General features: G+C 48.9%; 1 protein-coding gene, 1 long non-coding RNA gene and 1 other non-coding gene across 17 annotated transcripts; 2 read left to right on the forward strand and 1 right to left on the reverse strand.

Moving 5' to 3' along the window:
* Positions 1–13,346: 13,346 nt before the first annotated feature.
* On the forward strand, positions 13,347–109,934 carry Myo18a (myosin XVIIIA). Of its 15 annotated transcripts, none has more exons than XM_047546510.1 (46): positions 13,347–13,463; positions 23,617–24,695; positions 58,169–58,885; positions 60,825–60,902; positions 62,083–62,226; positions 64,239–64,326; positions 64,537–64,643; positions 64,755–64,931; positions 65,285–65,498; positions 65,731–65,873; positions 66,467–66,567; positions 67,369–67,432; positions 67,611–67,755; positions 68,080–68,100; positions 69,289–69,300; positions 69,898–70,074; positions 70,293–70,383; positions 70,657–70,849; positions 71,689–71,775; positions 73,852–73,993; positions 74,145–74,304; positions 75,085–75,271; positions 75,589–75,832; positions 78,078–78,187; positions 81,441–81,506; positions 84,681–84,809; positions 85,460–85,603; positions 85,969–86,058; positions 86,185–86,304; positions 86,498–86,609; positions 86,963–87,090; positions 87,389–87,543; positions 89,251–89,374; positions 89,464–89,664; positions 90,225–90,335; positions 90,803–90,907; positions 91,244–91,390; positions 91,787–91,900; positions 93,244–93,360; positions 93,543–93,626; positions 94,046–94,183; positions 96,149–96,334; positions 96,825–96,964; positions 97,727–97,771; positions 101,192–101,314; positions 108,564–109,934. In XM_047546510.1, exons 2-46 carry the CDS (start codon positions 23,697–23,699, stop codon positions 108,706–108,708), a joined length of 7,125 nt encoding a protein of 2,374 aa, XP_047402466.1. In that variant the 5' UTR covers positions 13,347–13,463; positions 23,617–23,696; the 3' UTR covers positions 108,709–109,934. The 15 variants fall into 15 exon arrangements, with proteins under 15 accessions (XP_047402466.1, XP_047402456.1, XP_047402460.1 ...); XM_047546500.1 differs by lacking the exon at positions 58,169–58,885 and adding an exon at positions 102,654–103,942 and having other exon boundaries at positions 108,564–108,703; XM_047546504.1 differs by lacking the exon at positions 58,169–58,885 and adding an exon at positions 102,654–103,942 and having other exon boundaries at positions 62,083–62,118; positions 108,564–108,703.
* On the forward strand, positions 18,852–18,953 carry LOC124981473 (U6 spliceosomal RNA). The gene has a single exon (XR_007107997.1). It is a non-coding gene; the product is annotated as a U6 spliceosomal RNA (small nuclear RNA).
* Positions 39,166–47,210, reverse strand: LOC124980682 (uncharacterized). Its single transcript, XR_007107849.1, has 3 exons — positions 47,157–47,210; positions 44,784–44,826; positions 39,166–39,689 (listed from the first exon to the last, which is right to left on the reverse strand). It is a non-coding gene; the product is annotated as an uncharacterized LOC124980682 (long non-coding RNA).
* Positions 109,935–122,718: the final 12,784 nt, after the last annotated feature.

Here is a 122,718-nt window from a genome sequence, read left to right on the forward strand (position 1 = left end):
TACAAACCACCATGAATATTGAACCAAATTGAAAGGGAAAAAGTTTTTTTTTTTTTTAAATAAATAACGCTAAACATTATTTATTGACAGATACCAGATTGTATGATAAGAAATTTACTTTTGTTAACTGTCATCTTCAAAATAATCTTTTTTTAAATTTATTTTTATTGTAAACAAATGGGATACATGTTGTTTCTGTTTGTACATGGAGTAACAACATACCATTTGAGTAATCATACATTTACATAGGGTAATGATGTTTGAATCATTCTGTTATTTTTTCCTCCCCCCCACCCCTCCCACCCCTCTTTTCCCACTATACAGTCCCTCCTTCCTCCATTCTTGCACCCCTCCCACCTCCCATTATGTGTCATCATCTGCTTATCAGTGAGATCATTTGTTCTTTGGATTTTTGAGATTGGCTTATCTCACTTAGCATGATGTTCTCCAATTTCATCCATTTACCTGCAAATACCATAATTTTATTATTCTTTATAGCTGAGTATATTCCATTGTATATATATACCACAGTTTATTTATCCATTCATCAATTGAAGGACATCTAGGTTGGTTCCACAGTCTGGCTATTGTGAATTGAGCAGCTATGAACATTGATGTGGCTGTATCTCTGAAGTATGCTGATTTTAAGTCCTTTGGGTATAGGCTGAGGAGTGGGATAGCTGGGTCAAATGGTGGGTCCATTCCAAGTTTTCTAAGGAATCTCCACGATGCTTTCCAGAGTGGCTGCACTAATTTGCAGCCCCACCAGCAATGTATGAGTGTACCTTTTTCCCCACATCCTCACCAACACCTATTGTTGCTTGTATTCTTGATAATCACCATTCTTATTGGGGTGAGATGGAATCTTAGTATAGTTTTGATTTGCATTTCTCTTATTACTAAAGATGGTAAACATTTTTTCTTATGTTTGTTGATTGCTTGTAGATCTTCTTCTGTGAAGTGTCTGTTCATATCCTTAGCCCATTTGTTGATGGGGTTATTTGTATTCTTGGTGTAGAGTTTTTTGAGTTCTTTATATATTCTGGAAATTAGTGCTCTATCTGAAGTATGAGTGGCAAAGATATTCTCCCACTCTGTAGACTCTCTCTTTGCATTGCTGATAGTTTCCTTTGCTGAAAGAAAGCTATTTAGTTTGAATCTGTCCCAGTTATTGATTCTTGCTTTTATTTCTTGTGCTATGGGAGTCCTGTTAAGGAAGTCTGATCCTAAGCCAATAAGTTGAAGATTTGGACCTACTTTTTCTTCTATAAGATGCAGGGTCTCTGGTCTGATTTCGAGGTCCTTGATCCATTGTGAGTTGATTTTTGTGCATGGTGAGACATAGGGGTTTAGTTTCATTCTGTTGCATATGGATTTCCAGTTTTCCCAGCACCATTTGTTGAAGAGGCTATCTTTTCTCCATTGCATATTTTTGGACCCTTTGTCTAGTATGAGAAAATTGTATTTATTTGGGTTTGTGTCTGTGTCCTCTATTCTCTACCATTGATCTACCTGTCTATTTTGGTGCCAGTACCATGCTATTTTTGTTACTATTGCTTTGTAGTATAGTTGAAGTTCTGGTATTGCGATACCCCCTGTTTCATTCTTCCTGCTAAGGATTGCTTTAGCTATTCTGGGTTTCTTATTCTTCCAGATGAATTTCATGATTGCTTGCTCTATTTCTGTAAGATACATCATTGAGATTTTAATTGGAATTGCATTGAATCTGTATAGTACTTTTGGTAGTATGGCCATTTTGACAATATTAATTCTTCCTATCCAAGAACATGGGAGATCTTTCCATCTTCTAAGGTCTTCCTCAATTTCTTTCTTCAATGTTTTGAAGTTTTCATTGTAGAGATCTTTTACCTCTTTGGTTAGATTGATTCCCAAGTATTTTATTTTTTTTGAGGCTATTGCAAATGGAGTTGTTTTCCTCATTTCCCTTTCAACTGTTTCGTCGCTTGCATATAAAAATGTTTTAGATTTATGCGTGTTGATTTTATAGCCTGCTATTTTGCTGAATTCATTGATGAGGTCTAGAAGTTTTCTGGAGGAGCTTTTTGGATCCTCTAAATATAGAATCATGTCATCAGCAAATAGTGACAGCTTAATTCCTCTTTTCCTATTCGTATCCCTTTAATTTCTTTAGTCTGCTTAATTGCTCTGACTAGTTTCGAGGACAATGTTGAATAGAAGTGGTGAAAGAGGACATCCCTGTCTTGTTCCCATTTTTAAAGGGAATGGTTTCAGTTTTTCTCCATTAAGAATGCTGTTGGCCATAGGCTTAGCATAAATAGCCTTTACAATGTTCAGGTATGTTCCTACTATCCCTATTTTTTCTAGTGTTTTGAGCATGAAGGGGTGTTGTATTTTGTCGAACGCTTTTTCTGCGTCAATTGAAATAACCATATGATTCTTATCCTTAAGTCTATTAACATGATGGATTACGTTTATTGATTTACGGATGTTAAACCATCCTTGCATTCCAGGGATGAACCCCACTTGCTCGCGGTGCACAATTTTCTTAATATGTTTTTGGATACGGTTTGCCAATATTTTGTTAAGGATCTTTTCATCTATATTCATCAAGGATATTGGTCTAAAATTTTCTTTCCTTGATGTGTCTTTGCCTAGTTTGGGTATGAGGGTGATATTAGCTTCACAGAATGAGTTTGGTAGGGTACCCTCCTTTTCTATTTCCTGGAATACTTTGAGAAGTATTGGAATGAGTTCTTCTTTGAAGGTCTTGTAGAACTCAGCTGAGAATCCGTCTGGTCCTGGGCTTTTCTTGGATGGTAGATTTTTAATGGCTTCCTCTATTTCATTGCTTGATATTGATCTGTTTAAATTGTGTATGTCCTCCTGGTTCAGTTTGGGAAGAGCATATGTCTCTAGAAATTTGTCAATGTCTTCGGTAGTTTCTATTTTGTTGGAATATAGATTTTCAAAGTAGCTTCTCATTATGTTCTGTATCTCAGTGGTGTCTGTCATGATATTTCCTTTTTCATCACGAATTTTAGTAATTTGAGTTTTCTCTCTCCTCTTTGTTAGTGTGTCTAAGGGTTTGTCTATTTTGTTTACTTTCTCAAAGAACCAACTTTTTGTTTTGTCAACTTTTTGAATTGTTTCTTTTGTTTCAATTTCATTGATTTCAGCTCTGATTTTAATTATTTCCTGTCTTCTACTACTTTTGCTGTTATTCTGTTCTTCTTTTTCTAGGGCTTTGAGTTGTAATGTTAGATCATTTAGTTGTTGATTTTTCATTCTTTTCTGGAACGCGCTCCATGCAATGAATTTTCCTCTTAGTACCGCTTTCATAGTGTCCCAGAGATTTTGATATGTTGTATCATCGTTCTCATTGACCTCTAAGAATTTTTTTTATCTCCTCCCTGATGTTTTCTGTTATCCATATTTCATTCAATAGCATATTATTTAGACTCCATGTGTTGGAGTAATTTCTGTTTTTTATTTTGTCATTGATTTCTATTTTCAGTCCATTATGATCTGATAGAACACACGGCAGTATCTCTATTTTTTTGCATTTCCTAAGGGCTGCTTTGTGGCATAACATATGGTCTATTTTGGAGAAGGTTCCATGTGCTGCTGAGAAGAAAGTGAATCTGCTTGTTGATGGATGGAATTTTCTATATATGCCTATTAAATCTAGGTTATTGATTGTGTTATTGAGTTCTATGGTTTCTTTGGTTGGTTTTTGTTTGGAAGATCTATGTAGTGGTGACAGTGGTGCATTAAAGTCACCCAGAATTATTGTGTTGTGGTCTATGTGATTCCTGAAATTGAGAAGGATTTGTTTGATGTGCAGGGATGCACATTGTTTGGGGCATAAATATTTACTATCGGTATGTCTTCCTGATTTATGTTTCCCTTAAGCAGTATGAAATGTCCTTCTTTATCCCTTCTGACTAACTTTGGCTTGAAATCCACTTTATCTGATATAAGGATGGAAACCCCTGCTTTTTTACTGAGTCCATGTGTGTGGTAGGTTTTTTCCCATCCTTTCACCTTTATTCTGTGGATGTCTTTTTCTATGAGATGAGTCTCTTGCAGGCAGCATATTGTTTTTAATCCATTTTTTTTAATCCATTCTGCCAGTCTATGTCTTTTGATTGATGAGTTTAGTTGTTTCCATGGCACCAAGATGTCAAAATCATATGAAAAGTAGCTGTCCTTTCAGAAGAGATCCCCATTTCCAGTTTGGGAGAAGCAATTGGTTAAGGTCCCTAAAAACAAGGAGAACCCAGGAGAAGAAGTTTCATTGATAGCCAACAATGAGATAAGGAAAAGGGGACTTGTGCTACATTACTACCAACACAGAGCAGAACACAGATGAATGTTCAGGGTTATTATTGAGATATGATTTGTATTCCCAGTCATTTGGCTTATTTTTGGTTTTTAAGTTGGCTTGGTTCCTCCTTTGAGTGGTTTTTCTCTAAGGTAGTTCCTCCGTTTGCTGACCTCCATTGTTGTTTTTCATTTCCTCCTCATGGAATATTTTGTTGAGAACATTCTGTAGTGCAGGCTTTCTATTTGTAAATTCTTTTAACTTTTGTTTATCATGGAAGGATTTTATTTCATCTTCAAATCTGAAGGTAAGTTTTGCTGGGTATAGGATTCTTGGTTGGCAACCATCTTCTTTCAGAGCTTGAAATACGTTGTTCCAGGCCCTTCTAGCTTTTAGAGTCTGGGTTGAGAAGTTGGCTGCTATCCATATTGGTCTCCCCCTATATGTAATCTGATGCTTTTCTCTCGCGGCCTTCAAAATCCTATCTTTATTTTGAATGTTGGGCATTTTCATTATAATATGCCTTGGTGTGGACCTGTTGTGATTTTGTGCATTTGGTGTTCTGTAACCCTCTTGTATTTGATTTTCCATTTCATTCTTCAGGCTTGGGAAATTTTCTGGTATTATTTCATTGAATAGGTTGTTCATTCCTTTGGTTTGTATCTCTGTGCCTTCCTCAATCCCAATAATTCTTAAATTTGTTCTTTTCATGATGTCCCATAGTTCTTGGCAATTCTGTTCATGATTTCTTACAATATTCTCTGTTTGGGCAACTTTATTTTCAAGATTAAATATTTTGTCTTCATTGTCTGAGGTTCTGTCTTCCAAGTGGTCTCTAGTCTTTTGGTGATGCTTTCCCTTGAGTTTTTTATTTGGTTTATTGTTTCCTTCATTTCAAGGATTTCCGTTTGTTTTTTTTTTTTTTTGAGAATCTCTATCTCTTTGTTGAAATGATCTTTTGCTTCCTGCACTTGCTCTTTCAGCTTATTGGTATTATCATTCATTGCCTGCATTTGCTCTCTTATCTCATCCTTGGCTTCATGAATCATCTTAATCATGTATAATATGAAGTCCTTTTCTGACATTTCTTCTAACATATTGTCATTGGATTCTATTAATATAGAATCTAGATTTGTTTGGATCATTTTCTTTCCTTGTTTTTTCATGTTGTTCATATATCTTCCCCTCTAGCAGTGCAGATCTGGAGTATTGCAGATTTCCCCCTATAGGCTTATAGTGGCCCTATAGGTTTCTTTAAGGGGAGATAAATATTAGCAATAAACCCTTTCTTTAAGGGGAGATCAATATTAGCAGTGCCCATTTCAGACACTATGCAATCCTAGACCAAATAGCCCCTATGAGGACAATAACAAAATTGTCATAATAAACAGAATGAGTTCAAATATTATCTTCAGTAAAACAAACAGATTTGCAATAAGGTCTGCAGTTTCAAATGGAGGACAAAGAGGATGCAGAGGGATGCAGAATGTGGTTGTTAATGGGATAAGAAAAGAATATACAGAAGTTCTAGATAATAGAAAGGGTGAGAGTGTAATCAAAAGATATTGGATGTTAGCATGCAAAAAAGGGAGAAAGAGACTCTGAGGGAACAGGTAAACAAAAGGAAAAGAGAGCAAGAAAAGTAAAGAAATAAAAACTTAAACTTTTTCAATAAGGAGAAAAAAGAAAATCTACAGTATAACAGTCATATACTAATGAAACCTCCCAGAGTTCAGTAGCCTGATGCATGAGAGGTACCTGACAATGATCTTCAAGCCTCTAGCAGGCATCTCAGGATGGGTGTTGCCCCACCTAAAGATAGGAGCTCTGGCTTCCAGGATTATCCAAGATGGCTGCTCTGGCTTCAAAATGTATTGGCAAATGGGGAGCTGCAGCTCAGGGTGTGGCCGTGGTCAGCAGGAGGTCCTAGAGGTCGGGTGTGTTTGGTGTGGTTGTGGGATCCTGGAAGCCAGTTGCAATCAGTCGATCTGGGGTCCCGGTGTTAGGGCACAGTCAGTTGGTCTGGGGGTCCTGGCAGCAGGGAGCAATCAGTCAATGTGAGGGCCTCAGAGGCAGGGAGTGATTGGTTGGGCTGAGGGATCCTGGAGATGGGGCTCAGTCAGTCCAGCCAGGGGTCCTACGGGGCCTGGCTGTTGTCTCAAAATGGCGGCAGCCACGTGTAATAAAACCTGCAGGTACTGTAACAGTGAACTTCCAGGCAACAGCAGGCAGCTGGTACTCCACTGGCGGTCGGTGATCAGTTTGCTGACTGTTGTCGGACAATCGGGAGGTGAACCTCGTGCGTTGGGTGATGGATAGGTATAAGGCAGGTGATGGACAGGCGAGAGGCAGGCAAATGGTGGATGTTACGTGCCAAGAAACAGATATCCTCTGCTTGAAACCAGAGTTACGGAGCGACAAGGAACGCAGCCTCCCTCTAATCTGCCATCTTGGATCTCCCCCACTTGTGGTTTTAGAACTGATAAGACATGAGATCATTTCTTTTCTTTCTGTCTTTTCTTTTTCCTTTTGGTGTTGGGGATTGAACCCAGGGCCTTATGCATTTCCGCTGAGCTGCCCTCCTAACCCCTAGACCTGAGTTTTAGTCCTGCCTCTGACACTATCTAGCTATGTGGTCTTGGCCAATCTCTTTAATGGGTGATTGTGACTGCTGCAGTTATTTAGACAAGAACTAATGAGGCCTGTAAAGAGGCAATGACGGTGGGGATGAACAGACCATACAGATTGGAGTGATGTTTATGGAGTATAATCAATAGGACTTGGTGCCTGAGTGCATGAGGGCTGAAGGAGATGGAGGTGGTAGGGAGGTTGAACTTGTGCATGACTGACTGAGTGTTAGGGTTATTATTAAAGGAAGAATTTGGAAAGAGGCTACCCATTTGGCTTTGGGCACAATAGATTTGGGGATTCACAAATGATGCTGGATATTTGACCTGCTACAAAGTGATGTCTGCTAATAGAGATTTGGGAATTATCCATTGTGTGGGAAGTAGTTGGGAGGCCTGGGAATGAATAAGATCTCCCAAGAAGGTATAAGAGCAAAAGACAAAGAAAGAAATTCTGAGAAGTGCCAGCATTGAAGTTTGAACAGGAGTATATCCAGCAAAGAAATCCAGAAGGGAGTCTGGAGGCCAGTGTTTGATGGGAGGCAGATCAAATACGCAAAGGTCAGTGACCCTGAGTGGTCATCCCTAGAACTGGCAATTGAGATGTCACTGATTTTGTTGTTGTTGTTGTTTTGATACTGAACTCGGGAATGCTTTACAACTGAGCTATATCCCCAACCGTTTTTTTTTTTGTTGTTGTTGTTTGTTTTTTTGTTTTTGTTTTTTTTTTTGGTACCAAGGATTGAACCCAAGGGTACTTAACCACTGAGCAACATCCCCAGCCCTTTTTATATTTTATTGAGAGACAGGGTCTGACTGAGTTGCTTAGGGCCTCGCTAAGTTGCTGAGCCTGATTTTGAACTTGTGATCCTCCTACCTCAGTCTCCCTAGCCACTGGAATTATAGGCATGTGCCACTGCACCTGGTTTCCCTAACCATTTTTATCTTTTATTTTGAGACAGGATCTCACTAAGTTGCTTAGGGCTTCACTAAGTTGCTGAGGCTGGCCTCCAACTTGTGATCATCCTGCCTAAGCCTCCCAAGTCACTGGGATTATAGGCCTGCTACCATACCCAGCAGGTGTTTTCACTGTTTGAAGTACTAACTCACACCTGGGACTTTCCCAGTTTTAGCACTGAAAATCCCATGTCCTTGGATTGTCCTCAGTCTCAGGCAAACCAAAACCATTGGTCACTGAACTACTAACCTTACTAAGAAGTGATATCACAGGAAAATATAGTTTACAAAGTAGACAATTTTCCAATGAGTTTATAACCTAAATCCTAGGTTGATCCTCTTGGAAGCACTCCAAGCATAATAATGAAACGCTCTGTCTTGTCCAGTACTTGACCATTATATGACATAATTCAGTCCTTACAAAAACTCTGAGGTAAGAGTTTGTAGTTCAATTTCACAGGAGCGGCAACTGAGTCATTTGATGAAGCTCTCATGGAAAGCAAGTGACAAAGTTAGGGCCCAGCTCCATCCTTTGGGTTCCAGAAACACTTGCCCTGATGACCTCCACAGCCCACCTTGTAGATGGAATGGGATACGGGGCTCATGGCTAGTGGGGCTATGGATTGCTGTAGAGTCAGGCAGATGTGAGGAAATTCTTGGAAGATAGAAGGGTCCTACAGTAATGTGTAGATAAGTGCAGGAGTAAGGCTGCAGATTCACAAAAAGGCCAACACATAAACCGAGGCCTTCAAAGGGTTGAAAGAGGGGCCATATTTTATGCAATGACTGGGCTCCTAAAAATGTGTGTGTGTTAAAATATTAATGACATAAATCTTACTGTTTTAACCTTTTTCTTTTCATTTTTCAGTGCTGGGGATTGAACCCAAGGTCTCACACATGCTAGTCAAGTGCTTTCATCCCAAGTTCCATTTTAACCATTTTTAAATGTACAAGTCAGTAGAATTCACACTGACTTATGTGAAGTACATTCACAATGTCATTCAACCATCATTGCTGTTTCCAGAACTTTTTGATCATCCCCAACAGAAACTCTGTACCCATTAAATAATGACTCCCCATTTCTCCCTCCCACCAGCTGCCAGTGAGCTCTATTATATTTTTCTCTGTATGAATTTGCATATTCTAGGTACCTCAGATAAGAAGAATCACACAATATTTGTCCCTCTGTGTCTGGCACCCTTCACTTAGCGTGATGTTTGCAAGTTTCACTGTGTTGTAGCATCTATCAGAATTTCATTCCTTTTTATGGTCAAATCATATCCATCATATTATATGCCACACTTGTTTACCCATTCATCTGTTGGTGAACAGGCTCTTTTAAAATTCTTATATTTCAACTAAAGACAATCATAAATTTCTGATGTCTTAAAATGTAATTTCAGAAACAACCAGATACCACATCTTCCTGATGTAGATGATCTCAATTCTGAAGTGTTCTTGTCCAAAATATCAAACTCAAATCTGATCAGGCCTCTAGATCTATCTACCACTTTATAGTATGTTAAATAACAATGTACATGGATGGGACATTCAGCAATATTCAGACTGTGGAAAAATATATAGCATAAATGGATTATTTTTCCACAAATAAGTAGCAGGAGGAAAAATAAAGACTAGAAAGGAAACCTATAGATAAAATATACTTAAAAGTCATATGAACTAATCGCAATGTGTGGATCTTAATTCAACCAAATTGTTTTAGAAACATGTTTATGTTCAACTTATTAGAATTTGAACATGTATTTTACATAATTAAGGAATTATTGTTAAATTTTTTGAGGTGTGACACTGGTATAGTGACTTTATTTAAAAATAATCTTTAACTTTTAGAGATACAAAGTGAAATATTTTCAGAAGATAGAGCATGATCTGGTGTTGGGAATATACCTCAGTTGGTAGAATGCTTGCCTTGCAAGCACAAGGTCCTGGGTTCAATCCCCAGCTCTGCCAAAAAAAAAAAAAAAAAAAAAAAAAAAAGGGCGTGATCTTTGGGATTTGCTTCACAATTATACCAGGAGAAGTAGAGACTAAGCTGAGAGAAGATTTCATGAGTTGATAATTATTGAAGTTGTGAGATGCAAACTTGGGGGCATATTAAATTGTTTACTTTTGTATGCGTTTTAACTTCCCCGAATAAAAAAAAATTAAATGTCATTTCAGGGACTTGCAACTTACTTTTGGACTAATCTTCATCTAATACTCTAAGAATTTAGCTTTCAGTTTCCTAGAAAGCATTCTTCATCCACACTCCATACTTCTATGAACAGGAGTAAAAGATGGTAAGTTAGTATATGCATTTTGAGGAACAACTTTCAAAGGTATGCTTTTGTCATCTGAAGAACACCAGATATCAGGGAGTTTTGTGATTCTGTAATTCTGTGGACTTTGAAAAAAATCAACCTTACTTTTTTTTTTTGGTGCTGGGGATCAAACCCAGGACCTCGTGCATACTTGTCAAGTTCTCTATCACTGAGTGATAACCCCAGTCAAATCTTATTTATTTATTTATTTATTTATTTTTTCACAATCTTTTGTCATCATTGTTGTTGTTCCCCAGGCTGGCCTGGAACTCCTAGACTCAAGTGGTCCTCCTGCCTCAGTCTCCCAAGTAACTAAGATTACAGGCTTTGCCTCCATTTTTTTTGTTTGTTTTTGAAGGTCATGACACTGTGATTTACCATGAAAGAGATATCATTTTGTGTGCTTTATATTTGCTGTTCCTTCTTAGCCTAATAGTAACTATTTTCCATACATACTATCAGCCCCCATTTCACAGATGAGGAAACGGAAGTTCAGAGAGATTAGTAATAGCTAACATTTATTTGTTAACCACTTATAGTATTTCAAGTTCTGGGATAATTACTTTAAGTGAATTTGCTTATTTAATCCTCTCTCAACCTTCTGAGCTAAGCACTATTATTATTCCCATTTTATAGATGAGGAAATGGAGGTTTAGAGAGGCTAAGGAACTTGCTGGCAACTGCTAGGGCCAAGCATCCTCTCTGTGTGGCCCCAAAGCCCAGGCACTCTCTACTTATCACTTCCAGGATACAGCCTAACAAGTGGTTCTGAGCAAGGATTGGAGCTCTGCTATTTATTAGCCACATGGCCTTGGGCAAATGACTTGGCTTTCCTAAACCTGATTTCTAATCTGTAAAATGGGGATAATAATAGCAGCTCCCTAATAGGGTAATTGCAGAGATTAAATGAGACAATGTGTCAAGAGGTTAGTATAGTGTTTGACCCATATTCAAGGGTCAGTTGATATAATTTTTTTGTGGTATTTGTGAATTGAACCTAAGGCCTAGCCCAGGCCAGACATCACGTTATCACTGCATTGCATCACTGGTCCTTCTCATTCTTAAATTTTGAGACAAAGTCTTCCTAATTGCCCAGGCTGACCTTGAATTTGTGATCCTCTTGCCTCAGCCTCCCACCTAGTTGGGATTAGATACGTACCACCGTGCCCAGTGATGTTTGTGGGGAGGTTTCTCAACATCAGATTGCCTTACACCTTTAGGAATCTTCTAGAAGAATTGACCTTTCCATGACCACCTGGACTATTTTATGTGGACACTACTCTGAAATTTTTCTGTGTAGGAAAGACAGGTGATTTACTTTGACCTTTTTTTTTTTTTTTTTTTGAGATCCTCAGGATTGAACCCAGAACCTTGAGACTGGCAGGCACTGAACCACTGAGTTACATCACAAGCCCTTTCTTCTACTTTAATTTAGAGTCAGGACTGGGATTATTCTGGCCTTCCAGAAATAAAAAACTAAAAGCAAGTGACCAAGAACCAGAATCGCTATGTCAGTATGGGTGTTACCCTGATGTTTCAGTCTTGCCTGGTGTCTGAAATTGGTTCCTGATTCAGGCAATAGAAGCCCTTAGGGACACTGTGTGCTACCCCAAGAGTCCTACGTGTGGACACATATAAATAAAAGAGTTGTTCGCATGCCTGTTCATTTCACTGCCACGGAATAGGGAAAAGTACATGGACTTTGGAAGCTTGGGGATCTAAGTTTGAATTCCAACTCTGCTACTTGCAGGCTGTGTGCAAGCCATAAAGTTCTCTGTGCTTCATTTTTAAGAGCTATGAGTTGGCAAAGATAATAAAGCTAATAGTCATAGGCTGCTATGTGCTGGATAATGTTCTTTTTATATATAAATTCATTTAATTTTTTAACAAATTAATATACTTTATTTTAAAAGCAGTTTTATGCTCATTGCAAAATTGAGTAGCAAGCACAGGGTTTCTCTATACTTCTTGCCCTCCAGCCTCTCCCACTTTAACATCCCACACCAGCACCCCAGGGAACATTTGTTATAATCAACGTAGCCCCTGGCACCACTGATCTTTTTACTATTTCCATAGTAAACTCACCAATTTTGTCTTTTCCAAAATGCCATATAATTGGAATCACACAGTATGTAACCTTTTCAAACTGGTTTCTTTTACCCAGTAATCTTTAAGTTTCTTCTGTGTCTTTTCATAGCTTGGTATCTCATTTCTTTTCAGTGCTGAGTAATATTCTGTTGTCTGGATGTACCATGGCTTACTTATCTATTCACCTAATGAAGGTTAATTTTGTTGTTTCAAGTTTTGGCAATCATGAATAAAGTTGTTATAAACATCATGCTCAGGTTTTGTGTGGACATAAATTTTCAATTCATTTGGGTAAGTACCAAGGAGTGTTATTGCTGGATTGTACAATATGAAGATGTAAGTTTTGTGAGGAACCATATTTCAAAGTAACTGTACTGTTTTGCATGCCCACTAGCAATGAATGGGAGGTCCTGCTGCTCTGCAATCTCACCGGCATTTGGAATAGTAGGTGTTGAGGATTTTGACATTTTTCCCCCCTTTTCTCCTCCGTGCTTAGACGGAACTCAGGACCTTGCGCATGCTAGGCAAGGCTCTTAAAGCCACAGGGGTCTTTCAGACCAAGCCTTTGTGAGCCTGTTCCCACCTTGCCGTGTGAATTTCGGCAGTGCCACCTTGGACATGGCAGGCTCTAGACCAAGTTGGGACCACCCAGCAGGGACCTGTGTGTGGCTCTGCAGAGCCACTCTGGGGACAAGTGGCCAACAAGACTCAGTTACTTCTGGACAGCACTACCCTGAACAGAGTCAGGAAAGTCCAGAGCCTGACTTGGACAGAACTTCGATACATTCTGTAGAGCCCTGATGTCTGCTCTGGGCAGTGCCACTCCATATTTCAGGCGAGTCCAGCAGCTTCCATTGACCAGTGGTGACGGGATCTCCAGGCAGAGCCTCTCGGATACGGCGACAAGGACCTCAGAGCCCACAGTCTCCCAGGACAGCCTCCGGTGCCCGCATGGCCAGCATCTGGCGGCGCGCCCGGGTGCTGTCGGGCAGGCCGGGTGTTTATCCCCCGAGCCGCCAGCAGGGAGCTCCCTTTCGGCTCTGCTCGCGCGGTCGCGGGGGGCGGCGCTGCGCTGCGCCGCGCTGCGCTCCAGCCCGGACCGGGCCGGGGCCGTGGATGCCTGGTCTCCGCTCCTGCTGCCTGCCGGGCGGGTTCCGGCGGCCGGTGAGTGTGGGGCGACGGGGGTGGTCGGTCGGTGGCGGGCTGGGCCCAGTAGGGAGGTGGGGCAGGCTCCGGCCGACCCACTGGCCGTGCGGGCGGCGGGGCCCGCCGGCGCCTCCTCCTCTTCTGTCCCCTGGAAACGGCGGCCCGGACTCCCGGCTCTGGTCCCCTGTCCCTGGCGTCACTGCGGGGCTCGACAGCCGGGGGTGGGGGCCAACTCGGAGGGGCGAGGAGGGAAAGCACCGGTCCCTTTTGGCCAGTCTGGGGGGCGCTGGAGGCAGGACAGGGTGGCCTTAGGTTTGGTGGGATTTGGGGCTTGGAAGAGCCCAGGTGGCCCAAAGCTGCGGGATGGGGTCTGCAGCCTCGGGGCTGGGGGGCTTTCCGGGGCCAGGCCCAGGCCCCCAGATGGAGCAATCCGGGAGTCGCTGAGGAAGACAGCAGGGAAGGCGAGCACCTCCACTGAGCCCTTTATCCCTCCCAGCGGCCTTCACCCTTTCACTGCCAGGCCGACGGCGGGCTCCTCTCAAAGGAGCAGCTGCTAGACAGCTGGCAAAACAATGGAGACCCCGCTTCCCGGCCCCCTCTTCTTGGGACAGAAGACGGTGGGGAGGCGGGGAGCGGATGGCAGGCTTGGGGGATTAGGTGGTGCAGGCGGTTCCCTGCGACTGGCTGCTCACCTCACCTTTCCCTGCAAGGGGTGGGGTGTGTGTGGGAAGGTCAGACAGCCTGCCCCAGGCCTCTGGGAGAGACCGCCCTGACGCCCCGCCCTGCTAACCTGTCATGCCAGTTGTTTCTTGCCAATGGAAGGGGAGGTGGTAAAGTCAGCTTCTCCCCCGAGTCCGCGTTAGGGGGCCACAAGCAACTTGGCAGCAAGCCTGGTGAGGAGTGGGTCATGCTTCTGGCTGAGATAAGGCCTGCAGGGACACACCACACATTGGGGCTTTGTTGTGGGGGTGGAGATGGGGTGTTTCCTGGTTGCAAGGCACATGTGTTATGTTGATTAGTTGGTAAGAGTGCTGCCAGAATGAGCCAGGAGTGGGGAGGAAGATAACCTGTTTTTTAAGTGGTGGACATTTTGCCTGGTCACTTGGCCAACTGGGCATGTACGTGGTGGAGGCCTCAGAGTTTGTGTGTATGTGGAAAAGGATGAAGGCTGCTTCCTGGAGGGACTCTGTTGGTAAGGGCCTTCCAGACCCCAGATAGTCCACCAAAATGAGAATTGAGATTCTTCCCCCTTTACCTTGCCAATGACTTGAGCTCATTTGCTTGTTTTCTCATGGTGTCCCTGGCATGTCTGTGGCAGAGGAGGTCCTGTAAGTGCCCCTATGGGAGAGTGAACTGTGGCAAGCACATATGTTTGTATGCACTGTGGCCATATTGAAAGGTAAGGTAAGGTCATTCCAGTAAATAAGAGCAAGATCACCTTAGCAGGACACTGAATCTAGAGGATATTGAATCAAACTGGCTTTCCTTGTGCTTCCTGGATGTGGAACCCTTTCTTGAGCAGGTTGGTGTCCTGTTGTCATAGCAACAGGCATGGTCCAACATTCTCCACCCTTCTGGTTCAGGGGCTACTTTCTATTTGGGGATACCGAAAGTTGCTCTCCTGAGGTCTCTGGCTTCCTGACAAGCCTTGCTGGCTCTTTGTCAAAGGCCTGCCACCTCCTCAGCTTCCCCTCTGTCCTTTTGTGATGAGGTTTTCCAGGAAACATCCTCCTGGTTGCTGGACATGACTTGGCTGGTTATATATAGCCTTGGGTGGAGGTGTGCTTGTCCATTTGGGATTGAGGATATTTAAGTGGGGCCTCAATTCCTGGAAGACAATGGCTTTGGGGTCAACTATTATGTTGAGGGGATTAGGAAAATGAGAAGGATTGTGACTGGGTGTATATGGTGGGAGTGGTAGGGATCATAGGCTAGAGGTCACTTCCTTTAGGATCTTTGAACTTTGGACAGTTGATGACCAGGTACCTGGCATTTCTGAGTGTCTAGTTTGTTTACTTTCTCCAGGCCTGGCTCAGGTGCCAGCATGTGTGCCTGAGGGCTTCCTCCCCTGCTCCAGACTCCTCAGAAATCATCATGTGTATTGTGACCTTCCTGACTCCTGCCTGCTCTCAGTCCATTCATGGGCAGTGTGGGCAACTAGGTTGTTGCCCAGAACCCCTTTCACTGACCTTGCTTGAGGCTGCTCATTAAGGGGGGCATGTATCTTCAAAAGTTGGGCTTGAAAACTCTGGGGTCCCTTAGAAGCAAATACCTGAAGGTAGACTGGGAGGGGCAGACCTGGGGCTTGTGTGAAAGGGAGAATCCACCCTGCTGGGGTGGAGCAGGGAGTTGCTGGGATTCAGGAAGCTTTGATCCAGACTTGATGTGTCACAGGTCTCCAGTGCAGCTGTGGGGTGTTCTTCCTCCTTCAAACCAGAGAGGTCTGCCTCCAGTCAGTCGCCCTAGCCTGGAGTGAGTGCCACAAACAGGAATAAAAGCATCCATGTAAGCTGGGTCCTGTTGTGGCCCTGGGCTGCAGACCTTGTCTCAGGCCTGCTCAGAGTATGGTGGGTAAAACCAAGGGGCTGGGGCCAGGTTTAAAGATTTGAGGGGACTCAACTCACTGTGTGCTGTGATTGACAGATTCCTATAGGACTCAGGATAGGGCCTTGCTGGTTTTTCAGATCTGCTTTGGGCCAGGCCCTGGGGGCTCTAAGATCTCTGTGTAGTACCCCACTTTGATCAACATTCCCCTCCTCGCAGCTTTACTGAAGTACCATTATCATTTTTTTGAGGTAGCCTGAATTTGAGGATAGGATGGTGACCAAGTAGGAGCTGAGTTGGTGGGGTGAGGCTCAGACCTGGTAAGTCTTCACTTCTCCCACTCCCCCTTCATTTCCCTGCCCTTTGTGGAGGCAGGAATTGTGTGGCTAGTAAATTATTCACATTCCCTTGACATTTCCAAGTTGAGAGTCAGACAGCAGTTTAAGTCGTTGAACTGATGATTTTATAGGGTCAGCTCCCGTTTTCTCTGCCAGATACTTCCTCGTCACTTAGAAGGGATTATTTTTATTTTTCTCTGGTATTCAAAAACGTTGGATGATGGGTTCAAGGTCACACAGCACGTCGAAGGCAGAGCATGATTAGAACCTGCAGTTTGTGGTAGAGTGGAATACCCATGCAGCAAGAGCTTGGGGCCATGCCTGCCCTCGCAGGAATGCCTATCCTTGGAGATTGTATGGTTGGAATAGCGGAGTCTAGAGAGGAGATGCGACTTGCTCAAGGTCACACAGAAGGGGGCGTGTGGCTTGGGGAGCGATAGCAGAACTGGTCTGCTGGCAGGCCCCGTTTGGAACCTGGGTTAGGACCTCTCTCGTCCGGGTTCTGCCCGGGCTGGCAGCTTGCAGCGTTCCCAGGGAGACCCTATTGCGGCGAAAGGCGCCACCGGGCTGCGGCTGTGGCTGCGCCCGCCAGCCTCGGGGAGCGGGGTCGCGGGGTCGCGGGGGGCGGGGGGATGCTGAGGGCTTCCGGGCTCCCGGCACTACGGCGGGAGGGCCGGCTGATGTCATGCGAGAAGCGTGCATTCGGAGCAGGGTGCACACCTGGAGCCAGATAAGCTCCGTGTGACCTGGAGGTGAGTCACGCGGTGCTGCGGAGCTCAGCAGAACCGGCGGGAGCAGGCGCGGCGGCGGCGACCGGCCGCTCCCGCTGGGGCCGCGCAGCGGGCCGGGCCAGGTGTTGCTCGACTCCTCTGGGCAGGGACTGAGATCTCCTATGCAGGCCTGGGGCGAGATAGGGGCCTCAAGCTGTAAGGAACCGCCGCTCTGGGAAGTCAGAGGCCAAGGGAGAGAGGCCGGCTCTCTTGGGAAAGTATTTCCTTAGTATTTATTTATGAGTGTGGTCTGCCGGTGGGAGGTGGGAAACTGACCTAAGTATTCACCCACGGCAGCCAAGTCTAGGTGCCCTTGTTCTGGGAAGCTAATGTTATAGTTTCCATTTCCTGGGGTTTCTGCTTTGCCAGCTGCAGGGTGACCCATTTAAATCTGTCCCTACTTAAAGCCATAAGACACCAGTGAAGTCTCTTAACCAGGTCCCTCAAGTCACTGAATTCAACTTTTAAGACAGGAAGGCGAGCTTTAAACTGATCCTTGCAAACCCCCGTTTACAACTTTAATGCGAATGAATTGCTTGCTACTCTGTCAAAACTACACTTTTTGTTTTGTTTTTTGTAAAATCTTTAAAGTTAGGAAAGTAACATGGGGGGGGGGAGGAGTAGTTAAATCATTAGGAAATGTATTAAGTAGAAAACTGAAGTGTTACTTACCCTCCCTGCACCCTACTCCCCGAGACAATTAGATACATTTTTGCAGAGGGGCCGAGGGGATGAGGGGCTACTGGGGATTGAACCTACGGGTTATTTACCACCGAGATACATCCCCAGTCCTTTTAAATTTTTATTTTAGGACAGGGTCTCATTGCTTAGGACCTTGCTAAGTTGCTGAGGCTGACTGAGGCTGAACTTAAACTTGCAGGCTGGCCTTAAACTTGCCACCTTCCTGCCTTAGGCTCCTGAGCCTCTGAGACTAAAGGTGTGCAACGCACCTGACTCCAGACTAATTGTGCTGGGGATTGAACCCAGGGCCTAGCACTCAACCAACTGAGCTGTATCCCCAGCACCCCCCAGACTAATTTTAAAAGCTTGTTTTATATATGTATATGTATAATTATTTATTTTTAGCTAAATATGTTATTAAAATATTTAATGTAAATATTCAAATTTTTTTCTGTGTGAAATAAAGAGCATACAAATAGGTAGAAGGAAAGTGACACATAAGTCCGCTACTTAGAGCTTCTAGGCTTAGATTTACACACACACACACACACACACACACATCTGCCAACTTATTCTCATTTTTAAAGCTTAAAACCATATAGATGAACACAAATCTGCTTTGACTATTCTAAAATCCCAATCTCCTCCCCAGAGCATACATTTTTCTGTGAATATGTAAGTATTGTATGTAATGTACCTGTTTGTTATTCATACACATATATACAGTTTTAAAAATGTTAGCATACATTCTATCCTGCAACTTGTTTTCCTCACTTAACAAGATATTGTAGAATTTTTCTAGGTCAATATATATAAGCCTGCCTCACTCTTTTTAATAAGTGCCCAGTCATTCTATAATTTAATTATTTCCATAGTGATGTATATTTATATTTATAGATTTGTGATTATAAACAATTCTGCAAAGATTAGCCTAGTTTATTGTGTGACTGTATCTATAGATGACTATAGAATTAGAATATGAACATATCCAAAGAATATGTTCATATTTGTGCTGTTTTCATTTATGTTTATAGACATCACCAATTTGCCCTCCTAAAAATTTATTTAAACGCTTGCTTTAGCAGCATATCTGCTAACTTTGGAAGAATACAGGTAAGATTAGCATGACCCTGTGCAAGGATTACACACAAATTCATGAAGTATTCCATATTTTTGTAGTAAAGATCAACTGGCCTTCCTGCTGCAGTGATGTATATATCACATGAGTTTGTACTCCTACCAACACATATGAGAGTTCCTACTTCCCATCCCATAATTTATCAATGTTATCCATCTTGATAGTTTTTACTGAACTAAGTGAAAAACAGTATATATCTGTGGTTGTTACTGAGACTGAACACCTGTTCATATGTGTTGGCCATGTGTATTTCTGCATCTATGAATTGGCTATCTGTATCTTCGGCAGTAGCAATAGGGGACTGTGAACTCAAACGTGTGATCCAGTTTTGCGCTCATTGGGTTGCTTTTACTTCCTTGGACTATTTTCCACATGAAAGGGTCTGGACTTGTTTTAGTCATATTTGTGCTGATAGTCATTTGTGCACTCTCTTATACTCTCTATCATCCTATTTAGATTGGAAGAATGTACCACTTTTGAAAACTTACCATGGGCTAGGCATTGTACGTGCCATGCTTATATATGCCGTACATTTGTGTGTGTGTATAAAACTTAATTCCTAATCCTTATGTGATAGATGCTGTTATCTCCATTTTATTTTATAGATGGTGAAACCAGGCATACAGTGGTCTTAAGTGACTTGCCCAGGGCTTCATAGGTATTAACTTGGATTTGTTCTCAGTTTTGTAAACTGACATCCAAAGCCTCTGAGCTCTTTCACTAGGCTTATTTACCTCTACATCCCTTGTATTTAGTAGTTGCTTGATAGACACATTTTTTTCAATATTTTTTCACAAAGATCTGCAAACATTCAGAAAAGTTAAAGAATTTACAATCAACACCTACCCACCTCATAAATTCTGTAATTGGCATTTTCACATCCTTGTTTACCATATTTTTATCCCTTGATTGAGCTATCAAGATAGCTTAAATTTTTGACATATCTCAAAGTAAACTGTAGCCATTGGTATACTTTACTCCACATCCTTTAGCCTATGTATCATTAACTGGAGTTCAATATTTGTTTACAATTTTTTTCTTTTGAGTAAATATCTGTGTTCAATGAAACACACAAATCTAATGCACACTACTTGATGACAGTTGACAAATACATATACTTATCATCCCCTACCAACATCTGGGATGTGAACATCACTCCAGGAGTTCCTTCATGCCCTTTCTCATGCATTCTCCCATTCCCCTGATCCCAGGATAACCACTGCTCTGATATTTTTTTTAACTATAGGTTAATTTTGCCTATATTAGAGCTTCATATGAATAGAATCATATCAATATGCTTTGTCAACAGCTTCTTCCCCTCTTGCTTCAGATAATGTTTTTGAGATTCATCCTTCTTGTTGTCTTAGTAGTTGTTTCCTTTTTATTGCTAAGTAGCATTCCATTGCATGAAAATATAAATTGTTTATCCATTTTTGTGGATGGACAGGTAAGTGCATATTTTAATTGAACAGTCCTTACCTTCAAGATGTTCACAGTTTCAAAGTGACAAAGCAATTGAGTTGATAGATTGTATTTTGTTTTGGAAATAGAAAGGTCAAGATAATTTAGACACATACTCAAATTTACTTACATACCTTTCCTACACTTAAAGTTAGGAGAGGCTTCTTGGAGTGGACTGTTAGGTTACATTCACTGGTGTGAAGTGAGAGTAAGAGAAGAAGAGGAGGAGGTGGATAAAAAAATGCAATCTGGAATAGGGATCAGGTAGATGGTGGTTTCAAGCTGCTGAAGGCTTTGGACCCAAGGACAGGTGATATTGGCAAATCCAAGGTCAACAAGAAGGTGCAGGAGCCCAGCTCTCTAATGAAATGAGGGCCGAGGAGCATGGAAACAGCAAATCTAGTCTTGGAAGGGGAGTCTGCATGCAGTTGGGTAGCTCCAGACATGTGGCTCAGGAAAAAACCAGTCCACAGCCAGGCCTGGTGAAATGGGGATGGCAGTGGGGAAGGGGTGCCTTGTGAACTGTGTAGATATCAATGGCAGGACAGAGATGGTGGAGAAGGTCTGACATGTCTCAGTCTCTGAAGACCTGAGGGTTGAGATGAGAGGACTGCCTTTGACAGCAAGTTAATAACTAACCTATGTCCACAAGAGATTTGGATAGTTGTAATTTTAGAGCTGGAAGAGGCCTAGATCATCTAGTTCAACCTTGAGCAAGTGACAGGCCCAAGGTCCCCCCAACTGTGATTTGTTGGCAGATTCAGGCCTAGATATCAGATCTAAAATTTTCATCCAGCACCATTCCCTGTCCTGCTGGTATGACTGACTCAGTTTTTCCTGCCTACTGCAATGACGATGAGGGGCAGGAATTTACATGAACTTACTTCTAAGGGACTTTTCTAGCTCAAAGACTTTAGAATTCTGGGGGCTGTTTTCCGTTGAGATTGCCCAGCTATCTAACCTCCGGCCAAGATCCAGAATTAGGTAAGGTTTGCAGAGTGAGTACTGGGTGGCTTGTTGGTACATACTTTAGGCAGGTAGGTTCTCTGTGATTGGGCTAAGGCTGAGATACTCTTGTTAGTCCACAAGGTTTTTTTGTTTCCACCCCCTCTTCATTTCCCTGACAGGTACCCTTGAAGCCATCTTCTAAACCAGTTAAGAGAGTGTGGGTAGTGACCAGCCAAAGATACCTTGTTTTGGGATATGATAGGACTGTGCTACATTTCTATCAACATTCAGGAGAGAGAGAGAGAGAGAGAGAGCCTCTGAAGAAAGAGGATGCTGGCTGTCAGGCACTATGCTGCTCCCACCAAGTCCAGACCCAGCTGGCTAATACTGTGCCTGGCTATATGCCTTTTGGACTTTAGATTTTTTGTCTTCCAACTCTCAGAGAGTGTTCATAGAGCATTTAGAACTAACAAGTCCAGAGGGAACTTTGTTTTACTAAGTTGAAACTGAGGTCAGAGAGAAAGAGGTTCTTGCTATGCCCACAAGGAGCTAGTGACCTGGTCAGATTTCCTACCTCTTTGGACATGCTCCACAGCTAAATATTTCTCTCGAATTACACTGTCCAATGTAAGAGCTGCTAGCCCACAGAAATTGTTGAATACTTGAAATGTGGTTAGTCTGAATTGAAATATGCTTCAAGTATAAAATACACACTGAATTTCAAAGACTTAATATAGAAAATAGAACATAAAAAAGCTCTCAATATTTTATGTAAGGATACATGTTGAGATGGTATTTTGAATATATTGCATTAAATAGAATATATTATCAAAATTAACAACTTTTTTTTTATATATATATAACTAGCCTTGCTATGTTACCCAGGCAGGCCTTGAACTCACAATCCTCCTGCTTCAGCCTCCCAAGTAGCTAAAATTACAGGCATGTATCACCATGCCTAGTTTTACCTGTTTATTTTTATCTTTTTAATGTGGCTACTAGGAAATTTTTAAATTACATATATTACTTGAATTGTATTTCTTATGGACAGCACTGCTCTAGGGTGAAGATGTGTTGGTCTGCCAGGAACCACACAGGTCAAGGGTATTGTGCAGAGAGGAAACAATTAGCCAGTGCACTGGGGCCTGGGGCCCTTAGGAGTTTCTGGACTTGTTGGGAGGTCCCTATTAGTGGAATGGGTATCCTGGAAGACCCTGCTTGGTTGTGGGGATGGGGTGCACAAACAGAAAATACCTACCCAGGGCCTAGCAAGAGGCCATTGCTGGAAGGGTAAACTTATAGGTTCTCTGTCTAGATCAGAGGGGGAGAGAAAAAATTAGTTAATTTCTAATTAGATGACATGGTCTATTTCTACTTCTTGTTCCTTGCTGGTTAGAACAAGAAAGACTCTCAATTCTACCTCTACCAGCTTTTTCACCCTAAGAGGTACACGTGAGAGTGAGGGTAGGTTGGCACTATAGGTATATACAACCTTAGGGCTTTCTCTTTGGTGGCCACAACTTTCTTCCTGAAGCTATATTTAGGTATTGGTCTAGGAAAAAGGATGTGAGTTTTTCAGGATCCTGTTTATCCAACAGACCCCACACCACCCCCACCCCGCAGCTGTCTTCTGTTTTGTCTGGAACTTCCCCTTCCTTCCCTCCCTGCTTCACTTTGGGCACCCAAGTACTATAAAGGACCTAGTATTGGCCCCTGAAACTCAACACTGCTACTTATTAGCTGGTGACATCCAACATATCCTTAACTTTCTAAGTTCCATTTTTCTCATTTGTAAAATGGAGATAATGGTACATATCTTGCAGAAATGTTATGAAGGTCAAATGGGATAGTGTGTATGAAGTACCTGGCTCCAGTCCTGTCAAGAGAAAGTCATTACATAAAGGCTGGATCCCAAGGTCTACTGGGAGTCAGTGGCTAAGTCTGCTGCTCTAGGGGACATAGGAAGGAGCCTGGTAGCAGGTGATGTCTGTTGCTTTTGCGGAAATGGCTGAAGGAGATGATGGTGCAGAGCCCCTTTCCTTTACCTTTTTTGCCTGAATTTTCAATTGATTTAAAGATAACTTGAGATTTACTCTTGCCAGCAGGTCGGTCTCTCCAGGTGTACCTAAGCCTTGGTCTAAACAACTAAATTAACTGTTAAAATATTGTGTAAAGCAGAGTACCTGATACATAATTAGCACTCAGTGAGGGTCTTGGTCATATCTAGACTTGAGATTCAGGAAGAGATTGCTGGAATAATCTTTTTTCCCTCTCCATGTTTCTGTTTACAGCAGCAAGGTGGGGTCCAAGGGTCCTGTGCTAAGCACTCATAATCCTCTAGGGGTGCCACCCCGAGAAACAAAACCCCACCATGTTTAACTTAATGAAAAAAGATAAGGACAAAGATGGCGGGCGGAAGGAGAAAAAGGAGAAAAAGGAGAAGAAAGAGCGGATGTCAGCAGCAGAACTGCGGAGCCTGGAGGAGATGAGTCTGCGCCGGGGATTCTTCAACCTGAACCGCTCCTCCAAGCGTGAGTCCAAGACACGCCTGGAAATCTCCAACCCTATTCCCATCAAGGTGGCCAGTGGCTCTGACCTGCACCTGACTGACATTGACTCTGACAGCAACCGGGGCAGCATCATCCTAGACTCGGGCCACCTAAGCACAGCCAGCTCCAGTGATGACCTCAAGGGTGAAGAAGGCAGCTTCAGGGGCTCTGTGCTCCAGCGTGCAGCCAAGTTTGGCTCGCTGGCCAAGCAGAACTCACAGATGATTGTTAAGCGCTTCTCTTTCTCTCAGCGAAGCCGGGATGAGAGCGCCTCAGAAACTTCAACCCCCTCAGAGCACTCTGCAGCCCCATCACCACAGGTGGAGGTGAGGACACTAGAGGGACAACTGATGCAGCATTCTGGCCCAGGCATCCCTCGGGCAGGACCCCGTTCTCGAGTCCCTGAACTGGTGACTAAAAAGTTCCCAGCTGACCTGCGCCTTCCCCCGGTGGTGCCTCCACCACCCCCTTCCCCCAGGGAGCTGGAACTGCAGCGAAGGCCCACTGGAGACTTTGGTTTCTCCCTGAGGCGTACAACCATGCTTGATCGGGGACCTGAGGGCCAGGCGTATCGCCGGGTGGTTCACTTTGCTGAACCAGGTGCAGGCACCAAGGACCTGGCTCTTGGGCTGGTGCCAGGAGATCGACTGGTGGAGATTAATGGATACAACGTGGAGAACAAGTCCAGGGATGAGATTGTGGAGATGATCCGACAGTCTGGAGACAGTGTGCGGCTTAAGGTGCAGCCCATTCCAGAGCTCAGCGAGTTGAGCCGGAGCTGGTTGCGGAGTGGTGAGGGACACCGCAGGGAGCCAGCCGATGTGAGTGCTTCCCCGGGTGCCAGGGGTGAGCAGGAATCTGGGATGTGGGCATTTCATGCAGGTGTACTTAGGTGGATGACTGAGAGTACCCAAGAGCTGTGGTCAGAGCTTAGACAGCATAGAAGTTGGGGGGTTGTATCACTCCCTGGGCCCGTGGGGAGGAGTAACCTCAGGAGAGGGTGTCCCATGCCAGATGCTTACTACCTTTGTCTCTGTACCTTGTCAAGCCGCTAAGTGTAACTCCTCAAAGGTTCACAGTGATAGAGTTCTCAATAGTTCAGCCAGGTCTCATGGTTTGATGTTTTCCTCTAATATTCTGTTGGATTGACTTGATTGAATTCAGCATAAAGCCTTTCTCAAGGGTGTCGGGCAAGAACAGGTTCTGCCTAAACTTTAGCTGCATCCCTGGAGCCCTCAGGAGAGATTGATGTTGGTTGATAAAACTACCATGACAGTGTTCAGCTTCATGATATGAAGAGATGGGTTAGGGTACTGGGCATCCTATTTCTTGAGCCCTAAATTGGGCTAACATGTGCTACTTCCAAATATGAGAGATAATATAGACACTAGATAGGAATTCCATGTTTATTTCAATTTCATAGATGAAAAAAAAGGAATGATTTCAAATCAGGACTGAACAACTGCTATAGTTAAGGCTCTGGGGAAGATAATCTTCTCCAGGGCCTCTTCTTGCCTCCGAGTAGGTAAGGTATTAAATACCAGAGAGATCTCAGAGTAGCGGGACTAGGTCATGGAGGCCCTTGTAAATCACGGTTGAAATCATACATATTATCCCAGTGAAGTGGGACCATCAAAGAATTTGAAATAGGGGAGTGATTGGGTGAGATTTATAAAGGCTGCAAGAATTTTTATTACTCTCCGGAAGAAGAAAAATAATGACTCCAGGAAATTAACAGAAATCAAATCTACAGAGATAGTGTATCCTGAGTATCCCTGAGATCCCTAACTGTGATCCTGGCCTCACAAATCTACAGAGGAAAGCATAAGAGCAGAGATTTAGATCAGATAAATGGGTAGGTTTCCATGGGGAACTAAAACCTCTAACCCCAGTGGTCTTTTGATGGGGCTGGGGGAGAGGTGACATAGTTTGGAATATCCTGCCTGGAGATAGCATATCCCTCCCTCCCTGCTGTGGGTTTTAGGACTGTCCAGATCTGGGCCTTGCAGCCTGACCAGCACACAGCTGGCTGGGACTTTTCAGCATTGAGTGGCCAGCCAGATGTGTCAAAGTCAAAAAGAAGAGGAAGTGCTAAGGAAGCAGGCAGAGTCCAGCTCCAAACTTTCTCCCAGGGAGAGGAAATGGATGTTCAGGATGGCTATTCAACCTGACAGTATATTGGACCCAGAGGGAGCTGACAGTGGCAGGGTCAGACTCTGGCAGGATACACTGAACTTGGGTTCCAGGTCTTTCTTTACCCTGGGGCTAGTTGGGTTTGTGGCCAGGGATGAGTGGTGAGTGGGATGGAGCCTGTATGGAATCCAGGGAAAGATCTGGATTCATTCATTCCAGAAGCACACATTGAGCACTTGCTAATGTTAGCTGGCAAGTTAGACTGAACTCAGGGAACCAGGATTTAGAGGAGGAAGACAAGGGAAGGGTCTTTATCTTAAAACCAAAGGTTGTAATTCATTGCTATGTCTGTCTACTTTCTCCCAGGCTAACATTGCTTTTAACAGATGGAATTTTCTTCCTAAAGCATAAACCCCCTGGGTATTGTCACCAGCTCCCTGCTGAACCACAGCAAGGCCTCTGTGGGTCTCCAGACTTGGCATCCTAGATGCCATTTAGTTCTCTCTCTGTAGCCCAGGGATCATCCTGGCATCTCACATTTCCTAGCCACTTTCCTTTTCCGACTAGCTGCTGCTGTCCCATCCCTGGGGAGGTGGATGGTTTAGCTTTGGAGGTGCCAGTGGAATCCATGTTGCCGCTGGTATCCCTGAAACACTGGCTTGCTCTAGCCCCAAGGGGCAAGCCCAGCTGGTACCCAGAGGACTTCTTCCCTAGGCCTCAGCCTGGCAGATCTGGCAGAGGACATAGTAAAAACTCCATCCCCATGTGTCTCCCTGAAGTTATCTGGCAGTACAAGACACAGAGGACCAAGAAAAGCCCTTTCCCCAGCTGGGTGGTGGTGAGGACACATGCCACAAGCAGGGAGGAGCAGAGCCTCAGCATTTCTATCTTTCTGTGACAGACTCCATGAGTTGAAGTGGGATAGGGGCAGGGACTGCAGCTCTCTTGTGGCCCTCAGCCTCTATCTCTTTCTCTTCCTCCCACTCTGATTCCTGATACTTTTCTTGGCATCAATTCTAATCCCAGTTCTGCACCAAGAAAAGAGTCTTCTCAGGGCTGGGGTTATAGCTCAGTGGTAGAGCGCTTGTCTAGCATGTGTGAGGCACTGGGTTTGATCCTCAGCACCACATGAAAATAAATATATAAATAAAATAAAAGTATTGTGTCCATCTACAAATTAAAAAAGAAAGAGAAAGAAAGGAAAAAGAAAAGTCTTCTCACCTCCTGCAGGCTCCTGGTCAGGGTACCCTGCTGATGGTAACCCCACAGGAATAGCTTTTGGTGGCCACCCTGCCCATCAGACCATCCATCAACTGTGTCCACATGCTGTCCATTCCCAGGGAGTTCCGAGGGAGCTGACCAACTATCTGTTCTCTCCTACACACAGACGGGGGCCAGGGCCCCATGGTTGCTTTCAGCAGCCTGTTCCAAAGGCCCAGGGAGAGACAACCCTCAGAGTTTCCCTCTCACCAAGGAGTATAGAGAATGCTTGACTCACACCTTCTTCATGTGTCCCTGTAGATGAGGTTCTATGAGGAAAAGGGGTAAGCCACAGGGGTAGGATAGATTTGAGGCCTGACAAATTACTGAGAGAAGCAGCTCTTTCTTCTGCCATCTCTCCCTCCATCTACCTACTCATTTGTTGAGCACCTCCTGTGTGCTTGCTGCTCCAAGGAATGCATAGCCTAATGGGAGACAATGACAATGCCACTGTAGCAACTCAGTGACAGGGTCCAGGACAGGGTACCAAGGAGCACAGACAACAGGCTTCAACTACGGTGTTGAGAGTGGTCGGCAAAAGCTGACATCTGCATAGGAGTTGGGTGACAGGAGTCAGGAGGAAGTGGAAGACTGTGAGACCCATGCCAAGGCCTCAAGGTTGGAGAAAGAAGGGCCTATTTTGGGAGCAAGCCTGGAGGACAGTGTAAGGGGAGTGATGCTGAGAGAAGCAGCAGGAGAGAGAAGCAGAGGCTACTTAGGTCCCTTCGAGCTCTGCTGGGGAATTTGAACTTTAACCCAAGGGCCTCAAAGCCATTTCAGTAGCGGGTGACAGGAAAAGAGTTTAGAAAATCTCTTTGCCGGCTTCTGGAGAATGCTTGAGGACATAGCAGGAGTCACTTTAGGGAGGACTAATTGGGGAGGCTCTTGAAGTAATCCTAGGAGAATGGATGGCGGCCTCAGTGTGGGAAGAAGTGGAAGGAATGAACAGAAGTATTGGACTCTATCAACCGAGTCAGGCACTTAGTCTCAGTGACTGACTGATGTGGGAGCCGAGGGTGATAAGGGGTCAAGTCAACTGCCAGCTTGGTGCAGAGATGCTCCTTTTTCTTTGACTCCTCAGGGAAAGTTTCTGGGAGCATTTATGTTTGGATGAATTACTCTATGTTTGCTAATTGCCAAGTATTCCTGAGTCTGGTCAGGTCAGGGGAGGTATTGGTAAAGATGAGGATCATAAAACCCAGTCAGATCAAAAGTATATCCTCCAGTTAGTTCCATGAGTATGGGTGGGAAAGTCAAGTTCAATAGTCTTGGACTGGGGATTAGGGACTGGAAGAGAAGGAGGCTGGCCTCTTTTGTTTGTATCCTCAGTGGGCCCATCCTATAGGACAAGCAGATTGTCAAGGAGTGTAGGATGTTTCTTCTGGAAACATCAGAAAAGATCACCCACCTAAACCCTGGTCCATGTGGTTGTCCTCTCCACAAAAGGCCAGAGGAGACAGTCTGCATGGGCACCCTCCCCAGAAAGTACTGTCTCCCTACTTTTGAGAATGGGAGGAGGCAGGGTGTTTTAAAGAAAACCATGATTCCTTCACAGTCAAGCCTTGTTTCTGAAATCTGATGTTATTGCTTCTCCTCATGGACCATGGTGTTTGTAGTCAAGGACTCAGGTTCCTTAAAAGGTTAACTTGTCCACCCAACCCCTCCCCCTGCAACCCTCAGGAGAGTTTAGGAGTGGGTAGATTATAGTGGAAAGAGCCTGGGCTTTGAGTCCAGACCTGGTTTTTACCAAAATTAACTTTTCTGAACCTTCATGTACTCATTCCCTCAATAAACAGTTAACAAAGTCTGCTTAAGGACCAGGCACTGTGCTGGGCACTGGGGGATTAAATATATAAAATGTGATCTTTCCTTGAGAAAGCACAGGACTAAATAAAGACATGCATCTGGGCACATAGATGCTATCAGAGAAGTCGGTGCAGGCACATGGTGGGGCAGGAAGGAGGAAGTAGTTAGTTCTGCCTGGGGGTAGGGGTGGCAATTATGAGAGGCCTCCTAGCGGAGGTAACCTGTGATCCTTATAAAATGTTTTCCCTCCCATAGTTTGAGAAGGTTAAATTGAAGAAGGATGCACACTCAACTAACTCCTGTCAGGTATTTCTGAGGACAGAATTGGAGGCTAACAGGAAAGACTTACTCTGTGTACTATATTTTGTGTGTCTTTACTTAAGATAAGTATGTTTACGTAGTAGGTGAGATGACTTATGTGAGACTTTGGCAGGTGATATCTTAGAAAGAGCAGGACCCTTTCCCCTGCCCAGCCATCCTAGGAAGTTAATTTTGGGCTTCCTGGTGTTCTCCTGTCGTTGTCCGAGGAGGACCTGTTGCTTTTGTCTAAACTTTCTCTTTAGCTTTATCCTTTGAGATAGTCAGCTGAAGGAAGAGAGAGGATGCTGAGTGTGTCCTTTCCTTGTCTAGCTTTCTGGAGCCCAACAGGCTTGGTCATGGGTGGCCCTGCAGAAGATTGGCCAGTCAGGGTTGCCTGAATCTAAGAGAAGGGTAGGAGATCCTCCTTGCTGGCTGTTGTGGAAGCCTGGAGCCCTGGGTAGAAATGGTATGAGCCACATCTGCCTTGTTCCCAGGGTTCCTGGGTGCTGTCAGGAGTAGGCCTACACGATTCCAGGGAGACCCTGGAAAATGTACTGCTTCCAGGTCTGCCAAGCTTTCCTAGAGGCTTCTGATGGTGGCAGAGCTGCAGAGTGCTGCCCAGGCTCAGTGTTCTAGAATGCTTCTGTTCCTAATTTTACTTCAAATGATCCTTGGAGGGCTTTTTTGTTTTGTTTTGCTTTTGTTTTAAACAGGAAATTTTTATTTCATTTTGTGCCAAAGCTTCAGGCACCTCTGCATCAGAGAGTCTTGCAATGTGAGAGTTCTGGCTTGGGGGCTCTGTGTGGAACCCAAACTAAGTCCTTGTGGTAGTGTGGAGCCAGTGGAAAGGTGTCAAGGGTTCAAGAAGTGGTGGGTGAAAGATCTTTGGTCCCATTTTGGGAGTTATCTATCCAGGATTAGTGGAGCACATGGGACCAGCAGGGTAGAGCAGTTGGGCTAGGTCATTTCTGTTCTGCCAGGTCCCCCTTTTCTGACTTTGAAGGCACTATTCTGCCTTTTTCCCATTGAGATGGTAGACAAATAGCAACCCCAGACAGTTCTGGCCACCAGCCTGTGGGTGGTGGGCACAGTGCCCAGGCCACATTGAACTGGGTGTGGGTACATGTCCTGGTCACTGGATGTTTTTGCAGGCTCAGCTAGGAGCCCTGGCAAGGGGTTGGGGTCTTAAAGGTGGCCTTCTCTGGCCCTCTCCTGCCCTGGCCAGAACCCCTCCAGCCTGCCCTGATATCTCCCAGCTACCCTGCCCTCTGCCCTCTGCTTCCTTCTAATCTCTCTTATTTACATTGAAATGGTTCTGGAAAATACCAGATAGGCAAACACCCTGACTGGGGGTGGCTGAGGAGTGGGGTGAAGGGGAGTGTGTGGCGGGTGGGAACACAAGTATTTTAAAAATGCTGCAAATCTCTACAGCGTTTCCCAGAAACCACAAGCACGCGTTCTGCCTGCCAGCAGGGTTCCCGCCACCCTACTACACTGAGATGCTAGGCTGTCCTCACTGTGGCCCTGGTGGAAGGCAGCATCTGGGGTGGCAATGTAGTCCTGTGATCCAGATGGGGTGGCGGCGCCCCTGCTGCCCAGGCAGGCTGCCTGGGGCCTCCATTGTCAGACTGGGCAGCAGTATCTGCCCCAGGCATCCGGCTGCACTGTGGGCGCTGAGTATGCCAGTCAGGCACTGTTTTAACAGCCCCCCACCCCTTGCTGTGCAGTTTTGTGGGGGCAGCCAACTCTAGAGTCCTGCATGCTGTTTGGTAATAGCGTCTGTTCTGTTAAATACAGGGGACAGTGTCAGCAAAGCTTATTTTTTCAGTTGTTGGCTCTGGTTTGGTTGGGAAAGTATTTCCTTAGACCTGGGTCACCACTCTGGCTCCCTTAATCCCCTGCCATATGTCCCTCAGAATCAGGGCATGGTGTTCTGCCCTGGCGTGGCTGAGCTCCTGCTTTCCACAGACTCTGGCCAGGGAAGACTGAGGAGGGTTCTCTGTGTGGTGCCCCACACAGCGCAAAGCACACACATGCACCTGGGTGGCATTTAATGGCCTAGTTAAGATTCTACTGGGAAGTAGAATCTTGAGGAAAGAAGACATGGAAAGTAAAGGAAGATGAGACTCATGGCATGTGTTCATTGTACGTCAGGCACTGTACTAGATGTTTCACATGTTAACTCATTTAATTTTCCCAACAACCCTTTGCATTAGGTATTATAATAATCTCTGTTTCACAGATGAGGAAACTGAATTACCACCAGTCATTGTATTATGGGCTAAGGTTAAGCAATTTGTATAGAGTTGCATAGCTATTAAGTGACTTGTTAGGATTTGAACTCAGGCCATCAACTCTAAACTAGTGTGCTAAAGAGCGTGGAGGAAAGCAGTATGTGGATAGCCATATAAATCCACTGTCCAGCACAGACCTGGGCCCTTCTGATTCTTGCTGCCTGTAGTCACTAGAAGCCTCTTCATCTTGTCTTTCTTCTAGAAGGAAGAGGAAGCCAGGGATGACTGGCCTCACTTGCTCTGTGGACAGTATCCAGCAGAAGATTGTGATTGGTGCTTTTAGTATCTCCGGCGGGTCAGTCAGAGGAAGTGAGCCCAAGTAGCAGCATGCAGAATTCAATCTAGTGGGGGCTGGGAAACCCAGTAAAGGTGGCTAAGGGAAGCTTGAAGAGGGGATGACGCAGCTGCCTCAGCAGGTTTGCTGTGGTCCCCAAGGGGTGGAGAAGGGCACACAGAGTTGCCTCTTATGCAGCTTCCTTGCCAGATACTAGATCTAGCAGGCAGGGACATTGGCTCCCTCACCTTTTTTGCCCATACTGGCATGCTAGTACTGATCTCCATAGCACTTGGGATGGCCGGATCCCCATAGTGTCACTTCTGACCATGAGCAGTCTCCTCTGCATTGCACAAGGCTGTACACTGTTGTTCTTCTGTGTGCATTGTGGGGAAAAGGCAGAGGAGCAAAGTTGGCAGAGGGTTTAACAGGTGTTGGGTGTGCAACACAGAGTTCTTATCAGCTTCCATGGCGGAGCCCTGCCGCTCCTCTTGTCAATAGTGCTTTTCCCTGCCCACGTGCATACACACATGCACATTGGCCCCAGTTTGAATGTCACTTCCTTAGGGAAGCCTTCCCTGATCCTCTTAGTCCATATTATGTCCCCATCCTGGCAGCACCCATCCTTCTCCTTCATAGAAGTTGTGATTAATTACCTAATATTAGAACACTTCATGAGAGCAGTAGATATTTGTTGAAGGAAAGATGATTCTCTGTGAACTTGTTGCACATTCTCTCTCTGTTTAGTCTTCCTTATTCATTTCAGTTTTGGTTATTAGAACCCTCCCCTCTGACAGGCCCTGGTGACTGACTGCAGTATGTTACCATGTCCTGTCTCCACCACTGACTCTGTCTCCTATGTGCTTGGGGACTTGGCACACAGGAGTGCAGGAGAGTGCGTTCTATAAGCATCCAGGAGCAGAGGCCTGGGGAAGGCACCAGCTTGGGTGAGAAGGAGATTCAGGGTTACATGGGGGCCACACAGTGTCCGGTCCAGGGAACCTGAAGGAATGTGCCTGTCTGGCCACAGGTCTCTCAGGGTTGGAATGTGACCCTGCAGGGCTCAAGGCTTCCTCTTCCCTCCTGCTGCTTTCCCTGGACTGCCTTCCTGCTGGAATGTCAGCAGACTGGGAATTTTCATGACAAGAATCTTTCCCAGTCAGAGCAACAGATTCCAGCTGGAGCCTGGGGACAGCTCCCACATGGGTAGGGGCCACCAGAGAGGGCAGGGACTGGTACTAGGGCAGCTAGAACTGCTCTGTTTTGGGGGCCCAGGATAGATTCCATTTTCTACTGGGAGACGCAAATACCTCTCTCCCTCTTGGGACAGGTCAGGGGGAACCTGGGCTTCTGGCACTGAAGGGCTCAAGAGAAACTGTGTGAGGACTTGGAGATGAGAGACTCCACCTCTCTGAACAGAGACTGGCCATTTCCCACAAGGCCTCACTTCCTTCAACCCATTGGTAATCCAGGAAGAGGAGTTGCCTCAGATTCCATCCTCAGGTGGGGCCTGCCTGCCAGACCCAGGTTCTCTGGCCTATGGGGGCCACCAGGCCATGATAGGAGGTAGCACTGCTGAATTTGTCACACATATCTGTCCTCTAATCTGTGGGTCCCACAACATCTGTAGGGCCTGGCGCCTCTCTTAGTGTCCTTTCTGGCCCCTGTGCCTTTGCCCCCTGATCTCATTTTTTGCTGGCTCCTCCCTCTCATTCCCATTTCTTCAAGGAGCTGACTCACTTCCTTCTTCCCTCCCAACCTTCTCTCACTGCCAGGCCCTATGGCAAGCAGGGCAGGGCACTTCTAGTATGACTAGGAGGTCACTTCTAGCATGACTAGGAGGTTACCTCTGGCTTTGGAGCAGGAGAGGGCTGAAGACGAGGTGGGGAGCCATGGCTTTGGGCCATAGGGAGACCAGGTACCAAGATCCTGGAGCCTTTGTGCAGTCAGCGCATGTCAGGAAGCCTTGAGGAACACCTGTTCCATATCTTACTGTGGGCTTGGTCAGTGGAGGAGAAAGGTCTAAGGTGCTGTCCCTGTGATTAGGGAGTCTGTAGTTTCTCCAGAAGTAGACAGCTGTGAAAAGCTAGATCTTGGTGCTGGGTGGCATAGGCGAGAGTCCAAGCAATGACAGCACTGTCAGGCAGCATGAGACCATCATGATTCTCTGTGCCACCCAGTTTCATGCCCAGCCCCCTCACATGGAGGGGAAAGTATCTGGAGACCTCAGTGGAACCTTCCAGGGCACAGTGAAGTAGAAGGAGTAGATGGAGTAGATGCTCTCTCCTTGTATGAGTTCTTCCTGCTGGGGCCCTATCTCCTACTCCTCTTCACACTGCCTCTTCGCTTGTGGACTGGTTTGATTCTGGAGCTGATTATGAAGCCCTGACTTCAGAGTGGTAGAAGGCCTCCTCCATGACTGGGCTGGCATCTTCCACCTCGCCCTCCCCGGAGCTGTCCAAGCTGCAACAGCCTCTGTGCCTGGCACCAGGCCCTAGGGAATCCAGCTATGCTGAGCCTGGCACAGCCTTGCCTCCTTCTCAGTAGGCACCTAGGTTACCTAAAGGACACAGGCACAGGGTAAGGTCCAGTTCCCACTCATTTGGACATGCAAGGAGATTAGTAGAGGCAAGAGGGAAACTGGGCCCATGGCCTGAGAAGCCTTATGGGGGACTGCTGTGGTTTGACTTCCTGGAATCCAGTGACCAGCAAACATCCCTGTTCTCCTTAGAACTTGGCTTTGCCTGGAAGAGCCCTGGTGCACAACAGCCCGAGATTCTGGTCTCAGGATTTCTGAACAGTGACGGGAGTTTCTTGTTTAGGTGGGTGAATGGGGACAGGCAGGAATGGGGCCTAGGTTTGGAGAAGATGAAAGGTGTCAACCTGACCACCTCACCCAAACTGCCCTCGCCCTCCCTTGTGGGAGGTGAACCACACTGTGCAGGCACACAGATGCTGTCTGCATTTCTGCATTCCTCTTTACTTTCTCTATTTTTCCTTGCCTCTACCCATCATTACTTGACTTTGACCTGAGGAAGAAAACCATAGAAATGGGATCTGTGATAGGACATCCAGCTTAGGAATGGCCTGGGTGCCATACACATACCCACTGCAGAATCTAGACTGGTTCTTTTCTCTCAGACCCTCTCCAGAGCACTTCTACCACCAGTCTCCAGTCCTCCTAAGCAACCCTCACCTTCTCTGTCCAGGGGAAGGCTGGCTTCAAACCCAAAGATTTGATCTCTGGAAAGAAGAGGCTGAGTTTTCCTGCTTTAATCATGGCCTTGACTTTCCCACCCAGTCTGTCTTTCAACTAGTTTTCAGGCTTCTTTTCTGTGCCTCTAAAAGAGCGACCCATCCTCTAAAGGACCCCTACCTCATTCCCACCCATTCTCTTCAAAATGCCCAGTCTGTTGCTGTAGGAACAGATGCTTGGTAAACAGGAATTGAATGAAAGAGTTGGTTTTGGCTATAGGAAATGCTTTCTGCTCATTTAGGGAGGAGAAGGAGGTAGAAGGCAGCACAGGAAGAAGGGCCCAGAAGTCAAAAGCTGTGTTTAGTTGTCTGTATTGTCAATATATTGTTATGAGTTGGGTGGCACATAGATTCCAGCTGAACTGCCTGGTCCAAATGCTAACTTGGTTAGTGACCTTGGGCAAGTTATTTAATTTCTTTGGGCCTCATTTTCCTCATCTGTAAAATGAGAACTATAGTAATTCTTTCCTTCTAGGATTGTTCTAAGGATTAAATGAATCAATACATATAAAATCACTTATAACAGTCTCATAATAATGCCTCCTGAGTATGGTAGTACCCCTATCCACAGGGAACACATCCCAAGACCCTCAGTTGCTGCCTGAAACTGTGGATATCATGTTTTTCCTAAACATGCATATATATGATAAAGTTTAATATGTGTGAGGCACAGTAAGAGATTAACAGTAATACTAAGTATACTGTAGTAAAAGTTATTTAAAACTGATAAATTGCTTATTTCTGGAAATTTCTATTAAATATTTTTGGACTGAAATTGTAGCAAGTGGAAACATAAATAAGGGGGGACTACATAGGAGCTCCAAAGTGAGCATGATGGTCATCATTAATCCATCTCTGATACCTTGGGAAGCACTTGGTGCCTGGTAGCATGGACCATCTGCCCACAGGAATGCCGAAGGCCCTGTTACTGTTAATGACTCAGCTATGAGTCCTTTACTCTTGTCCTCAGGCTGGTGCTTTTGCTCAATGTGCCCTTAGGGTGGAGATAGAGAAACAGGCTCAAGCTTAACTCAGGGTGGCAAATCATCCCAGAGTAGCTTTGCCCTGAGTTTCCAATCTGGTCTCTCATTTGATGCCAGTTTTTCAAATTGTGCTGCTTTTTCTGTGACTTCCCTCAGTCAAATTCTTTGCTGATGCCAATACCTTTAGAGTGCCAGCCTTCTTTCTACTTATTTGTTTTCCAGTTGGACAAACTCACTCTGCATTTTTTTTTTTTTTTTTTTTTTTTTTTTTTTTGTGATCATTTCATCGATTCTGTTTCTTCACACTTGTCTTGCTCCTGGAAGCCCACCTAGGGTTAGGGTTAAGCAAGAATTGAGGTATAGAACAGAAAGACAACCCTGACCTGACAGTTCCTGGTTCTGTCCTCTGCTCCTTCCATCACATATATGAGCTCACCTGGACTCTCTTGTTGAATTTTCTAACTCAACAAAATCTCAGACTGAGTCCCTGGGATAGAGTGTGATAGTGGTCAGATCTATTTCTCTTGACTTATTCTCCCATGCATCCAGGCCTGGTGGGGCTTGTCTGAGCCTCTCTAGCTTGTTGCAGGTGCCCAGAGTCAGCGCTTCACTTCTTCCTCATTTGGTTTATCCAGTTGGCCATACAGAGAGGTGTCCAGTTATGGCCCTTATTGTCCCATGGAGGAACTCCTGGCATCTTGCCCTGGACAAGGTTTCAGAAGTCTTATTTACCCTTGAAAGTTCAGGATTCTGTTGGGACTTCTCTCTCTGGAGCGCCAATAGCTGATGAGTCCTACAGTGGATGCCAGGGAAACCCTCAGGCCACTACATTCCAGATGTCTTAGCCAGGCAAGGCCCAGAGACTGTAGAAACAAGGAACGATTGTGCAGCACTGAGGGGCTTTCTCCTGAGCCTGGGATGCCGTGGGGTGGGGGCAGGCTTCCATTTAGCCTTGCCTTTTTAGGCTTTGTGGCATGTGGCTTTCCAGCTGGGTATTAATTGCAACTTCAGTCCCCTCCCCCACTTCTTTTTGAGGCCTAGGAAATAAGACGTGGGACAAGGGTCTATGCAGTCTCTGGGCAGAGATGGTAGAGTATAGCAGGTAGTCAGGGCCACCACCTGAAGGAGACTTTGGCAAGAGTGACCAGGACAAACTAGAAGGGGGAACTTCTAGACCAGACCTATCTTACTGAACATACTGCAAAGATGGTAATGTTCAGAGGTCTGTACTGTCCAACTCAGTAGCCTTGAGTTACAAGTGGCTATTGAGCACTTGCAATATGGCTAATGTGACCAAGGAACAGTTCTGAAAATTTTGTTTTTTATTTACTGAGAAGTACCTCATTGCTTTGATCTAACTTCAATTAAACAGCCACCTCTGGCTACCATATTGAACAGTGTGGCTACATACAGGAAGGTTCAGCTCCTTCAGTGTTCCCCTGGAGATGCTGGGCTGGTGGCATTTCCCCTTCCTCTCAGGAAGGAAGGTTTGTCCTCTCTGGCAATTTCTCCACTTCACCAGCTTTGGAAACCTAATGCCCCAGGGCCAACCCCTGGCAGTGTGCCACCACAACTGGGGCAGTACCTCCCCACCTTGCCAAGCACGTCTTCTGAACACACAGGTGCTCACATGCCCATGGGTTTGGCGGGCTGTTGATGTGGGGGAGGAGGGCTGGTAGGCAAGGCAGGGGCTTTTGCTTCTTCCTGTTTCTATGGGGACTGAGTGGGTACTTTGTTTTTACTTCAAAGGTTTCTAGAAATAGGCCCAAAAAGGGACTCCAGAGGTGAATGCCCAGATCCTCCAATACTTAATGTTTCGGGGAACCTGAGGGGCTTCTAAAAGAGCCTGACTCTGAGAATAAGCAGCACAGGTCACCAGCTCTCACACCAAGTAAGACCTTTGGGTACCTAATTTAAATCAGTGTTGCCGCCCTTTGAACTGGTTTTCCTTTTTCTTCTGTGGAAATTGAGAAGAGTTGTCATTTATACAAAAAAGAGAACAATGCTTCATTATGCTCATACTCAAATGAGCCAGAGGGGTTGGGATGGCAATATAGTGTATGTGGAGCATTTAGTAGCCTAAGAAGTGACCCAAGTCTTGATGAGATTTGGGGCAGAGGTGTGGAGGGTTTTGGGAAACCATCCTCAAGGCTGGCCCTTGGCTTTGGACCTTTAAGGAGTTTGGCAAGAGGAGGCAGTTTGGAAATCCCCACTGGCCAGGAGGAAATTCCTAGCAGTTGAGTCCCCAGAGAGCAGCAGGCCTACTGGAGCTGCCATTCAGGTGGTCCCTACAGAATGTAGAACCTGACTGCCTAGTTTTGGCAGACAGAACAAGCCTAAGGGTCCCTTCATGGGTGCCCAAGTGATGATGTGGTGGCTGCAGGCTCTGAGCAAACCTTGGGTGTGCCAAGGCAACAGCGTGTACCTGGGGCCTAAGTCTATGACCACCTCTGGGGCAGCGATGTGCCTCATGCCTACTGACCCTCCTGATTGCTTTTCCTGGATCCCTACCCACAATAGAGATTCAAGGCGTCCTTGGAGTCTTCTCACCTGGATTCAGTTATTCATTCATTCATTTTATCCCATAAATAAGCACTTATTGAATGCCTACTACATTTAAGGACTGTTTCAAGCACTGCGGATAGGGCGATGATGAAAATGAAGTGGGCGCCGAGCCCATCCCAGCGTTTTCTTGCCACATCCCTCCCGGGTAAGACAAGAGGCCATCTTGTCGCAGCATCCCCCACCCCCACCCCGCCTCCAGCCCCGGGGGACGCCTCTTGGGGGCGGGGCCCGGAGGCCCGCCCGGCGGAGGTGAATTCCCGCGGCTTCAGTGGTGCCAGCAGGAGGATGAGAGGGGAGCTGTCGCCCTCTGCCGGGATCCAGCGGCGCTGCAGGGCGGTGCGGCCTGAGGCTCCGGGCGCATGCGCCGAACTTGGCTCCGCCTGTGCGCCGTAAGGTGGGCGGGGTCTGGAAACGCGAGCGGCTGCGTAGGTCTGGGTATGACTTGCTCTGTACCCACGGACTTGTCCAGCTCGGCAGAAGCTGAGTGGGACATTAGGCACTCCGGGTGTCCTCTCAGCTCCCACCCCCTTTTAGGTCTTCCTTAGTCTTCAAAAGGATTTTCCCTCTTCCACTTCGTGATTAACTGGTCATCGGTGTCCAGTTAATTTTTTTTTTTTATTTCGGTTCCTCAGAGGGGTGCCAATCAATGTCTACATCCTCGCACTCCCCCCACCCCGCCCCGCCACAGAGGAATTAGGATAGTTTCTCCCGAGAAAGGGAAGGCACTTCTGTACTGGCATTTTCTCTGAGGACAGGTGAATATTCTAGTGCTATCCTAAGGAACTGTCCTCTAGTACTGTGCTGAGGAACTTCTGAAGTGGCCATCGGAGGGAGTACACCTGTCACCATGGCAGCTGGTGCCCTCCACCCAGGAAGCATAAGTGCTGCAGGTGGCCCTTCTCAGGCCTGAAGGCTGAGTGCTTGAAACAGGACTGCCTCCAGCTTCTGTAAATAAAGAGTTCCATTAGTGATATTTTATATATTACAGATTAGTAATGAAACTATTATGCAATTGGTATCCATTTATGGAGATAGTGTTGATAGACTTTTTTGTTAAGGAGTTTTGATTTATAGGGGAACTAGAGAACAAATGGGGTCAGGAGAATTTTTGTTGTTGTTGTTAAGATACTAACTAGAACTTTGGTCTCAGTGTTTTCCAAACTTTTTCCTGCAAACCAGCCTCCACCTAACATCCCTATTTCCCATAGTGGTGCCACATTGTCCTTTCAGACTCCCAACCTTGAAATCTTGGCATCTTTTTTTAAAAAAATATTTTTAGTTGTAGATGGACACGATACCTTATATTTTATTTATTTATTTATATGTGGTGCTGAAAATTTAACCCAGTGCCTCACACATGCTAGGCAAGTGCTCTACTACTGAGTTACAATCACAGCCCTCTTTTTCCATCCTCTTGTGCCCATTTCCCTTCCTCCCAAAGTAACTACCACATCTAGAAGATTATTTCTCTTTCATCAACTCCTCTAGGCAGAACCTCTTATCTTTCATCTGGCTATTACCTTGCTTTTCTCATGGTCCTTCAGCTTCTAGCCTCCTTTCATTCCCTGCGCCCTTCTGTTAGATAAGCATTCCTAAAGCACAGGTTCAGTCTCCAGAAACCTACCATGACTCCCATTGTTTGAAGGCAGGGGATAGCATGGAAGGGGCAGGTTTTCAGTGTCTGAATGACCTGAATCCAAATCCTGGCCCTGCCAATCACTATCAGTGTGATCATAAGCAGTTATTCAATCTCTGTAAACCACAATTTCTCTGTCCACAATTTTCCTTTCAGTAATTACCTCTTCAGGTTCTGTCAGGAAAAGTGAGTAGCACTGTGTCTGTCTTCTGGCCAGTGTTCTCAGTGTGTACCTTTTTTATTTTCCCCCTTAGACTGCTTACCTTGCTTTTGTCTCAGCTACACCTATTTCAGTTGTAGGTGACTGCTCAACTCAACTGGCTTAAAAAGAAGGAGTGCACTGGCTCAAATGTCTGAAAAGTCCAGGGGTAAAACTGGCAATAGGCTCAGCCTTATCTGGAAACTTAAACATGATCAGGACCCAGGTCTGTTCTCTCTCTTGGCTTATCTAGGCTGGACTGGTACTCAGACAAGTAATGGCAAGATAACTCAGCCCTAGGTTCAAGTCTTGTAGAAAAAGAAGTGTGACTCAGTTGTCCCAAACTTTTGTTATATGTCCTTAATACTGATCAAGTTACTCATGAATCAACCCTATAGCCTGGGAATATGATTCTCTTACTGGCAAGGCCCAAATCATATGTGGGGCTGGGTTCTCAGAGGAAAATTGGGGTGCTGTTATCAGAGGATGGAGGAATGTGTAGTAGGCTGCAGAAACAACTGCAGGACAACAGCACTTGGCTCCTTGATGGGCCCTGCCTACCTTCCCAGCTTTGTCTCGTGTTTACCTTTACGTGTCCTACACGTTATCCATGCCCCCTTTAGAACACTGAGCACATTCTCTTTTGAATTCTAACTATTGGAGTACATTTGTTATCTCCTTTGGAACCAAGTCTGTTTCATCTTGTTTTACTCACTCACTCACTCTCTCACTCACTTTCGTATTCCATTGTCATCTCTGAGCAGGGCCCAGAGCTAGGTGGATGCAGGGGTTATAATGAACAGCATACAACCTCTATCTCAGGAAGCTCAGAGTATAGTTGTGGGGAGACGGAAAAAGCAAGCATTATGCTTCCCCACAGCGTTCACCTAGAGGTATTACAGCCACTGCTAGTTGAGTCAGTGAATGCTTCCTCTACCCATACAGCCTCCCACCTGGCCTGCCCTAACTCTGCTTAGCCTCTCTGCATGCCAAGGACTTTTTGCTCAACCATATTGCAAATGTGGGAGAGCAGAGTAATTGAAGTTGTCACCCTGTATGGGTATCCCCTTCTCCCCATTCTGTTCCACCTGCCTCATTATGTGTGAACCTTCCAAATCAGCTAGATGAATCCAGAGCATTTTTATTAAATACCTACTGTGTGCTTAGTGCTGGGGAATGGGATAAGATAGAAAGAAAGTAGGAAATGGTCCTTGTAGGGAGGAATTGTTTACCACTCAGAGCATTCATTGTTTGCTTTGTAGTCCTGGCATATGCACGATAAACGTCAATAGATTCAATTATATGGTTATTTAAGAAACTATATTATTGTAGTCAAAAATTATAAAAATAGTATCTTGTGTATTTTCATTATATGTTGTTATGACTATACATTATGCTTTCATGCAGGTATGTATTATATGAAACGTATAGGAGTCCTTCCCACTTATCCACGGGGGATACATTCCCATACCCACAGTAGATGCCTGAAAGAGTGGCTAGTACAAAAGCCTAGTTGTACTGTGTTTTTTCCTTTATACATACCTATCATAAAGTTTAATTTATATATTAGACACAGTGAGAAATTATCAATAACAGATAATAAAACATAACAATTAACAATATATTGTAATAAAAGTTATATGAATGTTTTCTCTGTTAAAATTTCACTCTTTTTCTTAAAGGAAGCACTATGTAGCTTCTCTTTGGCATACCTGAATTGCCAGCATCCCTACGGTTGTTCCTTGGAGCCATTATTGAGTAGAAAAAGGGTTCTTTGAACATAAGCACTCTGATACTGCAACAGTCATCTGATAACCAAGACATCTACAGAGCAACTAATGGGTGCATAGCATACGCAGCGTGGATATGCTGGACAGAGGAAAGGATGATTCACATCCTAGATGGGACAGAGTGGGATGGTGCAAGATTTCACCATGCTGCTTAGAACTGTGTGCAATTTAAAACTTCCGAATTGTTTATTTCTGAAATTTTCTATTGAATATTCCTGGAGTGTGACTGACCTCGGGTAACTGAAACCACAAAAAGTGAAACTGGATAAAGGAGACAAAACCATGTGTACTATACTCTGTGAGCAATTTAGTAGATTTTCAGAAGTTCTTGACTATATTTTTGCCTTACATGCTGATTTAAGACTCTAATCCCATATAGCAGTACTCCAATGTATATAATAGTACCACATTGGATGTAATCAAGAACTACCATGTGTATGATGTTTTTAGGTAAAAACAGTGAGTGTTGTGGTTTTTCATAACAATTTAATGGTATTAATCATTTAGTCACTCCCCTCAATTTTCCAAGCCTAAGCTTACATACTATCTTTTCTTACAAAAAACCCATAAGGCAGCATTATTATTTTATTGTTGTTGTTTTTGTTATGTTTTCTAGTGCTGGGGATTGAACCCAAGGATGTTTTGCCACTGAGCTACACCCCTTGTCCTCTTTACTCTTCATTTTGAGATAAGGTCTCGCCAAACTGCAAGACTGGCCTCGAACTCCTGCCTTAGCCTCCTGAGTTGCTGGGATTACAGGTGCACATCACTGTGCCTGGCTATGGTATCATATTATTTTAAAGTTAAAAAAAAAACTGGAGATGCTAAGAAGTAGAGCAACCTTCCTTTAGGTCAAACAGCAAGAAAGAGGCCAAGCTGAGATTCAGTTCCTGCTGAGTACAACTGCTGGTTCCTTGCTCTTTGTATTACACTTCTTGGTGGGCCTTGAGTTTCAGGAGGGCTTCATGAGGAGATGGGCCTTGAGGAATGGGGAAGGTTGGGCAAAGTGGAAACAACAGTGGAGCCCAGGCCCTGCGAGAGGTGCAGGCAGAGAATGTGTGTGGAGATCTGCCTGAAAGAGGGCAAAAGAGTGAGAGCCAGGAGAGTGAGGAAGGTGAAGTGCAGAGGGGGAGTCAGATTCTAAATGATGTCTGTCCTTGGAGACAGGTGGAGAGTCCTGGGGCTGGCCTGGCTGGCTGTGGAGTGTCCGCAGGTCCCCCAGAACACTTCTTAGGTTTATCGAAGACATGAACCACACTGAGACACCGCCCTCTTTGGGTAGCAGAGGGACTGGTTGTGATTGGGTGGGAAGGAGAGTGGGCTGCCAGCTTACACCCTCTGACAGAAGAACCTGCCTCACTAGGGGAAGTGAAACTGATTTGAGCTGATCCTGTTGGTAACCAAACATCTCAGAGACAGAATTATAGGAGTTAGTCATCCGAACAGAAAAAGAAGCATGATAGTAACTCAGAAGAGACTGCAGATCAAGTGTCGCCTCAGTCATCTTTGAGAGTGCTGCTAAATGGCAGTAGGCCTAGAAGACCCTCAAGCAATCACAATGGAGGACACTAAGTCCTTGTGTGAAAGGCCCTTCACTTGCAGGAGAACCTGCAGTTTCTCTAGCATCCATTTGTTCTGCTTTGGACACTCCTTTATGGGGCTTGGTTATTTGCCTTTCTAGCCTTTGGCAGAAATAGCACATTAGAAGGAAGTGAGACTGCTGGACACAGTCACACTATCAGGTGAGTGACAGATGATGACCTGATGTCATAGACTATAGAGGACAAAATATCTAAAAAGGAAATATACAGCTACAAAACTGCCTGGGTTTCCTCATATAGGCATATCAGAGGCTTCAGGTTGGCCACCAGGGAGGCAGCTGGTGCCCTCTGGGAGAGCCTTGCAGCTTTGGTGGGGCAGAATCCATGGGTTGTAGCCAGGCCAGAAGTTAGGAGTCATCACAGTGAGGACAACATACTCTTTAGTACCAGATGGTATGGAAATGGATTGGATGCATGAAGGAAAGCTCAGAGTTTGAGACCTTTGAGATGAGTTCAGCGTGTTTTACTTAAGAAAGTAAAGAGTACTAAAGAACGTTTCCTAAACTGGGTGTGGTGGTGCACGCCTGTAATCCCAGCTACTCAGAAGTCTGAGGCAAGAGGGTTACAAGTTTGAGTCCAGCCTTGGCAATTTATTGAGATCCTGTCTCAAGATAAAATAAAAAGGACTGGGACTGTAGCTAAGAGGTAGAGTGCTTACATAGCCTGTGAGCACTTGTGAGGCCCTGGATTCAACCCCCCAGTACCACACACAAACACACACCAAAATTTATTATTTTTATGATTTTAAATAGTGATAAATTTAGAAAGATACTTAAAATATTTGATCCCTTAAAGGGGGTAGGCTTCAGTTACCTGGAAATTTTGCTTTGTTGCTTCCTTTACGCCCCCTAATGATCTAGACAGAAAAAAATAATTAAAATTTAATGAAAGCTAATGTGCTGGGCAATGTTTTTAGAGCTTTGTAGGCATTAATTCTTTTACCTCCTAAAATAGCCCTATGTGGTAGGTACTATTATTTCCCCCATTTTACAGACAAAGACATTGATGCACAGAGAGGTTAAGTTATATAGTTTAATACATGGAAGAGTGAAGATTGAACCAGGCAGTCTGGCTCTGAAGGTCTCACCTTCAGAATAACTCCTTTCAATCAGTGATTCTCAGACTTCAGTGTACATTAGAGTGAACTGGGAAGCTTGGTTAAGACAGATGCTGGGTCCCATACTGAGTTCTTGATTCAGTAGGTCTGGGGTGAGGCCCCAGAATTTGCCTACCTGCCTGCCTGCCTCCCTCCGTTCGTTTGTTCCTTTTCTCCTTCCCTCCCTCCCTCCCTCCCTTCTTCCTTCCCTTTCTTTCTAGGTACTGGGGATTGAGCCTGTGGGTACTCTACCACTGAGCTACGACCCAATCATTTTTCATTTTGAGACAAAGTCTCACTTAAGTTGACAAGTGGAGCCCTGAACTTGCATCCTCCTGCCTCATCCTCCCCAGATGCTGAGATTACAGGCATGCATCACCACCACCACCACCACAGGGACAGAGTTTGCATTTCTAACAAATCCCCAGGTAGTGCTCATGTTGCTGGTCTGGGGGCCACACTTTGAGAAGCAAAACTCTTTCACATTCATTCCATACCTGTCTCATATTAATTGGGTAAGAGTCAGCAAAGGCATAATCCTTATTTTACAGATGAGGGAAATTTAAGTCACCTGACATGATCATATGGCTAACTCATTTATTCATTCATTTAACAAAGGGGAACATCTGTGCTAGGCCTTATGCTGGCCTTAGTCAAACAATTCTCAGCCTTGGCTGCGATTAAGAGTCACCTAGGATATTTTTAAAAAATCACAGTGCCTCGGCCTTCCTCCCAGACCAGTTAGATCAGAAACTGAGAGTGTAAGGATGGAATCCAGGCATTAGTATTTCAAGCTCCTCAGGGTCTTTTAGTGAGCATTGTGATTTGCAACATTGTGGTATGGAGGCTATGGAGCTGCAGAAACCTATGACACTGCATATGCCCCCAGAGGACCAGAGAACCTCCCTGGAAAGCAGAGGCACAAACCCATGTGCACGATAGCGTGACTAGGAGACTTGTACAGTGTCCCTTAGGTAGGAGGAGAGCTGAGTTTCCGTCCTCTAGAGTGGTGCTTACCAATGTTTTTCTGAAGAAAATAATACTAGTTACAGGACCCACTCTCTCTTAGGTTTGACCAGGGGTGACCAGTCTGGGTTCCTGCCAGTCTGGTTAGGTGATAGCTCTGCCCCAGTGCTTCCTAGCACCACCTACCCCCCTTTCTCCTCCCCCTCTTTCTCTCTTTCTCTTTCTCCTGGAGAGGAAGAGGGAGGTAAAGACTTCATTTTTTCCTGCAAAGCTGACAGCTTCTGAGACATGCAGGCCCTGTCTTTTGGCTCCTTCCCATCCTGCTCCCAACCCCCATTTCAGCCTCTTGGGGTTCCCCATCCCTTATCTGGGCATCCTGTGGTGCTAACTAGAGCCAGGCCAGGATTTCTCCTGAGGAACACTGGCTCTTCACTGGCAGCCTCTGCTCATTGGCCAGATACCCACAGTTTCCTCTGTCTGCAAGGCTTAGGCCCACCCACCTGCCCCACCCACACCACCTTCCTCTGTGCCTGCACAGCCGCGGGCTGGTGTGTGTTGGAGAGGTATATAGACAGAGGGAGAGTAATTGATTCCTTGCATGTCCCTGCATGTTTATTACAATGAGACAGTGACAGTGGGCTTCAGACTGGTCTTGTGGGTCCCTGTTCCTGCTGGACTTTATAGGACTGCTGTTGGCTGCTGTTTGGGCACAGTGAACCCTGGGCCCTGTGTGTTGTAGTGAATGTGATGTTAGTGGCTGTCTTGGCCTCTGCCGCAGTAATTAGATAGCGGGGGTAGGCATATGATTTGTGCATTCTCAAAAACACTGCACTGTGAGTGAGTGTTCATGCATGCTGGGGTGTGTGTGGGTATGTGAATGCGCATGTGCTTATCTTAATCTCGGCCCCAGGCCGGGGGGCTGCAGGTCTCAAATTCCTCTGCTATTTTTAGGGGTCATATCAGCTCAGCTGTCTGAGAGTCTGGGTGTGTGTCAGAAGGAAAGTGCTACCTTCCCTGTCTCTTGCCTCTCCAAAACTATCTTCCCTCTACCCCTTAACCTTTCCCTAAGAACCTCTTCCTCTACCTAGGCTGCATCGTCCTCTTGCTCCCTGCTACCCGCATACCTGGTACCCGCAGTCCTCTGGGCTCTGCTTTCTTCACTGGTTGGGCCTGGGTTGGGCAGCTGCGGCGGGAGGGGCCTGGGGAGAGGGAGGGGACCAGGGGCGGGGCTGCAGCCGGTGCTATTTTGAGCCACTAACTGAGCAGCAGCGAAAGGAGACTCCTTGCTCTGGGCTGCTCCAGGCCAGGCCATGCGGGTGAGTGTCCCTCTGACCCCCCACCCCGGAAATGTCCCAGGCTCCTCATGCTGTTTCCTCAATTAGGAAAGGAGGGGCCTTTTGTTATTTTTCCAGATGTAGGCTGAAGTAGGTAGGAGGAAGGGGTGGGGCTGCTTTGGGGCTCTGCTCTTAACCTCTTGCTGGTAAGGGCATTACCCACTTCTGGCAACCTCAAAAACCCTCATAGTTTAGGGATATCCTGGGCCAGAATCATGACTTTGGGTGCTTTGGAGGAGTACAATCTTCTAAACCTCAGTTTCCTGGGACTGCATCTGCCATCCCAGAGGCTATGACACACCTTCCCCCAAACCATTACAGTTCTGCAGACCTCATTCCTTGGAACACTGTTTTCTCCCAAAGCCCTGGAACCCCAGCAACTCCAGGCCTTCAGAGGTCTTGTCCCTGCTTTGGGTTGCCCATGTAGCCTTCTGCCCCTTCTTTGTCCTGACTGGACAGAAGAGAGGGGATTGAGGAGTGATTAAAGTTATCAGGAATCCTCCTTCTTATTGTCTCAACAGGAGACCCAGCTTGGCCTCCTCCATTCCCTGTGCCTAGAATCCTTAGAAGGGGCAAAGAGCATCTCGGGGGAGCCCCAACTCTTTGTAAGCCTCCTTTTTAGCACAGATTACTCTAAAGAAGTAAGTTCCTTAAAAAAACAAGTGAGAAGAGACATAGACTCCTCCCGTCCCCCTCCCAGACACTGAGGGTAAGGTTTCCAGTTGAGTCAGCAGTGGGCAGTGTGTGGGCTGGCCCCAGGCGGAGGCATATCAGGAGCCTGAGATGTGCCCATGAGCATTTGTATCTCTCTGTGCCCAGGTACTGCCCCACCCTAGCCCCCAAGCTGGCACTAGTGTTGAGGTGTGCATGGGCAGGGTAGGAGTGGGGCCTGGGAGAGCTCTGAGAGATCAGTGCTTCCTGGTCTAGTTTACTTATCCATCCCACTGTCCACTCCCAGGGCTACCAACACCAGGTCCATCACAGATTCAGAGCCTCACACAATGATGGCTAGACAGATGGCAAAGTGCCCTACAGAGGGGCAGTGAACATCCCCAAGGAGGGAGGCCTCTAGCAGACCCAGTCAGCCGTTGGAGGAGGAAACCCTGGCCCTTCTGCAACTACAGTGGCAGCAGGAAGCCATTCCAGTGCACCTGCTTCCTCCAAGCTGGGCTGGCCGGCAGTGACCGAGGGCACTGGGCTGCTTTCTGTTTCGCCCTGGGGAGGGGGAGGGCTCTGACTGGAGGCTGGACCAAAAGGGCCAGCCAGGTTGTCCCTACCTAGCTCTTCTCCCCCTTCTCCTCTAGCTAGCAGCACAGTCTTCAGGTTACTCTGCAGAGCTTCCTCTCCTTTCAAGCAATTCTGTGTAAAGTATGTTCAGGTTATGGGGTGGAGGGAGGGGCAGGCCATGTATGGAAATTCTTGCTTTCTATCCAAGCTGCTGTTCTGGCAACTGATGTATGGAGGGAACACAGTGCAGGTGAACAAAGGAGATGGAGACAGGGCTGGCTTCCTTCCTTTAGAGTGAGCCTTAGAGGCTCTTGCTAGAGGACAGACCTGGATGTGAGTCCTGTATCTGCCACTTGCTGCCATGAGACCTTGGGCAAGGCCCTTGACCTTCTGAGCCAGCCTTCTTTTGCTCATTTGTAAAATGGGACTTCTACGGGTATGGTAGAATCAGGGAATAACTCCATATTTCAGAGGGACGTTATGAGCATCAAATGGGATAATGCATATAGAGAGCCTGCTATATCATAAATGTTCAATAAAGGTAAATTGTTGGAGCTGGGGGTGTAGAGGACTTGCCTACCATGTTCGAGGCCTTGGGCTCCATCTCCAGCAACACTGAAAACAGAAAAAAAAAAGGTGAACTGAACTGAGCTGTTATTGTTATTATGTCTTCCCTTCTTTTTCATTTGTTCCCCCTACCCATCTCCCATTCCTTAGACATGTTGGTGCTAGGTTGGGACTGGCAGGGAGAGGCCTCCTGAGAGCTGCCCTCTGTGTCTCAGAATGGAAGTAAAGAGAGGGGACAGGAGAATGCTGGGTTTCTTTCTCCTCAGAGTGAGAGGGCCAGAGTGTTGCCAGTGTTGGCAGAAGGCAAGAGGCTAGGCAGTGACCTTGGCCACAGGCTCTTTCTTGGCTCCTCCTAGACTCTTATGGTTACTTGACACTCTTTGTTTTCCAGTACTGGGGTTTGAACCAGGGTCTGATACATGCTAGGCAAGCACTCTACCACTGAGCTACATCCCTAGTCCTTTTTAATTTTTATTTTGACATAGGGTCTGCTAAATTGCCCAGGCTGGCCTTGAATTTGTGATTCTCCTGCCTTAGTCTCCTGAGTTGCTGGAATTATAGATGTGTGCCACCATGCCTGGCTTTTCCTGCCACTCTTGGGGACTCACAGAGTGCAGATGTTTGTCTTGGACACTTAGGCCTTGACGCATCTGTCCAGCTTGGCATTCCAGGCCTAAGGGGCTACCCAATGAGTAGAATTATTCTCTGGAGTCATTTGTGCCCCCCATTTCCTCCTGTGAGAGGCTGAGAGGATGGCAAGTTAAGGGAAGGCTGTTTGTGCTGGAGTGGAAGAGGGTAAAACAGACTGGCCCTGCTTGTGAGTGACAGACACCTTCTGGGGCTAACAGTAGATGGTCCCTCAGCACATTTCGTAGATTTCTCCTCTTTGAGAACAAATGCTTCTAGCTATTATCGCCTTTGCTTTTTCTTTTTTTGTTGACTACTTAGCCATCTTTATAATAAAAATGAATATTAAGTAACGTATGCATAAAGAAATAAATACCAAGTTGCTATCATGTCCAATTCACACAATTTATAAGCTTATTATGTTCACCATTTGCATACAATTTAGGTTCTAATTTTTTTTTGATTGATGTTATTCTGTATGGAGTTTTCCATATGGTGTATTGTCCACATATTTGTGAATTTAAAAGGCAATATAGCTGGAGGGGTGGGGAGGAAGGGAAAAAATAACAGAATGAATCAAACAACATTACCCTATGTAAATTTATGATTACACAAATGGTATGCCTTTACTCCATGTACAAACAGAGAAACAACATGTATCCCATTTGTTTATAATAATTAAAAAAAAAAAAGAAAAAAAAAGGCAATATAGCAATGTGTTAGACTAAAGCTCCATAGTTTACCTAACCATTCCCTGATTTTAGGCACTTGGGTTTTCAATTTGGAGTTGTTATATAGAGTGCATCTATAAAAATGTTTGTGGGCTGGGCGTAGTGGTACTCACCTGTAATCCCAGCAACTTGGGAGGCTGAGGCAGGAGGATCTTGAGTTCAAAGCCAGCCTCAGCAACAGCGAAACACTAAGCAACTCAGTGAGACCCTGTCTCTAAATAAAATACAAAATAGGGCTGGGGTTGTGGCTCAGTGGTTGAGTGCCCCTGAGTTCAATTCTCAGTACCAAAAAAAGAAAAGAAAAAAATGTTTGTGGGACTGGGATTGTGGCTCAGTGGTAGAGTGCTTGCCTGGCATGTGTGAGGCACTGGTTTCAATTCTTAGCACTACACAAATAAATAAATAAAGGTTCATCAACAACTAATAAAAATATTTTTTAAAAAACATTTATAAAAAAAACAGTTTGCATGGGTTTGTGAGTTTTCTTTTTCCCTTTAAGTCAGTCCATTCAACATACATTCCTGAAGATGGGATAACTAGGCCAGAAGATGACAAATTTTGTTGCTATTGTTGTTTTGCAAAGAGCTGCTAAGCAATATCAAAGTGTCCCTCACATCCCCCTAATCCCATGGCATTGAGTTTACTATCTATTTGTTGTTGCTAAATTTAGAGATTACACCTCCCTTGTTTGTGTCACATCCCTGAAATATTTTCTATAGTTTACACTGAGGGAAGAGACTAGATGGGAATAAGAAGTTTGGGTAGAGAGCCCCTGTTCTAGCACTATTGTGCCACAAACATTTGATAAGTGCTTGCAGTATGATGGGTAAGACAGAGTCCTGTCCATGAGGAAATCAGTTCAGGAATGATGTCACCCAAACAGCTCATCAAGACCCATTCATGTTGTGAATTGATACTTATTAGTTGTGGGGCTCTTGACCACTTACCCTGTTTCCTTATCTAGAAAATGGGTGGTTGTGAGGATTCAATGACAAGCAAGTATAAAGTGCCTCCCCCGGCACCTGGCTTAAGCATTCAGTGAATGTTGTTTTCTCTTCCCTTCTCTTAAGGGAAGAGATGAGAATTGTCACAAAGGGAGGAGGTAACCAGAGCCTCATATAGTGACAGGGTCCTGGTGGGATCTCCCTTTGCAAAATCAGAAACTCCATTTGAAAAGTTGACTTCAGTGAGCATAGCTGTATCAACCTATGCTTTGGTTTGACCTGGTTCTCCTGGACCTCAGCACGGATGGAGCCTATCCACCAGATTTGGCTACTAACAGTGCTTCAGTCCCTCTAGTGCCTGCCTAACATACCAGAAAAAGTGGGCCACCAAGGAAGCAGCACACGTCTTGGAGTTAGGCCAATTTGTTTCAAATTCAAGTTCTACCACTTGCTTTGTGACAGATTCTCTTCTGGAGTCCTTTTCCTCATCAGTAAAATGGGAATAATAATAATTCTCATGTCATGAGATTGTTGTAAGATTCATCCTAGAAAATCTTTAACTATCTTGTACAGGGCCCACGTCATTGCAGTTGTTCCATATTCAGATTAATGTTGTTGTTAGAAATGGCTGAGTCTCTGGAGAGGGAAAAGGTCAGGGAAGAGAGACTTGAGTTCTGGGCACACTTGCTCCACAGAACCATTAGTTCCCAGCTCTGGGGGCCACTGTAACAGAGACATTGCTACCACCTTTGAGACTTGAGTTCTTTACCTGTTCCTTGGTGTCTAAAATCCAGTGATAAGGAAGGCAGGGAAAATGTCCAGACTGTTCTGCATAAGAGGCAGAGAATTTCCTCTGGGGAGATCCCCATGCTTGGGGTTCAGAGTGTTGCTCATGAGAAACCATTGATGTAGAGGAACAGACTGCATGTCAACGGTCTATGTCCTTCTGAGCTGAATGGGACCTCCTGGACAAATAGGAAGACTTGAGCCAGAGATAAAAGAGCAAATGAGTTAATTAAACGAATAAGCTTAAAGTCTCTAGCATATTAACTGAATAGTAAGACAGCAGTCAGCAAAGCCAATTCAAAATAATTTAGGGTTGGGGGTATAGCTCAGTGCTAGAGCACTTGCCTAGCATGTGTGAGGTCCTGGGTTCAATTCCAGTATGAAAAAAATTGAAAACAAAAAATTTGCTAATTTTTAACTATTTGTACATTATAACTCGTTGTAAGAATGAAATGAATTAAGCTCCACTGATGAACTGATTCTTAGGATGAAGCCTCTCCCTGGGCCAGCACAGACTCTTACTACTGATTTTCTAATGGCCAGATGTGTTTTCTAAGCCTTAGATGAGGCAGGTTTACAGTTCTCTAGGCCTCTTGGACCTATCAGGCAATTGTGGGGTGCAGGTAGAAGGCAGAGTTGCTGGGTATTGGAGCACCTTCCTTAATGCCCCTTCTCTGACACACACACAAGTATCAAGAACTTGAGTGACTCTCCCCTTGTAGACTCCTAGGGTGCCAGACCTGGAAAAGACTTTAGCCATTATTTAGACTAGTCCAGCCCCTAATTCTCCAGAGAGGCCCAGAGAGGTGAAGTGGCTTTATTCAAGGGCACACAGCTTCCAACAGTGGGAGGTTCTTTGTTCTGAACCCACCCTGCCTTCACTTTCCTCTAACAGATTATTCCTTACTCCTTCTATGATCTTTTGGATTTTGTAATTCCTCCTCCACTCCATCCTTCCTTTCCTCTTGTTGCCCACAGCACTTATCTCAGCAGGTCCTCGCCTTTAGGAAGACTCCGAGTCCCTGAGAGACCCTGCCCCCATTTCTTCTCTGACCCAGGGTGCAGGCTGCCTTCAGCACCATGGCCTTTTCATCAAGGTTCGCCTTCTGGGAGCAAAAGGAAAGTCTTGTTTCAAAATCTTTGTTTTTCCTATATGTTCAGCATGGTGTGCCTGCAGGCAGGAAACTGGCTCCTGGGAGAGGGAGCTTTGGAAGCTAGGGATGGATGGTGCATTTGGGGGTGCCAGGAGTAGGGCTGGGGCTGGAGGGTGGTGAACTTTTCTTCTGTCTTGCTGGGCTCCTGCACTGAGTCATGCTTCTCTCCTGGGTAAGCTGAGCTGCCTTTTGTCCCATTGGTGCCCCTCCAAGTTAACCCCTCCACGCCCTTCCACCAGCTTGCTGCTCTGATCACCCCCTGGGCCTTAAGCTGCTGTGGAAAGGCTTGGCATTGAGGCCTCTGGAACTGGGTCTCTCTGAGTCTAGGGGCTGAGGTAGGAGAAGAGAGGGGCCCAGAGGGAGGCCGGTCCATTGGCGCCTGGTCTAGAGAATGATTCAGGCTCCCCGCTGCTGCCGCAGACCTGGGCGTGCCTTTGTGTGTGTGCACAGTCCCCAGCTGGGCAATGACCTACAGCAGCCAGAGCCTTTTGGGAGGGGGAGGGGGCAGTGAGTCAGCCTGAGGCTAAATCCAGAACTGAGCTCAGAGCTGGGCCCAGTGTCCCAGACACTTTGGGGGGCAACCAGTGTTCTCTTCAGTACCTCACCTTGGGCCAGATGTTTGGGGTCCTAAACTCAACCCACAAGAGGGAGGACATAATTGGAGCTGGTGAAGGACGTGAAGTGAACTTGGAATCTGGGCCATGCCTGAGCCTGAGCTAACAGCACTGCGTGCAGTAACGAGCGTGTCTGTGTGGTTTGAGAACACTTGCTGTCCTCTAACCTGGGTGTGTGTGTGTGTGGTGTTTGTGGGGGGGATTTAATGCATGGTGTGATCCCTGGGTGGGTAGGTGGGGTGAATGGCTCTTGGTGCAGAGCAGGAGGTGAAGACCTAGCTACTCTTCTTTATTGCCTCACCACCCTTTCTTCCTTTTAACTTCATCAACCCCAATTTATAAAGCAATATGGTCTCTGATGAATATTTGCCCTTTTCCCTCTGTCCATGGTGATGTGAACTAACTTTGAAGCTTGAGCCCATTGAACATAGCTCTGTGGACAAGATGCAGCTTTGAAACAGCAGCTGCCAGTCAGGCTTGCCAGTGCCCCAGGCACTGCTAATTGGAGCTCAAAATTTACCATGGACCCTGGTTAAAAACAGAATCCCCCCAAGTAGATAATTGATTCCGGATGTTACTAAGTATCTTTTCCATTTGGAATCAAGGACTTCTTGACTGGCTCTTACCTTCATTGTGTGGGGGAAAGAAAGGCATGCTGAGGGCAGGATGGGGTTGGTAACAGGCCTAGGTGACCTGAAAAGGAAGAGGAATTAAATCCCTTAGGACTGCCTGAGTTTTGGGAGGGAGAGATGTTGTGAGACAGAAGAGAAGGCTCTCCCAAACTTGGAGCCTGTCCCTTTGGAGTCCATTTTGGGTGTGTGAACTGAAAGAATTTTCAGAGCTTCCCCATTTTCTGTCCCTTTTCCAGAGAGTTATGGTGTCTGCTGTTGCTCCTGACACTGTGTCTCCCATCTGACTGAAGCCAGCCAGCTCCCTGACTCTAGCACAAATCCCTGGCCAGAGTGTCCAGAGCTCAGGCATCTTCCTTCCTCACACCCCACCCCTAACCTTGGGGTTCCTTCCCTTAGCTGCATGGCTGGCAGTTTTGTGACCGTGAGGTTGGAAAATATCTGGCCTCCTGAAAAATATCTGCCCTACTTCCTGCTTACAGTCTGAGCTCAGCGGTTTAACTGGGAGGGCACTAGGTTATAAGCAAGGTGAAAATGACACAAGACTTAGAAACAAGTCAGAGCCACCCTGGTGGGGAGCACCCATTCATCTACACTGAATTCTGTGGGCCCAACAGGCATCCCACACTAGGGTTATTTCCTCCTCCTCCGTCACTAGATCCGGGGCCTTTTGTTCAAACCACTTCTTGTCTGAACTGGGAATGACTTGTAGTTTAGCATGAGTTGAATTAGCTGGATCTTTCTATCTACCATGTGTAGCCAAGGCCATGATGTCACATGTAGATGGATCTTTTTAGAAGCCCCTTTAGGCACAGTGGCTAGTCACTGAGCATCAGGATGCTGAGTTTTCACCTCCATAAAGACTCTTCATTCTTGAAGTTGTTGCTAGGCAGTTTTGTTTCAAGGAAAGGAAATTTTTTGCCCAGGTCTCCCTATCCCCAGTACTGCTAGAAACTCAGGAAGAGAGAGACCTGGGCATTTAGTACTAGGTCTTCCAGCCCTGACCTGCCAATGACTTCTTCGTCTAATCCCTCAGGTTAAAGAGGAGGACAAAACTCTGCCCAAACCTGGCCCTCCTGGCAAGGAGGAGGGGGCTGTAAGTGCTTCTTTGAGGTCCCCAAAAATATGTGTGTGTGTGTATGTGTGTGTGTGTGTGTGTTCAATTGTTCAGGTGGGTTGGCCTTGCCTCTGTCCCCATCAGTCTTAGATTCGCCTGTGAAACAATTTCCATGGAGTAGGCAGGGACCTAGTTAGGTCCCCTTCCCATGTGGCATGACTAGAGGGAATGCCAGTAAGGAGGAAGAAAAGGCAGTGTGTGTCATGCTAGCCTGGGGTGTTTGAGGTAGATGGGAAAGCCAAGGTACTTTGGTACCACTCCCAAGCTCCCCCAGACCCCTTTAGTTGTCTGCCTTTAGTTCTGGTTTCCTGAACCCTTTGGAAATGGAGGGGTTAGGTGGGCACACGCTCAGTTTGGGGAACACTAAAACTGACACAAGTCAGTTGTTTAGACTCTTCAACCTGCTCTGGGCAGCACAAAACAAGGACCCAGAGGGATTTTGCTGCAGCTGCTGCTGTCCCTTCCAAGACCCTGTCAGCTGCTCAGTGCAGGCAACCTGGAGACTGGTTCCAGCTGCCTCCAGCCCCCACCAACTTGGGATAGAGACCCTGAATAAAGATGTACTCTTCTAATACAAGAAGAGAGAAAGGCCAGGTCCAAGGATGTAGAAGAGGGCTGCAGGTAGTTGGGGGCAGAGGTGTCCAGGGCTCTTGGGGAAGCTAGATCACAGATCAGATCCATGCCTTACTACCCCAGATGGTAACGTCCCAGCTACTCCTGCTTCCTTGGATGATTTGATTAGTCAGGCATTGTGGCTTCCTCCGGATCTGTAAACAGTCCTGCAAGGCCAGTCTGTGATTTCAAAGGGGTGTGTTTGAGATATATAAAGGAGGAGGCTCTTAGTAGCCCAGATTTCTTTTTGCAAAGATTACATATAAAGTGCTTAGAAGAGTGCCTGGCATGCAGGAGTACTGTCTGTTAGCAATTCTATCATGTTGTTGTCATCAATTTCGGTTAGGGGGATGGAAAGAATACCAGAAGAGGGAGGGGGAGGGATAGGACTCAGCAGTTAAGGCCACTGGCCAGCTCCGCAGTGTCCTGGCATGCCATTGAACATTCTTGGACTGAGATGTTGAAGAAAAGCCACCTTTAAGCCCTCCTCCAGTCCTGCAGCAGAACCTCCCTATTGCTAAAGCTGAACTAAGGCCCTTGGCTCAGCTGTGCTCAGGAGGTGGGGTAACCTCTCCATGTGGCAGCCAGAGGCAGCACCTCCCAGGTCAGTCACTCTGTGATCATCTTCCTGCATGCAAACAGGCATGACAGCCAGACCTTCATGGAGCCAGTGCTAAGGTCCTTGTGTGGGGGGAATGCAGACTTGAGCACAGCTCAGTTACTGGCAAGGCACTGCCTGTCCAGAGAGGAGACCCCTGGTTGACCTTGCTTCCCCCAGGCAATGTGTCTGGCTTTGCAGGAAACCCTGCCCTGCCATTAGCCAGCGTGGCCCTCCCAGTGGCAGTCTCTTGTAATTTCAGACAGTTCCCAGAAGATTGTTGGGGGAGGGTGGATGCCCCACGTGGAGCTTTTAGGTGCCCAGAGGCTGGGAGACTGGCTGAGCCAGGGCCCCTCCAGGGCAGAGTGGGGCTGTAACCACTTGAGTGCTTAACCCTTTGTGAGCTACAGCTGCCACCTCTTCCTCCCATTATTCCACACATGTTCTCTGGGAACTAGAAGGTTTCCAAACCCTTGAGAGGTATGCAGGAGAGAAACTGAAAAGAGACTGGCAGAAAGCAGGATGAAGTAGAAACTTCCTGGACCAGCACTGGATCTCTGTAGACCTTGAGAATATAGGTGAAGGGTAGACAGTGGCTGCAGGCCCGAGGAGCTGGGGGGAGAAGGCTTGGTATGCCTTGGAGCCAGGAAGAGCACCCTGTCTCTTGCTTTCTTCAGGATGGGCAGGCTCTGGGTGCGACTGCCTAGAAAACTGGGTGACAAAAGGAGCAGGGATTATAAAGGCAGGAAACCCTGGAGTTAGACCTAGAATTGGTGGTTGGACGTGGCTGTTTGACCTCTCCATACCCCATCTCTACTGTGTGTGAACTGTGAGGGAGTAGGATTTAGTTGGCTTGGGACTTGATTGCCATCCTAACATAAAACCATTAACGCTGGGGTATCCATGGGCCTCTGGGTTCTCTGTGCGAGCATCTTTTAGTTCCTTGCTCAGTCTGGGGATACATACCAACTGATTGAATTACCTGCTTGAGCTTTGTGGGAAAGGGAGGCCAAATTCTTGGCCTATCAAGATACAGAGAGGATTCCCCAGGGTAGCCTCTTGGAGCTGTGTGTTATCTGGTGGGCGAATGGAAGTCTGTCCCAGGGCCTGAGATCACACCCTTTTACTTACTTTGCATGGGGTGGGTGGGGGTGCAGGGTTGATGCTGATGTGTACCTGTATTTATGTGACTATAGCTAGAGGGCAGCTCCAAGGACAGTGGTGGTCCACCTAGGAGTCCTCAACCTGCCACTAGCCCAGTCCCCTCAGAGACTTCACACAGAGCCAAGAGCCCTGCACCCTCACTCACCATGAATGGTCTGGGGACTGCCTCAACAGAAGGTCCAAACGAGGAGGCTCAGGGCCTGTCCCGGAAACGAGTGGCGAATGCAGTGAGGAAGGTGGTGAGCAAGGTGCTGCCTGGTGAGGAGCCTGTGATTGCTAAGGAGCCTCCAGGCCGAGGGACCAAGTCCCCTGAGCACCCAGCTAGAGGCAAGAGGGGAGAAAAGGCAGCCTTTAGTCCCAAGCCACCACCGCCTCCTCCACCTCCTCCTCCCCCTGCTCCACCAAAGCTTGAAGCAAAGAAGGAGGCAGCCAAAGATGAGCTCTCAGTGGGCCTGCGGAGCCTGATGTCTCGGGGCCGAGGCAAGGACCACAAGCCCCGTGGCAAGCAGTCTGCTGGGAAGGGGGAGAAGCCCGCCAACCAGGAGCCAGGCTTCTTGAGGAAACCAGTCTCCCCAGACATGGTGGACTCCCCAGAGAAGGCAGGATCCCCAACCAAACCTGAAACCCCAGAGAACCGGTGTTGCCCGGCCCCGCCAAGAGAGCTGGTGGACCCAGGCTCTGTTGGCCCGAAGTCAGACCTCACAGGAGAGCAGCAGTCCAAGCCACCAGGCTCTGGAGTGCAGCAGGAGGTACCTGAGTGTGACACTAACCTCCCATGCCCCTCGCAGCTCTCCCCTGAGGGTCGGGTACTCTCACAGCCAGCTTCTCCAAGCCTCACGAGTCCTGCATGATGGATGCTGGCCCAGGGTCATGCACCCATGACAGGAGCTGCATGGCTGTGTGACTTTCCTTACCTGAATGACAGAACTCTGGGCTGGGGCTGGGCTCTGTTCCTGTGGCTGGGATGGGAACTGCTAACCAGCATGCTGTGGCCTTGCCATGGGAGTTGGGCGTGGTCCCCAGCTATGTGGTGCCAGCTTGAGGCCCCAGATCTCAAACTGAGGATCGGATTCTTAGCAGATCAGTACCTCATAGAAACACAGTATTTTCTTAAGTCAGGTGACCTGAGCTTACACCCCCAGCCATTTGCCCTTGTTGAACCATCTCTAAGTCTGTCTGTTGAGTAGGGATAATTCAGGTCCACAATCCCTTCTCTAAAGACCTGGGGGCCAGAAATATTTTGGCTATTAGTAAATTTTGTATTTTACAATGTCATACAGTATACATAATAAGCAGCAACCCGTAACAAACAAACAAAAATCCATGAATATCTGTGCTGCTGGAGTATAGAGGATCAACAGGTTTTGCCACCAAAATAGTTAAGAAAAACCTTCTGTTTTGTGGGGCTTTTTGGATTGTGGAATTACAAATAAAGGGTAATAATTTGAGGAATTGCTGAGACAATTAAAAATGATGCAGGTAATGTGCCAAGCGTGGTCCTTGGCATGGAGTACCCATAAATGGTAGTATAGACAGTGATGTTAATGATAGTTGTTATTAATGTCCTCCCGCCTTCTTCAGTCCTGGCCTCCTCCCCTTGAGGAGTCCTGTGCCTCAGTGGCAAATGAGCACAGTGAGCTCTTTGGATCTGGGGCTACTCCATCTTCCCAGAAAGTGCCTTCTGGGTGGGCGACTTAAAAACCAGGAAGACCAAGGATGGCCAGTCCTTGGACCCTCACACTGGCTCTCTGCTTAAAGAAATGAGATAAGGGGTCTGTGGTGGATTGTCCCTCTAGGGGACCCAGAGCCCTGTATATATGGGAGGGGGACCCTTCTTGTCTCGGAGTCCAGTTCCCTTCTCTGACCGTGTTCTGTCTTGATGAAATGCCTTGATGCCAGGGCTTGGTGGGTAGCAAGGCAGAGAGTTTGGCATGGCCTCCATTTCTGAGTCCCTGAGGAAGGTGATACCTGCTTGGCTGGTCCTTGAGTTGGGGCCCATTCTTTTTAAGGTTCTCCATTTTATAGACCCTGCTGAGGTCTTCTAAGGTGTGTAGGGGGTGGGGAGACATCAAGTTTGGCCCTCACTTCCTGTGCTTTCACAGGCTCCATGCGGCAGTAAGGAGAAGGTCCAGGAGGATCCTGAGGGCAGAGCCCAAGGGTCTTTGAGGCCCTTGCTCTCTGTGTCCTGGGAGCAGGGTCTTCATTCTCCCTGGGCACTGCAGTACTAGAGAAAAGCCAGCTATAGCTCTCCCCACCCTCCTGGCCGGCTGTGGTGGTTCTTGGCATACAGGGAGGAGTTGGCGGGAGCATTCTGGCTTAATGGGCAGGGCAGGAGCTCAACTTCAGTCCTTTAGGAGGACCTGTAAGTAGCCAGGAGTATCACGTGCCTGTCCTAAGCTACTGTCCTCCCCTCTCACTAGGGTGAAGTTGGGGGTCCTGACCAGGACAGTAATGGCATAATAGGGCCATTTGGTGCTTGTGATGGTTAGGATGGTAGGAAAAACCCAGCCCTCCCAGGCACTTGTTCTTTTATTCTCTGCTAGTTTAAAAACTCAAATTGGCACCTAGCTTGTCTCCCTGGCCCTACTCTACTTTCCCATCGGGTCCCAGTGGCTTTCTGTGCTGGGAGCTTGCATGCATTGCCTCCATTCTTCCCTTGGCCAGGACTAATAGTGGTTTAACCTTTAGACAGGAACTGCCCCTGAGGTCCTGCTGAGCCCTGCGGAGGAAGCCCACCAGCGACTTGAGAGGATCTTCACTGCTTCTGTAATGCCACCTCTCGTGTGTGTGTGTCCCCAGTACCTGGCTCTTTTCTCTCTGAGGTTGGCAGCCAGACTGTCTGTGTATAGGCGTGCCTGACTATGGAAAGTCCATGGACCCTCACATTGGCTCTCTGCTTAAAGAAATGAGAGAAGGGCTCTGTGGAGCTTTGTCCCTCTTGGGGACCCAGAGCCCTGTACATATGGGAGGGGGCCCTTCTTTTCTGGGAGTCCAGTTCCCTTCTCTGGCCCTGTTCTCCTGTCTTGATGGAATGCCTTGATGCCAGGGCTTGGTGGGTAGCAAGGCAGAGAGTTTGGCATGGTCTCCATTTTTGAATCCCTAGTTCTCCACACCCAGGGGGTCTCTTAACTCTTACCCATTTCTAACAGGCCACATCCCAGGCTGGCTGTCTTCCTTTCATCTCAGAAAGACCTTTGAGGGCCTTAAGTAATAAGACAGAGATAGATAGGACAAGGCTGTCTCTAGTGTGCCCACAGTATTCCAGCTCTTAGGCAGGTAGCAGGTGACCTCCAGGTTAGACCTGGATGGAATGATCCTCTACTTGCCATGGGTTCAGTGTGCCTGCTTGGGAGTGGCAGGAATGGTACAGAGGCCTTGAGGAAGGGGCCCAAGACTCGAGCTGGTGGTGGCCTTGTTCTGGTTATACAAGTGACAATTCTGAAAGGCAACCCTCACATGGGGAGTAGCACCCCCTTGGGTGTATATTTGGAGGTGAGGGACAGCTCTGTGCTGGTCGGTGGCCATAGGGGAGCTGGGCTGAGGAATACCCTAGAGATAAGGTAGGAGGCTCACAGAGGTTCCAGAATCTGGGTTGGGTGAGGTGGCTTGGCCTGGCAGATACACAGAAAAGGGAGCCTAATTTAGACTGGACTCTCCTGGCCAGGCCAGGAGAGACTGACCAGAGGCAGAGTGGCAGCCTCCTGCCCAGCCATTGGGAGTGTCTCATGTGAGTCTCTCCTCTGAGGGGTCTGGCCTCTCCTTGACTGTGTGTAATTCTGCTCAGGCCAGCCCCTGGGTCCTGGTGACAAGCTCCCCTGATATCCACTGCACCTTGGCAGCTGTAGAGTGCTAGTTCATTGGCCCAGAGGACATGCTAAGGGAATATACCAGTGGTTTGCTTGTCTTCACCCTTCTTCTCTTTCTCTTCTTTGCTTGCTGCTGCTAGCTGGACCCTGAAGCTGCCTCTCCTGCCCACAGCCAGGTAGGGTGCTCCTGTCCCCCTCAGGAGACCTCCGCGTCCTCCAGTCATCACCCACCACCCCTGGCCTGTGCTTGGGCTGGCGTCTGTGCTCGGGCCTCGTGCTGGAGTGTAAGACCTCTTTCCCCTCCAGGCTCCCACCCTATGTGGGGTCAGGGTTGCCCCTGGGGAGGCAATGCCAGGAGCTGAGATGGCACAGCTTTGTGCCAGGCCCTTGAGGTGCATTACTGAATTGTTTGGCCTCTGTGGCACACAGCTCTTGGTCATTGGAGCTCAAGCCAGTTGAATTGTATGTTTCAACCCACTCTCTGGTTAGAGTCAAAAACTGATTCCTTCCCTCTCCCTGGCTGGAGCCTGAAGATGAAATAGCCTCTGTCTCCACCTCCTGGCCACTGTGAGATCATCTCTAAAGGAGTTAGTGACCGGCTGTGACCTTTTGATATCACTCCCAACACCTGGCCCATAGAACACGCGCATTCAAAACAAAGGTTTCACCTGTCTTATATGATATGGAAAAAAAAAAATCAAACATTGTAGTGATTTTTTAAAATAAATGTGTATATCTTCAAATATAAAAAATAGCCTTTAAAAGGCCATTACTTTAACAAATCAAAACATTGGGGTTGAGGAGATAGCTCAGTTGGCAGAGTGCTTGCCTTGCAAGTACAAGGCCCTGGCTTCAATCCCCAGCAGCGCAAAAAAAAAAAAAAAAAAAATGGCAACCCCATAGTGATCTCCTATTGAAGGATAATTCCCCTGGTCCGTGAAACTCAGAAGTCTGGAAGGTGCTGGTGTGGTCCAGCCCTTTCTGTAGCTGGGGAAAGGGCTATCTGTGCCAGAGGGGTTTATTGGAAGCCAGAGTCTACACTAAGAGTAGAACCCAGATCTCCTTTTCTTTCACCTCCAAGAAATGTGAAAAAGAACTTAAGTCCCTTTTGTTATGTGTTCTTGTCTTTTCCTGATCCCTCACCCAGGAAGTCATCACCACAAAGCACTGTCTATGCCTCAGTTTTGGGTCTCATGAGAAAGGGACACCTAGAGTGAGGGATTTTGGATGACTAATTGTACCTCCTAGCCAGTGCTAGCCTGAGGACTGCTTTGGACCTCTGGGGTGGCCAGCCCTGCTCCAGGGGCCACTGCATTTCTTGGCTGCCATTTTGTCCACATACGACAAGAACCTGGACTCCTTTCCTGCTGTCCCAGCTCCCACAGGCACCATTGCTTCCAAACTCAAATGTACTTCCTAGGAGACACCAGGTTTGATTACCCACACCCTGACAGTGCCTATGAATGCCTGTTTCTTATTGGTGACATTTTGGGCCATTGTGGGCTCCCAGCCCTTTTACACCCATTCCTGTGCCCACCTGTGTGGCATGCAAGTCCCTTCCTGAGTTAGATGAAGCAGTGCCACCCCATCCCCTTATCTCTGGTCAATGCCCTTGTGGGGCATTAATGTGTTGACTAGGTCTGTCAACTGCCACCTTCCAAGCAGGGGCCTTTAGTGACCATGACAAGGAGGAGGAACAGGGAGTCTGGCATGTGCCCCTGGGCACTGTCCCCTTGCACAGGTAGTAGCATCGTCTGAAGGAGAGTATACTCAGGTCTGAGGCCAGGACTCAGGACCCACCTATCATTCTGTACTATGAAGTCCTAGAAGGACATTTTTTTTTCCCAGGCCTGGAGAAATGGCCTTTCTTAGCTTGGTGAAGGAGGCCTATCACTTGGCATCACTTTGCTGTGGCCCAAAGTTTACGGTTTGGGCTCAGAATACTGATCCCACAGGCTGGGCAGGGAGGAAGGGCAGAGGGCAGCTGGAGATAGAACCTGGTGACTTGTTTTCCTGGTCATGCCTCTGTGTCCCTGTACTTTTACACCCTCAATGATGGTATGGTCTGTAGCCTTGATGTCCTTGTCCTTAGGGTTCCTCAGAATCACCACTCCCTCCTGGCTTCCCTGTGCTCTTTCCCTGACACCTCTGATGTTCTGTGTCTGCCACCTAACTGCTCCCCTTGCCCACTGGCTCCTCTTGAAGCCCTTTCCCTCATTTGCCTCCTCTTTCCTGCTGTCCTCACCTGTCTTCCAGAGCAGGATCTGACTATTTGCTCTTCCCCTCCCTCTGATAGGCCAAAACAGAAGAGCAGATTGCAGCTGAGGAAGCCTGGTATGAGACAGAGAAAGTGTGGCTGGTCCATAAGGATGGCTTCTCCCTGGGTGAGTCCCAAGGGTTGGGTATAGATCTGGGACTCTTTTGGGCTCAGGGCTGGCAGTAGGTGTACCTCTGTGTCTGGTAAGGACTGGGGAGAAGGGGTAAACAAGGAGAGGCTAGTGACCCAAGGGGAGGAGGAAAGGACTTAGAAGGAGCCAAATTGGGTAGCAGAAGCTTTCCAGACCCATGATCAACTGTCCGTGCCTGTTCTGCAGCCAGTCAGCTCAAGTCAGAGGAGCTCAGTTTACCTGAGGGGAAGGTGCGTGTGAAACTAGACCATGATGGAGCCATCCTGGATGTGGATGAGGATGACGTAGAGAAGGTTTGAAGGAGGGAACAAGAGGGTGGTGGGCAGGACAGGATAGGCCTGTCCTCTATGGTGGAGCCAGGATCTACTTCTTCATTGCCCACCTGCCTGTCCTGTTCCACCCAGGCTAATGCTCCCTCCTGCGACCGTCTGGAAGACCTGGCCTCGCTGGTGTACCTCAATGAGTCTAGCGTCCTGCACACGCTGCGCCAGCGCTATGGTGCTAGCCTGCTGCACACCTACGCTGGCCCTAGCCTGCTGGTCCTCAGCCCCCGTGGGGCCCCTGCCGTATACTCAGAGAAGGTGCCACTCCTTCCAAGCTACTGTGCTGACTCAAGGACCAATTCACCCACCATCCACCCCACCTCCCTTCACTCTGCCCTACCCCTTGGAGTCCACTGGGCTCCTGTCCCCTCTCATGGTTGACCTTGGGAAGAGGAGTTATTTTGGGGGGTAGGGCAGAAGGACCTCCTGCAGACTTTAATGGAATCCAGGACTTGACTAGTATCTACATTTCCATGCATACCCTTGTCCCCACAGTCCCTGGGTACCCCTGGAGTGAAAATTCAGAGAAAATGTGGACCCTGGGGGTGAAGGGTGTCCAGGTGGAACCAGCTAAGGGCCTACCCCTTCCCTCTGTACTTCTCCTTATCAAGGTGATGCACATGTTCAAGGGGTGCCGGCGTGAGGACATGGCACCCCACATCTATGCTGTGGCCCAGACAGCATACCGGGCCATGCTAATGAGCCGTCAGGACCAGTCTATCATCCTCCTGGGCAGCAGTGGCAGTGGCAAGACCACCAGCTGCCAGCATCTGGTGCAGTACTTAGCCACCATTGCAGGCACCAGCGGGAACAAGGTGTTTTCTGGTGAGGCAGGGACAGCTGGGAAAACTGAGAATGGATGGGGGGTGGGGGTCAGGAGGGAAGATCCTCCTAGATGCCAGCTCTTTTTCTCCCTGGCTTCTCTATCCCCTTGAAACCCTTCTGTCCCTGGGCAGTTCTGGTCTGAGTGGCCCCAAACCTTCATGCCTCTGGAGCCCACAGCTGGGGAAAAGCTATCCCTGGCTTTCCTGATGTCCCCTGGGCCTGTGTTCTGCAGTTGAGAAGTGGCAGGCTCTGTACACCCTCCTGGAAGCCTTTGGGAACAGCCCCACCATCATGAATGGCAATGCCACTCGCTTCTCCCAGATCCTCTCCCTGGACTTTGACCAAGCTGGCCAGGTGGCCTCAGCCTCCATTCAGGTGAGATGGTGCTGCCCAGGCCTTAGGGTAGTGAGAGATGGGCTGCTCGTTTCATGTCCTAGGAATCATTATTTCTCCAGTGCCTCATTTTCCTGGGATTTCATCCCAATTAAATGGACCTGGCACAGGAAGAGTTGGCGTGTACTGCCTCTAGGCCTCTTGCCCAACTCCCTTATCCCTCCTGATCCTGGGGCTATGCCCACTTTTTGAGATCCATGCTCGGGGCCTTCTCTCAGGCTGATGTCACCAGGCAGAGAAGAGCTTGTCAGTCAAGTAAGGCCCAGCCAAGGCTGACCCCCTTCCATGCTAATTGAAATTTCTCCCTAAAAGCATCCATTTCTCCAGGAAGTCTGACCCCTGGGCTCTAGGCAGGGTGGCCGACCCACGGAGCTGGGCCTGTGTTCATCTACCTGCCCCTGGTTTCTGCCCCCTGTTTGACCCTAGTATGACCTGGCCACTGGCTGAGCACCTTGGGAATGAGATGCAGCTGCTTGTTCCCAGGTCTGGAGGATCAGGGTCCTCATTCCTTCTGCTCTGGGGTGGGAGGAAGTTAACCCCTACACCCTCCTTCCTCATCTCATGCTATGCTACAGACAATGCTTCTGGAGAAGCTACGTGTGGCTCGACGCCCTGCCAGTGAGGCCACATTCAACGTCTTCTACTACCTGCTGGCCTGTGGGGACGGCACCCTCAGGTGAGGTGGGACAGAGGGTGCAGGAGGGGCTCTGGACTTCAGCCCACTGACTGTGCTCTTAGACCTCACTGCCTGTTTACCCACTGTGTTGTATGTTCCTCCTCTATTGAGTGCCAGGCTCTGAGCTGGGCCTGGAGATGGTGAGATGAGGGAGACACAGGCCCTGCCCACCAGAGCTCCCTGACCTGGGTACTGGGTCCTTACTCTATGAGAGGAGCACAGCAGACCCTTCAGTCTTCCCAGGGCCTCCCTAAAATCTGTTACCCAGGAAGATAAATCTGGGGTGGAAAGCTCACCAGGATGCGGGTGGCAGGTGACTTGCCCTTAGTCACACACCAGTATAGGGCTGAGCTGGTATAATCCACCCTGACCCAAAAACCCAAGCCTTCTCTAGTGCCCTCCAGGTGGCCCTCCCTGCCCTGCTGGCTTCCCCTGCCATGATTTCCCCTTTAAACCATCAGACTTGCTGTCTGTTCACTGGACAAGGATAAACAATGGGACCGAGCATTGGCCACAGACTATCTTCTTTAGCTCTTCTCATAACTGAGGCACAGTTTGTCCTGCTGGGACTTGCCCTTCAGGCAGGTTCCCTGCTCCCTTCCAGGGATCTGACTGGACCCTCTCTTCAGGGCCTCTCGAGTGACCTGTCCTAGAGAGGCTGGTGCTCTTCCCAGGCATCTAAGCCAGTTAGGAAAGGTAGAGCTGGAGTCTGAAAGTTGCATCTGTTTGTCTCCATCCTGGGAGGGAGATGGTTGTGGCCTCGGGACTAAGCCCCAGCTGATTCCTTATTTGTACCCCTAGGACAGAGCTCCACTTGAACCACTTGGCAGAGAATAATGTGTTTGGGATCATGCCATTGGCCAAGGTGAGGGGGCAGTGGGGACTGGATGGCAGCCCTGAACCTTGGGGATAGGAAGAATCTTATTTGGTGGTTGTACCCAAGTTCTGCCCTCCCTGAGGGTCCAGCAGTATGGGGACTTGCTGGGAGAGACAGCCCCTCTGAAGTCTGACACCAGTGTGTGTGTGCCCATCTATCCCTGCAGCCTGAGGAGAAGCAGAAGGCAGCTCAGCAATTCAGTAAGCTGCAGACGGCCATGAAGGTGCTGGGCATTTCCCCTGATGAGCAGAAGGCCTGCTGGCTCATCCTGGCTGCCATCTACCACCTGGGGGCTGCAGGAGCCACCAAAGGTAACCTGCAGTGGGGTCCCAACAGCCTGCCTCATCTCCTGAAAGATGTTGTAGGGGCCCTGGCCACTCTCAATTTGTTCTTGCCCAGATTAGATTCAGCAGTTATGAGACACCCCTCTGTTGCTTGTGCCCCTTCTTGGTCCCTGAAATCAGAGTAGAAGGCCAGAGAAGCATCTCTGCCAATGATGGCCTGAGGCGTGGTCATGGCTGGCAGACTGGGTGCACTATGAGGACTGGGTGGCTGGGCTGGGACTGAGAAAAAGAGAAGGTGCTCTCTTGGAGCAGTCCCTGGAATAACTTTCCTTTTTGTTCCCTTCCTAACAGAGGCTCTCGAGGAGCAAGCGGGTAACTGAACTTGGCCCGCCTTGGGGCATAAGGACTGCCTTGCCCAGTCTTGGTGCTACCCTGGGCTCTTTTTGAGGGCTGGGCTCATTCCTTCATAGCATAGGGGACTGGTCTTGGGAGAAGCCCCAGAGTTGAGGGTAGAAGGGGAGCCTGCTGGCTGTGGGGCTTCTTTGAGTCCCTGGACTAGCTGCTTCTTCAACATGTTTTGAACCTGGATCCTAGACTATCTCAGGATGCTGATGCCCCCTGTGGGGCTTAGATGCTTCCTGGGGCTTCCTAAGGCCAGTTCTCTTCAGTCTTCTTCCCTCCGGGTTTGGTAGCCCTGGCTCTTGGTCTTGCATGTCAGGGTGGAGGCCACTAGGGGGCAGCAGGCACCATAGTGACTGATGGTTTCTGCCTGCTTGTGACTGGCTATGGCTGGGTCTGGCTTGGGAGAGCTGTTGCCTTCCTGGGAGGTAGCTTCAGAGGGCAGTGAGTTGAGCACCTCTTTACCTGCTTTCTCCTGCTGTTTAGGGAAAGGGGATCCTGGCTCTGAACAGCACCTTGCGCTTTGGCTCTGTCTTTCTCTGGGATGCAGAGGGCCCCAGGCTGCACAGCAGGAGTGGGAAAGTGGTGGTGGTGGATGCATAGAGGAAGATGTGTCTGGATGTCCAGCCCCTTATGATCCCAGCAGATGGCACACGTGCCAAGAGGAAGCAGGCTCTGGGTTAAAGAAATTGTCTCCAGACATCATGGGCAGGAGGGTGGGCAGACATGTGACTGTGTCTTGAGAGTTCTTTCACTTTAAAGGGTTCAAGTCTAAGTTTCCTCTGATCCTCCTCTGAGGTGACTACAAGTGGAGTGCTCTGGGTGCAGAGCCCTGTTGTTATCAACTCAGAGCTTACAGTATTTTCCAGGGTTTTGTGTATGTGTGTGTATGTCTGTGTGTGTACACACAGAACATCTTTGCAGGTCCCTTTGTGTGTGTGTCAGTGTGTAGATATCCACAAACATACTCCTTTGAGACTGTGAGTGTGTGAGTGTATTTTTGTGTCTCCAAAGCGGAATGTGGTCTTTTTCTTGTCTGCTCGTCCTTCTAAGTCCCTACCCCCCACAGTCTCTTCCAGTGGGCCTGGCGGCTCAGTTGATGACTGTTTGCTAACACACTGTTTTTCTTTGCATGCTGCATGCTGGTCCTTTGCCTTACAGAAGCTGCTGAAGGTAAAACCTTGTTTCTTGTTAGCTTTCCCTAATTGCTGTGATTAGACACATGTTGGCTGAGGCGCATATGTCTGTGTGGGCTGTTCCCTTTCCCCTGTGGCTGCATTGCCTCCCCACTGTTTAGCCATTGAGGTGTCTGTGGTCTCCCCTGAGGCAAGAGAAGAAGGGAGGGGGGTGTGCTAATGCATCCAGGGAAGGTGCAGGTGCTAGTACTCTCTCATGCTATCTCTCCTGCAGGCACAAATGTTCTGTGCTCATCTTCTGACTTTGTCTTTCTCCAACCCAAGTTGGACATCCCTGGAAATAAAGGGATTTTTGCAGCTGACTGGGAGCCCTCTGGTGGAAGCCAGTGGAGTTGCCTCCTCTTTTAGGACCTGCTCATTGTTTCCATCCCCAAGAGACATATGAAGTACTGCCAGTGACTGGCTCTGCCTATTCCCATGAAGCCCATTTGGGGTGTCATTAGGGCTGGGTTTTGCCTCCAGAAGATGCCTGCTTCCCAGTCCTATGGGACCAGGGGAGTCAAAAGACACAGTGGTCATCAGTCAGCCTAAGGAGAAAGACCCAAGATGCCAGATCCTTTTTTCTATTCCACAGCTGGGCGCAAGCAATTTGCCCGCCATGAATGGGCCCAGAAGGCTGCATACCTGCTGGGCTGCAGCCTAGAAGAGCTGTCTTCAGCCATCTTCAAGCACCAGCACAAGGGTGGCACCCTGCAGCGCTCTACTTCCTTTCGCCAGGGCCCTGAGGAGAGCAGCCTGGGGGACGGCACAGGTACCCTAGCCCCTTGGCTGGTGGCTGTGATTGGGAAGCCTCACTTGGGGCTTGTTGGGAAGTGGGAGGGACTGCTGGAATGAATAGATGTTCCCTTCAGGGGAACAGGCCCAGCCCCAGGGCCTCATGCTGACTTAGCCTGGGTAAGTAGGGAACATTCCTGGGCAGATGGGGTAGCCCAGGAGACAAAAGATAGAACTGATCCTACTGCCCTGTAGGTCCCAAAATGAGTGCACTGGAATGCTTAGAGGGCATGGCATCTGGCCTCTACAGCGAGCTCTTTACCCTTCTCATCTCCCTGGTGAACAGGTGAGTGCCAGAGAGACCCCATGGGGCTCCCCACCTCCTTGGCTCTGTCCAAGGTGGCTTTGATGCTTTTGTGTCTGCGTTGGCTGACATAGGGCCATCATCCACCAGCAGAGGGCTCACTGTCTCTGGGCTCTGAGGTGAGGCAAGTCCTCTTTGCTAGAGCTGGGAGCACCTGGGCAGGGATGGGAGTTTGCTGCATGCCAGGGGCAGACCAGTGGGGTCCGCTCTGTGGCATTGTATTAGCTAGCTCTGATCCAGGCTTTCCCGGTGAAGGGCTCTCAAGTCCAGCCAGCACTCGCTCTGCTCTATGATGATTGTGGACACTCCAGGCTTCCAGAACCCTGAGCAGGGTGGTTCGGCCCGTGGAGCCTCCTTTGAGGAGCTGTGCCACAACTATGCCCAGGACCGTCTGCAGAAGCTTTTCCACGAGCGTACCTTTGTGCAAGAGTTGGAAAGATACAAGGAGGTAATTCTCCACCCCACCCCGGCTGGCCCCACCTCAACCTCACCTCCCTGGGGTACTCTGTGAATGCAGGAAGTCACTAACTTCCCTGCTGCCTGCTCCTTCCTAGCTCTCTACTCCCTCTTTCCTTCTTCCTCCCCCTGTGCTCTGGAGTGGAAATCTTGTTCTGCCCAGTGGCCCTAGCCCTTGACCTTGGCTGATTTCTTACCTCTTGGAGAGTTTGCTTTCCACAAAGCTGAAGGCACAGTCTGGGTCCCTGGGAGCCACTCCATGCCCTCCTTTAAGGTACCCTCTTAGGCCCTGTGAACTGCTGCAGAGCAGTTCCTACTTCCAGGTGTGTCTGGCCCAGTCACCCCACCCCCCAGGTTTTCCCTGATCTGATAGGATGGTGGTTGATGATTTAGTGTCTTTCCCTAAAAGGGTATCCTGAATGGGATCTGGAAATCCTTCCTTATGTGGAGGTGAGTTGAACAAGCTGAGGAGGATATTTATCTTGGATGGGAGAAGACTCAGGAAAATCATGACAGTTGTATTCACATGTTTCAAGGATGATTGTGAAATGGAGAATAGACATATACTGCATTGTCTAATCAACTGATTCAAATAACAGAAGAATGTAACTTTGGTCTAGTATAAAAAGAGGTTATGAGGATTTTAGCTGTCCAGAAATAGTGTGTTACTTTGGGAGGCAGAGAGCAGCTCATCCTTTGGGATGCTAGAGGTAGCCCCTGCAAGGAATGGGAAGTTGGACTTGCTGTTCCCAAAGGCCCCACCCAATCTACTCATGGGGATGCACCCTGATGTAGGGCCCCATGATTATACTGCTCTACCTTCCTTTCTAGGAGAACATTGAGCTGGCTTTTGACGACATTGAGCTGGCCACAGATGACTCCGTGGCCACTGTGGACCAGACCTCCCACCAGTCTCTGGTAAGAATGCCAGTGAGACCTCAGTAGCCTTGCCTCTCATCTCCCACTCTTCTGCCTGGAATAGAGCCCTCCCTGGCTGAGCGGCCACTGGGGCTGCCACTGTAGGTCAAGGAAGGACCCCAGTCATGCCTGGACACTAAGCACTATATAGCTATGGGACTCTGCCCCTCAGCACTCAGTCTGGCCTGGAAGATGGCACTTTCTTCTGCCTGGTGCAGGGGGATCTGGAGCCCGTGATATGCCAGCCAGGAAGGAAGATGTAGCTCCTCTCTTACCAGCTGAGGCTCAGGTCCTGTCCTGTGACCAACTGAGCCTCCAGTGTGTCTGCAAGGACCCTGGTGTCCACTGCTTGGGGATGAGGACCTAAACCCAGAGGATGTAGTCTTTGTGTTCTGTTGTCCTCAAGAAGAGGACTGAAGCAGCCTGCTAGAGTGGAGCAAGGAGGTGGCACCTGCTCAAACAGGGAAGCACCAAGCTATAAATGCCCTCTAGGGAGCTGCCTTGGATATGAGTCCTCATTCCTCAAGTGAGCCCTTGCTCCTCAACCTCAGAGCCTGTCATCATTTGTACTAGCATTTCTGGCACCTTGGGTGCCTGGGGCACTGGCTGGCCTGATGAGCACTTGGCATTTGGTGATTGCCTTCAATTAGGGGAAGTGCATAAGGTGCTTTATTGGAGAATGACATTTTTGCTAGGCTGCTGAACTCCCTCTTCTGCTTTGATTCCTGCAAATCCCTTCCCTGCAGTAAGGTTCTGCTGGGCTAGCAAAGGTGGTGGGGCTCAGGGACAGTGAATATTCCTCAGAGACAAGTGTTTAAAATGCTTAAGTGGTGTATCTCCCCAGGGAAGTGGATTTCCTTTTCCTGACACCTGGGTTCCCATGTGGCCTCCTGAGAGAGCCTTTGCCATTCCCAGGAGATAGGAGGAACTTGTACATGTGACTCATGAACAGCAGGGGGTCAGGTTTGTGTTGGCCAGTCTTTCCCTTCCTTGGTCTCCCTATTTGATGGGCCTTGACATCAGGTAGCTGCACATCTGGGGAAGGGGCCCCTGGTGCCACTCACTGTCTGATGGCTTCCTTGCTCCTTCCTGTCATTCACCTCTAGCCATTGAGGTATTATTGTTGCCCACAAGTCATTGGCCACATTCTGCTTCCTTCTGGTTATTGTAGTGACTCCTTAGGTAAGCTGGGGCCGAAGAGAGGGAAAATATCATTTTTCCAATTTTTCTTGTCCTCGGTCCCTAAAGGCCAGGTGAGAATGTGATGTGGGTGTAATTCAGTTCTTTCCAAGGAAGGCAGGGGAATTCCATAGAAAAGGCAACTTCAGGACAGTTGTGGCCATAAGCCTAGTTTGCATGATCTTTAGTGGGTATTAGAAATCAGAATTCAGTATTTCTACCTTCTCTTGAAAACCAGAGGGTTTATCAACACCAAGTTAGTGTTCCTGTAGGACAGCAGTCAACTACAGCTGAGTGGCAGCTACTAAATGAGGACCCCTTCTTTCTAACTTGTTCCACTCTCCACTTGTCTTGGCTACCACATCCATGAAGTCATCTGTCACACACTTTTGACCCTTGAGTTTATACCCTGCAGGGATCCTGCAGCAATCTGGGTCCTCTCTAGGTTCTCCTCTTTCAGGGACTAGTGTTAACCCCACAGTTGTCATTTATGGAGAGCTTCCTTTGGGTCATGCACTGTCAAAAGCTTGCTGCCTTTATTCCACTTAATGTGCCAAGGAGTGAGGGCAACATGGGGCTCATCAAGCCACTGGTGCCCTCTGACAGGAGGAGAATGGAGGGAAGCCTCTGCATAGGAGCTATAGGTAATAAGAAGCCTTCATTCTTTGGGGTCTTTGGGGCCTTTGGACCCAAGTGCCAGGAATCATCTCCTCTTTCCTGGCCCTTCTTTCCCCTCACTACTGACCTCTTCCACGAGGTGTCAGCAGTGAGCGGCCGGAGCTGCATTGTGCAGGCCGGCATGTGTGTAATTGTTTATGGTGTGTGGTTGGGGCCCAGACTTTGGCTCCTTTCCCACAGCTCCATGTGGCAAGCCAGGATTTCTTCCCTTCTCCATAGGTTCGCTCACTGGCCCGCACAGACGAGGCAAGGGGCCTGCTCTGGCTGCTGGAAGAGGAGGCGTTAGTGCCAGGGGCCACCGAGGATACCCTCCTGGAGCGCCTTTTCTCCTATTATGGCCCGCAAGAAGGTGATAAAAAAGGTAGGTGGCATCCTGGAGGACAGCTCCTCTGCTTCCTCTCTAGAAGGCCCACCTATATGGGTCCAGGTGGTACTCCCTGGGGGGACTCACCAAGTCCCTAGGCTGTATGCCTGTCCCCTGACAATCTGAATCTTGCTTTGCTCACTCTCAGGCCAAAGTCCCCTTCTGCGCAGCAGCAAACCACATCATTTTTTCCTGGGTCACAGTCATGGCACCAACTGGGTGGAATACAACATGACTGGCTGGCTGAGCTACACCAAGCAGAATCCAGCCACTCAGAATGCCCCCCGGCTCCTGCAGGACTCCCAAAAGTAAGGACACTATTCTCTCTGCCCATGTCCTGTCCCCACAACTGGTCTTTGGGCTCCCTTCCCATGGAGATGTCCCAGAGGCCTCTCACCAGCAAGGTAGATAGTTTTCAGTTTCTGAGAGGCAACAACCAAGACTAGTTGGCCTTGAGAGCACAGGGGCGGCCTTCTGGAATAGAAGTAAGTGGCAGACATGGTTGGAAGTGCCCATAGTTTTCAATTTGAATAACACCCTCACATTCTTCAGAGAAGGCAGAAGGAACCTTAGAAACCACTCAGTCATACAACCCCTGTCATCCATTCATTTCATAGATGATTGTGGGACACTTACTCTGTGACAGGGACTTCAAGGTACTTGGCAGAATGCAGTGAAGACTATACAAATTCTTGCCCCTGTGGAGTTTGCATTCTAGTGGGGGAGAGAGATAATAAACAGGAAATGTAATAAGTGAATTATGCAGTGTGTTAGTAGATATTGAAATCTAACTTCTCCTACTATGCTGGAAACCCTCTGCCCCGGCACCCCCTGGCAGGGAGAAGAGTCATGGCTCCCCTCTGCCTGATCCTTGCCTGCTCCTTGGATTCAGCCACCTCAGATTTTCTCTTCTTGGTGTTTGAAAATATCTCTTGTTTTTCTGTAGGGTGTGGTACATGTGACCCCAGACCAATAACTCAGGCCCCTGGCCATAACCATCTGGGAGTGGTTTGGTACTGGCAGGAGGAATCCACAGCTGCCCCATGAATGTGACTCCTTTTCCTCCCTTTCCCTCCTTCCTCTGGCAGAAAGATCATCAGTAACCTGTTTCTGGGCCGGGCAGGCAGTGCCACGGTGCTCTCAGGCTCCATCGCTGGCCTGGAGGGTGGCTCACAGCTTGCGCTGCGCCGGGCCACCAGCATGCGGAAGACCTTTACAACAGGCATGGCAGCTGTCAAGAAGAAGTCGCTGTGCATCCAGATTAAGCTGCAGGTGGTGAGTATTCAACAAGGCCCTGGGTTCCTTCCTTACCACTGGCAGACAAGCCTGGGCACTGTGGACACACCCAGGCTGTCCAGTGCCCACCCAGCATCCCACCTACCTGATCACTGCTGATGGGGTTCATCTTACATCCCTGCTGTCTCTGAGTAGCCAGCCAGGCCTGGGGAGGGCAGAGTTATTCAGGCTTAGCATGTCTCAGCTGGTGGTAGGACACTTGCTATCTTGTGAGGAGTGCAGATGCTAACATCAGTCCCTGCTCTCCTGGGCATGGCATCAGAACCCACTGAAGGTGGTCCCTTCCCTTTGGGCAGGATGCCCTCATTGATACCATCAAGAGGTCCAAGATGCATTTTGTGCACTGCTTCCTGCCTGTGGCTGAGGGTTGGGCTGGGGAGCCCCGATCCGCCTCCTCCCGCCGTGTCAGCAGCAGCAGTGAGCTGGACCTGCCTCCAGGAGACCCCTGTGAAGCTGGGCTCCTGCAGCTGGATGTGCCCCTACTCCGTGCCCAGCTCCGGGGCTCCCGCCTGCTTGACGCCATGCGTATGTACCGCCAAGGTAAGGCACCTTCTCGTTCCATCCTTGGCACTCTTTCCTGGAGCTTGCTCCATCCTGCCCTGCCTTCCAGATGGGACCCAGGGGCTGCTCCCCTCCCTCTCAGAGTGGCTCTAGGTCTCCTTCCTTGTGCTCCTTTCTGCCCTGGTGCCTCCTCCATGGGTCTCTATTCTCACCTCTCCCAGTCCATAACTGTTCTTTTCTCTTTTTCTTTCCACCTGTGACTCCTCTCTTCCTTCCAAATTTAAGTTCTCTTTAGTCCATTCACTCCCCTTCCTCATATGCTCCTTTGTTTTTTCCCATATCTCCCTCCCCAGCGTGGAAGGGTCAGCTCTCCCTGCAGCGGTGGACCCAGTGCCCTTTCAAGAAACTAGGTGCTAAAATCTCTCTGAAGTACTTAAAATTCCCAAGAAATGTCAGGCAGACCCTTTTTATGGACCCAGCAAGAGAAGGGGGAAGGGGAGGGCAGTAGTAGCAGTAGAGCATTTACAGCCCGCCAGGTTCTATTTGCAACTCTTCCACATGTTAAATCACAACAACCTCGTGAGGTAGGAACTATTATCATCTTCAAATGCTACTGCGGCTTAAAGAAGCCAAGTAGCTTGCCCAAGGTCACACAGCTTATGCATGGCAGGACCAGATTCTACGCAGTCAGGCTGACTCCATGGTCAGGCCTCTCAAGTAGGGTTTTATTTGCCCAAGAAGTTAGGAGTAGCCAGCTTTCTGTCCTTTTTTCCTAGCTAGAAGAGCAGACAGGGTCTTGTCTACCCATAGCCATGTCCCCTTGAGGTACCCCTATGGGCACCATCACTTTTCCTTAGCAGCCAAAGCCAGGAAACAGGCTCCCTGCCCTGCTCTAAATAAATCATTGATCTGTCCCCACGTCTTGATATGGAGTTGGTGTTTATTATTTCAAAACCAGATTGTTACCGCTCTGAACCAAAATCAATGTGCTTTACTCAAACAAGCAGATCGATGAGGCCAGCAGCGGCAGGCTCCCCCTCCCCCGGCCCCCAGCCACCATCGGTAGCGCTGATGATTAATTAAGATGCCAGGCGTCCAGACCTGCTATCCCGGCCCATCAATTTAATTGCAATTCAGATACAATCAATAGCTCACTTTGTCTTGGCCCCTCAGCGGCCCCCGCCTCCTGTTTCAATTATCAGGCACATGCATCAGCCTCATCTCCCAGTTGGAGGGTTTCCCAGAGCTAGCTGGCCAGCCTGGTGCAGCAAGCCCCAGCTGGCCGTCAGAAACCCAGGTGTGAAGTACAGCTCAGCTTCAGCTAGAGCCTTGGTGACCTTGGGCAAGCCGTTGCTCTACCTTTCAGGCCAGTTTCCTTGTCTGAAAGATAAGGCAGATTTGGTCTAGGACCCTTTTCTGGTTTGAAATACTGTAGGAGTGGATCTCCTGATCTTTCCCCACAGACTCTGGAGAGACCAGGGTGACTGGGGGTCAGTCCCGTTGGTAACTGTTCTGACCTTGCTCCAAGCCAGAAGTCATCTCACTCTTCCCTTGACCCTAAACCCAGACACTCTTTAGGGAAAGAAAATCTACAAAGGGTTTTTGGCTACCTGGCCTAGGGCTCATGGTCAGGGTGGGGTCAGGGAGGGGGGCCCTATTTGAAATCCTGCTTCAGCAGAACAAAGGAAAGGAAAGGAATATTTTACTGAGCATCCCACCAAGCTGTGCTTTCTACATATTTTCTCATTTTAGTCTCCATGACTACCATGCAGTATAAAGTGCTAGGGCCCCATTTAAAGGTAAAGAAAGTGTGACACAGAGAAGTGGAATGATTGGCCCAAGGTCACAGATTGGTAAGAGGTAGGGCCAGGATTCCAAGCACTCGTGTCAGTTGTGATCTGGTGTCCTGTTGTTTTTCTTATTGAACCCTCAAGGCGTTGGCCTCTCTGCATCATCGGGAGTTGTATGCTTGGAGGGCTGCAAAGCATCCTAGAGGTTACCCAGGTTCCCTTATCCTTCCTTCCAGGTGGTTAGTGCCACCCCAGTTCCCTTACTTTAACCCTTCTAAGCTTACTGTCCTGACGTGGAGCAACCCCGTTGGTCCTTTGAGCCTCTTCTTCAACTGTCCTTTCTGGGCCTGCCTTTGCTGCAAGCTCCCCACCCCTGCAGTTTCTCCCCCTTTAGGTGACTCCCCACCTGGCACCATTGACTGTTGGGCCATGCTGGGAGCAGGCAAGGTGTTAAAGACCTGACTGTGGGTCATGCTTTCTCTCTCTCTCTCCAGGTTATCCTGACCACATGGTATTTTCTGAGTTCCGCCGCCGCTTTGATGTCCTGGCCCCACACCTGACAAAGAAACACGGGCGTAACTACATTGTGGTGGATGAGAAGAGGGTAGGCCTAGGTTCCCAGACCCTCTGCAGACCCCTCTCACCCACTCAGAACCCTCTAAGCAGCTGCCCTTCCCCGACCCATCTGCCTTTCCTCCTCTGGAGACAGTGGGCTGGCCTTTGCTCAGGCTCCTGGTTTCTGTCAGCCAGGGTTAAGACAGGGACACTGTGCTGTGGAGAAGGCAGTCTGTAGTAACTGGAGAGGAGTACCTTCCCTGGAGGCTAAAGTTGGGGGGTGCTGCTTGCTGGTGAGCCAAGCAATTATCTAAGAGTGAACAGGGCCAGGGCCTCCCAGTTGGCTGATTAGGTGCTTTGGGTATCCTAATGATAATGCCCGGTCCCTCAGCCTTGGCCTTCATGGATCTGGTCCCTGCATCAAGAAGTTGCCTGAGACTGGGGACAGTGTCCTTCCTAAAAGCAAGGTTGATATGGTGAGACCTCCTTGGTGCCAGGGTGGTGTGCAGCTGCTGGGTCCCTTGGCAGACTAGATTGGTAAATTCATAACTGCATAAGGGGTGTCTCTCTGTCATTCAAGGCTATCTCCTTGACCCCCAGGGGCAGCTCCTCAGGCAGTCAAAGGGCTCCTTGAGCAGAGGAACCCTCCTTTCCTCTGTACTGGCCTCAGTCACCCAGCACTATTCCAAGGGCACCTCAGACCTTAGGAGGCTTCCCTGAAAAGGAGGATACCCTGAAGAATGGGCAGGACACTCCACAGTGATGCCGAGATGTTCCCCAGATGCCCCCTCCCTTGACCCCTGAGTCACAGACCCACATTCATAGAGGGCTCAAAAACCTTTGCTCCATTCTTAGGCCTGCCAATGTCCTAGGAGACCTCGGTGTGACCTTCTCACACCTTCCTCTCACTGGCCCTTTAAAAAAATGTTTTAAAAATTTGTTGTTCTTTTTAGGTATACATGACAGTAGAGTGTATTTTGACGTATTACACATACATAGAGTATACCTTATTCCAATTAGGATCCCATTCTTGTGGTTGTACATGATGTAGAGTTTCCCTGGTGGTATATTCATATATGAACAGTGGAAAGTCATATCCAATGCATTCTCTTGTCTTTCCCATTCCCATCCCCACTCCCTTCCCTTCATTCCCCATCACTGGCCCTTGACCTCCATTCCAGTCTCCCTCTCATGGCTATACCCAGCACCTTGCCATCCCTGGAAATGCTCCACCTCCAAAATCTTAAATTCTAGCATGGCTTCTCTGACTGTAGCCTCCTACCGATGGACCTCACTCCTCTCTTCCTCTTAGGACGACTGCTCTTTGATGCCATCGAGACTTCTCATTTCTGGACCCCACTACATTCTCTCTATTCTATCAATTCTCTTCTGACTTTTCTTCCTTTCCCTTGAAGCCATGGTCCAACTTGTCAGTCACTCAGCCTTTATCACCCTCAGCTCTCCTGAGCCTTCCATAGTACCTGCCTTGCCAAACCCCCACCCCAAAAGGCCAGCCTTTGCGTGGCTACATTCTTCATTTTAAACTCCCAGAAGTTGTTGGAGAAAATTATACAATCATGTAGTCTTGAATTCCTACAGATTTATGGTCTTCAACTTTAGGTGGGCCTTTGGGGTGGCCCAGCAAGTCTTCCATGTGTCCCATCTTTATCTGGCCCTAATTCCCAAATCCTTGCCTGCTATTCCGTTCTTTGTCTTCCTTCTCAAATCCTCCAACCCTCCTGTGATCTTGCCTTCAAGCTCTAATAGAATCAAGTCTTCTCCTTCTATCATCTTCACACTTCTCTTCTGCCTCCTTTTCCCTCTGTCTTGGTGGGAGAGTACCCCTTCTTCTTTTGCAGTTCCTTCCTCTGTGTTTTGGAATCCATCTGTCCCCCAGGGACCATTCTATCAATATTAACTCCTCTCTCGTGCTTCAGCCTCTCTCAGTTCTTCTCTCCCTATGGAGAAACATTCTACAGACATGTTCTCTGACAGGAACCCTCTGTCAAGCCTGGGTTCAATCCCCAGTACAAAAAAATAAAAAATAAATAAAAACTTCTCTCCTAAGCCCCTACCCCAGCCGCCATCCATTCCCTCACCACAGCTGCATGGTCTCTACTCCCTGGTACCCTGGGACTGGTATTCTTATCTCCCCATTCCCTCTGTATTGCCAGAGCCAATCATTCAGTTACTTGAATTCTTGGTAACTTGTGACTTTGCTGATGGTTCTGCTAGCTTCTTTATGGCCACTCCTGTTTTCCCCAGCTCTGCTCTCACTCCTGCTGAGCCGCTGCACTTCTACTTACCCCTTCAGTGAGGTCTGTCTCTCCAATACTCTCTCCTTGCTGTATCTGTTTTCAATTCCACTCCCTCTTCCTGGACAGCCTCGTTCACACCTATCACTTCAATTACCGCATATATATTGATGACTCCCAGATCGATACCTGAGCCCAGGCTTCTCTCCCGAGCTCCAGACAAGACATGCATTTCCATCTAGCTGCCTTTTGAACTTCTCTACCTGTGTTCCTCTTACACCTCAAACCCAGTATGTTCAAACCAAACTCGTTCTCTCTCCTCCCAAGCCCACTTCTTCACTTGTGTTCCCTGCCTTGGGAGTTACACCATTATCTATTTCATTATATAAGTCAGAAACCCCAAAAGTAGCCCTAGATTCCTCCTCCTTATGTGCCCTCCTCCCCTCCCTCTCCTTAGCATCTCCTGCATTTCCCCTCCTCTCTTGCCTTTGAGGCCACAGCGTCCTTTCCCATGGGAGTCAACATCCATCTTCCTCCCATATGCCAGTGGGACCTCTGCAACATGCAAATCTGATCATGTTCTCCCTGAGAGAACTGCAGAGCTCCCAAGGCACACAGGGCTCCACACACTTTGGCCACCCCTTCACACCAGGTGTGGTGAGGCCCCTGGAGTTTCCCCAGAGCATTCTGCCACCTTTGCTCCTGTTAGTAGCACTACCTAATTGCCCTCTCCCCACCTCTCTCCAGCTAATTCTACATGTATCTAAATTCTCAGTCCAAACAACACCTCCTCCATGATACTTTCCATGCACCCTCTCTCTGACTTCAATATCTCCTCCTCTGTGTTCTGCCCCTTTCTCGCTCCCCAGCAAGACAGTTTGTTCCTCTTGTGGTAACCTCTACATCCCCAGAGTCAAACACAATATGTGACACTGCAGAAGGGCTTGTGGAATAAGCAATGGACTGCTGGGAGGAGGAAGAGGAGGGCTGAATGTCTGGAGATGGGGAGGCACCGACTGGACTCCTGACCTAGCCCTCTCTCCTCAGGCAGTGGAGGAGCTGCTGGAGTCCCTGGACCTGGAGAAGAGCAGCTGCTGCATGGGCCTCAGTCGGGTGAGTTGCCCTGCAGAAAGGTAGTCAGGTCTTCTCTCCTTGGTGGCCCTCGGCAGGTGGCTGCTTCTCTCCTCCTATTCTCCCTCCTCAGTCAGGCTTCAGAAGTCTTCCCGGCACTCTTCTGAGTCCTACCCCACAAACACCATACACACCCAGAGGCTGCTTTTCCTAGCGTGCTGCCTACATCAGGGCCAGGAACCAAGCGTAGGTATTCTAGGGGCAGCAACGTTGACTTTCTGCCCTCTGGACAACTGGCTTGTTCTTGACCATGATCACCTCTGTGGTGTAGGAGGGATTGGGTTGGAAGGCCTGAGTCCTGTGTGGGGAATGAAGGGACAGACGTTCTGGACTCAGAGGAGGTGGGCCAGGAGAGACTGGAAGGCTATAGGGAGAGTACCCCAGAAGGGAGAGACCCCATTAGAGAGTCATCTAGGGCTGCCAGGTTTCCAGAAGAGCAAGCAGGACATGGAGAGGCAGTGCCACCACTACCTGCCCACAGGCCAGATTCCTCATCTGAATGGAACATGGTGATAAAAGGCAGACACGCCCGGCTCTGGGTGCAATGTGCCATCACTCCACACCAGGTCAGCCTACCGCTCCTCCCACAGGCAGAGATCCCTGCATGTCCCTCTCCCCAGACTGGGACTGTTGGATAGGCAGCATCAATGTATGTGCTCCGAGGGCTGAGGTGGAAGGGAGGTCAGTGGGGAGCCAGAGAAAGGGTTCTGGACCTGTCCCTCTGTCAGCAGAGAGGGAAGGAAATCTGGACCCCAGGACCCCTTGGAGAGTGTGAGGTGGAAGGAGGTACTTGCAAAAAAGGCTGTGTGTTACTTGTCCTGTCTGTTCTTGATCCTTCTTTTCTGCATTTTGAGTCAGGGTCTTGGTTTTCCTACCCTTCCTCACTGTGAATCCCTTTCCCCTCCATCTCCGTGTCTTTGTGGCTTCCCGTCTCTGTCTCTGCCATCTTTAGCTTTCTGTCTTCCTTGGGCCTCAGTAGTCCTTGCTACTCTGTTTCTTATTTTCTGATCCTGTTTGTCCCTGTTTCTCTCTTTGTCCTGTGTCTGTGGTGGTCCCACCGTCTTTTGGTGTCATTTCCTGGTTTTGGTCTCTGTCTGTTACCTCCTTTGGTCTCTGTTCTGTCACCTCCCTCTCTCTGTCCACCACCCCCTTCCTAGGCTTTTCTTGGGCTCAGGGGCTTTCAACTGGGCTTCTTTTCTGGGGCGTCTGCAGTTGAGGACATGCCCTCAGCTGCTTGAGGTTAGCTCACACTCGGGCTTTTCCACAGTCTACTGCCCCTGCGGCAGGCTGGACAGCTGCTGGCTGACACGGACAGGTGGCACTCCTCCAAGCCAGTTCCCAGGTTCCCAGGCACATCCCAGGCAGGAGTAGGCCTGTACAGACTGATTCTCCTCTGATTGCTGTCTCAGACCTTCTGCTATCCTGAGTCCTCCCTAAAGCCCAGCTAAGGCAGGGGAGCCCCAGGGCCCTGTCTCTGGGGCACAGCTTGGGGGCAAGGTTGGATTTTGCTCACATCTAGTTGGGCGAAAAGGCTACAGCCTTACAGGCTGTGGGTAGTACCAGCTGATGGGTGAGGACTCCCTGTGTGGTCATCAGTCTTCAGAGGAGGGGTCTTTACATGAACCCAGAGAGTTCTGAGGTCTCAGGCAAGGACTTGGGACGTCTTAGATACTTCTGACATTATAAAATTTGTGTGAATGGCCCTGAGTATCACCTAATACTCAGATGGACTCTTAACCCTAAGAATGTCCAAAAGAGATTTGAAGCTCACTGCTCTAGCCTTGCACCATTCTTTCTCTGCTCATTATGTTTCTGGGCCATTCTCTGTCCCCTGTGTGGGTACCTCCCTCCTGCCCTGGCATATAGATAGCTGTGTGTGCTAACCAAACATGTTTGCCCACCTCCAGGGGAAACTGGATATTCCCTCCCCACTCCCTCACTGGAATTTCAGGCTCACACATTATGGGAAATTAAGGATCAGGTTGAGCTTGAGACCCAAGGGAGATCCCATTTAGCTCTCCCCTGTGAGATTTGGGGAAGTGTCACAAAGGACTGAGCTAACTTTTTCCAAGACCAGACTCTGGGATGAGGCTTCTGTGGAGTCCCCAGAGGCAAAACTTTTCTCAGCAGAAAGTTTAGGCCCTCTTCCCATTTCTTTCCCAAAGAGGGTCTTAGGATGCATCCCTGTGGTTCTGAGTACATTTTTATAACTTGTGTTTCCTGTGGAGTTCATATCTTCTCTGCCCCCACAAAAGGGAGTCTTCTGGGTTCTGTGCCAGGTGTAGGTATGTGCATACCAGGTGTGTCCCTTTGCCCTCTCTCAAGGACATCAGAATCTCTCTGCACCTGATCACTCCCCCTCCCCATTTCTCTTACCCAGCCCCAGCTCGGTGCTTAGGAGTGAGCAGAAAGGCTAGGTGTGGGGGTGTCCAGCTGGTTCCTTTCTTGTCTGTCCTCCAGCCCCCAAACCTGTATGACAAGTCCCTAGACAGAGCCAACTCCCGCCCACCTCACTGGCTTCTTCATGAGAAGATGAAACCTGGGTGTGGGGGGGTGGAGCACTGGTATATGAGAGGACACCTCTGGAATGAAACTGAGCAGTAGGGCGAGAAGGGCAGGAGCTTCCCACTGCCCTGTCCCCCTTCCTCCTCACATGCTGCTTCCTGGATCATCTCACGCCCAGACTTCACCATCCTCTTCTCCTGATCCCAGGCACCTGGAGTCCGTGGTTAAGACCTGCAGTAAGACCTGGCATAGGGGGCATTGACAGCCACAGATGTTGCTGAAGGATGTCCCTTCCCTATTTGACCAGCGATGGCTTCATTTCCCTCCTTGCCCCAGGTGTCTTCCCTTTGGCTTCCCTGCCTTTCATCTCTCTTGATTTCCTACCTTGCTCCTCCTCCCAGTTCAAAACCTCCCCATCCCAGCCTGGCCCTCCCCATTCACCCTCCCAGTGCTGCTTCTGCTTCTGGCTCCTCCCCTCCTCTCTTGGTCAAGTGGATTTTCAGGCTCTTCCCAACTAGGGGCCACACTTCCTGGCCTGCTGGCTCCCTGTGCTAGCTCCTTATCCTTCCAGGTCTTCACCTTGCTTCCCTTTCCACCCCTGGGCTGTCCTGGCCAACCTCAGGTATTTACTTGGCTGCTTTTCCTCCACAGGTGTTCTTCCGGGCGGGCACGTTGGCGCGACTGGAGGAGCAGCGAGATGAGCAAACCAGCAGACACCTAACCCTGTTCCAGGCGGCCTGCAGGGGCTACCTGGCCCGCCAGCACTTCAAGAAGAGAAAGGTGCTGCTTTGTGAACATCCCACCCTACACGGGCACAGCTGAGTTCCTGGGGATGTGGGAGTGCAGGAAGCATGCAGGACAGGAGGTCTTGGGGTTATGGGTTATCATCATTTGAGGAAGAGGCAGAGGCCTCCCAAGGGCACCGTGCCCTGGGCCAGGGTGGGGAGCATACTGGTAGGCCTAGCAATGGGACCATGAATCCTGGTTGGGGGGCAGAGTAGAGGGGAGCGGGAAGTAGGGCCAGGCAAAGGTGGGCTCTGGATCACGGTCTGCTCCATGAAGATTAAGGAGCTGTGTCAGCGACTCCTTTTCTTATTAGCAAGTCCATAAAACAGCCAGCACTGCCGCCTCTTGTGTTTCAGCAAGATTAGGTTTTATAGCACAGCTAGGCCAGGGTGCTAGAAATAATCAGGCAGCAAATAAAGCAGATGAAATTATTCCTAATGACAGTGGAGTGGTTAGTGCCCAGGATGGTGTTCCCAGGCTGCCCACTCTCTGAGAGATGGAGGGAGGCAGGGGGCAAGTTGGGGATGGGAGTGTCTGACTCAGGATCAGGGGTCCAGAGGCTATGCTGGTGGTGAAGAAATTCCCTGACCAGGCTTGGCCAGGGGACTGAGCCCTGTCACATGCCATCCCCACCTCACCTGTAGATCCAGGACCTGGCCATTCGCTGTGTGCAAAAGAACATCAAGAAGAACAAAGGAGTGAAGGACTGGCCCTGGTGGAAGCTCTTTACCACTGTACGACCCCTCATTGAAGTACAGCTATCAGAGGAGCAGATTCGCAACAAAGACGTAAGCAACCACCTGGGGCGGCCAGGTCACTGCAAAGAACCCACTTGTGAAAGTCCTTGCTGGCTTGTCTTGGGCTCCAAGATATTCCTGTGTCCAGTGAGCTGGTGTCCAGTGTCCTTAAACTATGCCCAGCAAGCACATTCCCTCTGGGATACTGCTAGGGCCCCTGGGTAGCCTTTTGGGATGAAATCTTGGCATCCTTGGCTTATAGGGAAGAGTCTAGGGACAGAAGCCACAACTCTTCCTCTGGGAATGTGCCTTCCCCTTGTATCCTGGTCTGACCTGAGCTTCATCAGTTTTATTTGACACAGGTATACAGAACCAGGGCCCCAATCCCTCACAGTACCCTTTTTGCTTAACCCTAGGAGGAGATCCAACAGTTGCGGAGCAAGCTTGAAAAGGTGGAAAAGGAGCGAAATGAGCTGCGGCTCAACAGTGACCGACTGGAGACCCGGGTGAGTGCTGGCACCAGAGAGATGGCCCACCATCTCAGGGTGCCCCAGCCTGCAGAAGTCCCCCTGGTGTTCTGGCTGAGTGAGGCAAGTTTTTCACCTGGGTAGTGACCCCTCCCCCAACCCTAGATCTCAGAGCTGACATCGGAGCTGACAGATGAACGGAACACGGGAGAGTCCGCCTCCCAGCTGCTGGACGCGGAGACAGCGGAGAGGCTCCGAGCCGAGAAGGAAATGAAGGAGCTGCAGGTAAGGGCAGGGCCAGGGTGAGCCCTGCAGACTAGTGACTGCCACAGTCTGCTCCCTCAAGGCCAGTTGGCATCTTCTCCACTGGCTCAGATCCCCATCTGCCCTGGGTAAGTGTGTGGTCTGTGTGGGTCAGGGTGTGGGTGGGACTGGGTGAAGGGATGGGATGTACACCTCATAATCCCCTCTTCTGCAGACCCAGTATGATGCACTGAAAAAGCAAATGGAGGTGATGGAGATGGAGGTGATGGAGGCCCGGCTCATCCGGGCAGCAGAGATCAACGGGGAAGTGGATGATGACGATGCAGGTGGGTCTGACACAGAGGAGTGGAGCAGTGGTCTGAGTGAAGAGCCTAGATACCCACCCCTGAGTAGTCATGTCCCTCATCCAGGCCTGTCTCCTCTCTGAGGGGCTATTATAGGACTGAAATAAGTAGATGAAGAAGTAGAGGTGCTGATAAGTACAGGGATTAACAACCACGACTATGACAGTGTCTAAGGGCCATGGTCCTGGCAGTCCTTAGGGAGAGGACGGCACATCACCCCCTCTCATCTTCTCCCTTCTAGTGCCAGTGGCTCCTTCCTGCCTTTTCTTCCCCTCTGCCCTTTCTTAAAGATTCCCAGCACCTCTGTCCTTCCTTGTCTGTCCCCCACCCCACAGGCGGCGAGTGGCGACTAAAATATGAGCGAGCCGTGCGGGAAGTGGACTTCACCAAGAAGCGGCTCCAGCAGGAGTTGGAAGACAAGCTGGAGGTGGAGCAGCAGAGCAAGAGGCAGCTGGAGAGGCGGGTGAGGCTGGCCAGGGAACAGGAGCCCGTGCCTGGGAGGGCTGGGGATTCAGCACCATGTGTCAGCCCAGTGAGTGACTAGAGGCAGGCAGGCCTCAGGAGGAATAGAGAAGGTCAGCATGTTGGCCTGTCCTGCAGGGACAACCAAGAGCAGGCTACTGTTAAGACATCTTAGTTTCCCAGACCTCATGCCTTATCCCGGGGTCTTCCTCTTTTCCACCTATCTCCCTCATCTCTTTCCACCAATACTTCAGAGTCTTTCAATGGCTGTTGACCTTGTACCTCATCTTGGCCTCTAGCTTGGGGACCTACAAGCAGATAGTGATGAAAGCCAGCGGGCTCTGCAGCAACTTAAGAAGAAGTGCCAGCGACTAACAGCTGAGCTGCAGGACACCAAGCTGCACCTGGAGGGCCAGCAGGTCCGAAACCATGAGCTGGAGAAGAAGCAGAGGAGGTGGGTGGCCCCCTGCCCTGAGCTCAGAGCCTTCTAGAGTGGTTACTGATAGGGTTCCTTCATCCCCTGAGGGAGAAAAGAAGGACCTAAATTTGGCCAGGATCCTTGCCTACATGGTCATTGGTCCTGGCATGTGAATGGGGACTCACTCTTGACCTCCTGAGATGTCTTGGATCACATCCCCACTGAAGGCCTGCCCAGGCCTCTGCTCAGATGGGCTCCAGCCAATGTGCTCCTGTCACCCTGTCCCATGCTTAGTGAGGGCTGGCATCAGCGAGACCCCATGCAGGAACCACCTCATCCCTGCCCCTTGCCCCTACCCAGCTCTTTCTGCGTGGCTCTCACTTGCCTCAGCTACACAAACACACTCTCCTGACTAATGTCGTTAAACTACCGTGCCACTTCCATCTCATTATGGTAATGACACAAAGGAGGGGGGAAGCCCTCACAGGAGAAAATCCAATCTAAATTAATTTCCCTGACTGGGGATGGGAATGGGACGCCTTTATTAGCAGCACTGAGGAGCCCACACACCCTGGGAACAGCAGGGTGCCCTAGGGAGCGCGAACAGTGCCCATTTCCCCTCTGCAGAAGGGCTTCTGGCAGAGACATCAGTTGCCTTTGTGAAGGGCAGCCCCACCCGCTGTCCTGGGAGTGAGGTGGCAGAGTGGAGCCCTCCCAGCTTCTGACTACCAGGGTCACCCTGGGCCTCCTGGACTCCCTGCTGCCTCCCCTGCTAGCTGCCACTCTGAGGAGAGTGAGGGAAAGTAGGAAGATTTTCTGCCCCTCCCAGCACATGATCCACTTCCCCCATTCTTATCTTTATCCCTACTCTGTCCTTTTATCCAAAGGCTGCCACCCTTAGCAGGACCCCCCTCCTGAGCACCCTGATGACAGTACCAGCTTGGCCTAGTTACCATGTCACCACACTCCCTGCTGGGCAACTTATTAGGTTTCAGCTGCCCGGAGTTTTCTTTTCTTTTCTTTTTTTTGGGAGGGGGTGTTCAATTTCCTCAGGAACCTGATTAGCTATTCAGGGAAGGTGTTAAGAGGGATTTCAGCAATTTGCTCCTTATTTAGAGTCACTGGGCGGGAAATGGAAGGCTGGGAAGTGAGGAGTGAAGAAGGAGGCCCCCCAGCTGTGTGCCTGTTGAAGCACGCTGCCAGCTGGGTCTGGCAGGAATACTGGCCTCCAGCCCAGTGTGGGGTGTCCTGGTGGTGACCTGGGTACTTCTGGGGCAGGTGACGCTGGCCAAAGGAAGATGCCCAGCGGCGGGGGCAGGAGTCAGCTGCCAAATGCACAGATGCTGAGTTGAATTGTGGGAAGTGAGCTAGATGAGGCAGGATGACCATTCCAACCCATTTCCATGCCCACTCTGCCCTCACCCTGGCCCCTCATTCTTTGATCTTTTGAAATGGAAAAGGTAGGGACTTAACTCCTAAGGAGAGTGTCTCTTTGCTTTTTTCCCAGGAGTAGACCCCATGGAAAGGGCCTGTTTTAACAAAATGCCCCAGACCCAGACATGGCTGCTCAGCAGGGCTTTAGTAGCTTGAACCTCTCAATGTCAGTCCCACCTCACCACTGTCCCAAAATTAGGGCTATATGCCGCCCCCCTTATGCCCCATCCATATCCGGGGTACCACTTCCTAGCAACTCCACTCCCCAACTCCACATGTACCTGAGGAGGTCACCGTGTTCCCTCACAGGTTTGACAGTGAACTCTCTCAAGCGCACGAGGAAGCCCAGCGGGAGAAGCTGCAGCGGGAGAAGCTGCAGCGGGAGAAGGACATGCTTCTTGCTGAGGCTTTCAGCCTGAAGCAGCAACTAGAGGTATGTGGTGCCACCCACCTTCCATGTCCCATCCCCCGCAACAGGTTGGGACCTACCCTGCACCAGCCTCATCTTCTCTTTTGCTCCAGGAAAAAGACATGGACATTGCGGGATTCACACAGAAGGTTGTCTCACTGGAGGCTGAGCTCCAGGACATTTCATCCCAAGAGTCTAAGGATGAAGCCTCTTTGGCCAAGGTCAAGAAGCAGCTCCGAGACCTGGAGGCCAAGGTCAAAGATCAGGAAGAAGAGCTAGATGAGCAGGCGGGGACCATCCAGATGCTGGAGCAGGTGCTTGAGGCTTGACCAAGGGAGGGAGGAGGCATGACAGGAACCACTGTCATCCCACCACTAACCCAGGGTATGGGCCAAAGGAGTGCAAGATCCACACTCACTTATTCATTCACCTCTTCACTTGCTCACTTACAAAATGTTGAGTGAGCCCAGGATCTGTGCCAGCCACAGTGTGAAGACAATTAAGCTTTCCACAAAAACAAATCTTGATTGAGCTCTAGTGGTAAGGGGCTCAGGAGGCACTACCGCCACAGGGCCATGAGCTCACCCAGCCTGCCACTGAGCTGCCAAGTCCATTCAGGGAGCTAGAGCCTGCAGACCAAGTGGAAAAGCTGCAGGATCTTCCCCACCCCCAGCAACCTCTCCCTGGGCCTTTGCCAGACATCCAGTCAGGGAGTCCAACTTCTCTAAAGAATCCTGCTGCCACTGGAGCAAAGTGTGAGCAAGCAAAGGGAACTGGTGGCAGAGATATTCCCTCTCCTAAGGTCAGGAAAACTGCATAGTGGGACGGGGCCCTGCTGAAAAGGAACCCAGTCCCAACTCCCAACCACCTTCAGGCCAAGCTGCGTCTAGAGATGGAGATGGAGCGGATGAGACAGACCCATTCCAAGGAGATGGAGAGTCGAGATGAGGAAGTCGAGGAGGCCCGACAGTCATGTCAGAAGAAGGTATGGCATCTGGGCCCTTATCTCCCCCATGTAGATACCTGTTCCTCCATAACCTCTTTAAAGTGAGGGGCTTTGCTTCCCTGTCTTAGCCACCCCATCTTCCACTGAGATTCTGGACCTGCAGTCTCTTCTCAGAATCCCAGCATGGCCTGAGATGTGTGCCTTAGAGCCTGTAGACTGTGCCCACGTGTGCTGCTTTCAGCTGCCCATCATCAGCTAGCCTGCCCAACAGGTCCTCACTCTGCAATGAGTTTTACTGTGGCTCAGGTGGCTGTGTGACCTGCCATCCCCTCCCCTTAAGCTTCTGTGAGACTCTAGGAATTTGGAATTCAGGTTCTGACCTCTCTAGGGTCACCCATGCTCAGCCCTGTCCTACTGTTTTCATGGGGTGGGAGACCCATCAGGGAAGAGGACTATCAGACCCTGAACTAAAGGGACTATGGGCCTCTGTCCCCATGGCACTCCAGTTAAAACAGATGGAAGTGCAACTTGAGGAAGAGTACGAGGACAAGCAGAAGGCACTGCGGGAGAAGAGGGAGCTGGAGAGCAAGCTTGCTGCACTGAGCGACCAGGTGCATGGGGACACCCTACTGCCTGGGCCTGCCAGCTACCTGTTTCACTAGCCTGGGGATGGGAGAGCGGTCTTGGGGACAGGAAACTGGAATGGGTGAGGGTGGGGAGTGCTCTAGAGCACCCACTTGTGCTGCTATGGGGTGTCCATCGCCTGTGGGATGGGAACATCACCATACACTGGCACACCTAGGCCAATGTATGTTGATCCCGCACATCTAGTATTCTTGTTCATTTGGGCGACTCTGAGAATGAGGGTAGGGTGAGGAGTGGACTTGAGAAAGACAGGAGGAGGCCCTGTGGTAAAACCCAGAGTCCCAACTGCTGGTGTCCACTAGGTGAGCCAGAGGGACTTTGAATCAGAGAAGCGACTACGGAAAGATCTGAAGCGCACCAAGGCCCTGCTGGCAGATGCCCAGATCATGCTGGACCACCTTAAGAACAATGCCCCCAGCAAGAGGGAGATCGCCCAGCTAAAGAACCAGGTATCTTTACTGAAAGGAAGTTGCTGGCTCCAGGGGCTAGGGAGCTTGTTTTTAGATTTTTTTTTTCCTCCTTCTTGCTCCTCTCATGGGTTCTTGAGTCCTTGGGAAGGAAAGTTACAGGAATGTGGGGAGAAGTCAGCCACAGCAACCCAAGTCCCCAGTGTCTTTGTATGTTGTACGGTCTGACTGTCAAACCCCGGGGTGTGTGGGCGGGGCCTGGTGCCCACCATCCCTGTTGTGGGAGGAATGCCTGCCTGTGTGTGCACCACAGCACGGCTGTGGCCTTGGGTCTGAAGTGAATGGAGAAGGAGAGCATCTGGGCCCCCTCTGCACATCCCTCCTGCCTCCATGAAATGGCTGATGTTTCTCCCTGGGCTGGGGTGGCTCTGTGTCCAGCTGGAGGAGTCAGAGTTCACTTGTGCAGCAGCTGTAAAAGCACGGAAAGCAATGGAGGTGGAGATTGAAGACCTACATCTGCAGATTGATGACATCGCCAAGGCCAAGACAGCGGTGAGGGTCCGGGTGTCCAGGGCAGAGATTGGGGGGCTGAGGGAAAATAGAGTCATAATAGTGGCTGCCTTCACCCCAGACAGGTTCCTGCAGGTCAGGATTTTCAGCAAAGACAGTGGTCTCCTCTCCTCTGCCTTTCTCTACTCAGAGCACAGGCCCAGGAGGAGGGAGCCAGTCAGGGCCCATCTCCCTGTTTAACCACCTGCTTTCGGGAGCTTGGCCACTTGGCCACAGGCCCCAGCACCATAAATAAAGGCAGCTAATGTGGTTAAGAGATGTAAACAGGTGCCTGGAGATTAGCAGAAGCACCGATAAGAGGATGGGATGGCTCAGCTTCCTTCCCCTCCCCCTGCCCAGCCCACTGACAAGCCCAAGCGGCAGCTAATTAGAGCTCTTATTTAATGCCTCCCTTTTAATTCCCCACCTCTCCCATGGCCCATCCATCGGCAGAGAATTCACTACCGGGATGTGGCCACTGGCACCTCCTTGGGCTGGGAATGGGGTAGGGGAGGAGGCTGGGTTTGGCTGTTGGCTTCATGGCCCCCTAGCTAGTCACCCTGCTGCCAAGAGATGCCAATCTCATGGGCTTGATTTATCCTCCTGACATTTGTGCTCTTCAGCAGTTTTCAGGTGAGTAATTCAAATTCCTTAATTGTGTTAAAAAAGGCTGTTATAAAATTACCATTTTATTTAAATCCGAGTTAATAAATTTCTTGGCGGAGGCTTCCCCAGCTCCCCACAGCCCAGTAACAAGATGGATGGGGCAGAGAAGGAGCCAACGCAGTCATTTTGGTTTGGAATTACAGGCTAATAGATTCATTCATTTCCTGAAGCTGCTGTTGGCTGTCTCTTCCCCTCCCCCAAGAGTGGACTGGCTGTGGGGGCTGGATGACCCAGGGGAAATGAGAATTCAAGCCAGGGGTCATCTTCACCTTGAGGGGTCCTTCTCTGGGGCCTGAAGCGGGCAGAGTACACATAGGTCAGGGGATAGGCTGATAGTGCCAGGATACCGGATCATTTGTTCTGGGAAGACTTTTTCTGTCTTCTCATTAGCCTCGAAAGAGCTGCCAGAAAGCAGCTGTCAGCACAGAAGCCCAGGGCCTGCCTGTCCTTCCCAGACAGCCCTTTCCCTCATCTCTGTGCCCAGAGCATGTCAGGCAGCTCCCTGAGTATCACTGGTCCTGGAACTCACTCCAGCCAGTGACCCAGCCCATCATCATTTCCCCACCCCACTGCCACCCCTACCTAGAGGAGGTGGCATGGGGGCAGGTTTGGACTTGCCACCTGGGGCCTTCAGGCACGCCAGGCCTGCTGCCCTCTGATCTGTCTCTGCCTCCATCCAGCTGGAGGAGCAGCTGAGCCGCCTTCAGCGTGAGAAGAATGAGATCCAGAACAGACTAGAAGAGGATCAGGAGGACATGAATGAGCTGATGAAGAAGCACAAGGCTGCTGTGGCTCAGGTACCCCTTCCTCAGCAATGTCCCACCATGCAACATACCAGTCACCACTCTTCTGGGTCACCTTCTGGGTCCCCCATTTGGCCATTTTTTAGGGGATGGCTGCAGTGTGGGAGCCTGGGTACCCTGGTCCTGGACTTGTGTCTAGGAAGATCCTGTACACCATGCTCTCACCCCTTTCCCAGGCCTCCAGGGACCTGGCACAGATGAATGATCTCCAAGCTCAGCTAGAGGAAATCAACAAGGAGAAGCAGGAGCTGCAGGAGAAGGTGGGCACTGGGGACTCCCTTGGCAGACATGGCGTGGGGTCACTGTGTGAGAATGACCCCCTAAGTGTGTGGAAAGTGTGTCCCTCTACCATCGGTGTTCCAAGTAGTAGTATAAACTAGCAGGAAGAGCTAGGCCCAGAGCCACATCACCATAGCAGACATTTTGGCTTCAGCTGCCTCATTTCACATTTCTATTCCCTCTCTGTCCTTAGCATTCTCCATTTTCTCCAAAGGGCAAAATCTGTGCCAAGCACTGGGGCAGTGAGGGATGCCTCTGGCCCCCTCCTCCCACCTTGCCCTCGGCATCCCACTCTGCCTCAGCCTTCTGGTCACCATGGTGATGTCGCCTGCCCCACACTCTGCCCCCTCCATTTCTGGCCTCAGTTCTTTCTTCCCATGCTCCCCCTACTCCACTCCAGCTACAAGCCCTCCAGAGCCAAGTGGAGTTCCTAGAGCAGTCTATGGTGGACAAGTCCCTGGTGAGCAGGCAGGAAGCGAAGATCCGGGAGCTGGAGACTCGCCTGGAGTTTGAAAGGACCCAAGTGAAGCGGCTGGAGGTGGGTCCTCAGCTTCTCTTGGTCCAAGGCAAGCAGGGCAGAGCTGCCCCAGCAGTTGGAGCCACGCATGCTCTGCAGGGCTGGGCAGACCAGGGACACTCTTCAGAGGCCTCTGCCAAGCTGCCAGGTCAGCTGACGAGGCGGGGGCCCTTCTCCCACCCGTCTGGCCTGCTCTCTGGGCACCACGGAGCCTGCCTGCTTTACATTCTGTTTCCGTGCTTGCTTTCTGCCAAGGGACCAGAGCAGCTTAGCTTTTCGTCTTCATATTTTCCTCCACCACGAGCTCCCCCCTCCTGTCCCCCTCACTCTGCTCTCTGGCAGGGTCATAAATATGCAGCGGATGGCGCCACCGCTCCAAGGGTTGAAGTCTGTTCTCATCTCTCCGCTCTCTCCTCCTTTCCCCTTCCCTTCACATTCCCTTTTTCCCTCACTTCCACCCTTCCCAGCTCTGCTTTTTCTCCTTCTCTCTTCATTTTTCTTTATTATTGACCTATTTTTTCCCTTTGTATTTTTCCTCTCCTTGATCTTGTCCCTCTTTCTTACCCTCTTTCCTTTTCTTCCTTTCTCCTCTTCCCATTCCTCTTCTTCCTTTTTCATTCTCTTTAACCCTCCCCCCCAACACTTTTGCTGTGGTTGACCTCTTTTCTTCTTTATCTGTTTATCCCTCCTTTCTCTCAGTGGAATCTCTCTACTCCAAGTCAGTCCTTTCTCTTCAATCTCCCTAAGCCAGCAAGCTCCAGCCCTTCCTATCTAGCAGATAAAAAGAGAGAGATGGGCAGAATTCTTTCTCTGTGTTGATGCCCCTCTTGCCTTATTTGGAAGTTCTCCTCCTTCCCAAGCTTATCCACATTTGTCTAAGCAGTCCTGCCGGAGAACTGTTGGTGGGCGTGGTCACTAAGGAACATCCTTGCCACCTGTCCTCTGTCAGTGGAACAGGCACTAGAGTAGGAACGGAAAGAGGTGACATTTTGAGGGCATTGATAAACTTGATGTAAGAGGGAGTCTGACTGAACATCTCCAGACAGGGTCCCCAGCCCTCATGAGAGCTAGCGAGAGTTAGACTTCGTAGTTCATTTTCTGCCTCCCAGAGCTCCAAGTAATATTTCAATCACAATTTCACATATAGGAAAGGGTTATATGGGTTGCCTGAGGTCACAAACCTGTCAGGGGGTAGAAGAGGCCACTGGACTGGTGGCTACAGGGCCGAACTGCTGGATTTGTCTTCTTTTCTCTTGGGCCCCAGTTCCTTCCCTCAGGTTACCTTTTGCTCAGAAAGGTAATATTGTGGTTTAGACCCATCAAGTGTTGATCACAAATGGCCCTTAGTCATCATGTAACCTGGGTCTGTTACTTTAGAGACTAGGGGGTCCCCGTCAGTGGTAGAACCAGGTTAGATCCATATGCAGGTTCCTTCCCTCACACTGTGCTCCCAGCTCATATCTTGCTCAACATCCTTCTTCCTGTCCAGGGAAAACATGTTCAGATTTCTGGGAGAAGAAAGATTCATGGGGCTTAAAGAGATGGCTCTCTGCTTGGAAACTGATGACTGTTTAGTTTCCTCTTAATCTGGGAATTCTAAGTAAAGCCAGGTACCTCTGAGCGCAGGATCTAGCTTTTGGGGCCTCTGGGTTCAGTGTCCTGCTGACCGTGGAGGAGACGTTTACCCTGGCTCTGCCCAGAACCTCCCTCAATCTTGGTAGTGATAATAATGACCATGGTACTTCCTTCTGAAGTGCCTTGATATTCACTACCTTACTAGGTCCTCAAAAGACCACCAGGACAGGTGTCATCCTCCCCATTTTCCAGAAAAGCAAAGGAACCCCCCACCTCTGGCTTTGCTTGCTTGCCCACACAGCCAGCGAGTGGCAGAACCAGATCTTAGCCAAAGGCTATGAACCCTGCTGCTCCTGCCCTGCCTTGCTGATGGGCCTACCTGCTGGTCTTTCTTCCTACCTGACCACCCAGAGCTTGGCTAGCCGGCTCAAGGAAAACATGGAGAAGCTGACTGAGGAACGGGATCAGCGCACTGCTGCCGAGAACCGGGAGAAAGAACAGAACAAGAGGCTACAGCGGCAGCTCCGGGACACCAAGGAGGAGATGGGTGAGCTCGCCAGGAAGGAGGCTGAGGCGAGCCGCAAGAAGCACGAACTGGTAGGCCTCCTGCCCCCGTGGACCCCACAGTAGAGGCCCCCTGAGTAGCACTGGCTACACACCTCATTCTGGGCCAGGAGGTGGGATTGCAAAGATACCATGGTTTAGAGATTGGGGGTGGGGAGGAGCATATCAAGAGGACAATCCTGAGGGCAGGCTGGAGAGCCAAGGGTAGCACCAGAGTCTCCAACAGGTAAGGCCAGGCCCTACCAGCCCAATGACCTGGAGCAGAGAAGACTCTGGAGGCTTGTAGCAACACCCAGGTAGCTTCTGCCTGGCTGAGAGAGACTTGCTGCAGACATCTATATCCATTGCCCAGTTCCCACTCAGAGAAAGGGAAAAGAAGGGAAGGCTTTCAGCACCTGACAGACAGCACTAACAATACCCAGCGTCCCCATCTGAGGTGCCCACAGAGAGCAAAGTAAACATCTGGGGCAGCTGGAGGGGAGAATGGCCCTCTGCATACTGGATTGCCCACCTTCCCTCCTAGGAGATGGACCTGGAGAGTCTGGAAGCTGCTAACCAGAGCCTACAGGCTGACCTAAAGCTGGCATTCAAGCGCATTGGGGACCTGCAGGCTGCCATTGAGGATGAGATGGAGAGTGATGAGAACGAGGATCTCATCAATAGGTGAGGGGGGCCTCTGTGGCACTGGGGCCAACAAGGAGGCCTTCTTGACCACCTCTGGAACCAGGCCTCTGATGACAGTTGCAACCTCTGTGTCCCCCATCAAGCCACCCTTCCCTTGCCATCAGACCTGAGCCTAGACCCTGGCCCGAGAGGCAAAGGGTAGGCTAGGTGCTGAGTAAGGGTCTCCCCTCCTCCTCTCCCCAGGCCTCCCGAGGACCTGGCTCTCTAGTTCTGCCTGTTCAAGATGAGTTATTGCCCCGTTTAGCTGTGTTTCCGATGGCGCCTGCCCCACTCTGGGGAGAGCAGAGATTTAGAGGCTGTGATGCCTTGTTACTGTGCCAGAGATTTTCTCTCATAAAACCCACCCAGGGAATGGCTTAGGAGAGAGAGATTTGTAGTCCCAGGCTGAGGAAAGAGTCACAAAATGAGAAAACCAGCAGTGCAGGGATGAGGCCAGGCCCTGAAGAAACCCCCGAGGGACCCTAGAACTGTCCCTCCAGCCTCCAGGCCAGGTCCCATCCTGCAGGCAGATCTAGGTGGCCCAGAGATCCAGCTCCTTTGGGGTGGGGGATGGCTTCTAACGGGGGCCAAGCCAGGTTCTGAGGACAATACTATCACTCATGCCCTGGTCTGGCCTCAACCAACCAGAGCCCTCCCTTGATGAGGAAAGAGAGGACCTTCGCTGAGAGGTCCACCTCCATTTGCCCATTGATTTTTCTGTCTTCTTTTGGCTTCCCTGCCCACTATTTTTTCTGTTTCCAGTTTGCAGGACATGGTGACAAAGTATCAGAAAAGAAAGAATAAACTGTGAGGACTGGAGCGCATGCGCTCTCTGCCTCTCCTGACGGGCGTCTAACCTCCCCTAACACAGGGTTCCCCTCAGGGCCCCCTGCTGCATGCCGCATGTGGACACTCTGGGCCTCCCCACACTCTCCTCCCTAGCTGTTCTCTAATGCTAACACTGCTGACTGTCCTCAGGGGAGGTGGGAACTGGCCAAAGGCAAAAGGCGGGCAATGAAGTGTGTGCCTCAGAAGGCTGGGGCTGGCCCCCTGCCCCTGGTGGGCAGGATGGAAGCTCCATCAGAAAGGAATGCTTAGCTTCTTGGGGCAGTACTCCAGCCTACCTTCCTCAGTTCCAGCCCTCCCTCCCTCCCTTATAGCCAAGTGTGCCCACCTCCCCTGCCTTTCTCTCTGGAGTGATGCCTGTTCTGACTCAGTTTGTCTACATCCTTAGGCTCCTTTGGAGCCTAAGCTGCCTGAAAAGAGCAGTATGTTTCATGTTTAAGGTCTACCACCTTCCTTTGGCAGAGAAGGGTAAAGGTGAGGGGTATCTGAAACTGCTTGTTTGGAGAAAGCATTCAGGCAGCTAATCACTGGTCACTCTGCCATGGCAGGGGAAGGAAACAAGGCCAGTTGTGTTTACTTTGCTAACCGTGGGAGCCTGGGACAGGGGCCCTGGATGTCTGTCGGTGCTGTCTATCACATGGTGGAAGCCAGGAAATCCACCCCCTCTTCTTTTCCCTCTTTCTGGGTGGGAGCTGGACAGCAGATGCTGATGTGCAGGCCTTCAGGCAGATCCGGCTGATCCTCTGTCAAGTTCGACAGGGTTGTTTTTGGAGGTTGTTTTTTCAGCATGGCACTGGGTTTCCTCCCCCACTCTTTTGCCTGGCAGGCCTCCTCCCCTGGCCAGGATGGGCTGGCGGCTGTGCAAAGGACTCTGTGAGAGCTAATGATAAATGTAATAGTGTGTAACAGTGATAGAGGGCCGCTGGAGCCCAGTTGTCACACACAATTAATATCCCCCGCCGTTCTGTCTCCGTTTGTTTGTTCCCCCGCGATTCGGCTCCCAGTTAACTAATAGCACATGAGCCCGGACATAAATTGTATTTGACACGAGGTTTAATTCCGACCATTTAAAATTTCAACTGCCCCCTGAGCCTGCCTGCCCCTGGAGTTTGTTTACGGGCCTGATTATTTAAGGAAAAGAACCCGAACATCATTTGGATGCTAGCAACTAAAGGGGAGGTAAGGGCAGGCAGGCCAGCCTCTCAACCCATTCGCTGTTCTGAATGTAAGGAGGAAAATTCGTATTCTGGGCCCATATCTATCTGTCCCTTATGTGTTCCAGCCCTGCCATCCTTGGGCAGTAGAAGCTTCGAGGGCTGATAAAATGCGCATTTAAGATCATATTCCAAACCAGTGCCACGCACACGCACACACACGCTGACACGCACATACACGCCAGCATGCACTCAACGCAGGCACACAGGAACGTGCAGTTCTGCAGTTCTGACTAGGTCCCGCTGATGGCAGAGAGGTAGTGTGGCTCCTTCCTCAGCAGCTCCAGGCCCCAGCTCCAAGTTATCGAGCGAGCGTGCTAAGGCGGGCAGAAAAATAATGTTTCGATTTACTTAGAGATACAGTTGTTATTGCCATAACCTTAATGAAAGCAGTAAACAGCGCAGTATTAAGGGAGATTTATACAGAAACGCTTTTAACATGTAGACATAGATTTCGCGATGCATACAGCACCTCCTTTCTAAGGGCAATCAATATGGTTATGAACGGCGGTGATAAATTACTGGCTCTGAAGCTACAGAGGGAGGTTTTTTGCACGGGTGTATAAATCAGGTGGTATTGGTGTTCCATGGGGCCCATGCACCACAGTAAATCTGCCAGGCTCAGACGGGCACAGGGTTTGCATTAGCGGTTTTGGGGCTGTCTGCTAAACTCCTGTTTACCTGGGGCATCAGGCGGCCTCGTCTTTGTTATAATTCTGTATTTGACGGAAGCCCATAAAATATGCCTCTTTATTCCCCTCCCCACGAGTCAGGCTCTCTCACGGTCCCCAGAACTGAGTCTGGTGGTTTCCTCTGGTGGTGGTGGTAGCGTGTGTGTGTGTGTGTGTGTGTGTCTGTGCGTGTGCGTGGGCTATGTGGCTATTTGTTCAAGAACATAATTCAGGAACAGGGCCGCTCCTGTTGACACAGATGAAAGGAAATTTTTATCAAGGAGAAATCCCAGCCTATCTGTAGCAGGGGAACTTGGTGAGCAGAGATTTTGCAGAATTTGAAAAGCATTCTCACTTAGAAGCTTTTGCTAAGCCCCAACTGCTTCATGAGGGAGTCACTGTGACTCCAGCCTCAGAATTTGACTTGTTGGAGCTTTCCTATAAGTCCTAGGGTCAGCTTGGCCAGAAGCAGCAGTGGGGAGCAAGGGCCGGAGACTGCCTGAACGAGGGAGGAGAAGGGTTAGAGAATCAGAGCCCTTGTCTGGGCTTCCTGAGCCCAGGTGAGCTTCTTGGGGCAATCTGAATCCTGAAGGCTTTGCCTTCTCTAACCTGAGGAATGCTGATGCCTCTCTGTTCTTCCCTCTTTTCTTTCTCTTCTTTTAGGGCTAGGGAAGCCACGAGGTGGGTCTGGGTTATGGCCAGTACCTCCTTACCCTAGTGCCCAGATTGGTGTTGTCAACAGCTAAGGAGACTTCTAAGTTCAAGCTAACTTGAAGTCATATGAAGCCCTTTTTTCCTGCACTGTGGTCTGCAGCCCTACTCTTGTACTAAAAGCATGCAGAGCCGGGTGTGGTGGCACACGCCTGTAATTCCAGTGACTTGGGAGGCGGAGGCAGGAGCATCACAAGTTTGAGGCCAGCCTTAGCAACTTTGTAAGACCCTGTCTCAAAATAAAAAGGACTGGGGATGTAGTTCAGTGTTAAAGCACCCCCAGGTTCAATCCCTAGTACCATAAATAGATGGATGGATGGATGGATGGATGGATGGATGGATAGATAGATGCACACAGACTGGCTGCAGCGGTAGCTACCATCTGGGTCTTGGCAGGCAATACCAGCATAGGTCTCAAGGAATGTCTGAAGGGTCTTAATTTTAACCAAGAGCCTTTTGCTGTAATTGCTGAGTGGATGACCTCCCTGTCATTCTCATTGGATTGATCAGCTGAATAGCCTGTCCCTGATACCTGGGATGGGGGTGTCTCTATGCTCTCTGGTTCTTCTTGGTGTCTTTCATGCAATGTGGCCTGCCAAGTGGGGACAGGCTCCTTGTGAGTGGTGTGCTGTCTAACTTTTCTGTTCTCCCAAACTCACCAACGCGCATGCTTCCCACATCCCACCCCTGCCAAGACACATCTCACCCTTTGGCTCCCTCTTCTGGGCAGCAGGTGGTCACCACCTGCCCAGCCTTGCCTACCTTTCTGCTCCTCACCCCTACAGTGAAGGGGACTCGGATGTGGACTCAGAGCTGGAGGACCGGGTTGACGGGGTCAAGTCCTGGTTGTCAAAAAACAAGGGACCTTCCAAGGCAGCTTCTGATGATGGCAGCTTGAAGAGTTCCAGGTGAGCATGTGGCCTTGAGCGGGGGAGGAAAGCCGTCATGGGGCACCAGGAACGGCTGGCAGTGCCTTGGCGTGAAGAGGGCAGGCTTCGTGCCATCTGTGTGGCTCTCCTGGGGTCTGTGTGAGAGGCCCAGGTGTCTGCTGACCCACAGAATAAGCACAAGAGGAGGCTGGCTTCTTAGCCAAGCTCTGTATCTCCTTTATTTTTCCCAGGTAATGTTTTCCTGCTAGACTCAGGGCTCATATATAGATTAAACTTCATCCCCACTTATTCATTCAACAAGTTTGATAGGGCTGCCTCATTGTTTGAACCCTTGGAATCGAGACTGGGATGTGGCCCATGGGATTCCACAAGCCTGCACAGGGGCACTCTGGATCTCTGTTGTTCCGATAGGAATGGTGTAAGTAGGCACCAGTTCTTGAGTCCTGTCATTGCCACGGGCACGTTTTTATCCTTTGCCCATTCTCTCCTTCCTCTAGCAGTTCAGCCACCCCCGCAGGCTTCCTGCTAAAACACCCATTCACAGGGGACACTTGCACCCTATTTTCTAGCCAGTTGTAGTCTTCTGATCATATAGATAACTACCCTGAGAAGCAGGGCTCGCCTTTCTCATTCTCTACTGGCCAGCATAGCAGCAGGGAGGAAGAGCTGTCCTGCTCTGCCCCTTCCTTTTCCCCTCCTATAACCACTTCCCTGCCCTGCTTTCTTCACACACACACACACACACACACACACACACATCTGTGCTCGTGTGTGCTTGCCTCCCACTCCTAACCTCCAGGGCACATCCTTCCCCACCCTGTGTGAACTGGGTAGAAAAAGTAATATCCCTCCAACTCCCTGAGGCCCCATCCCCCAAGTCCAGGCCCTCACCACCAGCACCCAGTGGCCCCCTCTAATTGGTTTAATTTATTCGACCAAACAGCATTTTGTTATTGCAGATAATGTCGCCTTCCCCGCCCCACTGCCGTTCACCACAGTGTGGCACGAGGCTCCAGGTAGTTGACAATGAAATAAATTGAACTAAACGTTTTAGAGGGGGGAAAAGTGATGAAATAGAACAATAGTCTAATTTACATGACATTCTCCATGAAGCTATTTTCACTGACGCAAATTATTTTGCTTCATTTCCTCCAACGCTCTCACCACCACTTTGCCAGGGCTGCTGCGTTTTCTCCTCCTTTTGCCTCCCTCCCCCTGTGTCTTTATTCTTGAGGTTTAATGCCTGTTCCTCTCTCTCTCTCTCTCTCTCTCTACCCCTCTCCCTCTCCCCCTCTCTCTCTCCCCGCTGCTCTGCATCCACTCCTGGTTCTCTCCTCCCCTCCCCCTCCCCACTCAGAACGGCCCTCAACAGCCTCCCCAGGGATGCTGCCAAGGGGGTGGAGGAAAGGCCAGCCTCGGTACTGAGCTCTCTCAGCTATCGCAAGCGGCTGGCCCTGAAGGACTCCATCGGGGGCACAGGGGACGAGGACTCGCTCTTCACCACGTTGAGTGAGCGTGCCACCTCCCCTGAGAGGCCCCCCCGGAAAGCCCGCCAGGGTCCCAAGGAGGAGCCAAGCCAGGGCAGGAGGTCTGAGGAGCCTGATGAATGTGGCTCCATCTTTTCAGAGGTTGGAAGACGTGCAGGCCGGGGGCTAGAAAAGCGGTGGGGTTCAGATTTTGACCGGGCCTCAGCTGTCTCTGCACCAGTCAGCCGGGCCTCCTCAGCCACACGGCGTGGCTCTGGGGAGGATGGGGCCCGTTCCTCCTTGAGCTTCTCGCTCTCAGGCTCACCCAGCTCCCGCCGCAGCACTTCCCGGCTTGAAGGCTTGTCAAGGACCTTCAGCCCATCCTGGAGCGGGGCCTCAGGCCTGGGCCGGGAGAGCCCTGACTCCCGAATGTCCCTGGGCCGAAGCTGCCTGGATGAGTGGGATGATGGAGCCAGTGTGGCCTTGAGTGAGGCACACTCTCAGTTCAGCCACCCATCGCTGGCCCGAAGTCTGTCTGTGCCACCCCAGCCACGGGGCTTGGCCTCAGCCACTGACGAGCCTCTCAGCTCCAGTGTTCGCCCTGTCAGCCGCCACTCCTACCTGGACCCAGACCTGGAGGCTGCCATCAATGAGGTTTTGAGCTACAAACCTGTCCCATTCCAGCGAAGCAGCCTAGAGCCTGACTCCGAGGAGGACGATCGCAAGAGTATCCAAAGTGCCCGAAGTGCCCGACTGGGTTCCCCAGAGCGTGGCACCAGCATCCGCCGCTCTGCCTCAGCTGCTGATGTCTCTGGGTCACGCAGTGGACGCAAGAGCCGGAGCAAGCGCAGGAGCAGAAGGAGCAGCTCCAGCTCTAGCTCCAGCTCAGGAGGTTCCTCAGAGCACAAGCAGCGGAAGAAGGGGCGCTCTCGGAGGAACAAGAAGAAGTCCAAATCGAGAAGAAAGAGAACTGAGACAGAGTCAGAATCCTCATCATCCTCATCCAGTGGCTCAACCGTCTCAGGTCACAGCAGGTCAAGTGTGAAGAAGGGTCCTGCCACAGAAAGTGAGGAGGCTGGGCAGACACACCGGCAGTCGAGGAAGGAGGAGAAGAAGCGTAAGAAAGAGGTGGACAGTCTGATGATGCGGTACCTGTACCGACCTGAGAGCGACTAGCGTAGTAGGTGGCACCTGGTGTGGAGTGCAGCATGGTGTGTTCCACTCAGCGCAAACTAACTTGCTCCCTTCCCCACCTGCCACCACCTCAGGTCCCATCTGCATGCCTCTTGGGCTGGCCTCGCCTTGGAGAGCCCTATGGTGACCTCACAGGGCAGGGACCAGCTAAGCCAGTCACTCCAAACCAAGAGCCAGTCTCTCAACTCACTGGTGATGTGGATTATAGCTCCTACTCACCAAGTCCTTACCCTGGGCCAGGGACTGTGCCATACTTTATGCTTAACCCTCATAATAACCTCATGACAAAGATGTGAAAAGCCCTGTTTCATAGAAGAGAAAGCTGAGGCTCAGAGAAGTTAAGTCACTTGCCAAGGTCACACAGGTGGGAACTGCTGTTGTTAGGAGCTAAATGGCATGTGTTTAACTCCAACACTCTTGCCCTTAACTTCTACTCCATATGGCTCAATGCAGGGCACGTGAGCAACAAGTGAGTGCCAGACAGCGCCTGTTTGAGAGCTGGTGTCCATGTCCCCATCGGGCTAGGCCCAGAAAAGGCCCCCCTAACTGATACCCTGGTTGCAGGTTGGTGCATCAGTGGCCACTAGCTCTTACGAGGCTTTTTGCTCTGCTCTCCCCGCCACTCCCAGAGCCACCTTCCTCCCTGGCATGAATCTCAAGTCTGGGAGGACAAGGCTCACAGGGCTGCAGCCCACACCACACCACACCCTAGAGCAGACCCAGGAGATGTCTGACACCCTCCCAACCCTCCCACCTGCACGCAGCCCACACATGGGCGTCACCTCAGTTCTGCTCATCTTATAAAGTTCTAATGAATAGAAATTAGCAGCTGCTGAGTGACAGCCCCCTCCTGGCTCTCCTGCCTCCTCTGCCTCCCCCAGTTCTTCTCCCTGCAGGGAGGGAGATCTAGCAGTTAGGCCCTTTATGCCCACACCCCCACTATGGAAGGGAGGCAGAGCCTGACTCATTGGAATTCCATTGTTGCCAGTTACCCTGGTGGGTGGTGACATTTTAGATCACCCTGGTAATGTGAAGTTGTTTTTGACCTGGTATCCTCCCAGGGTGAGCTTGCTGCTTCCCAGGAGGTATGACCCCAAAGTGCAGCCCCCTGAGGCTCAGGCAGTTGTTTAGTTGTTCCCCAGATGCATGAACTAACACACACCTGTTGCATGCTTGTATTATGAAGCAGCTGGACAAATACTGACTTTAGCTCAGTTATACCAAAAGGGATCAATGGCGGTCCCTTCAAGGAATGGAACAAATGGAAGTAAAAGTTACCTGTGGTGATGGAATGAGATTGGGGGAGTAGGATAGGGAAGGTGGAACTTGAACCCAGATCAGATTCATGGCCAGCTCATTCCTTGGGCATGAGCTGCTCTGAAACGCCTGGGTTCAACTCTGCCCAGTCATCTTCCCCATGTGGCAGATGGTTGTAGTGTGCTTTGTAGAGAGCAGAAAGCATCTCAATTGTATTGGGGAGTCCCTGGTAATCTCCACAGTGGGAAAAGACGAGTCAAAATATTTGGCTTACAATTTCAGCCTTCCCTTAGCCCTGCAAAGTGCCCCACACCCCCAGGGAAGGAAGTCAGTGGATGGATGGAGGGGGATGTCTAGAAAACATGGAAGGCCAGGCTCTTCTATGTATTGCACCCCTGTCCCCAGAGGAAGACACGGTCATCTCACCAACTGGTGGGCAACTAGCATATTCAGACCCTAGTGCCCTCAGCCCATTGTCACCCTTGACCTGAAAATCATCAAGAACAAAAACACAGAAAGCTTGTTTCCTCCTCCACCCATCAGCTCAGTTCCTCTTGTCCATCCGGAAAGCAGGAGTAATCCTGAAACCCTGTACTCGGCAGGCTCCGAGGAGGATTGTATTCACTGTTGGTAGAGTGGCCCCCAGCCAGAACCTAGCCAACCAACACGGAGCTGGAGGGAAAAAGCAGTGGAGGGAGGATCTCCCTGGCACTCAGCATTAAGTGGCTTTGGGGTGGATACGCTGCCAGGGGTGAAGGTGGGGGTGGGACAGGGACAGAGCCAGAGCCAAAGCTTAGCTTCCCATCTGGTGATGAGGAACAGAATTCAGAATACGGATTCAGCATCCATAGCAAAGTCAAGGGGAGGGGAGCTGCCACCCTGGGCTCTCCCAGTGGGAATTAGCTTATGTACCAAATTGTTTGTGACATTGCTGAGCAGGAGACACTGGCTTGTGGAGAGGAAAGCTTTTTAAACAATTTGGTTAAAATGTTCCAATTGCCAGCCTGACTCTTGCCCTGGGGAGGAAGGGAGCTGCCTGCTGTTGGCCTGTTGATGGCTGTGGCAATATAAGCCCCTAAGGCGACTGGCCAAAGAGAACTCAAGGAAGAACCAAGCAGGGATCTAGTGGATCCACAGCCCAGGCAAGAGCAAGACATGGGATTTACCAACTCTCCAGCTGCTACTGCCTCTGCCCATCACCTTGACAGAACAGCATAGAAACCTGGCTTTCATTTACCCAGGTGTCTGAATGTGGGAGCGGTGAGGGAATGGCAAGGAGCACAGGCCACGACTGATTCAGAGGGCTGGGCTCTCCAGCAGGGCCTCATTTGCATCTGGATCCCAGCCCTGGCATCTGCCTCACCCCACTCTGCCCACAAAATAACCCCACTGTCTTTCCTCAAAGCCAGGCCTTCCTTTGCCTAACAGCAGATCTTTAGCACTGGGTGCCCAGAAATTCTGTGTAAAAAATGAAAATAAAACATGACTCCCAATAATTTACAATTCAAACAACCCTAAAGCTAAAATAACCCCAATCTTTTTGTGTTATACAGCCTTCACTGAGTTTTACAATTTTGTCCCAGAGACACCTCAGAGTCCTTTAGTACCTCTGGTCCATCAAAATAAGACTCATTTATGTTCAGAGTAATTTGTACTAAGTGTTTTGTGCTATTCTGATTCCTTTAAAAATGTTAATTCATTCATGAGAACTAGAATAACTGTTAGCCAGACTGCCCCATTCCTGAGCCATTTTGCATAATTGAACATATATTCTCTCAGGCTCTTCCTTCCCCCCCAGGGAAAGGGGGAGGGAAGAAGGGAAGGGAGAGAGAGAGAGAGAGAGTGAGAGAAAGAGAGAAATACAGAGAGATACATACATGCTCTTGGGCACTCACCCAGACCAGCAGGAAAATTCAGGTTTGATCTTGTTTTCTTCTCAAGTATCTAATCTAGTGGCAGAGTGGAGTCCTCCCAAGGCTTTGAAGTTCAGGTTCAGGTTTACATCCTGACTGTGTGACCTTGGGCAGGATGCTTCATCTCTTTGAACCAGCTTCTCCATACCAACCTATAGAGTTGCTGTGCAGAATAAGACAGCATATCCAGGGGGCCTAGGCCTGTGTCTCATACAGAGGAAGATCCAGTGATGGAATTCTTTCTTCCAGATCTCTCACTGCACCTTGGGGGAACCTACAAAGTGACTCTTTCTCACAGAACCCTGTTTCCTCCTCTTGTGGTTTAGGGATAGAACTTTAAAAGGACTGGTAAATAAAGGGCCCTCCTCAGATTCTTAAATCAGAATTGCAGGCAATGGGGATCATGGGATTCCTGTTTGCCCAAGTAGTCTGTCTCTAGGATCCATAGGCAGATCTGTGTCCCTCTGTCACTCAGAGCACAGGGTAGGGCAGCAGCTCTAAGGACTCAGCTGAAAGCAGGGACCTGGGAGGAGTGGAGTCACACCGGGCTGTATTTTCTGAAATGGTGTTGAAATTATAGTGCACTGTAATAGGAAGGAGGGGACAGTGGCTCCTAGGCCTTGGGAAAGAAAGGAAAAAGAAGGTAAATGGAACTGGATGGAACATGGTCCCATCTTTCTTTGTGAGATGCCATGGTCCTGCTCCATCCAGGGAATAATGCTTCTTCATATCTTCTGAGGGATAGCTGGAGGCTTCCAAAGCCAGGGACCTGATTAAGACTCAATGGGATTATGAGATTTTCCCATTGAACCACCTTGAAACAAAGGTCTTGCCAGCCCCTGATTCCTGAGGCTTTATTCCTTGTTGTGAACAGAGGATGCCATGATCAACAGTAGAAGTTCCCACGGGCCGTAGGAAACCCTGATTAGGAGAAAGAATTCAGATCTGGGCATACTCAACGGGGAAAGCTCCTCTTTCTTAGAAGCAACCTTTTTCTGGACTAACTTGCCTAAGAGAGCCCCTACCTTAGTTGAGTTGTGATCATGCAGTCATTGGACCTCCAGTCTCCATCACTGCAGTTCATGGATGGCCTGTATCAGAATCTTCTGGAAGGAGCTGAAAATGAGAACCCCTGGGTTCTACCCAAGAGCTATCAAGTCAAAAATTTTGAGAGGAAGGACCCAGGGCTCTGTAGGTGATTCTTATACCCACTCAAGTCCCAGAGCTGTGCTCTCCGGTACCCTGTCCTATGGGTTTTTAAAGTTTTCAGAGATGAACTGCTGTGTTTCTTTTTCTAACTATATTGAATATCTCTTCTAGGTGAGCCAAGAAGTCTTCACCTAGCAATGTCTGGTGTTTGGAGTTCTCTAACAGGGCTTTGGTACTCCTGGGGTAGAAGTGTCATTTGTCATTGACTTTGCTCCTCTTTCCCTGCAGCCCCACCAGCCACTGGAAGCCCCTTGCCCCTGACCGATCTGATGATGAGCATGATCCTCTGGATGGCACCTCCAGACCCCGATACTCCCATAACTACCTGAGTGACAGCGACACAGAGGCAAAGCTGATGGAGACCGATGCATAGCCCAGGGGAGTGGCTTGCAGCCCTCACATCCCACAGCCTTCAGCTGCCTGGGCATCTCTCCCAGGAAATGGTGGGGAACTGGTCCCCCCACTGACTGCTGATCTGCATGGGAAACACCCCGACCCTCTGCTGTCAGAGGGACTTTCCAGGCTGTGGGTGTCTGACATCCCCATGTGGAAGAGGTGGGGGAAAGAGGTGTTTGTGAAAGGAGAACTTTTTGCTCCCCCCTGCCTCAAAAATGCCACACTCTTGGCTTCTATCCAGGGCCACCATGGGCAGTGGCAGGTGGCCTGGCACTGCATGGAGCCAGCAAATTGACCTCCATCTCAGCCCCCTGCTCAGGGATGATGGACAGATTGCCTACTGGGCCACTCAAGGTTGCTGAGTCCATGGGGAGGAGTCGGGGGAGGGAGCAGCAATTCCTTCCCACTGGTTTGGGATGAGGGCTTTCTCTTCTCAGTGCCTGCTGTCTTTTTACTTCTTAATTTAAATACCCAACCTCTCCATCACAGCTACATCCCTGAGAGTGGGAGTCAGCTGCAGTGGCAGCTAGGGTCCCCAGGAACAACTTGGAAATCTCTTCATCTCCACTTTTCTGGGTGCAGTCCTTTCTCTGTGCAGCCAGGGAGACTGGTGAGCAGAGCTGGGGCCAGTTTCTTAAGAGTCGGTGTGGGGAGGGGCTGCCAGGTGCTTCTGGTTGGGCTGAGCAAGCCTCCACAGATGGGGTACATAAATGCCATCGAATTTCCAGCCCCCATCCACCCTCTCCTCTCTTCAGTGCGTTAAGTGCAATGACCTATTTAATAGTAAACCCATTCCACCTGCACCAACTTGGGGGCGTGTCCAATCACTGCCTCCCTCCCCTCTGTGCCAGTTGCCTGGGTCTTAAGCTCGACTTGAGAAGAAAGGCATGGGGTTGAGGGCTGTGGTCACTGATGATGGAAGTGTTGGTTGATACTAGTGTGTCAGGCACGAGTCCTCACCCAGTTTCCTGAGCCAGTGTCATCTCTCTGCCCCCACACACTTATCCCAGACCTGGCAACAAACAGTCCCAGACCCCTCCAAAAGTTATCCCCTCAACTCCACCAGACTTGGGGGCCAAGGGCAGTGCCTGGAGCCGCTCCCATCTGCTGTCCCCCTTCTTCCCTGCAATTGGTTTGTACTCACTGGGCTGTGCTCTCCCTGTTTACCTGATGTATGGAAATAAAGCCCCTTTTCCTCCTGGCTATGCCAGTTTTCCTGCCTTTTCCTTTAGGCCCAGGGAATGTCCCTTGTGGTTACGGGGATGAGGGCAGAAGCAGGATTAATGGGAACACCAAAGAGTCACCTTCTTCTCACCTTCTTCCGTGTCAGAGTGTGCCACTCAGAGAACCCTGGCAGGTCACTTGGGGTAGGCAGGATGAGGAGATTAGTCAAGGATTACATGATCCCAACTTTTACATTGAGGGCCTGTGGCTTGTAATTCAGGTTGGCCGAGCTGTCCAAGTCTCATCTCCCCTAGCCTCCATGAGGGAACATTGTTGTCCATTTGATTGTTAAATCTCACCAGCTACAGGGATTCTTATTTTCTCTTACCTTTTTTTCTTTTTTTATTCAAGCCCTTCTTAAAGCTTAATTTTAGTTATTCCAAAGGTGACACTTTGATCAAAACTTGGCAGAAATTTCTCTGGCCCTCAATCCCGCTTGGCCACAAGGGAACTTGAATGGGCTACAAGTACTATCTTCTGCCTACATGCCCTAGTCCATGCCTTGCCTTGTCCCCAGACCGACAGCTAAGAGGTCCCTCATGCACATGGGGGAAAAACAAACAACACCCGCCTCTTCCTCTTCTACCTTCTGAAATGTGGCCAGTTATAATCCCTGCAGGAATCAGGTGCTTTGGACAGGGAGGCATTAAGGGTAGCAGCCCTCATGCTGAGGCTCTGATGATATCAGTCACCCAAAAAGAGTCAAAAAGGGAAGGAGGAAGAAAATTCAGAAAATGTGCAGGAGAGATGTATGAAATGGGTCCATTCTGAACAATAGAGACTTTCCCCTCTGCTACCCGACAATAGAGAAGAGAAGGTAGTTTAAAAAAAAAATTTTTTTTAACTGCTGGTTCATGTTCAATCCTGTCATTCACATCTTTTACTCCTGCTATAAAATAGGTGCATTTTCTGTTTCTCCCAGTAGAGAGTGTGCCAAACTCCCTGTCACCTGCCCAAGAGTTCACAAACACAAACTCCAGCTTCTGGGTCACTGGAAAGTCCAACATCAACCTCCATATCGTGGTTTGGAGTAAAGGACTTTGCTAAAGTTAGAAAACTTGGATTATTCATTTATTCATTTGCTCATCAATTGAGAAATATTTCATAACTGCCTACTGTGCTCTAGGCATGGTCCTAGATGTTCAGAATGGATAAAGTCCCTTTCTTTTAGTGGAGGAGTCAGAAACACAAAATATGCACTGGACTTGCTAGTATGTACAAGGTTTGGGTGGGGAAAGGCTTGTACAAAGAAGACCAATGTGGAATAGGATATGAGATAACAGAAGTTCAAAGAAGTTGCTTTGGGCATATTATGGACAGAGATATTCTCTTTGGGGTGGGGGGACTTGAAAGGATTCTAAAAGGAGCTGGTATTTTGGACTAGGACTTGAAGACAGGATTGCACTTAACACAGGTGAATATTGCTGATATTCTCTTTGGGGTGGGGGGACTTGAAAGGATTCTAAAAGGAGCTGGTATTTTGGACTAGGACTTGAAGACAGGATTGCACTTAACACAGGTGAATATTGCTGGGACAGTCATGTTGGTAAAAAAGAGGAGTTTATGCAAAGGTCTTGAGGTTGGGAAAGATAGGTGGTGGTAGAGCGTGCTGCAGGCTCTCTGGGGAAGCCAAAAGACATCACCTCATATGACCAATCCTCAAAGTTTCTGTAAAGCCCCTTGGCCAGGGTGCTAGCCTTCAGTCTGGAAAGAAAACAATTCCCTTGGCATCAACAACTCCCCAGAGGAGTCCAGGGGCCCAGAGAGTTACTGAAGCCCATCTTCAATTGGGGTGCAACTTGAGAGCTCTCTTAAGTTCCTGCCCTCACCTATAGCTGTGGTCCCTAAGATGTATGTGATTCCTGTGAAACAAAGCAAATCTTTCCTTGCTCTAGGCTCCAAACTGTCCTATTAGATCCTCCTTTCTAATCACAGACCCTCAGGATTGCTCTCGCTCTTAAATCAGAGGCAAGGGTGTGAACCACAGCCCTGTAGGACTCCCCATAGTGTCTAGAGAATACAGGGGCAGGCAGTGACCCCCAAACTACCTTCTTTTGTCCTTGCATCCCCTTGGCAAATTATCCCAGTTGTCCTTCCCCCATCCCCCGCCCCTGTGCCTGGTGGCACAGACACTTAGCGATTTGCTCCTTAATTGTCCCCCAGCTAGGCTGCGCAGATGCCGCTCTTTAATCTCTCCTGATAAATGAATCGCGCCGCTCCTTTAATCATATGTTCATATCCAAGCCAATTTGAATCAATTTGGCAGGGAGCGTGTTGCAAGAGATGCCACGACTGCTGTTTCTCCTCAGGGCCCTGGAGCCAGAACGACTGCTGTCCGCACCCTCGGTAAAGAGCCCAGGAGACCTGTCCAGAGAAAAGATCTCTTACCTGAAAGGTGGAGACTTTTTAAAGTAATTTCACTCATTCCTGTTCTACAGGCTGTAGGAACAAAAAGATGGATTCCCAAAGGCCTCAAAAGTGGAAAGGAGGGGGCCGAGTCCACAGCCTTCCTTGGTCACTAAAAAAGGGGCCCCATTATCATTCCTGGGAGAAACTGCTGCCTTAAATCTAATGTTAATCCCTTCTGTTCCCCCGCTTCATTTCCTCTGAGCTGGTTCTCAGGGAAGCTGGAACAGTTCATCACCTTTTGTATAGCAACACATTTCAGACCAGTCCATGCCTACCACTGGTAGCCACACCACCTCCTTTTATCTTCCCCTAGGACATATTCTTTCCTGACCATCTCCAGGCGGTGGGCAGCAGGGGACATGCTTGGTACATACCAAGTGCTTCTGGGTTCGGGGTTGTTGCTTTTGCATGTCCCACATGGTGTCCATATGCAAAAGTGAAAACAAAGCAAAAATACAAAACCTGCTCAACTGAGGGCTTCTGCCACTAGCTCGGCAACCTTGGGCTTAACCTCTCTGGCCTCAGTTTCCCCAGAAACTACAAGGTGGTATTGCTGACAAAAACTTTTGCCTCCTAAGTCCAGAGCTCTTTACTGCAGTCAATAGAATCTCCTACCCGATCCCTTCATCGCCTGGATAAGAGCTAGAGGGACTCACGGTTGGCGTCAGTGGGGCTGCAGAGTTCTGGGAGAGGAATGCCTTCTCCCAGAACTTGGTCTGTCTGGGATCGGTTTCCGTCCAGCCTTTTTGCGCTTTAGCTTCCTCTTGCATTTCCTAGTCTCATTCCCTCGCAGTCCCGGACGGTGGACCCAGCCATTCTGGGAAACCAAGAGATCGCTAGCATATTGATTTGTAAGTCCACTGCCTTTGGAATTTTGGAGGCCTGTAGCCTAAGCTCTGTGGGCCTGGAGTTCCCCCGACCCTGCCCAGAAGCCACGCCCCTTAAAGGGGCAACATTAGTTCTGTCCTAAACTGATGACAGGGTCCATCCTATGGCGTTGCCCTTTTAACGATGGCAGCAGGCTTGAGGCCCAGTCTACTCTCAGCAACTGGAAATATCCCCCCGCCCCGCTTAAGGGCTTTAGAAGGCCTTGGTCTGAGCTAAGACTGAAGGAGTGACTGAAGCTACTTCACAGTCTGCCAATAATGATGGATAAAAGATGATGAAGGTAATAAAACCAGTTCCTATTTGTGGAGCGCTTATTATGTCTCCAGCACTCCAGCACTTTGCCTACATACTCTCCTTGAGCATTTGTCACAGTACTGTGAAGTGTCATTGTCCCAGGGAGGACACTGAGGCTAAGAGAGTTGATGTCAGCCAGGTGCAGTGGTGCATGCCTACTTGGGAGACTGAGGCAGGAGGATCATACATTTGAGGCCAGCATGGGCAACTTAGCAAGACCTGTATCAAAAAAAAAAAAAAAAAAGTTAAATAAAGAAAAGGGGAGGTGGTGACTGGGGATGTGGTAGAGTTCAGTGATAGAGCACCCCTGGGTTCAATTCCCATTACTGAAAGAAAAAGATTAAAAAAAAAAAAAGAGGAAAAGACACACACACACACACACACACACACACACACAATACACAATGTCATCTTTACAAGCAAAGTCTTCGGCTTGATTCCAGAACAGCTGCCCTGGAGTCTCAAACTATTCTGGCCTTGTGGTAGAGTGAAGGGGCAGGAAAACAAAGAATCACTATCATGGTCAGTGGTTGGTGTCCACCAAGGCCTGGCTTTCCAAAGGAAACACTTCTTGGCAATTTGGTGAAAAAATACCTACCTCACATTTTTGTTGCTCTTTACAATTTCAGAGCATCCCCCATACATTATCACATTTTCACTTCACTCCCACTGTGCCAACAATATGAATAACAGTTCCACATGGCCGGGAATGCATATTTTAAGCTCTATTCGCTTCAGTCTAATTTCATGACAGTACAACAGAACAATCCAGACCATTCTCTGCTATTTGATCTGGGAGGAAAGATATCCAGAGCAATAGCCATTTTGGAGTTACAAGGATGCTAGATTTGTTTAGAAGGAATTTTACAGAGAAATTGAGTTTTCTGCAGCGTATGCCCCTGTGATGGGTCATATAAATAAGGGAGATTCTAAAAAGGCTGTGTGCTTTGTGATTGAAGTCAGTGACATAAATCTCCCAGTGGAATACTTATATGTGCAGATAGAATTTGCTTTCCATATCAAAAGTCGGCAATGAGTTTTATAAAAAAAATTTTTTAAGGATATTAAGTTTTGACACCATTCAGGCAAATTATATTTGAGGTGGCTTAAGAGTCAAAGAGTTTCCACATTTTAATAAATTTTTATATGTTTTGTGTCACATTTATGATCTGACTAGATTAGGAAAAGAAGCAAATGGATTTGGGGAAGAGAGGACACTAGGGAATTTGAAAGTGGAATATATATATGTATATATAGAGAGAGGGAGAGGGAGAGAGAGAGAATATGCATAGAGTGGAATATATATATACATATATATATGGAGAGAGAGGGAGAGATCCTGCTATGGGGACAATGCAGCCAATAGCTTCAGAAACATTAGGTCTTAAAAGACAGGTCAACGACTGACAACCAGGCAAATGTAAAATTGGATGTAATGAAATAGGTCTCATGGCTCATCTTAACCCTAGAGCCTGATATCAATTACAGGTTGGCACCCTTGCTGGAGGACAGCTTCTGGTCCCCAAGGGACTGCTGTCTATGAAGAAGGGAGAGTGATGCTGCGAATTGGCACTCCCTGTGAGGTTCTACACTGGGAGTATAAGACTTATGGTCTGCCTTCTGAGGGTCCTTGAGCCCTTCAGTGGGGCCTTCCTTTCTGGCGATAGAATTTAATAGTAGAAAAGGAGCTTCTACTGAAATAAGCCTAAAGAACCAACTAGAAAGTGAGGCAGACTTATAGTTCTGTTACTGGGTTCTTAAGGTTACACAGACACCTAACAAAAGTACATGTGCTCTTAGGCTATTAGGGAGCTGGGGATGTAGCTCAGTGGTAGAGCACTTTCCTGTCATGTGTGAGGCCCAAGGTTTGATCCCTGGCACTGAAATACATAAATAAATATTACAAGGAGTGAGGCACTGCAGCACATGCTTCTAGTCCCAGTTACTTGGGAAGCTGAGGAGGATCACTTGAACTCAGGAGCAAGGGCCAGCCTGGGTAACATAGCCCTCCAAAAAATAAAAAAGAATCTCTAAAAACTGTAGTCTTATTTTGGAATGTGAAATTATAGATACAATATCTATCTCTTGATATCAAATTTTCATGCAATTTTTAGGTCAGTACAGATGTATCTACCAACAACAAAGAAGGTCCCCCAAATTGTGTTATGAGGGTGACCGTTCAGAGTAACTTCTTTTTGTATAGAAATCTTAGCCTTGGGTGGCCGGTAAACCATGTGGCAAAGCTGCTTAGAAACTGCTTAGATTCCTTTCTCAGGGAAAGCAGTTCTTAAAGCAGCAGACGGCTCCTGGCATGGCTGAGAGTGGAAGCTGGAAGAGGAACAGATTGGAGGGTGGAACTTGAAGAGGGTCTTTAGGGGAAAGGAGCAGGGATTGGGGAGAGGAGGGGTCTAGACTTCGCTCTCTCAAGCAGCCTGGAGTCCTCCTGCAGGTGACGGGTTTGAGGACATTTGTGTTGATAAAGGGACTGGTGGTAGAGTTGAGAAGGTCATTTAGGATATTTGTGTCATGGTTATGTACTTTAAGAAGAAAGAAAGAAAGAAAATATCTTTAAGGGGGAACATAGATCACTGGCCAGACTTGGCTAATAGATTTGTGCTTCTAATACCTGGTTCCATTTGAGAAGGTTTAGCTCCTTAAGGAAATGCATTGTTGCTGAATTTAGTGACCAGGGAGCTTCTCTGGGAAAATAAGGCTTCCTTGTACAAGGGCTCACCTGGGACTTCAGGCATCCCCAAAGTTCTGGGAGGAGTAAGTCTCCTGGGGTGTTGATCTCCGTGTCCCTCCCCACCCCCATCCCTTGCTCCCCAGTAGAAATCAGCTACAAATCTCAGCTTGTTGGGAACAGATGGCCTTGGCTGACGAATAAGCCACCGCAGGCTGCTCCACCTGTTCTCGGGCTGGAATAATCAGCTCGAGACAAACATCGGCGCTGAAATAACTCATGGCAACGGGTGATGCGCAGGCACAGATTCCAAAAGCCTCTTAAGCAGACCCCCTCCAACCCTCCCTCCTCCTCAGCCCCTAGAGGCCATCGGGAGAAGGTAATGGAGCGGAGATGACTGATTGAGCCCCAAACAGAGCACGAGACCGGAGCTGGTGGTGCCACGGTCAGGGCTGGGTGGCGGGCAAGGCTGAGTTCTGTGGTGGGTCAGGGGCATTCACCTTGAAAGGGCAAGAATTTATTTTCCAAGAACATGTGAGGAAGAAATTGGGAATGGTGGCTCCATGGGCAGGCCAAGGCTAGGGAGACCTATCCAGTCCTGGGAATATGAGATTGATTTGGATTTGTTCATTTAAGGAGTGATATGCAAATAGGATCTGCTACCAGACAATTGCTCAGCAGCTCAGACCGCTCTGGTAGCAGCCACTGGGACCTTCATTCCTGAGTCTGTCTGTAGGTACCTGGGTATTATTATTATTATTATTATTTTTTTTTTTTTTTTTTTTTTTTTTTTGCGGTGCTGGGGATCGAACCCAGGGCCTTGTGCTTGCAAGGCAAGCACTCTACCGACTGAGCTATCTCCCCAGCCCGTATCCGTGCTTTTTTGGACTCATGTCCCTTCACCTCCCTGATGATGTCAACTAGGCTACTGTTCCCTGGCAGACACAGATGAGCCCATCTGGGGAGTGACAGCACAGGGAGCAGCAGTGAAGGGCAGTGTAGGTCTGACTTCTATGGAGTCAGTCAGGAGAAGGTAAGGAGACGGCTTGAGTGAAGTGCCTCAGGCAGGTGGCTCCCCTCTGTCCACCCACCAGGCCTGGTTCACAGAGCACCCGTGGGGGTTCTCAGTCCGCCAGACTGGGTGGGCACATGAAGAAGAAACCTGCAGAACCCAGAGTGCCAGGGAAGTTGCATCTCTAGCAGCCAGGTATTTTTGCTCCCAAGTGGCCCCCACTGTGCTGCCTGGGGGTGGGGTGGGGCAATAAATAGGAAGACCTGTTACTTCGGGTCCTGTAAATCTATTCTCCCAGGCGCCGTGGTGGCCATGTCCTCCTAAGTGCCTGGCTTTGCTGCATGTCAGAAAAACATGAGAAAGGAGTGTTGCTATTTTGGTTTGTATATAAAAAGTAAAATTAAAGCAGCTTCAACAGTGAATCTCGCCCCGCCCACTTCTTCTTTCCCTTCACTGGTTTGTTTTGAGACTGACTGAAGATCTGGTGATGTTTCATCAGGGAATCCTTTAGTATTGATCCTTCAAAGAAAAGAAAATGACTCCTTAAAAAAACATAATCACAATACTCTTATCACACTTTGAAAATGATCGATAATTCCTTAATATCAAATATCCAGCCAATTTTTTTTTCATTTTTCTTTTATTTCTTGTTTGTTTGTTTCTTTGGTACTGGGGATTGAACCCAGGGGTGCTTTACCACTGAGCTACATCCCCAACCTTTTTTTGCATTTTTTATTGAAAGACAGGATCTTGCTGAGTTGCTTAGGGCCTCGCTAAATTGTTGAGGTTGAATTTGAACTTTTGATCCTCCTGCTTCCTGGGATTACAGAAATGCGCAAATGCACCCTGGCTCCACTCCTTTGTTTGTTTTTTTATTTGTTTGTTTTGAGAGTGGCTGAGTTGCTGATGCTGGCCTCAAACTTGTGATCTTCCTGTCTCAGCCTCCTGAGTTGCTGATATTAGGCAAACACCACTGGGCCTAGCTTCAATGTTAAAATTTTCCTGATCTTATTGTAAATTTTTAATATACATTTATATGTGTGTTTTAGTTACATATTTAGTAAACATATGTGTATGTATGTGTCTATACATAAATGTGCATATGTGTGTGTGTTCGTTTGTTCAAACCAGGATTGAAACAAGATTGAGCAGCTTTGGAAAAAAAAATACTGTGCTCAGGGCTTTTTCTCTCAGGAATTCTGATTTAATTGGCCTTGGGTGGGACCCAAGCATCATATTTTTTAAAGCTCCCCAGGTGGCTTTAATGTGCAGCCAGGGTTGAGAAATGCTCTACCTTTCCCCCCACCAGGAGTCTCCTGCCAACTCCTCCACATCCAGGCTGTTAAATACTTCTCCCTGGCTCGAGCAAGGAGACACGGCAGTTCCCAGGGCAGTTGGCACTAAGATGCCTGTTCGGACAGGCTGAGAGCTGCGCATCTTCAGGTTCCTTTTTTGAGGTTTGCTCAAACTTTCCGCGGACAGAGCATTCCTTTCCCCTACAAATTCACATACCAAGTGCGCCTGTTCTTTCTCTTTCTCCCCTAATATGCCTGGTGCTTGTTCTTGCCTTGCAAGCGTAGCAGATTTTTTTTTTTTTTTTTTTTTTTTTTTCCGTGAAAATAGCAAAATTCCTGCCTCAGGAAAAAGTGAGAACTTCCCCGGGGGCTGTACTCTGTAGCTGCTCAAATGACTGTGTGAGGAGCTGGAGCTGAGCGAGGGGCCTGCTGGGGGCTTGGCAGCAGATGTAAGGGAAACCAGAGATTTGTGTGGGATTCGAATCCAGCACACTTTGGGGAATCTAAGAAACCAATCTCTCCTTAAGATGTTGGCCCCAGGAACATGTTGAATGACATCTTCATCCCTAGGGCTTCCAGCCAAGAGACCGCTTCTCACTGCGGCTGTGTCTGTCCTCCACTCCTCTGCCCCTCCATCCACTAGCCTTCTGGATGTGTTCCTCCCTCCTGTGTCCCCCACTCCATGCCTCACTGAATGTTGGTGAAACAAATCTAGTCTAAAATAATGAGCAATCAACTACCCTGATGCTTGGGGCAGGCTGGGCAGGGCTGGGGGAAGGGGTAGGGAGCTGAATCATTTATAAAGCTTAATAAAGATGCAGATGAGCAGTGCGGACTAGGAACCCCAGAGCTGGGCTTATTCATTATTCAAAGTTATGTAAATGCCAATGGGTCCTGCATGTTAGAATCCTGCCCCTCCCTGCTGCCTCCAGGGCCGACAGCTCCAGCCCACCTTGTGCTTCCCACTCCCCACCGCCTGAGTCCAAACACCCATTTCTTACCCAACCTCCAGGGTAATAAGATTCCTAGACACCTCCCCCTCTCTAGTCAGCAGTCTTCCAGAGGTTTCGTGGGGAGCCCTGGCCTTCCAATGTACCTCTGTAGACCCAAACAGATGGGCTTCTCATTGTTTAGAAGGAAAAAATACCCTAAGAGAGCTCACAGACCTGTTTTACTATCTCACATATCTGCCTACCGGTATGGGTTTCCTGAAGTCTAACCTAAATCCCTCTTACTACACTGATAGCCCACCACTGAAATAACTTTAATTCCCTTTAATTGTTCTCCCTGAGGAGTGAAATGCAGTCCTCCAGTTACTTTCCAGCCTACTGTGTCCAGACTAAACCTTTCTAGATCATTGAACTTCTTCCAAGTAAGACTCACATCCCTTAAGCTCTGAAACCTGTTCCAGAACACCACACTCCAGGGAGAGTGTGGCTGCTACTAACCACACCAAGTATCTCCTGTTTTCCACACTATGGGTACTGATTTGTATCCCACAATCGCCTAGTTCTTGGGACCCAAATTACTTCCCCTGACTCTCCTCCCTCTGCACCAATCTTTCCCTATTTCCCCACCAAGAACTCATTTGTCAGTTTGGTGAGGCTGAGAGATGAAGAATTGGGTCAGAGATGCGATGGCATCGATTGCCTCGGCTCTCCCTCCTTTTTGGGTCTGGCTCTCCTCCCTCCCCACCCCAGTCTATTTTTAGCCTGCCTCTGTTTTCTTTAGTCTGGTTGGCAACCACACCAGCCTCTTTCTCTTCATTGCCCTTATCTCTCCCCTGCAGCCTGTGAGGACCCCAGTTGCCCTTCCAGAGGTCTCTTATTGCCTGCCTGATTGATTTTGATATCCTTCCATCTTGAAGATACTCAGGGGCTGCCTGAAAGGGGATGCCTGGCCACCTCAGGTGGAAGGGAAGCAACCAGATGATATCGAGTGGCCTGTTTGGGCCAATCCTTCATCAAGTCATCCTCCAGCCCCTTCTGAATTAACCTTGTCTTTCTTCTATGCCCAACAACTATTTCCTACAGTGCCTCTCCCCTTTGCAATCCCATGCCACCCCTACTATGAAATTTCCATCCTTCCCACATGGGCATTCCTGCCCATGGCCTTTGACTTTGGGGCTACAGCACCCCTGGAGATCTGGCCTGCCCTTTGGGCTGCACCTTGCCAGTCTCCTCTTGTCCAGTTCGTGCCTGGCTCCGTTCTTTGCTGACTCCAGCCTACCACTCGCCCCTGCTCTCCCTCTGCTGTCTCCTAGCACACACAGGCTTTCACCAGCTCAGACAGGGCTTGGTAGCCTCCCCCATTTGTCCTTTCTCAGCCTCCATGAGACATTGGTCCCCTCCTTTAGCTGTCACCGACAAGCTGAATAAGGCTGGATATTTTGGAAGGGGAGCTGCAGCTGGCTGGGGGAGGAGGATGGCACCAAGAGAAGAGGCAGAGAGAGCTGCAGGCATCAGGAGCAAAAGGGGACATTCCTAACACCCTCTCTCCCTGGCTTTGTCAGCTTCAGGGCCACTAGGAGCATATATGGGTCTATCTACATATCTCATTTCTCTCTCCCCGTCAATCCAACTTTTGACATTCTTTTACCTGCATCCAGATACCTGCATGCCTCACACCTTCCCCTCCTCCAACTCTGCTCAAAGCCCCGCCTCAGGCCAGGGGTGTAGCTCAGTAGCACTTGCCTAGCAGGAGCAAGGCACTGGGTTCCAGCCCCAGCACTGCAATCCCCTGCCCCAGCGGGACTCACCCTAACTACCCACTGAAAAGGTCAGAATCCCCCCAGCACTCCCTGTCCTCATCCTGCTTGTTTTACAACAGATCACTTTCTAATATATGACATGATTTACTTAATATGTATTGCTTACATGTCTTCTTACTGAACTGCAATCTCTATTGAAATAGGAATTTTTACAATTGGGATCAAATACACATAGCATAAAATTTACCATCTTGGCCATTTTTAGGTGTACATAGTTCAGTGGCATTAAGTATATTCACATTATGGTGCAACTGCTCTCCAGAACACTTTCTGTCTTGCAAAACTGAAACCCTATACCCACAAACAAATCCCATGTCCTCCTCCTCTCAGTCCCTGAAACACCACACTACCCTCTATCTCTATGAATGTGACCACTGTACTGGTATAAAGTGGAATGGTAGAGTGTCCGTCCTTTTGTGTCTGGCTTATTTTACTTAGCACATGTCTCTGAGTTTCATTCATATTGTAGCATGTATCAGAATTGTCTTCCTTTTTTTTTTTTTTGGTACGGGGATTGAACTCCGAGGCACTCAACCACTGAGCCACATCCCTGGCCCTTTTTTATGTTTTTTTTTTAGAGACAGGGTCTCACTGAATTGCTTAGCGCCTTGCTGTTGCTGAGACTGGCTTTGAACTTTTTCCATCCTCCTGCCTCAGCCTCCTGAGCGTCTGGGATTATAGGTGTGTGCCACTGTGCCGGCAGAATTGTCTTCCTTTTTGATGCTGAATTGTATCCTGTTGTATGTACATATTCCATGTTGTTCATCCACTCCACTATCAATGGATATCTGTTTGTTTCCACCTCTTGGCCATTGTGAATAATACTGTCCTAAATGTGGGTTTATAAATAACCTTTTTGAGCAAGGAATCATGGTGCACACCTGTAATCCCAGCTATTCTGGAAGCTGAGGCAGGAGGATTGAAAGTTGGAGGCCAGCCTGGGCAACTTAGTGAGACCCTGTCTCAAAATGAAAATGGACTGGGGGGCTGTGGCTGTAGCTCAGCGATAGAGCACTTGTCTAACACATGTGAGGCACTGGGTTTGATCCTCAGCACCCCATTAAAAAATAAATGAATAAATAAAGATATTGTGTCCATCTACAACTAAAAAAATATATATTTTTTTTATAAAAGGTATTGTGTGCATCTACAATTAAAGAAGAAGGAGGAGGGAGGAGAAAGAGGAGGAGGTAAGAAGGAGGAGGCGAGGAGGAGGGAAAAGAAAAGAACAGAAAAGAAAAAGAACTGGGGATGTAGCTCAGTGGTAGAGCACCCCTGAGTTCAATCTTTATACCTCAAAAAAAGAAAAAAAATCCTTTTGGAGACCTTGTTTTCAATTCTTTTGAGTATACATCTAGAAGTGGAATTACTGGATCATATGGTAGTTCTATTTTTATTTTTTTTTTAATATT

Source organism: Sciurus carolinensis, chromosome 3, assembly GCF_902686445.1.
Source record: "Sciurus carolinensis chromosome 3, mSciCar1.2, whole genome shotgun sequence".
In the NCBI taxonomy this organism is placed as follows: domain Eukaryota; kingdom Metazoa; phylum Chordata; class Mammalia; order Rodentia; family Sciuridae; genus Sciurus; species Sciurus carolinensis.

Coding starts and splice junctions, on each gene's coding strand:
- Myo18a (XM_047546500.1), top strand. CDS start 23,697: ATGTTTAACTTAATGAAAAAAGATAAGGACAAAGATGGCGGGCGGAAG. Junction 91,391..91,786: donor TCGCCCAGCTAAAGAACCAG/GTATCTTTACTG, acceptor CTCTGTGTCCAG/CTGGAGGAGTCAGAGTTCAC. Junction 91,901..93,243: donor TCGCCAAGGCCAAGACAGCG/GTGAGGGTCCGG, acceptor GCCTCCATCCAG/CTGGAGGAGCAGCTGAGCCG.